Source organism: Hyperoodon ampullatus (genome assembly GCF_949752795.1).
Source record: "Hyperoodon ampullatus genome assembly, chromosome: 15".
NCBI lineage: Eukaryota > Metazoa > Chordata > Mammalia > Artiodactyla > Ziphiidae > Hyperoodon > Hyperoodon ampullatus.
In genome coordinates, this window is record NC_136928.1 from 83467772 (window position 1) to 83611950 (window position 144179).

The window sequence follows — 144179 nt, forward strand, 5'->3', positions numbered from 1 at the left end:
GTCAACTGGGACTTCCCTTCAGAGCTGTCCTGCTTAGGGCCAGGGGCCAGGATCTTATGCTGCCACATTGAGCCATCCTAGGGCTCAATGCCCCTACCCTGAAGGGTGTTACTTTCACCTAGGTAGCTGTCTTTGGCTGGGGACGACTCTTGGAGAGGGATTTAGCTGAGAGCTGTCAGTTACCGATATTCCCAGCATCTGAGGAACGAGTGCTTCAGTCCTCCCCCAGGTCTGGGCCACACAGCAGCATCCACTACAGTCAGGCCAGGAAGTAGGAGTGGTGAGAAGACAGCTGCCTGTGCAGAGGTGACAGACAGTGAGGTGAGGTAAGGATCAGAGATCAGATCAAGAAGGATGCTGCTCATCAGACGCTTGGGTTTATCCTTAGAATAATGGGGGCCACTCAAAAGTTTGAAGAAAACAAACAAATGAACAAACAAAAACCATGATCAGAAGGCTCTCTAGGTTTGGTAATATGAAGATGGCTTAGAAGTCAGGAAAGTCTTGAAAATCTTGAGAAAAGTGATAGAAAAGAGGCATGGATTGACGAGCTATTTGAATGGGAAAAAAACTAAAAGTGAGTGATTGATTCTTGTGATCAGTGAGGGAGAGGAACAGAGTTATAGAAACTGACAAACAAAAGGAACTTTGGTGTCCACAGCAAAGAAATAGGGAACCCCATGCAGTGCCTCTTAGTGTCTGGAGGTGAGTTCACTTAGGAGGTCAGGCTAAAGAAGAGATCCACTATTCATATGATGCATTCCTTACCCAGGTACACAAGAATGAAGAATATGATGGTTCAGTACAGGGAAATTTTCTTCTTCTTTTGTCTCAACAATTCATGTATGACAAAAATAGTAAAGAAAGAAAATAAAGGAAAAAAAAGCTATTGGAGGTGATTGGTGAGCATTTGATGAACAAATTCATATTTTTCAAGATAACCAAATCAAACTAAAATAGAATCATTACTAATTAAAAACAAGTGAATAAATCTGAATACCTAAGTGTTTGTGAGGCTTTATATTTATTATCTTCATGGTCTCAGACTAATAGATTCCTCAACTCTATAGCAATTCTGTTTGGGGGTTATCTAGTGGAAGAAGAAGCAGCAGAGGAATTAAGGAGAGAAAATGTGCAATTAATTAAAAGGGTATTAGTTCTTGCTCCTAATTAAAATCAAGTAAAAATTGGAATTTGACAGGTGTTTGGTCAGAAAGAACATATTAAACAATTTTCAATCTTTAGGGAAAGAGCAGGGAAAACCCCCAGAAAGCATTCAGAGGACATTTCTTAAATATTCTTCTTTGTAATATGATGCTTTTAACACTTTTTAGAGGTTCCCTTCCTTTTTTTCCAGAACCAGTGGGTACCTATTCCACTCTTCATGGTTAGATCAAACTTTTTCATAAAGCATCATCCTAAAAATCATAGTTTTTCATCCACTACCACTAGGATGTAAAGTCCATGAGGGCAGGGATATTTATTCTTCCTTGTTCACTGATTTATCTTCAGTGCATAGAACAGTGCTGAATCAAAGAGTGCATTAATTTCTCTTGAAAAAGGATTATTCAAGAGGTTGGAGTGCTGAGGGCATGAAACTGTAATTTTCAGTGTGCCCAGATGCTCTTCCCATTTTGACACCAACTGTCAGACTGCACAGTGAGGTAGTGGCATGAGCTCCCCGTAACATCTGTCAGTCATCCCTCCCCCCCCAACCCCCGCCCAACCTCTCTCTATCTCCTGTGTCAGCTTCTGCTTCTGAGCCCCCTGCTGACTTAGACACCTTCGTTTGCCACTTGATTGCTTCCACCGTAAATGCATTCACAGCAAGACCTGTGCATCTTCATGGATGACTTTCAGAGTTATAGCAAAAGGTCTTCTTACCAGAGAACACATGACAGGTCATGCTTTTGTAGGAATGTCCCCATATCTCTTCCTTAACCACCCTTCTCAAGCACTCCGCACCCCATGTATGTGGAATTGTCTAGACACAGGACCATTTCTTCCCTATTTACAGTTGGACCAGATAAGCAGAATCACTATGTGTGATACGGATAAAAATTGCTTATATCTTATAAAGATATAGATACAGAATTTGCTGTTGACCTCATGGATTGTTGGAGCTGGTGAAGCAGTCCACTTAGGGCAGTTGTTCCTGTGTCTGGTGTTGAGTTTGAAGTCAGCAGAGTTGGTGGTTGGGAAGGAAAGGTAGATGTTAGATGGGAGAGAGCAAGGACAGGTTTGGCCTGGTGTGCCTTTCACCCCCTGCAGTCTTAGGGATGCGGGTGCAGATCTGCTGGTGCCTTTCACCGCAGAGATGGGCATGAGTCTGGCCCAGGATCCAGAGAAGCTGGAGGGGGAGGGGAGGAGGAAGCTGGGGGAGGTGCAAGTTTGGCTGCTGCGCCTCACCCACAAGGTGAGCCCACGGATGAGCCATGACGGGCAGAGCCGCAACAGCACCAGGCCGCACACCAACCCCTCAGGCAGAACTGTGGCTGCTGCACGTTCTGGCTTCCAAATTGCGCGCGGACTCCTCTGGTGGCAAAACCCGAACATTCAGAAGTGATTCTGAGACAGAGGCTCCAGGGCAAATCCACGCGTTCCCCAGCTTCCAGTCCCCAGGCAGACCCGCCAGACCTTTACGGGAAGATGGTGCAGCTCTCCTATGTCTTCAGGAAACAGCAGGAGGCTTGAGGCCACCTTGGCTCTCACAGATAGCTGGTGACAGGGATGTGGAACAAGGGAAAGCCCAAGGAGTTTTAGTTCAGTTATTGTAAAGACTGAAAGGTGGGAAGTTGAGTGCGGAGTGATTGCGTTTCGGAGATCTGTACATCGGCACCGACACATCCCACTTGGAACTGCCATCAGTGCTGTGTCTGCTCCTTCTCTCCACTGATGTGTGCGTCTGGAGGTGATCGTTACTGGAAAGCACTGCTAATTTAGAGTAGAGATTCAGAGAGTGTAGAAGGGAGGGATGTGCAGATCACAGGGGCTAACTCACCTGAATTTCTCAAGTGTACATGACTTGAATGTTTGATTTGATTTAAAATTCAAGTACCATTAATAAAGAGATGAAGTTTGTATGTTTATAAAAGGGGACAGGGCTTTAAGAAGTTTTTATAGATAAGTTAAAAGGATTTATGAAGGGAAGCCTGAGTTCAAAGAAGGTGAATCTTTTGATTCGATTTAATCCCTTAGAGCCTACTTGTTAAAGTCTGCTTTGGACATATGGCTCAGGGCTGCTATTCGAGTTGACCCAGTGAAGGACACTTTCATTAAAATAGGCACAGTTTATTACGTACATGTTTCATAGGTTTTATTAGTGAGTGCTTTACACATATAAGTTCAAGTCCTCACCACAACACTGCAATGTTGCTTTATAGTTGCTTATTTTGTAGATGAGAAACTGGTTGTCACTAAGGTTAAGTGACTTGCTCCAAATTACCCAGCCTGTAAATGGCTAAATGAGGAACCACATCAATTATCTGCCTCTGAAACACAAAGTTTTAAAAGAATCTCTCTCTGATTCTTCCCTTTCTCAAGTTCCTGGGGACAACCTGAGGCTCATCTGAAGAAAGTGTATGAACTCTGTGCAAAAGAGTGAGGAATGCTAAATTCACTGTGATTTATTCTGTGGATATGTATGCATTGTTTGTGTGTGCGTGTGCACACACACTTATGTATGCAAACACACACACAGAGGACAGGGACGATGTCTAGCCAAGGCACTGATGTATTCTAATGCTTAACGTAAAAAAGTATTAGATTATTTGTCCATATGTCATGTACTGGGTCAGGTGCTGGGTAAATGATGGAGAAGACGATCAGCTCCTACTGTCAGTGGCTGGTAATCAAATGGGGGAGAGAAAAATAATCAAATGCTTCTACTAAGACATATATAGTTACAATTTATCTTATTGTAATCTCAGCGCAACAGAGATCTATGAGCACTTGTTACAAAGGAAGTCAACCTGGACTGGGAATGTCAAGTAAATTTTCCTTAAAGAAAGAGGGCAGCCGCATAGCACAGGGAGATCAGCTCGGTGCTTTGTGACCACCTAAGGGGGTGGGATAGGGAGGGTGGGAGGGAGGGAGACGCAAGAGGGAAGAGATATGGGAACATATGTATATGTATAACTGATTCACTTTGTTATGAAGCAGAAACTAACACATGATTGTAAAGCAATTATACTCCAATAAAGATGTAAAAAAAAAAAAAGAAAGAGGGTCAAGTTCATCTGAAAGAAGAGTCATGGGCGGTAGTGTTCTCGGTAGAGGAATATTAAAGACAGATGAAACAGCATGTGTTAAAGGCCTGTGTCAGGAGGAATGAATGGATGTTTAGTAATTAATCCATTTAACACCTGGAAGCATGGATACCAGAGCTTCTATTGGCAGGGTGTGAGAGTCACTTACTATTACCTGCAGTTCATTGGGCAGCCCCCTCCTGGGATTTTATGGCAGTTGGAATAAATGACACAAAGGCTGCAATGGGTGTGAAATAAAGATTACTGCTCACATAGTAAACAGAAAAAGGGTTCCCTAAGCAGAAATTCAAGAGCAAAACAAGGGCAAGGGGGCAGGAATCAAGCTTTGGGATTTTACTGCTAATGGGGCTGGAGCTGGGGTTGGGTACCCTCCCAGGTAAGTGCTTACATTGTTTGAAATGTCCATCGCTCAAGTGATGAAGGACACAGACACTGGTTCTTATCAAGTTGCCCAGATGTGGGGCAAAGGGGAAAGGGGAAGCTGAGCCTGGAAAGCTGGCAGCAGTCGTCAGAAATAGACTGTTGATCACATAGTGTATGTCACAGCAGATTGAGTTTTCATAATTTCAGTGCAATGTCAGTAAGTCCCCATCCAGGGTAAAATGCAGCCAGAAGTCAAAGTCACACAGTCAAAACAGAGAGAAAAAAAAAGGTTTTCCTGTTGTCAAAATAATTATCTGAAAAGGAAGGAAATGCCATGGGTGATTTAGGATGTGTGTGCGCACATGTGTGTGTGTATGTTTGTGTGTGTGTGAAGTATATGAAGACTAAATTGAGTTTTAGAGAAGCAGACTGATGAAAACATTATATACATCAACACTTCTTCTGGCAATGGGATCACAGGGGTAAAGAAAAAAGAGGTAAAGGAAAGAAAGATAAATTAGATAAAGTAGTAGTTTTTTGGTTCTTATAATATACTACTGTCTTCCCGGTGCTTTGTATAGGTCATCTCTTTAAACCTTCATAAAAATCCATTATGTTAATATTAATTTAATTTTGCAAATCAGTAACCTGAAGTTCAAAGAGTTATGAAGGATAACTCAATTAATAAGTGATAGAGTTGGGATTTGAATTTCTAGTTGGGTAATTATGAGATTACCACTGTATTTAACCAATTGTTTCAAGTGTGCTGTGTTGAGTTTATCTAGATTTTTTTCCTCAGAAACTCATTAAAAGTTTGAGAAATTCCCTTCAGCTTACTCTTACTATTGATTAATTGAAAGGAATTTTTCTGCCTGTACAAAACTTTGTATTTCCCAACTCGCCCATGAATTCAAAGTTATTTTGAAACACAAATCTTCTTAAAACTCAATAAACACTTTTTAATTTACTCCAGGAAGCCATACAGCATAACTATTCTCACTCTCAGAAATAATCATAAAATGCTAATTTGGTCAATTTTCCTCTATAATTTTTTTTCAGAGCTCTGTTTGGGAAATATATTGGCATTACATATAACTGTACAATATTCCACTGAGAACAGAAATCAAAAAATATAACCTAGCCCTGAAGTCTCAACACATTTTTCTTTTCTTTTCTAGTTTCATTCTGTTTGTAATTCCATTCTATCACCCTTCTTCTCCTTCGCACCTATATTTTTATACCCCTGTTGGAAGAGATGAAGTTGAGACTTCAGGAAACAGAACATTTGTCTGTTTTAGAAATCCCTTAAGAGATTTAAGTCAGAAGATTCTTCTTTCAAAATTTCTTTGTTTGAAAATGTGGTTTGATAATTTGGGGGCTCATAACTTGGTGAAGTCATTTGCTTTGTTGATACAAATTATAAGATGAGCCATTTTTTAAGAGTTAGAAAATATAGCAGTATCCATCCATCCATCTACCCATCACTGTGCAATATCCATCGTGTTATCCCAACAACCAACATGTGGGTCTATGTGCATCCACATCTCTGCAATCACTTTCAGTGGGAAGGAAGCATTAAAGGGAGAGAGTCTTGGGGCAAGGAGGTTAGTTTGGAAACTATTGTCTTTGCTCCCAAACCCATAGCAGTAGGCTCCTGTATTACTCAGTTTAGAGGTGGACATAGAGTAGACTCATGGTCATGATCAGGTGGCCTACAGGAGCCAGCAGGTGACATCCTACCTGACTCAAACCTGAGACACAGGGTGAGGAGCCCGGGGCTTAATGAAGAGTATACCCCACACTCAAGGGCATGTACATTTAGTTTAGAACAAAACAAAAATGCTGCACCTGCCACAAAAATCTTCAGGGCAAATTTTGCTCAGGGGTTACCAGCTTACAAGCTCTGGTTTAGAGAAACCTGCTTAAACAGTCACAGTGACGCTCACACATCATACAGGGACATGGAGTGTGAATTAGAATCAGAGAGAATTAGACATTTTTGACTCCCTTACAAGCCTTCATGACTGGGCCAACTGGAGGAGGAAATACTTTAAATTAGGGGATTTAAGGTGTGGACACCTGAGTGTCTTCATTGAACACAATTTTTTTTTGCAGCACCCATGTAACTGATCTCACAGATAAGAAGGACATGGAATGGAAAAGCCAAGTTTCATTCACCACAAACATGACTTTTAAACCACAATAGGAATGTGAGTCTTCAAAAAATAAAAATCATTGTTGAAGACTTACAGTATTCCAGACATTCTTCCACATATTATTTAATTTCATAATATTCCTGTAAAAGAGGGATTATTATACCCATTTTATACATAACAAAACTGAGGCTCAGAGGGGTATGCAATACACCCAAAATCACAGAGCTGGTAGATACAAGAAGTCAGATTTCAGTGAGTGCCAGGTCCAACACTTTTCCCTATATGTCCCAGTTTCCCATCCATGTACCAGGCAATTAAATAGTAATCTAAATCTCTTGGAGTCTGTCTGTGCTAAATTATCCACAATGCTGAGTTTGACCTTGCTTTTCTTTTGCAAACACTAATGAGCACCTTTCTGTTGCCTCCCTGTATGGTGAATCTGACGTGTGAACTGGGAGGTGTAAAGTAGCCTCCTTCTCTGTTCCATAGTGTGCTGAGGGTTGCAGCAGGAATCCACGTTAGACTCAGAGTCAGTTCCTATTCATTGAGAACCTACTACTTGTCAGGTGTGATGCTGGAGGAAGTTACTCAATAGCTACATTTTGACTGATGATTAACATCTCCACCAAAAGCCAGATGCTATTGCCAACTAGCCACCCTCTCTTTGTGCTCCCAGGGCACTGTTTATTTCGCTATTGTACCTTTCACCTCATTTTGGTTTAATTCAGGTGTGTACATGGCTGTGACCTCCTGTAGAGGAAGCTCCAAATGCTCCCTATTTTTCAATCCCCATCTTGCTTAGCATAGGTTCTGGCCCAGAGTTAGATGCTCCATTTCAAAAATTAATAAACAAAATAAAACAAAGAAGCTTTCCATTATATACCAACTCTGGTCTTTATGCTCCTTCCAAGCCACCTTCTCATAGCAGAATAATTCTATTTTCGCATGGAAGGAGCAACCACTCATGGGTTTTTTTCTTCTCCTACAAGGGTGCGGGAGAAAAGAAGAAATAAATAATATACTTCCACAGGCTTCTCATTATTATTTCTGGGAAAACATAATAAAGCTACAGCTGGCAGGCACTTATTTTTTTCTTAGCATTTAATAATAGAATTAATTGCTAAGTGGAAAGCTTGCAAGCTCCTTTCTGTTGTGCATTGCCCTCTGCTATCATTATGAATAGATGTAAAAATCAAAGCTAATTATCATTCAGAATGTTTGAAGAGATAGACTGAACCACACACAAAACTCATTTTACCCCTACCACAGACCCAGGTTACAAAGTTCACACACACACACTGTAGGGCAGAGTATTACATGGGTACCCAAGTATTCCTTGAATTTACGTCCTTTTGCTGTAGCCATTGACTGTAGTCTGGCTATTTCATGTGGCTCTGATGTATCACATTGTTTCCTAGGAGCTGGATCCATGTCAGCTGGAGGTCAAAGACTTGGGTTGTCTTGAAAAGCTCTTTATAGACAAGTGTAGTGCTTCTCTGCCTTCAGCATGATGTGAGTGACCCTCTGAGTTACCACTGCCACTTGGCAACATGTAATGTCAAAAGGCAAGAGTGGAGGCCACAAACGTGGGAGAAGGGAGTGGACAGGCAAAATCTCAATTTAGAGAGGAAAGAGCTCTAAGGGGGCAACAAGTCTGGGGAACAAGGGGGTTTAAAAAAGGAAACCCTTTTAATGTTGTAGGACATGCAAACATGACAGAGAAAATAGATCAGGATAAGATCATGAGAACACTTTCCCCCCATAGCTCTGGAAGCTCTAGAGAGCCCTAAAAGAAAGCTAGAATTAGTAAAGCTTATGAAAACAGCTTTTTTTTAGGAATGGAAGGCTAATTTCAAGGTTGTTTTTTTTAAATTTATGTTCAGATAGAGACATTGAAAGATCATTTTCAAAAAGTTAAAGTCATTGTTCTCAAGTAAATAAAAAATAAGCGCAGATCAAAGATTTTATGAACCCGTTAATTAAAGGGTGAACCAATTAATTAATACACCAGATTCAAAGGGTATTTAAGAAGGTAAATATAGATACAGGCACAGCTACAGTACAAAAGTGGTTAATGTCCAACAGGGCCATAGCAACTGGGGTTATATGTTCCAGCAGAGAGAAATTACTAACATCTCTAATGGGCATACATTTATAATGCATCTTCACAAGTCTGAAGCTTTTAATTGATGGGAAACAGTGAAACTCCACACATATTTCTAGATAAGTTTCATGTGGCCTCTGCCCCCATATGACACTGAGAGGTCATGGTACCCACCTCTTGGCCTCATTTTCAGATTTTGGATCATTTTTCTGACTAAACATGGAGTATGCTGCCAACAGTTCATGGGTGTAGGGTTGGGAGGGGTTGGTTTGTGCATGGAGCTGCTGGCCTCTGGAAAGCCATTGTGGGGAGAATGATGTGATGGGGATATAGAAGCTCTGCTTCATGTGATATTGAGCTTCATTTAAAAAATCTGTCTTTCATACAGATGACCCATAGGCACATGAAAAGATGCTCAACCTTGCTAATTATTAGAGAAATGCAAATCAAAACTACAATGAGGTACCACTTCACACTGGTCAGAGTGGCCATCATCAAAAAGTCTACAAAGAACAGGGCTTCCCTGGTGGTGCAGTGGTTAAGAATCCGCCTGCCAATGCAGGGGACATGGGTTCATGCCCCGGTCCGGGAGGATCCCACATGCCGTGGAGTGGCTGGGCCCGTGAGCCATGGCCGCTGAGCCTGCGCATCCGGAGTCTGTGCTCTGCAATGGTAGAGGCCACAACAGTGAGAGGCCCACGTACCACACACACACACACACAAAATAAGGAGCCGGTGGGACCAACCTTACACATCAGTCTCTTGACCATCTTTTTTTTTTTTTAATTTATTTTTTTATTAGTTTCTGCTTTATAACAAAGTGAATCAGTCATACATATACATCTGTTCCCACATCCCTTCCCTCATGCACCTCCCTCCCTCCCACCCTCCCCATCCCACCCCTCCAGGCGGTCACAAAGCACCCAGCTGATCTCCCTGTGCTCTGCGGCTGCTTCCCACTATCTATCTACCTTACATTTGGTAGTGTATATATGTCCATGCCGCTCTTTCGCTTTGTCACAGCTTACCCTTCCCCCTCCCCATATCCTCAAGTCCATTCTCAAGTAGGTCTGTGTCTTTATTTCTGTCTTACCCCTATGTTCTTCATGACATTTTTTTTCTTAAATTCCATATATATGTGTCAGCATACAGTATTTGTCTTTCTCTTTCTGACTTACTTAACTCTGTATGACAGACTCTAGGTCCATCCACCTCATTACAGATAGCTCAATTTCATTTCTTTTTATGGCTGAGTAATATTCCATTGTATATATGTGCCACATCTTCTTTATCCATTCATCCGATGATGGACACTTAGGTTGTTTCCATCTCTGGGCTATTGTAAATAGGGCTGCTATGGACATTTTGGTACATGTCTCTTTTTGAATTATGGTTTTCTCAGGGTATACACCCAGTAGTGGGATTGCTGGGTCATATGGTAGTTCTATTTGTAGTTTTTTAAGGAACCTCCATACCGTTCTCCATAGTGGCTGTACCAATTCACATTCCCACCAGCAGTGCAAGAGGGTTCCCTTTTTTCCACACCCTCTCCAGCATTTACTGTTTCTAGATTTTTTGATGATGGCCATTCTGACTGGTGTGAGATGATATCTCATTGTAGTTTTGATTTGCATTTCTCTAATGAGTAAAGATGTTGAGCATCCTTTCATGTGTTTGTTAGCAGTCTGTATATCTTCTGTGGAGAAATGTCTATTTAGGTCTTCTGCCCATTTTTGGATTGAGTTGTTTGTTTTTTTGTTATTGAGCTGCATGAGCTGCTTATAAATTTTGGAGATTAATCCTTTGTCAGTTGCTTCATTTGCAAATATTTTCTCCCATTCTGAGGGTTGTCTTTTGGTCTTGTTTATGGTTTCCTTTGCTGTGCAAAAGCTTTGAAGTTTCATTAGGTCCCATGTGTTTATTTTTGTCTTTATTTCCATTTCTCTAGGAGGTGGGTCAAAAAGGATCTTGCTGTGATTTATGTCATAGAGTGTTCTGCCTATGTTTTCCTCTAAGAGTTTGATAATGTCTGGCCTTACATTTAGGTCTTTAATCCATTTTGAGCTTATTTTTGTGTATGGTGTTAGGGAGTGATCTAATCTCATACTTTTACATGTCCCTGTCCAGTTTTCCCAGCACCACTTATTGAAGAGACTGTCCTTTCTCCACTGTACATTCCTGCCTCCTTTATCAAAGATAAGGTGACCATATGTCCATGGGTTTAGCTCTGGGTTTTCTATCCTGTTCCATTGATCTATCTTTCTGTTTTTGTGCCAGTACCATACTGTCTTGATTACTGTAGCTTTGTAGTATAGTCTGAAGTCAGGGAGCCTGATTCCTCCAGCTCCATTTTTCATTCTCAAGATTATTTTGGCTATTCGGGGTCTTTTGTGTTTCCATACAAATTGTGAAATTTTTTGTTCTAGTTCTGTGAAAAATGCCAGTGGTATTTTGATAGGGATTGCATTGAATCTGTAGATTGCTTTGGGTAGTAGAGTCATTTTCACAATATTGATTCTTCCAATCCAAGAACATGGTACATCTCTCCATCTATTTGTATCCTCTTTAATTTCTTTCATCAGTGTCTTATAATTTTCTGCATACAGGTCTTTTGTCTCCTTAGGTAGGTTTATTCCTAGATATTTTATTCTTTTTGTTGCAATGGTAAATGGGAGTGTTTCCTTGATTTCACTTTCAGGTTTTTCATCATTAGTATATAGGAATGCCAGAGATTTCTGTGCATTAATTTTGTATCCTGCAACTTTACCAAATTCATTGATTAGCTCTAGTAGTTTTCTGGTAGCATCTTTAGGATTCTCTATGTATAGTATCATGTCATCTGCAAACAGTGACAGCTTTACTTCTTCTTTTCCGATTTGGATTCCTTTTATTTCCTTTTCTTCTCTGATTGCTATGGCTAAAACTTCCAAAGCTATGTTGAATAAGAGTGGTGAGAGTGGGCAACCTTGTCTTGTTCCTGATCTCAGTGGAAATGGTTTCAGTTTTTCACCATTGAGGATGATGCTGGCTGTGGGTTTGTCATATATGGCCTTTATTATGTTGAGGAAAGTTCCCTCTATGTCTACTTTCTGCAGGGTTTTTCTCATAAATGGGTGTTGAATTTTGTCGAAAGCTTTCTCTGCATCTATTGAGATGATCATATGGTTTTTCTCCTTCAACTTGTTAATATGGTGTATCACGTTGATTGATTTGCGTATATTGAAGAATCCTTGCATTCCTGGAATAAACCCCACTTGATCATGGTGTATGATCCTTTTAATGTGCTGTTGGATTCTGTTTGCTAGTATTTTGTTGAGGATTTTTGCATCTATGTTCATCAGTGATATTGGCCTGTAGTTTTCTTTCTTTGTGACATCCTTGTCTGGTTTTGGTATCAAGGTGATGGTGGCCTCGTAGAATGAGTTTGGGAGTGTTCCTCCCTATGCTATATTTTGGAAGAGTTTGAGAAGGATAGGTGTTAGCTCTTCTCTAAATGCTTGATAGAATTCGCCTGTGAAGCCATCTGGTCCTGGGCTTTTGTTTGTTGGAAGATTTTTTATCACAGTTTCAATTTCAGTGCTTGTGATTGGTCTGTTCATATTTTCTATTTCTTCCTGATTCAGTATTGGCAGGTTGTGCATTTCTAAGAATTTGTCCATTTCTTCCAGGTTGTCCATTTTATTGGCATAGAGTTGCTTGTAATAATCTCTCATGATCTTTTGTATTTCTTCAGTGTCAGTTGTTACTTCTCCTTTTTCATTTCTAATTCTATTGATTTGAGTCTTCTCCCTTTTTTTCTTGATGAGTCTGGCTAATGGTTTATCAATTTTGTTTATCTTCTCAAAGAACCAGCTCTTAGTTTTATTGATCTTTGCTATCGTTTCCTTCATTTCTTTTTCATTTATTTCTGATCTGATTTTTATGATTTCTTTCCTTCTGCTAACTTTGGGGTGTTTTTGTTCTTCTTTCTCTAATTGCTTTAGGTGCAAGGTTAGGCTGTTTATTCGAGATGTTTCCTGTTGCTTAAGGTGGGATTGTATTGCTATAAACTTCCCTCTTAGAACTGCTTTTGCTGCATCCCATACGATTTGGGTCGTCGTGTCTCCATTGTCATTTGTTTCTAGGTATTTTTTAATTTCCTCTTTGATTTCTTCTGTGATCACTTCGTTATTAAGTAGTGTATTGTTTAGCCTCCATGTGTTTGTATTTTTTACAGCTCTTTTCCTGTAATTGATATCTAGTCTCATAGCATTGTGGTCAGAAAAGATACTTGATAAAATTTCAATTTTCTTAAATTTACCAAGGCTTGATTTGTGACCCAAGATATGATCTATCCTGGAGAATGTTCCATGAGCACTTGAGAAAAATGTGTATTCTGTTGTTTTTGGATGGAATGTCCTATAAATATCAATTAAGTCCATCTTGTTTAATGTATCATTTAAAGCTTGTGTTTCCTTATTTATTTTCATTTTGGATGATCTGTCCATTGGTGAAAGTGGGGTGTTAAAGTCCCCTACTATGATTGTGTTACTGTCAATTTCTCCATTTATGGCTGTTAGTATTTGCCTTATGTATTGAGGTGCTCCTACATTTGGTGCATAAATATTTACAATTGTTATATCTTCTTCTTGGATCGATCCCTTGATCATTATGTAGTGTCCTTCTTTGTCTCTTCTAGTAGTCTTTATTTTAAAGTCTATTTTGTCTGATATGAGAATTGCTACTCCAGCTTTCTTTTGGTTTCCATTTGCATGGAATATCTTTTTCCATCCCCTTACTTTCAGTCTGTATGTGTCTCTAGGTCTGAAGTGGGTCTCTTGTAGACAGCATATAGATGGGTCTTGTTTTTGTATCCATTCAGCCAATCTGTGTCTTTTGGTGGGAGCATTTAGTCCATTTACATTTAAGGTAATTATCGATATGTATGTTCCTATTCCCATTTTCTTAATTGTTTTGTGTTCGTTATTGTAGGTCTTTTCCTTCTGTTGTGTTTCTTGCCTAGAGAAGTTCCTTTAGCATTTGTTGTAAAGCTGGTTTGGTGGTGCTGAGCTCTCTCAGCTTTTGCTTGTCTGTAAACGTTTTAATTTCTCCATCAAATCTGAATGAGATCCTTGCTGGATAGAGTAATCTTGGTTGCAGGTTTCTCTCCTTCATCACTTTAATTATGTCCTGCCACTCCCTTCTGGCTTGTAGAGTTTCTGCTGAGAGATCAGCTGTTATCCTGATGGGGATTCCCTTGTGTGTTATTTGTTGTTTTTGCCTTGCTGCTTTTAATATGATTTCTTTGTGTTTAATTTTTGACAGTTTGATTAATATGTGTCTTGGCGTATTTCTCCTTGGATTTATTCTGTATGGGACTCTCTGTGCCTCCTGGACTTGATTAACTATTTCCTTTCCCATATTAGGGAAGTTTTCAACTGTATTCTCTTCAAATATTTTCTCAGTCCCTTTCTTTTTCTCTTCTTCTTCTGGAACCCCTATAATTCGAATGTTGGTGTGTTTAATGTTGTCCCAGAGGTCTCTGAGACTGTCCTCTGTGCTTTTCATTCTTTTTTCTTTATTTTGCTCTGCAGCAGTTATTTCCACTATTTTATCTTCCACCTCACTTATCCGTTCTTCTGACTCAGTTATTCTGCTATTGATCCCATCTAGGGTATTTTTTATTTCATTTATTGTGTTTTTAATCGATGCTTGATTCATCTTTAGTTCTTCTAGGTCCTTGTTAACTGTTTCTTGCATTTTGTCTATTCTATTTCCAAGATTTTGGATCTGGGAAATAGAATCTTGGATCATCTTTACCATCATTATTCTGAATTCTTTTTCAGGTGGACTGCCTATTACCTCTTCATTTGTTAGGTCTGGTGGGTTTTTATCTTGCTCCTTCTCCTGCTGTGTGTTTTTCTGTCTTCTCATTTTGCTTATGTTACTGTGTTTGGGGTCTCCTTTTTGCAGGCTGCAGGTTCGTAGTTCCCGTTGTTTTTGGTGTCTGTCCCCAGTGGCTAAGGTTGGTTTAGTGGGTTGTGTAGGCTTCCTGGTGGTGGGGACTAGTGCCTGTGTTCTGGTGGATGAGGCTGGATCTTGTCTTTCTGGTGGGCAGGTCCACGTCTGGTGGTGTGTTTTGGGGTGTCTGCAGACTTTTTATGATTTTAGGCCACCTCTCTGCTAATGGGTGTCGTTGTCTTCCTGTCTTGCTAGTTGTTTGGCATAGGGTGTCCAGCACTGTAGCTTGCTGGTCGTTGAGTGAAGCTGGGTGCTGGTGTTGAGATGGAGATCTCTGGAAGATTTTCGCCGTTTGATATTATGTGGAGCTGGGAGGTCTCTTGTGGGCCAGTGTCCTGAAGTTGGCTCTCCCACCTCAGAGGCACAGCACTGACTCCTGGCTCCTCAATTTGGGATGATTTGTTGTCTATTCATGTATTCCACAGATGCAGAGTACATCAAGTTGATTGTGGAGCTTTAATCCGCTGCTTCTGAGGCTGCTGGGAGAGGTTTCCCTTTCTCTTCTTTGTTCTCACAGCTCCTGGGTCTCAGCTTTGGATTTGGCCCCGCCTCTGCGTGTAGGTTGCCGGAGGGCGTCTGTTCTTCGCTCAGACAGGACAGGGTTAAAGGAGCAGCCTCTTCGGGGACTCTGGCTCACTCAGGCCGGGCGGGAGGGAGGGGCACGGAGTGCGGGGCGAGCCTGCAGTGGCAGAGGTCGGCGTGACGTTGCACTATCCCGAGGCGCGCCGTGCGTTCTCCCAGGGAAGCCGCCCCTGGATCCCGGGACCCCGGCAGTGGCGGGCTGCACAGGCTCCCGGCAGGGCGGTGTGGACAGTGACTTGCGCTCGCACACAGGCTTCTTGGCGGCGGCAGCAGCAGCCCCAGCGTCCCACGCCCGTCACTGGGCTCCGAGCTTTCAGTCGTGACTCGCGCCTGTCTGTGGAGCCCCTTTAAGCAGCGCTCTTAATCCCCTCTCCTCGCGCACCAGGAAACCAAGAGGGAAGAAAAAGTCTCTTGCCTCTTCGGCAGCTCCAGAGTTTTCCCGGACTCCCTCCCGGCTAGCTGTGGCACATTAGCCCCCTTCAGGCTGAGTTCTCGCCGCCAGCCCCAGTCCTCTCCCTGCGCTCTGACCGAAGCCCGAGCCTCAGCTTCTAGCGCCGCCCACCCCGGCGGGCGAGCAGACAAGCCTCTCGGGCTGGTGAGTGCCGCTCAGCACCGCTCCTCTGTGCGGGAATCTCTCCACTTTGCCCTACCCAGGTATGTGGGGAGTTTCTTGCCTTTTGGGAGGTCTGGGGTCTTCTGCCAGCGTTCAGTATGTGTTCTGTAGGAGTTGTTCCACGTGTAGCTGTATTTCTGGTGTATCCGTGGGGAGGAAGGTGATCTCCGCGTCTTACTCTTCCGCCATCTTACCCCCTCTTGACCATCTTAATATCCCACTGTCTTCCCTTTTCTCACAGATTTGTAGGAGTCTCTCTACATGATGGATGCGAGTCCTTTCATAATTAGATATGTTCAATGCTTAGCAAAATCTTCTCTGGATTTCTGGCTCACTTTCTAACTCTTTATGGTTTCTTTTGGTTAACATCAAATTTTAATTTTAATGTAGACCACTTCCTCTTTCTCTTTTAAGGTCGGTGCTTATTCCATTCTAATTAAGAGAATACTCACTATATGTAAACATATAGCTGATTCACTTTGCTGTACAGTAGAAACTAACACAACATCATAAAGCAACTATATTCCAATAAAAATTAAAAAAATAAAGCTAATAAACAAGGGGAGGAAAGAGAGAATACTCACTACCCAAGGCCAGGAATATGCTATACTAGGTCATCTTCTAGAAGCCTTTCTGCTTTTTACTGTCGAGTCTATTTATTTTATGTATGGTATGAGATAAAATCATATTTCATTGATTGTTAGAAATGGCCCCAGCACTGTTTATTGAAATGACCTTTCTTTTCCCTCTGCCCTCTAAATCAAGCATCCATGTATGTATAGGTTATTTCTGGGTGTGCTTTTCTAGTCCATTGGTCCTTGTGTTAATGCCACACTGGTTTAATTACTGTAAATGTATAATATATTGTGACAATTTTTAGAGTAAATCTTTCCACTTTGGTCTTCAAAAGTGCCTTGGATAGTCTTGGCCTATTGCATTGTCACGCATGTTTTAGAATCAGCTTTTTCAGTTCCACAATAAATCCTGTTGAATTTTGGTTGAAATTGCACTGAATTTTCAGATCTTTGGAGGAAAACTGTCATCTTTAAAATGTTGAGTCTGCCAGTCTATAAACATGGTATATCTCCTAATTAGAATCTCTCTCTTTTTTTTTTACTGTATCTTTATTTACTTAATATGTTTCATATTATTTAATGTTTATCATTTTCTTTACTGTATCTTGGTTTTTAAATGCTTTTTTGATTTTTTTGGTGCTTTTGTACATTCTATTACATTTTTAAGTATTAATTTTTTATTTTATTGTTAATTGTATCTTTTCTTTAAAATTTTTATTTTTACTTTCTGATTGTAGATACATAGAAATAAAATTGATTTTATGTTTTCACTTTATATTAACACCTCATTAGGCTTACTTCCTTCTAATATTTTATCTGTAGACTCTTCCATATTTCCTATGTAAGTAATCATTTTGCCTCTGTAAACCTGTGTTTAATGTGTTTTTTTCCTAAATAGTATAACTTTATTTTCTTTTCCTTCTTTTCACCTAGATAGGACCTCCAGTAAAAAGTTGAATAAAAGATGCCACCCTTATCTTCCTTCAGGCTTTCAACCAGTAACTAAATAAGCACAATTTTTATTCACTATTAATGTTTCCCTCATAACCCATTATCAGGGTTTCTCCTTGGTGGCTCAAATGTTTTTGTCTCATTTGTTTATTTTTCCTTCCTTTCTTCCTCCCTCCTTCCTCACTTTCTCCCTTTTTTTTCTTTACTGGCCTTCTCTCTTCCCTCCTTCCTTCCTTCTTTTCTTTCTTTCTTCCTTTCTTTCTTTCTTTCTTTCTTTCTTTTTCTCTTTCTTTTTTTCTCTCTCTCCCTCTCTCTCTCTTTCTTTCTTTCTTCCTTCGTTCTTTCACTTAGGTTGCTAAATTTTATAAATTTTTTTCTGCATCTCTGGAGATGACTTATTTTTCTCCTAGATTATCTTAATATGATGAATTATAATAATTGATTCCCATATATTAAACCAATCTTGTATTCTGAATAAAGCTAGCTTGATAGTCATGTAGTATCATTGATATACTTCACTGTATTCATTTCATATTATTTATTTATGATTTTTGCATATTTATTCTATAGTGCAATTGGTCTATAATCTTTTTTCTATCCTTGTCAAGTTTGGGAACTTAGGTTATATTAGCCTCATAAAATCAGTTACAGGAGTGCTCCCACTTTTTCTATTCTTTTTTCACAATTTTTAAGGGTTTTACTCCATTTATAGCTATTATTAAATATTAGCTATAGTCTCTGTGTTGTATAATATAGCCTTGCTGCTTACCTATTTTATACATAGTAGTTTGTATCTTTTAACCCCCTTACCCCTAGTTTGTCTGCAATTTTACCTTGGCCCAGCAATTTTTACTTTCTTATAAGTTTTCTAGTGACACCAATCAGCCTTGTGTTGTTTAATATTATATCCAGCTTTTCTAGTTTTTCACAGAAAGTAGGTCAGTTTGAATTACCAAATCTTCCATTACTAGACAGAAAAGTCAAAAAGTGTCTTCACTGGTGAAATATGTGGTGTTCAAGATAATGAATTGTCTAGGACAACCTCCCTCCTTATATGAACTCAGTTTAAGGAACTAAGGAGCCCTCTGGTCTTTATCACTAGGGATGGCCCTTCTGCTTAATTCCTAAGTATAAGTGTGCAATTATTAGTTAAAAGGGCTCTTAGTAACTTGGGTCCATCTGGTAGTCAGGCCATTCCTATTGTTAGAATATTGTTGCTTTGTATTGTGTAAACTTTTAATGCAAGGTACTAGTAGAGTGCAAAGTAGAGAGCTGGGACTCCATCGAATTTGGAGCATAGGCAATGATGCTGCCCTGTGCTTGCATAATAAATGTCCACACACGTGGCAGAATTTGGTGTAGTGATATACTTCCCTTATAACTGATAGGGAGTTTATAGATGCAGAGAAAACTCTCACCTGTCTGCCTATATTACTAGAAAGGACCTCATATGTGTGTGTGACCAAATAGGTAAGCCTGCAACATAGTTAAAGGGAACTTGGAGTAGTTTATAAGCAATAACCAAAGACTATCTAGAATGAGTAAGATAAAATCTAAAACATGAAAGCTTCTTTTCCATAGGTCATATTTGAATAAGAGCCATGTAGGAAGTACAGGCTGGAATCAGGAGACCTGTGAGAGACAGGGGGACCCAGCCAGGGTCAGAAGAGAGATGGTCTCTTGGTCAGGGATAAGCATTTCCTTCAACATTCAGGAAGATGTTATGGAATCTATAAAAATGAAGCAAGGCACCAAAGGAAGAGACCAAACTGAGATGAAAAGACAAAGACATATTAAAACGGAAATGGTAGGCAGAATTCTAAGGTGACATCTGGTGCAACCCTCCCTTTGAGTGTAGGGAGGGTGTAGGTACAATCGGATGCTATGGCAACGATTAGACTACAGCACATGTCAAAGGTGAGGGAATTTTGAAGATACAAATAAGTTTCCAAATCAGTTGATTTTGAGTTAATCAAAAGGGAGGTTATCTGGGTGGAGGTTATCTGAATTAATCAGATGAAGACCTCTAAAAGAGGGTTATGACCTTCCTGGAGAGTTCCTCCCACTGGCCTTAAAGAAGCAAGTTCTGTAGTTGTAAGGAAAAGCGTTCTGACAAAAGCCATGTGAACCTGGAGAGGACCTCAGTCTCAGATGAGCCCCTCGCCTGGTTGACCCCTGACTGCAACCTCTTAAGACCCTGGGTGAAGCCAGGCAGAGACTCCTGGCCTGCAGGGGCTGTGAGATGGTAAATGGTGCTTGTTTTAAGCCACCGTCTGTGTGATAATGCCTTACACCACAATAGAAAACCAACACAAGGAAGTGTAAAAGCAACAGCAGTAATTAGAAACATAGAGAATAAATTGCTCAGAAATTATTTTTGGCAAATGTAATCTAAAGACATATCCTAGCCAACTAAAAGATGAATAGAAATAAATAATTCAAAAATGGGGAAATTAAAACATTAATAACAAAAGGGCAAACAGAAGTCTTGATCATTTAGATGTTTTAAAATATAGAAATAGCCCCTGAAACAACTCCTGATTCAAAGAGGGAATTAAAAAAATAATTATGGACTAATTTAAAAATTATAGTGTTGAGGGTATTATGTATGAGTAATTGAGAAGTATACATATTTTATGCCATGTTAAATTTATAACCCTAAGTATTTTTATTAAGCCATAATGATAATAAATAAAACATTTAACCCACATGATTAGTAAAAGAACAATATCAACTTTATGAAAAGAAAGTGGAAAAGTACATTTAAGACAAACACAGACAGTAATAAATTAGAAAAAAAGAAACGAAGTATATAAATAATAAGTTGTTTCTTTAAAGAAAATTATAAAAGGTATAAAACACTGGCTGATCTAATTAAGCAAAACAAGTAGAAAGAAAACATAAATAAATCCAATTAGGCATAAGAGTAGGAGGATGGATGCCAAAAAAAAAGAAAAATCAGAAGAAAATTATACCTCACACTCTTCCCTCAATAACAAAGGGCCACTGGGATTGGAATTCACTCTTTCTCTTCCTGTGTAAAATTAGGCAAGTCTCTCGCCTTTCTAGGCCACCCATAAAATGTGAATAATCTCAAATATCTGACAATTTAATAGAGTTAACCCTTGGGGGCACTGCCTCTGGGTGTGATCAGGATAATCAAAGCTCACTTATCAAAGCACTTGAGATTCCTTGGTTGGCTGAGAACTAAGCAGAGCCTCTTGGCTCCACCTCTGCTAATCAAAATCTTCCAAAACATAGGAGAGGAACAAATATTTCTAACTGTGCGCTTGATAGATTAAAATCACACACCTAGAGAAAATGATCCCACATGTGGGAAAAAGATTGCAACAAACCAATGGGGAGAGGCTGAGGATGAAGAGTAGATCCTTCAGGGAGGCTGCAGGGCTCTTTGTAAAGTGACCTTTGCTCTTGGTCCCACCCTATCCCTCCATCACCTGTCACCTGGCCTGCTTCCCATATTAAACTAGTGTCAGAGCTCCAGGCGAACTGGGCTTCCTCTGGCTTCATCTGAGGCACCCTCTTCCAAATCTTCCTCCTACCTCCTGTCCTCAGATCTCAAGTTAGACTTTAGCCCCCCATCCCCCCACACCGAGAGAACTTCTTGTTGTTGCAGAAATCTAAAAATGCCCCTTTCCAGGACAGGAATAAAGACGCAGACATAGAGAATAGACTTGAGGATACGGGGAGGGGGGCGGGTAAGCTGGGACGAAGTGAGAGAGTGGCATGGACATATATACACTACCAAATGTAAAACAGATAGCTAGTGGGAAGCAGCTGCATAGCACAGGGAGATCAGCTTGGTGCTTTGTGACCACCTAGAGGGGTGGGATAGGGAGGGTGGGAGGGAGACGCAAGAGGGAGGGGGTATGGGGACATATGTATATGTATAGCTGATTCACTTTGTTACAAAGCAGAAACTAGCACACCATTGTAAAACAATTATACTCCGTAAAGGTGTTAAAACAAACAAACAAATAAATAAAAATGCCCTTTTGCCCCAAGATATCTGTGCCCTTGTCATTCATTCAGATGCTACTCTATGTACTGTTGTGAAGGGAATTGGTGTAATTTGTGTTACAGATTTCAGGTAGAGGGTTAGCCTGGATGTTCTAGGTGGGCCCAATCTCACCACCTGTGTTTCATAAGCAGAGAACTTTCTCTGGCTGGAGTCGGATGTGGTGGATGAGGAAATTAGGAAAGATGAGCCCAGAGGGGAGGTCAAAGGGATTCAAAGTGTGAGGACTTGACCTGCTGTTTCAGGCTTTAAAGATGGAGGGAGGGGGCAACAAGCTGAGGATCGTGGGTGGCTTCTGGAACCTGAGGACAGCCCTCGCTGACAGCCAGCCAGGAAGCCAGAACCTCAGTCCTGCCGACAACCTTAATGAACATGGAAGCAGACTCTTCTCCAGAGCCTCCTAAAGGGATGTGGCCCCATGACGCCTTGCTTTCAGCCTGTGGGGTTCTAAGCTGAGCCACACTGACCCTGGATTTCCAACCTACAGAAGTGTGAGAATGCATGTGTGTTGTCTAAGCTGCTAAATCTGTGATCATAGAAAATTAGCACACTCCCTAACCCCTCAAGGTAGAGTTAGGTACAAGTGTGACATCCAAAATCTTTTACAGACACTTAGGTACAGGAGCCCAATAATCAGAAAAGACCATGGCCTTTGTGTTGGTGCGCGGTCCCAAGGGCCCGCCGCTAGGAATGTAACTTTAGTTGTTGGATTTCGGGTCCCCAGGGAGGCTGAGGAGAAAGGGAAGCTGTGGCTGGAGGCGTAGAGTGGGCAGAAGTGGCTATTGTCAACCTGTATAAAGCATCTCGATACACTGGCAGCCAGAGTGTCCTCACTGGATCCCCGTCATGGTTAGGTGCTCCTCCATGATCTCCCAAAGGACCCCATGTTTATATATCTATCATTAGGTGCATCACAGTGCATTACGATGGCCCATATAATGCCTGGTGCTCCAGCAGAGTGAATGAAGCACTTTAGAGGCAGGAATTGTGTCCTCTGTAATACGGATGGCCAGTGGGGAGAATGAGGTCTGCCTGCCTGCCCTCTGCATCACGCCTGGAGAATTGCAGGCCTGAGTGGGGCAGAGCCTACAGGCGTGGTAGGACAGGACGTCTGGGAGCAATGGGTGGCCTGTCCTCACAATCCTGATATGGCAGGAGGCGTGTATCACCACTGGGAAACAGAGACTGCCCACCAGTGACCAGCTGGAACCAGCTCCATTCATGGACCCAATCCCCAGCTGGAGGGCAGCTCCTGGCCTCCTGTGGGCTTCAGGGGAGAAGGTACAGATGGGAAGATGTCCTGAGATCAGCCCAGGCTGCCAGTACTCCCGGAGAGATCTGGCAGTGCAGAGGCCTCTAAAGAACCCACAGCATGCCCACGAAGGAGCAGCACTTAGACAGCCTCCGAGCAGAGGGCCCAGGGCCACCAGGGATGGCAAGAGAGAAGCAGGAAGATGTCAGTTTGAAGGTTTGGTTTAGAAACCCTGGTCTTTTAAAATAGATGACTATGACTCTTAATTATCTAAGATCATTATATAGCTCTGTGACCTGGCAGAGGCTGCTTGATGGCAGTGATTGAAGAGAGAAATCAAGCTTTTTATATTTGTTCCCTCATTGAGTTTAAAAAACCGGATACACATTCATCCACAAAATAAACAACTATTGAGACACTATTATGGAGAAGGTAGGTCCTGTGGATAAAATGATTAAGATGGTCTCTAACTTGAGGTTCTCAATCTAAGGGTATATGAGGAGGATGTAAAGAGTGAATACAGCACAGTAGGAGAAGGGCTATAGTAAAGGAACAGGCTGCAGGTGCACCCAGTCACTCCTGAGAGGGTGAAGGGACCTCTCTAGGGAGTCTCGATCATGGACCTCGGTCCTGCACGGCCATCCTGTGGTAGTCCACCGACACACCGTGGCGTGAGACACACTTTGGAGTTGAGTAGTGGGTGCTTTTGAAAGGATGGAGAAAGGGGGCAGGAGACAGGCTTAGAGGCCAGTGGATGTGGGAAAGGATGGAGTGTAGGAACCAAAAGATGAGAATTCATTTTGATAGAACTGCTTCTTGGTAATATTGTTCTTGTGCATATCAAAGTAAGTCTCATAAAGCAGCATGGACCGCAGCGGGGATACGTGCAGTTTAATTTGCTTAATCACATCTGCTGTGTAATATCCTGTAGTCGGTTAGTACTTTAGTTCATGGTCACTTTTTCTGGTCTGGGCGCTCTGGTTGTTTCACAGTGGGGCCTGGGTCGAGGCACCATGCAGAGACTGGCATCAGACTCTCCTGCACGACCACGGGGAGTGAGCCTCACGTGGAGCAACTTTAGGATGAGTGTCCTGGCCTACAGGCTGGGCTTTCAGAGGTTGAAGAAGAGTCATCACTATTGATTTAGGGCCTGGGGAAGATGAAAAAAGGAAAGGTGAGTGAGAGTCGGGGAAAGGGGTGATAGCTTCTCAGAGTCTGCAGCACAGACTGCTCCATTCATTACATGTTCAGTGGAAGCCCGGGAATGCTTTCAACAACGAGGGACATCTTATCTGCAGCCAGGATGCGAAATTTCACTTATAACAAAGCTCCGCGTAGAAAGGGCCCTTATCTCTGAGTCCAGAATGAGGGTATTAGTAACAGTGCCGGCTTCTTTTTCAAGCCCCATTAATGCCAGGTAATAGGTTTCCCCAATGGTCTTAGCATTTGCTCAGCTGCAGAGAGCTACTGAAAAAGACAATTTCTTTGGAAACAAGATAGACTTATACTGAGGAGAATTACCTAATCACTGAGGTTGCTATTGATTCAGGTATTTCAGAAAAGTTGTCTCTAAGGAGTTTCTGGGGAGTGAGTCAGATTTTTCCCGTGGACTTTCATTATGAGGATGAGGGTGGTGTACTTTTGGACAAGGCTTCAGACAGTCTCGCAGGAAACCTGTATGTGTTTCTGTGACTGTAGTTGTCTTTATGATTTCATAATGCTTTACTGCAGCAGTTTGAAACTTTGGGGTTATGTGAGTCAGTTTCTAGGGTTCTCTGAAGTCCATGAAGCTATATCCAAGACTTCTGTGCATTTCTGTGGGGGACAGAAGGGAATGGCTTTAACTAATAGCACAAATAAATACACAGATCATCTCCACACACACTATTAGAGAACAGGTCTGATGAGGGGTGTGTGAAAGCCATTCTTGTTAAGAGGTTGGAGCAAACAGCAAGTACAAAAGCCTTGAGTCGGGGCGCTCCTGAGATGTGCAAGAAATAGCCAGAAGGCCAGTGTGGCTGAACTAGAGTGTGGAGAAGAATTGTGAGAGATGAGGTCAGAGAGGCATCCCATGGGTGGAGCGGGGGCATGTCTGAAAGAGCCCGTGGTCATTCTAAGGACGGTCTCTGGCACTTGAGAGGGATGGGAGGCTAAGGGAAGCCATTGAATCTGCAAGTCCTTGACTGGATGAATGGAATCAATGCGGGGGAAGGACTGCAGTGGAGAGACTGATCAGGAGGCCATTGCCAGGATACAGGTGATGGGGACTTAGATCCGAGTAGGAGCCGTAGAGCTGATAAATGTAGTCATATTCTGGATAAGTTTCATAGAGCTAAAGGGATTCCTGATGGTTAGGTTATGAGTGTCATAGAAAGAAAGGAGCCAAGGGTGACTCATTTTCAAGGCACAAGCACCGAATCCCCTTTAACTTAGAAATCCTGGAGCCTCAGCTGCCTTCGTGTGGGCACCATGTGCTCCTTGCTCCAGGTAGAGGAAGGGCTTAGCGTCCTGGCAATCGCCCTCTGGAGTGGTCACTCAGGAGGAATTCCACAGCCTTGGTCTGTCCTAAGAACCTCTTCAAATCGTGAACAGACTCTATGAGAGCAGTGAGTGCCCATGTCACTGTTTGCTAAAGGCAGGGCCAGGACGAGGTGAAGATAGAGGAGAGGAATGTTACTTCACTTTTTTCCAAATTGAAAATTATCCTTTTTTAAACATCATTTACAGAACGCTTCTACTTTCCCCACAGCTGATCACATACTAAAACTTATGGAGTCTATCTGGACTCTATCTTGGGAACTGACCTATTTTCCATTCTTGTGCTATTATCACACTCTTTTAAATATTATGGAAAAATATTTCAACTTGATTTTGTTGAAGTATGTTTTGGAACTGACAAAAATAATTATATTCAGTTTTGTTTTCTCCATGCAATGTATATAAAAAAGTTTACTCTTTCACTGCCAGAATTCTTTCTAATGAGTCAATGAATTTTGTGAAAATGAAATCTTTAAAAGAAATGATTGATGTTTGGGCTCAGCCTGTTTATTCCCATATTCAAAGGCAGGATAACAAACGGTGTGCAAGCAAATCTTTCCAAATCTGCCTCAGACACAGGGCACCTGGAGTCTTTAAAGGTGCCCTGGGAGCATGACCAAGACATTAACTCCACAGGAAGTCTTGGGGTCACAAAATAATACTTGATTTCCTCAACGGACAAAACCTGAAATCTCCTCCCTGATCATTTATGTTTTATTGATGATTTTCTAACAAGCCAAACCAACTGCCTTAGGTATAGCACTTTTCTTGAACTTGAAGGTGATTTGAAGAGCCAAGTGTGTATATGTGTGTGTGTGCATGTGTGTGCACATATATGAATTTTGACTGGATCTGTAAAAATGTCCTCTCTCCTTAGATCAATACCACTTAAAGTTTAGTATATTACTATTTTGGTGGACAAAGGGAAAATATGAGGGACAATTACCAGCATGTGCTGATCCTCTCTTTAAAGGCTCTAAACCCATGGCTTAGGCTAATGGTGTTGAACAGAGGACTAAGTTTATGAGTAAGATGACTGTTTTCCCACCTGCTCAGGAGTGCTACTGTTTTTTATCTGTGGTCCTAGTATAGGGATTTATAGAGCCTCTTGTTCTTCAGAGCCCTTTTTTAGATAATAACTAATGTGGTCACCCTGAGCATGAGGTCAGTAAGCATGTTGGTGCCCACTCGGGCCTGTGAGGGAGTGGGGCTTTGCTCTTAGGTTCAGAGGTATTTGAGGATTTATGGGTGAAGCTGGACACATGCTCAGGGAAAATGCAGATATGAGGATGCAAGCCCATCATCCTTGCTAAGGAGGGATGTGCATTTCCAAAAGAGATGTCTGAGAAGGGTAGGATTGTTGGATTGGAGACATTTGCCTTCAGGAAACCCCACACTTGCATGGGTTTTGCAGAGTGTCATGGGTGTGGAGATTTCAGAATAGAGGCTATGGAGATTTGCTGTGACAGGAAGCTGCGGTGAAATGGGAAAACACTGAACTTGAATTTTAGGACTGTCACCTATGAGCTACGTGACTTCAGGGATGTCATGAAGCCTCTTTGAGGCTTTTTAAAATGGGAAGAATGATGCTTACCTCATAGGATTGTTGTGGGAATTTAAAAATAGAAATGCGTGGGGGTATACTTAGAATACACCTACTGAAATTACATGTGAGGGAAAGAAAATGAAATATCTATAGGCTAAGGATGAGTGTAATGACCTAAAGCTTCAGAACATGTCACAGAAATTAGTAGAAGGCTCTCTAGCAATTTTAATTTTGCTTCTCGTTAAGTGTGGTCTGTGTGTGTGTGTGTGTGTGCACATGTGCAGAGAGAGAGAGAGAGATCTTTGTTCCTGTGTCTATTTGCTTTGAAGGGAATGGATTGGAACACCCAAGTCTGACCTTTATTTTTTTGTTTGTTTCTGAAAACACATGCTTTCCTCTAATTCAATCCCTTCTGTCCTGGTTTAACAAACTGAACAAGCCTTGCACAGAACCTTATTGTTGGGTGCCTGGAGAGAGCTGGAAGCTGGGGGCACCAAACACTCCCCACAGGGGGAGGTCTGCACACAGTACAAGCCCTTGTCCTAGAGGGTGACTCAGAGGAACCTCCTGCAGGATAATAACAGAAGTGCCACTTGTGGCTCAAAGAAGACCATTGTAATTAAAAAGAAAAAAAAAGTATTATATGTATAATCAAGTCTAGGGTCTATCCACAATTCCTTGTCTGCCAGCAAATTGTCTGCTCAATAGGCACAGTAAACAGCAATTATCTTCTCCAAGCTATGAAACCCCAGTAGCGATTGACAGTGACGGTGGCATCCTATGGGCTCACAGTTTGAAGGAGCCTGTTATTAGCAATCACATCAGGTCCCCTCCCTGAGTCAGGCTGAGGTTACATAGGTGTCAGGCTTCCTCCTGTGTCCCTCCACCCCAACGGTGAGTGTACTCACAAAGGGCCCAGCTTGGTGAGGAGATGAGGACACGGGTCTCTAGCCTCAGTGCTGCTGGACCATCCACTGGTACATTTGATCTGGCACTGAAAAAGGACAAGTTTTGTGATTAGATGAGGCTTCAACCCCAAACACCTAATGAGTTACAGTGGCACAAGGCGGTTTCTTTTGTTTCAGTGGATGTAAGGTTGAGGGAGACTCTTTGTTCTTTCCCTAATCCCCCTCCCAACATTGGATTTGATTTCTCACCTCTCCATGATGGAAGGAGGCCAATTTAAGGGAGAGTGAGACAGCCAGCAGGAAGCAAGAGTCTTTCCTCCCATAATGGCATTTTTAAAGCCCTCATGCTACTGTTGTTCACCTAGAAATAGGGCTCAGTGAATGTTCTCAAACTTGATTATTTTATATCTTCTCTCCTCCTCCTTGATGATGGAGTCAGAGAACAGCCCCAGAGAAGAGCTCTCTTCCTTTTAGATCAGAGCTTCCCAGCCTGGTTCTCTAGGGTGGATGCAGGTTTGCTAAGATATTGATCCCTCTTTACACTCAAGATAGGAATGCCTGGGCCTTACTCTTTTTTTAAACAGTATATTTTACAAACATTACTATTTTCTATATATTTCATAACATGAAAACTTGGGGAAGCAGTGTTCTAACGAACATTCTCCAGCATTTTCATTCTTTCCTTTGTTGTGCTGCTCGTCTTACCTGCCAGAGGCTGTATCAGCCAGGCTTCTATTCTCCTCATTTAGGTCAGAAGGGCTCTGGGATATAAGAACACCCTACAGTCACCTCCATGGAAACATTCTTCAATCACACTCTGCTTTTATTTAGTTATTAATTTTGTACTCAAAAGCCTGGGCATTGTCGACCAGGACTTTGGGAATGAATGGCCCTTTGATATTAGTGCCACATACTTGTGAAATAGGTCAGGATCAAACATTGCTGAAGTTTGCCCACAAAGCCCACTCTGAATTAAGCTGACCAGCTGCTTCTATTTCCTTTCTCAACTTAAGATCAGCTGCACCTATTTCCTTTCTCAACTTAAGCTCAGCTGCACTGTCCATCCAAGTTCCCAAGTAGAAATGTATAAGGTAGATCAGATCTGGGTGACGATGACGCTCAAATAAAATGTCAGCACTGAAATTTGATACCAAACTATGTAATGTGACAAAGTGTGCTCTTTACCAGTAGTGCATCTCAACAATGAAATCTTCTCCCACCTTTTCCACAGAGAAATTAGAAACTAAATGGACCGATTTCATTTTCCCCACCATCACAGTGACATTGGACCCAAGAGATACACAGAACTATCTTGTCTCCCATGTGCAACTAACTTTACTCCTATTATATACCAGGAAGTGTTGCCTGTCATTTAATTCTTGTAGCATTCTCTCCATTTTATAGAAGAAGTAACTGAAGCTTAGAGAGGAACACTGTTATGCGGTGATGGAGATTTGATGGGTCGAGTTGTCTCTAAATTTCATTCTGCCATGTATTTTTCCAGTACCTACTTCAGAAACCACACCAAATGCCTCCCAACCTTCCCACCACCCCCAGTATTCTTACTTTCAGTGCTTTATAACATATATGTGCAGAGCTGTTTGATATGACTCAGTGACACCAAGTGACAAAAAAAATCCCTGACATTTCTTTTAAAAGTAAGATGATATTGGAGTATAATAATTTAATAAGTATTTCTTAAATTCTTATGATGGGCCAGGTTTGAGTTGAACAGGGTCTAAAACCAGATATTGTCCACACCTTTATGGAACTCCTGGGGAGCAAAAGATATTACTTAAAATTTCACATTAACAGATGCCTAATATGGACAAAGAAAATGACTGTAGTTCTGGGGAGGATATAAAACAGACTCGTCAGGGGATGATGCCCAGAAGAAGTCATCCTGAGCTAACATTCTTAGGTGATAACTAAATGAAGCACAATGGAACCCTGTGAGTATCATTGTAAGCAGAGGGTGTTGCCTGACCAAAACCAGGGCAGAAAGAAGCACAGATTTCCAAGGAGCTGAAAGAAGTCTGGGGCAGCTGTACACGAAGAGCAAGAGAAAACACAGAGGAGCAGCAGGAGCGAGCCAGAGGATGGAAGGTGTCCCGAGGTCACGTGTCATGGTGCGAGCGGACGGAGGAGGATGCTGATGTGTCAGGCAGGATCCAACATGCATTTAGAAGGACCACTCTAGCTGTCGCGTGGAGGACTGAATGGAGGAAGCCCGTGTAGATCCAGGGAGGCTAGTTAGAAAGCTGACGAAAAAGGATCGAGCTTAGACTAGGAATCTATAGAGAGCACAGAAATAAATAGATGGAATTGAGATAAAATTGACAGAACATTCTGAGGAATTATGCATGGGGGAGAAGGAAAGGTCAAAGAAGATCTCTAGATTTCTGTCCTGTGCAACACTCAGAGATGGGAAACACTAAAAATATCAGACTGGGGGGCAAATACTAGTCTTGGTTTTGAAGCTGGATTCATGGTTCCTTTGAGACATCCAGGTGAGCACACTAAGAGAGGAGGAGAGACGGGATGGGGTTGGGAAGCAGGGATGGGGAGGTGGGAAGGATGCAGGTCAGGAGAAGACTGTGGCATCTTCCTCAGAGGAGGTCCAGGAGGCCAAGGAAAACCCTCAGGGCTGCGGAGAAAGAGCAGCTGCTCCACAGAAGGGAGGGGAGGAACTGGGAGCTGTCGGGGCAGAGTCAGTGGCAGTAAATGTGCCCAAGAAGCAACTGCACTGCATTTGGGCACTGACTCTGCCCCGGTGTCCCTCTGACTGCAGGGCTTTACACGTTTTTTCCCAGGTGGCTGGGAAAAGCCTTCAGTCCCTTGCGGTCCCTCTTTCCTTTTCCTGATGAGGATCCTAAAGCTCCAAGTGGGAAAGAGATGGGGACAGGTGACTCAGCTGGTCAGCACCAAGCCTGACCCTCCCCCCAGATGACCATCAACTTCTCAACCATCCCACACAAGTCCTCATCATAGCATGAGGACTGTTATCCAAAATCCAGAGAGGCTTTCTTCCAGATGTAGGATCGAGTTTGTGCAGAGGTGACAACAGCCAAGTTTGCACAACCTGCTAACTCCACCCCGTGGCAGGAGGAACATCAGGCTGAGGGGTGCTCACACGTCCATTCTAATCATTCTCAGTGACTTTCCAGTACAGAAGCTAGTTTTCAGCCTGTGATGAGAAGCCCCCTCAGTGCAGATGGGAAATGCTTATTATGTTAATTGAGTTCTGGGTTGTTAGTGGAAATTATGAAATGGAGATGTTAACGATGCCTCTGGTGGGATGAGGAGGTGAGAAGGCTAAAGGCAGAGATAAAGGTTCCCATGACTGCATGGGGCTGGGCTGGGGGTCCACGTTCAAAGGAAGAAAACGGATTTCATTTGTTGCAAATTCCAATTTAAAGGGTATCCGTTTTTTACAGTAAATTTAACTGAGAGAAATAAAGTAAAATGATAGAAGAATGGCATTCCTTGTTTATTTACTGACCCTAAATAAGAGAATTACTTTAAAATACAGTATTTTAAGAAGAGGTAGTTTAGGAAATGTTAACAAGAATAAAACCCAGATCAGAAAAGTGAAGAAAAACTTCTAATACGAAATCTATGTATTTGGCCAGTAACACTGAGCAAGAGAAGAAAAAAATGAATCAATTATAAGAATTTAACAACATGTTCTGAGGACAATAAACTAATTATAAGAAATATATGTGTATGTGTGAGTATCTTGTTCAATATTTCTGAAAAGCTAGAAATTGATTTTTTTCTAGGAAAACATAGGTTTAAATTGATTTAAGGAGGCAATTAATCTGCATGGACCAATAAATATGGAAAGAATTTTTAAAAGGTTGACAAATGTTTAAAAATCTAATGGGCTGAAAGGTGGTCCCCAAAAAGATATGTCCATGTCCTCATCTTTGAAACCTGGGAATGTGACCTTATTTGGAAGAAGGGTCTTTACAGGTGAAGGAAGTTAATGATCTTGAGATGAGATCACCCTGGATTTCCCAGGTTGACCCTAAATCCAATGACAGGTGTCATTCTAAGAGAAACACAGAAGATACACAGTCACAAAAGCAGGAGGCCATGTGACCACAGAGGCAGAGATTGGAGAGACGTAGCCACTGGGAGCTGGAGGAGGTAAAGGAAGATAATTTCCCCTAAAGATTTTGGAGGAAGTAGAATCCTGACAACACCATCTGGCCTCGAGAATGTGAGAAAATAAGTTTCTGTTGTTTTAGGCAACCCAGTTTGTGGTAAGTTTTTACTTGGGGAAACTAATACCCAAAACTCTTCCTAGAATATCAATAGATGGATACTTGTTTATTATGATCAACAGTATCTATCTGTCAGTGCAAGTGAGTGCATCTTAAGATGGATAGAACAGTGCTTGGGATTTTGTTGCCAGATCTTCTCAGTCACTTACCATTGGTCTAGTTTGTTACTAAATAGACCTCATTTTCTACAATGTGGGTAACAAAACCTTGTATAGTAGTTATTAGACATAATGTTATTATGTATATGTACATAATGTATATACAAAGGTATATGTATGTGTACATTAGACAGTATGTATAAAGATGATTACTACAATGCCTGACACACAATAAGCCTGTAAAAAGTAGTAGCTTTCACGTACACACAGATACACACACAGAGCTATGGGGCCTGGGCCATGCTGCTTGGTGCCTGGAAGCTTCTTATTTCATCAAATAATTCAGTAAGACAGACACTACTGCAACCAAAATAGAGCTAACTGGTCAGCCGAACAGGTTAAACCAAAGTGATTTTTTTTTCTTTGTATGACTCAAAGAGAAATAATAACAAACAAAAAAAGATTAAAAGGGTAAGATTACAAAACTAAAAAAAGGTTAAGGGCCTTTGTATCAGCCATGAGTAAAAACCTATTTTCCCAAATACTGTCTTTAAAATCTGGGGACACCCACAGCAGGAGGCAGTGCCCATGCCCTGGCTCTCTCCAAAGGTACCTCTGTGTGTGACTTGGTGTCTAGCAGGAGAATGAGTTTTTAGAATTCTTGGTGCATGCACTGGAGAGGTACTTTCCTCAGCTGTGTAGACAAATAAAGGGAAATAAAGTATTTATGATAAAGGGTGGGCACCTCAGTTGAATACGCAGTAATATTTATGTCCAGGAATACTGAAAGGTCTTACCTCTTTACACACCACTCTCTGCCTTTGCTTCCCAACACCTGCCTGGATGTCGTTCACTCCCTTAAACTGGCTACATTTCTTTCCAACCTCAAGACATTTGCATTGTCAGTTTTCCCTGCCTGAAATGGTCCTCCCAGTCTCACATGCGACATGGCTAATCCCTTGTCATTCTTACCTGATCAACTGATAGCTTACCTTTAGAGGCCTTCTCTGACTACTCATGTTCAAAGTAGCTCTTTCTCAATGGATTTCTATCTCTGCTCCTTGTTCTTTCTTTTTGGCTCTTAGCACAACTTAATTTCTTTTACTTATTTGTGTGAATCCTTGTTAGGGTTTGCTCCCCTCACAGGCATGTATACCACAGGGAACAGCGATGATGTCTGGCATTTCCACCCTTGAATCTCTAGCACCTGGGCTGATGCTTGGAACCTGCATGCTCGGTGCATATTAATTTTGCTTATAAGGCAACTGATGTTGTTACTGGGAGTCCATGAGTTATTCAGTATTAAAAATATATATAACAAATAGAAATAACAAGACTGGGATTTTATTAAGTACTTGCTATACTGCCTCTTAGAAGTAACTCATGATAAAACAACATAGATTGAAAAACACACATACACACACACAAAATTACTCATAGTTGATTCTCATTATTTGCAATAGTTACAGTCTTCAAAGTTTCCACCAACACCGGAATGTAAATTGATACAGCCACTATGGAGAACAGTATGGAGGTTCCTTAAAAAACTAAAAATAGAACTACGATATGACCCAGCAATCCCACTACTGGGCATATACCTTGAGAAAGCCATAATTCAAAAAGAGTCATGTACCACAGTGTTCATTGCAGTTCTATTTACAATAGCCAGGACATGGAAGCAACCTAAGTGTCCATCGACAGATGAACAGATAAAGAAGATGTGGCACATATATACAATGGAATATTATTCAGCCATAAAAGGAAACAAAATTGAGGTATTTGTAGTGGGATGGACCTAGAGTGTGTCATACAGAGTGAAGTAAGTCAGAAAGAGAAAAACAAATACCATATGCTAACACATATATATGGAATCTAAAAAAAAAAAAAAAAAAGGTCACGAAGAACCTAGGGGCAAGACGGGAATAAAGACACAGACCTACTAGAGAATGGACTTGAGGACATGGGGAAGGGGAAGGGTAAGCTGGGACAAAGTGAGAGAGTGGCATGGACATATATACACTACCAAATGTAAAATAGATAGCTAGTGGGAAGCAGCCGCATAGCACAGGGAGATCAGCTCGGTGCTTTGTGACCAGCTAGAGGGGTGGGATAGGGAAGGTGGGAGGGTGGGAGGGAGGGAGACACAAGAGGGAAGAGATATGGGAACATATGTATATGTATACCTGATTCACTTTGTTATAAAGCAGAAACTAACACACCATTATAAAGCAATTATACTCCAATAAAAATGTTAAAAAAAAAAGTTCCCACCAACACTGAATTAGCAAATATGGAGTCATTGCTTCTGGGGGAAATGTCAGGTTATGTTCCTAAAAGCCTCTGGTCACAACATTTTTAACAACTGATCAATATATAACTTTGTTGGATGTGTGCTTCTGTTTGAAGAAACCTTATTTGATACAAACTGTTGATTCATTAACATATCACTGAACAGCACCGTCCCTCATGCTGCATGAAGCTGACTTAATGCATGCATTTTCTCTGTTAAGCACATCACAGCCGTCCTGCAGTCAGGAACGCTAGACAGCACTTTGGTGGTACTGTTGTGGACCACGTTAAGCAGCAAAATCACCAACAAAAGCACAAAAATGTGAACAATGTAGCATAAAATAGACCGTGAAAAGGACGCCTGGTAACAGTGTGAGAGCTAAGACAAGAAGGCAGAGGCTTGCTCTGCTGGACTTCAGCTGGGAATATGCGTGCGGAGTGACTCAAATACTTCAGCACTCGGCACACACTCTTAACTGACCACGAAAGCACTATGAGTATTGACTTTTAGGGTTACAAATATATTTCAGTGATTAGATAAATTCATAAATACAGAATCTGTAAATAAGGAGGCTTAAATATATTTCCTTTTGGTTAAAAATGTGTCATCTTAGGGTGACAATAGTGGTTAGCTTTTGCTGACAAAAACTCTGATAGTAGATAACATGGGCATTTCTGGAGCTTTAATGTCCAGTGAATGAGTTTTTGGCATGTTCCACATTGGAAGTGATTCTCCATGACCAGGCTCATAGATGAGGGCTGATATTTACAGTCTGGACTGAGGCTCAACAGATCTTTGGATCCTGGTTAATATCATTCTACTGCATCCCATATTTTCCATAGAAATAGATTTGAAAAATAAGCCACCAAGTAGTTCATGATTCATTTTAGAAAACAACTTACGGATTTAAAGAGTTAAAAATTATGCAGAAAGGCAGCATAATGTCATAGGGGCAAAAGAGGGCATGGGCGAGAAGTTTACATTTTGACTTCAATTTTGTCACGGACTGGTTATGTGATCTTGCCCAAGTTCTGACCTCTGTGAAGTTACAGATTCATTTATTTGCGAAATGGGGATGGTACTATCACCTCCTTCGAAAGATGTTTTAATTGTCAAATGGGATCATAAAAATACTCTGTCAATAGTAAAATAAAATATATGTTCACATATACATACTTATGATTGTATGTGTGTACACAATTTAACACTGATTCATCTGTCATCTCCTACCTCAAAGTGGTCTCCTTTTTTTCCACTCTTGTTCCCTTAAAACATGCATTATATACATATATGATATATGTGTATATATCTAATGCTTCATACATATTTATGCATTATATATCTAAGATGTCTATTTATTCATTATATATTCCTATATCCTCCATTTACATATGAAAGGCAAACGGCCATTGGGAAGCAGTGACTGGTTGAGGTATGCTGGGAGCAGGGCAGAGCTGGGACAAGAGGATTTCCAGTGGGAGGACAGGGAGGATGTGGGCTGGGTGTGGCTTCAGCAAGAGATGTTGGTGTCTTCTTGCTTATGTCGGAAGGGATGCAGGATCTCAAGCTTAAAGTTTACTGCTTTTTAGCTGAATCCAGTGCACAGTGCACTCTTAGAGGTGCCCTAAGTTTCACCCCCATGTTCCATCCAGGAAACCGGCTGAGGTCCCGAGTGGAAGGGTGGAGCCACGCTTGCGGAGACAGGTGGCTGGTCCCCAAGCTGCCTACCGATTCTCTTAGGGAAATAGCGCCGAGTGATGCAAACCTGCCTTGAGGCCCCAGAGCAGAAGGGGCTCTGCATGCACTTCAAATGCATCCCGAGGAAGCCTGGGCCCCACTGTGTTTTCTTTCTTGTCTGTGAAGCAGATGGAGGTGCGGGGGGCGGGAGACTGAAACCAGAGACAGGGGCTCTGCAGGCTCAGGTCAGCCCTGAAAGAGAAAATCTGTCACCTCCCCTGACCTGTGCAGAGCCCTCTAGAGAGCGGGAAGGATGAAGCAGGGATTCAAAGAGAGACAGAAGCAGAAAATGCTACCAGAGACTCGCCTCCACCAGACGGCTGGCCTCACTCAGGTCCACAGACATTCCCTCCTCCCACATTTCACGGGCACAAAACTGGACTCACGTTTGTTTTCCAGAAGCAAGTCCTGTTCTCATGCGGTACCCAGTCCTAAGAACCAGAGCTCCCTGAGAAACTCTCAGGTTGTCACCCTCTCTTGCCCCTCACAGGTGCTCAATAGGTCCTACAGAAAGAACATGGATTTTGCTCCATCTCTAGCTAAATAACTGAGAAAAACACTGAAGCTTTTGATCAGCAGTTGGTACAGCTGTAAAATTGACATCATAGAGGCTGAACCAAGGTAGTAGTTGTAGGGTGAAGAGAAAGGTAAAGATCTGAGAGAATTAAACAAAATAGAAATAACTAAGCTCGGTGACCAGTTAGAGGGGTGAGAAGATACATTAGATTTTATGCCCTTGAGTTTGATGAGCCTGCGTGACCCCCTAAGAGGAGGAACTCAGTAAGAAGTTTGAACAATAGATTGAGAGTTCAAAAGCAGTCTGTGCTCTGAGATAGATTTCACTTATTATATATATATGTATATTTTAATAATTTCACATTAAACATTGGTAATTTTTTTTTTTTTTTTTTTTGGTGGTACGCGGGCCTCTCACTGTTGTGGCCTCTCCCGTTGCGGAGCACAGGCTCCGGACGCGCAGGCTCAGTGGCCATGGCTCACGGGCCTAGCTGCTCTGCAGCATGTGGGATCTTCCCGGACCGGGGCACGAACCCGTGTCCCCTGCATCGGCAGGCGGGCTCTCAACCACTGCGCCACCAGGGAAGCCCGGTAAACATTGGTAATTTTTTTGTTTTTTGTTTTTTTGTTTTTGGCCGCTCAGCTTGCGGGATCTTTGTTCCCTGACCAGGGGTTGAACCCGCGCTCCTGGCAGGGAAAGCTCGGAGTGCTAATCACTGTACCACCAGACAATTCCCTGATATAGACTTTAGAGGCACCAGCAAATTCACATTAATTGAAAGCATAAGGGGGGAAGGAGAGATCAAGGGGAAGGGCATTGCTAGGGGAGGGGCACTTACCTTTGGTGTCATAGTTTGCGTGACTGCCACTTACATGCAGTGTCCTGATGGCTGGGAATGGATTCTTGCTGAATTGCCTATATCTCACATACACATTTTTATAATAATCTGTTCTGGTTGCTCACTCATTTATTCAATAAATTATTTATTGCATGCATATGATGTGCCAGACCCCAATTTTGTCTCTAGAGATATAGCAGTGAAATTATATTTTAGAAGAAGAAACTAATTTATGAATGAATTAGTACATGAATGAATGAATTCTGCATGGAGTGTTATATATATATTATATTAATTAAATAAAAATATTCCATGTTGAGAGGACCACCCCATGGTGCTGCTGGATCACTGGCAAAAAGCTGTTGACCAGTAGCTCTACATTAAAGTTTCCCTTGAAAGTTTCAGTGACAGAGTTTAGGACTAACTTCTGGGTCCCATCTGCAGGAGAGTGAAACATGACCAAGTTCATCAGCTGCATTTGGGCGTATTCTCCTAGAGCTACATCTGGACCCTCCTACTGAAGACTGTACTGTTTATGCTGTTCTCTGAAGGAAAACACAACCTGTGTCTAGCCTTTGTTTTCTCTTTTCTCTTTCTGCAGAGCCATTCAACCTTTGCTTTTAGTTTTCTTTCATAATCTTTTTATGTTCAAACCCTCAGCTCAGTTTGCAGATGTGGCTGGAATCTGACCGTCTCAGACTGCCGTTGACTGACTGTAGGACACCCGCTACAAGGACACCAGCTACAAGTTTTCAAGAGCGTCTGCTTGGCAGGGGTTGATACTGGTCTTAGGCAAAAATAGGATAGAGGCCGAGTCATGGACAGTCAGCACACATTGCTGATCTGATCCCATGAGAAGGTTAGTAAACAGTTGGTTCTGGAAGGCCTAAGAAGCAAATACTCATGTCAGAGTGTAGCGCTTCTGAGGGAGGTTTATCACTCTGATGGAAATTGTTCCATTGCCTCCTCCTGCTTTATTTTTCATGGAGGGATCTTGACTCTGCCAACCTCATTCCCTCATGTCAAATACCCTCCTCCACAATGACCCTCTTCCTGGAAATGTGGGTCCTTTGCTGTCTTCTGAATAGGTCTGTCCTTGGAGGGGTTTCAGTCAGCTTTCTCTGAGTCTTGAGTGGTCTCCACAAGGATGATCCTCATCCAGAGATTCATTCTGTCAAGAGATGAGGATTCTGGAAGAGGTGACTGGGACCATGCTTCTTGCTGACATCAAACTCCAGGTGTTATAAATGGTCCATGATTCCCCACAGCCCCCAATCTGCCTTCCATACAGTCATGTCCATATAATGAGGAGTCCTTCAGTCAACTTTCTCAGCTGACCTGGAGCACATACACTATCAAGTGGCAGCAATGCTCCAGAGAATGTAGTCACTAACAAGATCCCCCTTTTAAATAGCACCATGAGTTGTGAGTTATGTGAATATGTATGTGCTGTTTTTGCTGCTGTTGGTTTTTTACTACTCAAACATTTTGAGGTAGTATGTTCCCTAAAACTTATGTTTGACTACTAATGAAAGTTATTTTTATGTAGTGCTGATATTTCATTCTTTTAAGTAAAGTTTTATTTTATCTCTGTTTGATCTTCTTTGACAGCTACTAATTTTAATTGATTCTACATTCAATGTGATGTAAAGGACAATGACTAAGAATTAAAGCACAAAGATTATGGTCTAGTTTTGTGACTTACTGACTGTGTGATCTTGAGTGAGTCACAAAATCACTGACACTTAAAAATGTCTTATTTGAAAAACAGTGTAATCTCTGCCTAACTGGTACACATGTTTTAAAACATAAGTTAGGTAGGGACTTCCCTGGTAGTACAGTGGTTAAGAATCCGCCTGCCAATGCAGGGGACATGGGTTCGAGCCCTGGGCCAGGAAGATCCCACATGCCGCGGAGCGGCTGGGGCCATGAGCCATGGCCGCTGAGCCTGCACGTCCGGAGCCTGTGCTCTGCAACGGGAGAGGCCACAACAGTGAGAGGCCCGCGTACCGGGGGCCAAAAAAAAAAAAAAAAAAAAAACACACACACACACACACACAAACACCAACACCAACAAAACAAATACAGAAGACACTGAAACAGTTAACTCCGAGAGGGAAGATCACAGCTCAGAAATGCATGACTTGAGGGAAGAAACTGCAAGCTGATGAAGAGGCTGAAACATTTGGTGGCAAAACTCAAGAACAAAGGTAAGAAAACAGGAACCAAATCGTTATAAAAGTAAAGTGTGTAACTTCACGAAATCTACCAAGGGACAGGCTGGAAATAAGAGATAGAAAAGGACAAAAAGAAAGTGATGGGGTTATTTGTCATTAAAACCCTTTTGGAGGAAAATTCAGCAAGAACTCTGAGCATTACAGGTGCATGTAGGCTTGGACAAAGTCACTGCAGTTTGGAGGTTTCTGTGGGTATATTTGCAGGTATGTGAAGTGATGAATGTATGGCATTACCCGCCCCCCAGCACTGAGGCAATATCAGAGTACTGAAAACTAGCTAAGTGCCCATCAGTAGGGTATTATCTGAGTATTTGGTGCTGCCTCTATTCATGAAATCCTATCCAGCTGTTAGGAAACATAATGACAGTGCTCTATAGGTACACACAAACATACTTCAAACACATTTAACCCTTGCAGACAAAAGAAGGGAAATTATATATTTGTATTCTTTGTGCTTAAAGAAACTCTGGAAGGATACCCAGGAGACTTACTGTTTACTTGATCTTGGGTGGGCCAGCAGATGAGGGAATATATACACCAAGATATAAACTTCTAATAAGCTTTAGAAATCTAAAACTTTTAGACTTATATACCCTTGGCATGAGTCTAAATTGAGGTAAGGATTCTGGAGGATAGTTTGAAAATACATTTCAAAAGCTTTAAAAATAAATATACTCTAAGGGGCCAACAATTCATTTTACAGAGAATTTTCATAGATGTTAAAAAGAAATTTTATAAACGATATAATTCCTTATCAGTGCACTGATGAAGTGAAATAGAAAGATATTTTCTCAAATGATGGCAGGTATCTCGAGCTAAAGGCCAACATTTTTCTTAATAGGGGAAACACTAGAAGCATTCTAGTTAAAATCAGCCAAAAACCAATCAAGAGCAGTCCCATCAATGTCATTTGACAGAATCACTGGCTGCATCAACTATAGAGGTTGTAAAAAGGTACAAAAAGTTCAAAACGATGAGTAAAATAATCTTTTGGGGGGATAGTAACCCTTTAATCTCTCTTTGTGCCTAAAATTGAATACATGAGGCAAGAGTGTGACATTTTTCCCAATTTGATGTTTTTTTGTCCCAACATAATTTATCGAATACATCACCCCTTTGCTCACTGCTTAAAATATCCTCTTATACGAAAACTGTTTTTACCACCATTTTCCTCCATTCATATATTTGTCAAGTTGACTACCTATCAGTGCTCACTTAGAGTCTGTATTTTTGTGTTATGTTTTGACATTTAGCATTCTTCTCCCTTTTCAAAATTAAAGATAATTTTCCCACATCTGAAAGTACCATAAATTAAGTGCAAAGAAAATCTGCATGTTGATCAAATATTTAAATACTTACAGCAGCCAGATTAAGTGGTGCACGGCCTCTGTCTACAGGTTCAGCATCGCTCAGGGTGTAAGTGAGTTTTATCATCATATGTTCCTGGAAGGGAAACTGGAAGGGAAACTGAGGTAGCCATCATGAAGGGAAATTTTTTAACAATAATATATGAATTGTCCAGCTTTATCTTATCATTTATTCAAGCATCATTAGCCCATCAACAAAACACCTAGACATGTGTAGTAATAATTAAATGTAATCATCTTTGATATTTTGCTGAATTTTAGTTACATAAAAAACATAATTTTTGATCTGTGTTTTGAAGTTTTATTTGTCAAAGTGGCAGAAAAAATATTTTATTTAACAGTTTCTTGGTTTGCTTCATAACCTTCAAATATTTCGACTAATGGGCCTTTCTGTGTATTCTTGCCCTGGACCCTGCAAACTTAGGGATGGGCCTCCCCAGTCACTGTCCATCACTTTTAACGTCTGTGGGATCCAGGCTTCCACTCATCAGCTCTGAACCCCTGGGCTGGTGGCTTTACCTCTCCAAGCATCAGGCTGACCCCATCAGCCCTACTCTCCCCAGGGTCTGCTTTTCAGAAAGTACTCTGCTCACCAGAGGGTCCTTGGACTTAGATTTGGCAGCCTTGTTTCCAGAGCAGACTCTGGTTGCCTCGAGGGCAGTGCCCTTGCCCTCCGGCATTTCCCCCAGATCCAGCTACAAGAGAAGGCATGTGGGCACCTCTTCTCAGCCCCTTCCAGCTCCTGCACCATTTTGCAGAGAAGCCAGGGAGTTGAGCACATATTTAAGAGTCTTCGACCCTGGACCTTGATGCTGCAATCCTTCAGGGAAGGGAGGACCAGCAGCCTCTGCCCACTGGGCGGGAGCCCCTCAGCTTTGGCCACTAGGCTGCGGGGATGGACCTGATGACCCTCATCCCCACCGCTGCTCTTTTCTCCTCTCACCCTTCCGCAGCCCACCTCTACCCATGACCCTGCCTCCTGCCCTCTCTCTCTGAATCCATTGACCACCTTATTCTTCCCTCTGGCCAAAGCCGCCAAAGCTTGTCCTTTGTCCACTGACATCTGGGCTGACAAATCTTCACAGTCCCTGCTCGCCACCCTTCCTTTGCAGCAACTTCCAGAAGGCCAGAAAGAGTCCTCTGGAGAGGCGTATGGAAAGCAGTGGATAGAAGAGAGAGCAGGAGAACAGGAGTTTATGTGTGTGTTCTGTGTGTGCTAATGTGGAGATCTGAGCCATGCTGATACTCCAGCAGCCCAGTGCTAAATAACTGCGGGTCCAACATCACTAAAAGTACGCTGTGGAGTTCCTTAACAGACATGGACCAGGCTTCATCTACTTGGCTGCTGAGTTTCTTCCTCGGGGACCCTCAGCTCCCAACCATGCAGACCAAACATTCCTGCCTTCCATGCACCCTCCTCCTGTCTCCCCAACACCTATGCCCAACTCAGGCTCCCGGGACCCTCTTCTAGATCTGGAGAGCAAACTCATGCCCATTGGGATAATGCTGTAAGGGATGTCTGATCTTTATTTCTCCATCAGGGTTGTTTGATTTTGTTTAAATGAAATGAAGTATTTGCATTAATCTCCTTTTTATCTCCTTTTATAAATAAAGTCCTTTTTGGCATTTATCACTGAGTTCTAAAGTTCTGTAAGATTATAACACCCATACTAGAGTTTACTTAGGGGTCTACTTGTGACTACCTGATACAGATCATATTTTATTCACTGGGCAGTTTTGTGATGCTGACAAAGTTCACAGCTGTATAATGCTTCTAAATAGATGAAAATGAACATAGAAAATTAGGTGTGATTGATTAACAAGGTCTGGGAAATACTGTCGATAGTTTTGTCAGAATTGTTCTCCCTAGAAGAAAACAGATATACTCTAGTGAGAGGAAAATTAAGGCAGGAATGATCAGCATTTCTCTGGGCCACTTTGGAAGCCCATTGGTCAGGGCCTTTCAGTGAGGAAATTAGTTTAATGTGTGTATAGAAACAGTTCTCAGAGTTGGGTTTTCTTGATGTACAATTAGAATAATTCCATAGGTTCAAATTCCCTTCTTTGCAAGTAAGCCAATAAAAGGGAACATATGTAAGTTTTTAAAGAGGAATCTCCTGGGGGGAAAAATAACAAGGCACCACGTCAATTTTATGCCTTTTTCCCCAAGTATTTTGGACTGTGAAACAAGAGCATCTTCCAGAATCACATTAGTTAAAGCCTTGGGTGGTTGGGAGTGAAGGCCAGGAGAAGTGTTCACGTGAATGTTACCCTCCTGGTGCTGCGGCTGAATTACTCACAGCCCATCTGACCAACGTCCTACCTTCTCCACCCGCCTGCTCTTACGCAGACTGCAGACTGCAAGGCTCAGGAAGCGGACCAGCAGAAGGGAGATTATACACCAGCATGGGCTCTGAAGATTCCTCCAACACCAAGGACCCTCAAGAACAGAGTATGCACTTTTATCCCTGGTAGCTCCACATGTATTTGGAGAGAAAAGCTAAGTCTTCACTGTGAAGGGTGAACAAGGAATGAGGGACACAGGGAAGACTCCACGCATGTGAGAGGGTGTCCCAAGGGCTTGGGAGCCGGCAGCAGGGAAAGGATTGTGGAGAACTCGAACTCGGGGGCTGGGAGGTTGGACCAGGGATTCCCACGTTATTTTGCCATGAGCCGAAACACAGAAAGAAGATTGTAAGGGGGGGCGGGGAATGCACAGCCGCATGTACAGGTTTTACTAAGGGACTGACATCTATCAACACCAAATCCTTACCTGAGCTCCTCTCCAATCACCAGCAAAATCAAGACCATTTCGCATGTAAAACCTTATGCCTGTGATTTTTCATGAATTTCACCAGGCAATTAACTGCATTAAATATTATTAAGTGGCTTCCACTCCGATTCTCACAACACGTCCAACCACAAAAATGGACTGCCAGTCTACTATGTACCAGCCGCTGTTCTAGGTGCTGAGGATATAGCAGTAAACAGGAACCAAGTCCCTGCTTTTTCTAGCATACCTCCTAGTAATGGGAGGTAACTAAGATAAACCAATAAAGAAGAACGTATGTATACAATATCAGAGCTTGATCAGTGCTGCGGATTACAATAAAACAGGATGAAGGGAGAGAAAGTCGTGTGAATGCTGTTCTAATCAGGTTAGGCAGGCACATTCTGTCTGATTGGGTGGACTTTGAGAAGAGGCTTGCAGGAAACTGAGTGGAGGGCTACGCAGATGTATGCAGGGAGTGGGTTCCAGGCAGAGCAGACAGCAGTGCAAAAGCCCTGAGCCTGGAGACCACTGTGCAGGTCTGAAGAACAGTCAGGCCTGCAAGGATGTGAAACCGAGCGGGGTCCTATGGGGCTCCCAGGCAGGGAGGTCTTTTTGTCCCCCATTTCTTGTAGGCAAGACTCCAGCCTCCATGACCTTCCCTGAGCTCCAAAGGGCAGATTCGAACAGTTGCTAATTAAGGGAGGAGCAGCCAGGAGACCACCTGAGGCAGGATTAAAGGGACCAGAGAAGCTCATCCAGATTAGGAGACCACCTGAGACCCTCATCTTGTCAGCAGCCCCACCCTTTTGAAACCCTGCAGAAGAAAGAAGAATGCAAGACTGTTACTGCCTTGAACTTTATGGCATACTCCTGACCTCCCTGACTATAAGACTTCTCCTTATTCCCCAGGGAGGGGGCACAGTTCTTGAGGCACTAGCCTACTGTGTTCCCTTTTTGCCTGGCAAAGAAATAAAGCCACTCTGTCTTTCTCCTCCATAACTCTGTCTCCGTATTTCTGTTTGGGACTGGCGCACAGAGAGCCGAGATTTTGGCATCAGCTGGAGCCTTAAGTGAGGGGAACTGGTGAGTTGGTGGCTACTGGTGGAAAGGTAGGTTGTGAGAGGCTGCGTGTACAAAGGTTAAATGAATTATAAAATGATTTTATGCACGGTATTAATGATTACATTAACAGAAATTATTCATTGAAAATTACATTAATCAAATAATAATTATAGACTTAAGAAACATAGAAATCACATGAAATGAATCATTTTCCAAGTTATCAAAAAATTGCCTCAATAAGAGAAAGGAAACAGAACAATAATTATGGAGAAATTTAACAAAGAGTCTCTGAAATAGGGCCATGCCCATTATCAGTGTATTGCTTCTCAGATCCAAATGCACCTTTTCAATACATGCTCTTCGGTAAACAGCAGAATTCCTCTAGGTATTATTTATTTATTTGTTTGGTTGTTTGTTTATTTTTTGCCGTACACAGGCCTCTCACTGTTGTGGCCTCTCCCGTTGCGGAGCACAGGCTCTGGACGCGCAGGCTCAGCGGCCATGGCTCATGGGCCCAGCCGCTCCGCGGCATGTGGGATCTTCCCGGACCGGGGCACAAACCTGTAATCCCTGCATCGGCAGGCGGACTTTCAACCACAGTGCCGCCAGGGAAGCCCTAGGTATTTCTTTTAAAGGGAGCCTCCATGTTAAGCCTTCTCAGTAGAGGGCATTGGAGGGGCACCGCAGGGGGAAGAGGCTTCCAGAAATTCCCTGAGTGGGTGGAGGTCTTGGCCATGCGGGTGTGAGGACCCCCAGGAGAGGCCAGAACCCCAGGCTTGGCCCCCAGCCCTTCCTGCCTTCCCTCTGTCACCTGTGGACCTTGGTTTGGCAATGGATTTACCATGACCTTTATAACATGAAAACTAGGCAGTCCTTTTTTTTTTTTTTTTCTTTTGCAGTACGTAGGCCTCTCACTGTTGTGGCCTCTCCCGTTGCCGAGCACAGGCTCTGGATGCGCAGGCTCAGTGGCCATGGATCACGGGCCCAGCCACTCCGCGGCATGTGGGATCTTCCCGGACCGGGGCACGAACCCGTGACCCCTGCATCGACAGGTGGACTCTCAACCACTACGCCACCAGGGAAGCCCTAGGCAGTTCTTTCAAACCTCTGCATTGGTTACCTCAAATTCAGGTCTTCCATCTAACCTAGACTGTGAGTTGCTTAGGGACAAACCATTTTGTTTGTTTGTTTCCTTTTTTTGGAACTTTAGGTTTCCTAGACCAAAGGTCAGTAAACCATGGCCTGCAGGCCAAATCCATCCCATCACCTGATTTTGTAAGTAAAGTTTTATTGGCACTCAGTCACACCCATTTGCTCAGGTGCTATCTGTGGCTGCCTGCCATAACAGAAATGATAGTCTCCAGAGACCATTTGGCCAAGAAAACATTTGCTAGGCCCTGCCCTGGGTCATAAAACACATTCTTTATTTTAGACAAATGAAAGAAATTAAGTGGATTAATGCCCATAAAATTACCCCATCAATACTTTACAATGACAATGAGATGTGAGATAGATAACTTCCCTTCCCCACAGCCCAGCCAGAAGATGGCTTAGGCTCTTCAGAGAACTTACAAGAAGGAAACTACACTGTGATTAGGATAGATTTTCCAAGCTTTAGAAAAGTTTAGCTTTGTTTGAAAGGAATCATTATTTGTGGTGCAGGAGAAGGCACCCTGCCAAGGGAGAGGAGATTCCTCTTGTATAAACAAAAAGGTTTCAAAGTGAAACCTGAATCAGGCAAACCACGTGTCTGTGTCTTCCTAGGGACAGTGGGCAGGCAGCTGCGGCAGGAATGGCGAGGCCTGGGTGGGGACGGGGGCTCCGCTGCTCACCGCGTGGGTGGCCCTGGGCAACTTCTGCTGAGGTCCTAAGATCTTACCCTTCCCATTTATAAAATAAAGGATTTAAATAAAGAGTTGCTAAACCAAGATAAGCATTAACTAACCTGGGCAGCTTTTTAGAAACATTGATCCTCAAATGTTTCCTTGGTGATTCTGGTTCTACAAGTCCGAAGTGGGACCCAGGAAAATGATTCTAGGAGGCAAGTCAGGCTACAGGGAAGCAGCATGGGCTCCATGGGCTGACATAAGGGCACCTCGGAGTTAGTGTGTAAGAGTCCTTGCAAGTCAATAACCTGATCCTGCCTTCATACCCAAAGTTCTGGGGAAACACACACACACACAGACACACACACACACACACACCATTAAGATTCAGCTTTCCTTACGTCCTGGGTTTCCATATTTATGGGGAAAAAAACTTTGAATTAAACCGATCTTTCCTGAGGCTACTTGGTATTCCAGGAGACACCCACCCCAAATTCATCGCTGCTGCGCGTTTCATTGAAATCAGAAGCCTCCTCGTTTGTGGGGCGGCCACTGTCCCTGCTGACACAGGACCCGGGAAGGAGCCAAAAGGTGAGGGAGAGCCACTGGGTTTTCTGTGCACCTGTGTTCTAACAATTTCCAAAAGCATGTTGTGCTTTCTTACATCAGTGAGAAACGTTGAGATCTCAGTTTCAACTCTGATGCTTGGCATTTTCCAGTTGTTGTTTGTTTATGTCTTGATGATTTAGGAAGAAGGTGAATAGTTTCTGGTCGAAGTTGGTATCCTATCTCGAGGCCCTCAGACAGTCCAGAAGATGAATTTGTTCCTCTCTCTCAGGTTGAAACAATGCGGCTATTGCCTAATTTTCAAGTAGGATTAGCTTCGAACAGATTGTCATGCATTTTAGTGAGTAAGTAGAGGTTAGAGACACATGTGATTCCGGGAAATGAAGCGACAAAGCATGTATAAAAAGAGGGTTAAGCAGCAGACATGTGCCATTTCTGTGCACCTAGGGAGGGAAGGTAGGAACACTGAGAAACGTGTCCTTATTTTGTAACAGCCTCTCTCTCCCTCTGCCTTTCTCGTTACCTTAAAAAATTAAGCTACAATTGTGTCAAAGTTAGTTTTGTTTAATTAGCAAGATGATTCCATAAATAAAATCCACACCACAAGGCTGTCTGAATGTATGTTCAGAAACTAACTCGATCCACTTTTCTGTTTCTTTAATACATTTTAAAACAGACAATGATACTGGACCTTCAGCTCTAGAGTTTTCCCGACGGCCTTTGGGTAAACAGTCAGTTCTGCTCCGAATAGTCTCAGAGAGAAGAATCAAAGCCTGAGGCTCCCACCTGGCAGCGGAACACAGTTTCTGTTTTGCTTTCTCATATTTAACCTGGGGCATCATAAGCACCTGCTCACAACACAGAAGGAGGGAAATGTGACCCTGCGCCTGGTGCAGTGACCTGCACGCGAGGTTTTGGAGAGCAGAGGTGAAAGCTGTGTTTCCTGCATGCAAACAAACACCTCAGGTTAATGGAGACACTGATGCATAAAGCAATAATTAAATATATAGTTATAAATGCTAGGCTCTGCAGGATTATTTTTAACAACCTTGATTTCCATTATGTCGGTGAAAGACCCTCCCCAAATAAGACTGAGTAGGGAAGATTGTACTAGTGACCAGTCCATTCTACATCCTAATTCCTACAAGGGACAGAGAGGCAGACACAGGGCAGGGGGGAGGGTTAGCCAGAGATCCTCCCATGCTCCAAGCAGCATGGTGGTGAAAAGAGCACAGGTGTCTGGTCAGAAAGGTGACGGGGAGACAGGAATTTCTGCCCTGCTCTCAGCAGATCCCTTCTAACTTCTTGGTCATGGTTCCCTCTAGATGTCACCTACCTGAAGTGCTGCTGTGAGAACTAAGTGAAATTAAGTGACACAGGTGACAAGGCCAGCCAAGTCTGGCCAATCAATAACCATTATTTTTATTCTTCTTTCAAAATACAGAGCAAGTTCCTTAATGAGCAGCTCCCATCTGTACCCCCTTATCTAAGAACCACTGAATGCAATGGTTAAGAGTGGCTGATGGGGTTCAAATCCCAGCCCCTCCCGTACTAGCTGTGTGTGCAGTTTCTGAGCTTTTGTATCCTCACATATGTGCAAAATGGGGAAAATAGACGTATTTCTCTCCTAGTGTCGTGAAGGTGACGCGGATCAGTATACATACATGAAACACACACAGCAGTGTCAGGCACATGCCAACAACCACAGTCCCTGTTCTTGGAAACAGCTGTGGGTTATCTCTTCCCCTTGTTCAGATCGCCTTTATTGAAGACTGACTGTCTGTCTGTCTTGGGACAGAAAGGGACTCATCCATGCCTTAGTCTTCACCCAACTGCGTCACCACTTTGGGATGGATTTCCATCAAGACCACTGCTGTCCATAGACACACAGAGCTTCCTCTGGCCGGGACTGGCTCAAGGCGGCCAAGGGTCCCACTCCCCACCTGTGGTCTCTGGTGCTGTATGCAAGCCCAAGATACATATTAAAATTGGAAAGGACTTTAGAGGCAGCTTGTCCCAGCCCCTCATTTCATAAAAAGAGTCAGACACCTTGAGATGGCAGTAGGGTTCATCTCTGGCGAGCCAATGTCAGAACCTGGGCTGGAATCCATGTCTCTTATCCCTGCATGCTGCTCTTTCTATAATGGGGTAAGAGGCAGCACATTGGACAGAAAGATCATGAACTTAGAGTCAGAAGGCCAGGTCCAAACCGTGGCTTCTCGATGTGCCACCTGACTGTCCTTACCCAATACCTAAAGATATTAACTCCTTTCTCATGGAGCTGCTTTGAGGATTAAACAAGGTTTTGTGTGTGAAAGCACCTGGCTTGAAGCAGGTGCTTAATGAATGTTTGTTTCTTCCTCATTGCAGCAGAACGTGTATATTTATAGATGCTTAGAAACAGGAGAGAGACCCAGAATTAACAAAGGCTTCTGATGGAGCAGCTGGCTCCATGCCTGCGCTCAGAGGTGTGCACAGGTGAGTGCCTTAAGGCAGTGACCCAGAGCAGATACTGAGCTTTGGAGCAAAGAGAGCAATGGGATCTCTCTCTCTCTCTCCCTCTCTCTCTCTCTTTTTTTTTTTTTTTTTTTTTTTCTGGGAACGCAAACCAACTGGCTAGGATGCTGTGGGAAAGGGAAGGTAGGTTGTGAAACCCACAGGTGGCCCTGAGCACCGCAGTGATGAGAGTCAATGTCAAGGCTGTTTTCCTCTGGGCTGTGCCCACCGCCAGCTTCGCGGGGCCCTCGGCCAAGTCAAACAGGGCTCCCCGCAGTCAGGGCTGCACTGGTTCCAGGGGCTCCTGGGACGTGGCTTCGGGCTCTTGGGTCAAACGTTTGCTCCCTGTCACCAGGAGGCAGTGCACCTGTGTGGCTGTAAGGCGGAGAAGCCAGCCCCTCTGTTCCCAAAAAAGCTCCCGAGTTTGCATTTTCTTTAAATCATCGAGCGCTAACTGAACGCCAAGCCCTCAGCCAAGTCTAAACATTTGCCTTTGGCACCAGGCCATGCTAACACAAGGCCCCAGTGCTATCCCAGGCTGACGTGCCTTAAAAGAGCTTCACAAGTTGAAATTCAGTGGGATCGTAAATATGCCAGGTAGACAGTTGAATCTGAAGATTAGAATCAAAAGGGTGAGTTATTAAATCCATGAAGAAGTCAAGAATAAGCAAACCAGTTTCCCAGCGTCCTGGGAGCCCAGTAACACTTAGAAGGGCCTCCCTTCCCGGAGTGCATGCTCGGTGCCACCCGCCCTCCGGCTGTGCCTTTCTACCCCTGCTAAGCGCTCACTACAGTGATGAGATATTATGTCTCTTTGTTGGGGCACAAACTGAGACTCACTGGCGATAGCTGACTTAGCACAAGGTCACGGAGCTAATACGTGATGGAGCCAGAATTTAAATAAGGTTGATTTAATTAAAAACAAAAAAAACTTAAGTTGTTTTCACTAAATTCATGCTAGGAAACCCACGTAAGTAAAAAAGAAATTAAAAATTTAATACCCTCAGAGATAAGAGGTTTAACAAAAATGAATGCATGTGGGGATTTCGCTTTCAGCAGTCTGCAAACAAATGATACTCGCCTTGACTAGGGCAGGAGACAGAAGTTCAGGCTTCAGCTTACGGCCTGTGGTTCTTCTTCACATATCCTGTGCCCTCGCCGACTGGATTGTTTTCCAATATGCTCCCCAAGGCTTTTCATGTTGCCTTTGCCGTGCTCTTCCTTCTGCAAAGAATGCCTTTCAGATCTCTGATTCTTGAAGTTTTAAGCATCCTTAATTCTCCTGCCTTCAGGACAGATCTCTGACTCTTGTAGGTCATTCAGAGAACAGCATACTCAGTTTTGCCGGGTTCCCCCTCTTGGTTAGAATGAAGATTCCTGAGTTCTGCCTCTGGAAATTCTGATTTGCCCAGTCTAGAGTGGACCCCCCAAATATCTATTTGAATTAACATTCAGATGATTCTGATGCAGAAGATCCATGGGCCAAGCTTTGAGGAACACAATGTAAATTTATGGATCCTCTCCCATTAGAAACGTTACAGTTCTTATTCTTTTTTTTTTTTTTTTTTTTTGTGGTACGCGGACCTCTCGCTGTTGTGGCCTCTCCCGTTGCGGAGCACAGGCTCCGGACGCGCAGGTTCAGCTGCCATGGCTCACAGGCCCAGACACTCCACGGCATGTGGGATCTTCCCGGACCGGGGCATGAACCCGCATCCCCTGCATCGGCAGGCGGACTCTCAACCACTGCGCCACCAGGGAAGCCCCTTATTCTTATTTTAGTTGTTTCTATATGTTTGTTCTTACCTCTTTACACTTGATGCAGGGGCTGTGCCTTGTCAATTTTTTTATTCTTCTAGTGTCAGACACTTAGTAGAGACTTCACAAATAGTTACTGAACTGAAGTTATTACCGTCTTTTTTAATTAAAAAGAAAATATTTGGTAAATATTATTTTTGTGTCTTTTCCCCCTTGTAGCAGGTAAAGAGTAAATTGGGGAAAGGGTTGGGGGAAAATAAAGACAGCAGATGTGGGGAATTCCCTGGTGGTCTGGTGGTTAGGACTCTGTGCTTCCACTGCAGGGGTCACAGGTTTGATCCCTGGTCGGGGAACTAAGATCCTGAAAGCCGTACAGCATGGCAAAAAAAAAAAAAAAAGAAGAAAAAAAAAGACAGCAGGTGTGGAGAGATGAGAGAATAAGGATGCTGGGAGGAATTTCAGTGAGGACGTTCCTTCCCCTCCCAGGGACCCAGGGGATGAGCACGGGGACTGCAGCCCAACCCTTATATTCTGAGAGAAAATGGAAAAGGTGCCAGGAGGAAGGATTTTGTTCTATCTTTTGATGGCAACTGACTTTTAAAGATATTCAGCCCTGGATGGTTTGGAAACCAATCTACATGGAGATGAGAGACTGAGTTACACGGATTCTTCGGAGCTATTGGACCCTAACTGGATGAGATACAACCATTTAGGTCTCTTGAAAGTTTATATGTCTACACTTTAAGATAAATTAATGCATCTACAAAAAGCTTTCAGTGTGATAACCTAAGTTTGGCCCCAGCTCAAAGCCTCTGAAAGTCCATGTGGATTTAAATTCACTAAATTCAGAGTTCATAAGGGAATCAAATGCTTGGCCAAAGCAAGGCTTAGAAGATTCTAACATAGTGTAGGTTTGGGAATTCAGTCTCTTCACAGGGGGCTTTAGAAACTTTAACCTGAATCACCAGGAAGGTCTCCCCTGCTCTCTTCCTTTTTACCTAGAGGCTGACTATATAGATGATTATAGTTTGTGCTTGTTCTATTCATCCCTTGCAGGATTGTTCTTTTGTTGAACCCTCTCCAGACTCAGGAAACTTTCCTTTACTCAAATAACTATTTGACTATCTTCTCCCTCCTTCCATTCTTTCTCTTCTTTCTCTTACTCCTAGAATGACTTTTAAATTACAGTCTTCGAGGCAAGCTCAAATCACCTTTATATTCCATAAGATGACTCTATAAGGAGGTTCCGGTGAGGATGTTGCTAAGAATTAATTTGTAGTCATAGAACCGGATATAAATGTCCACTGGTGGGTGGACCATAACATAACTTCATTTATTTACATAACATGAAAGGGGACCATAAATAACGCATTTTATGTTCCTTAAGCATTCAACAGGACAGCCGTATTTTGTTAAACACCTTTGACTATCTCACTGGACACCAGGGATCCTGAAGGCAGAGGTCTGAGGTGACACCACCACTCAGTAACTCTTCAATATTCTACTGATTAAACAAGAACAAACAAAAAATCAGCACCTATTATATGCCAGGCTCTCTGAAAGGTGCTGGGAAATATGATTTTTACTCTTAAAGAACTCATATTCTATTAGTCAAAATCTAATATAATGAACAATTTTGATAAAACCAGACAATTTTTCCAAAGGGGGTGTGAATAAGGTTTGAGAAGCCAAGGAGAAGAAGCCTCTATGGGTCTCTGGCCTGGCTGTGGAGAGTGAGGGTCCTGAGCCCAGGCTGCCTGGACTGGAATCCTGACACTTACTAGCTCTTTGAACTTGTACTAGTTACTTAACCTCTGTATCTGTTTCCTCATGTGAAAAATGAGTTCAATAACAGTACATGCCGCATAAGGCTGTGTGAGGATTACATGAGTTGATATTTGTAAAGTCCTTGGAGGAGTGTGTGGCATGTTTTAACTCCTTTTATTAGTGTGCAATAATATCTATTTTAGCATAAATGTCTATCAATAGCATATATGTCTAACAATAGCATTTCATATGATTGGCACCATAGCTTTGCACTTCCTAAGTCTTCATGCTAAATGAATATAAATGGCCGCACCATATATGGTAATAATCATTAGAAGATAATACTCCATCTTTTCAATTTCTCATTTGTTAATTCATCAGTAATTTAATAAGCACCAACATTCAGTAGAGGTGCTGCTCTAGGCTAAGAGAGAGGGGGATTAGGATCATTAAAAAACCTTCCCCTTTTTACGAGGAACTCAAAGTTTAGTTGGAGACACAAGCGTGTGGCTCTAATGAAAAATCGTAAGAGCAAAAACTAGCTCTTAATATATCAGGAGAGTCAAGTTGGCCTATCTAAGCCAGCTGGTGAGTCTCACAGGGAACGGGTAACTCTGGCTTTTTATTTGCCTTCAGAAGTCTCAATTCTTCCTCTTTTTCTGAGAACAAAGTTGAGGGTTCAAGTTTGCTTTGATTTTGCCCTACTTCGGATTGAACCCTAATTACCCCTCCAAGATCATTCCACACCCAAGCAGAGCCTGCAGAATCCAGAACGATGTTTTTCTGCACATCTGATCATCAGAGAATTTATGAGATTATTCAAAATCTTCCACCTTTCTTACAGGAGAAAAACTAAGTGACTGGCTTGGGATCCCTGACCTCACCTCTATTTAGTTCCCTTTCATTCCTCGCTTCCTGCCACTCCTCAGACAGGCTTGATCCGTCTTTGCAACTCATTCACTCAGCAGTCACCAGCAGATATTGTGTACTTGTTGGGTCTCTGCCTGAAATGCACAAAAGCCTCCATTTCTGTCATCTTCTCCAGTTCATCCTTCAGATCTCATTTCTGTGCTGTTTTCCTCAGTTCCTCGCACATATTTTGGTTTTTCCTCCTTCATGTTCGCACTACACCTTGTATGATTCTGCACTGTATACTCCCTCCTACTGACCTATGGTCCAATCCACCTTTCCCCACTTGGGACTAAGCTTGTGGGGACTGTCTCATTCACCACTACACCGTCACAATTTTGCACAATGCATGACACACAGTAGGTGCTCATTAGTACTTGGTGAATCAATAAACTTACCTTTATTCTTGACTTCACGAGCTTAGAAAACACAATATATATGTTTGGTGCTTGATATGCATCATGTGGTATTTTTAGAGGCTTGGAATACATGGAGGACCCCTGACCTTTTGAACTTACATTCCAGCAGAATTATAATTCAACCCTTCCCACACCTCTTTCTGTCAAAACATCAGTTTTCATTCATTCCCTCATTCATTCATTCTTATAACAAAAATTAACATGTCTTTACCATGTGCCAGGTATTTTAGTGAGGGATCCCCATGTACAATTTAATGAAATTTTTTACAAAATTTCTATGAGGAAACCACTGTTTCTCTTCCACTTATGGAGAAAAAAAAATAAGACTCAAAAAAGTTAACTAATCTTCGAGGATTCTTTTGGCTATAGGCTATAAGAATCTGCCTTATACTGGATCAAACAAAAACATAATTTTTTTATATCAAATAACTAAATTCAGAGATAGGGGAAACTTCAGGGGTTGATGTTGGCGTTTTCAGAGATTGTAAATAAGGCTCGAGTTCTTGGCAACCCTGGTTTGCTGTCCATGTTATTGACTTCATCCCCAACCCCCAACCCCCAATCCACCGTGTTCTTAAACAGGGCTGCCAGTAACACTCAGGGCTCTGCTGTCTTGTTCCCATCCAGTGGTAGAGGGAGAGAGACAAAGAGAGAGAGAGGCACTGTAGCCTTTCTTAAGATGCCTCTAGAAACCTTTTCCTCATAATTTATTAGTCCAACTTTTGTCATATGCCCAGTATGAATTAATTAATTGGCAATACTCTTAGATCAGTTATTCCCACAACTTGATTTGAGTCAGTTCTCCAACTTACATTGCATCAGGGAAACACGAGTCCAGATATTGGAGAGTCAACCACAGTACCCTCTATAGATAACAGCCAAGAGTAGGAAGAACCAGAATGTTAATCTATGTCTCAGGAGATTCAAAAGTTAGAACTGAGGAAGTGGATCTTGTCATATCCTGAGAAGAAAATAGCTCAGACACAAAAAGCCAAATTTTTCAGAATCTGGAAAGAGGAAGTAACATGGAAGAAAGTGAAGAGTGAGGACGTGGGAGAAGCTTGAGAGCCCAGGACTATTGATGTGAGTGTATGGGACAGAATTATTGCAGCTCTTTTTTTGTAGGCACTTAAGTGGTGCTAAAATGGTGAGGCCATGCAGAACTCTGGAGGTAATTGTTCAATAAATGTTTAGTTTTTATCATTAACTGAATTTTGAAGGGGATTATTTTGCCTAGACTCACTCTGTGTTAGATATATGACAATAGGTATTTGGATGTAGAAACTACAAGTACCATTTTTTCACGTTAAAAATAGAATATGCTAAAAAATAGAAGTATCTCCTTGTATTCACTTTCTGGATTTTGGTTCACAACTGAGTGTTTAAAATTTTCAAACGTTTTTAATCCACTAAGATACTGTCTATTAAAAGATTGATAAGGAGGATACATTGGGAGTATAATAGGTACTGTTACTTTTGGAAAGTATTTTGATAATATCAACAATTAAAGCTGAGCATTTGCAGCCCTGTCACTAAATAAGTCACTCCTAGGCATATACTCAACAGAAAGGTGTACATCTGCTCATCAGACAATGTATGCAAGGCTGATCATAGGTGCCTTATTATGTAATAGAACCAAAAGGGAAGCAACCCAAATATCCAGCAAGGATAGAACAGGCAGGAGATGGAGCTTCCAGACTGACCAGACAAGGAGCCTGGCAGAACTTCTTCCCAGCAGAGTAACAACTAACTGGTAAGAATCACTTTTTTTGTTTTGTTTTTTTAAATGATTTTTTTTTGATGTGGACCATTTTTAAAGTCTTTATTGATTTTGTTACAATATTGCTTGTTTTATGTTTTGGATTTTTGGCCGTGAGGCATGTGGGATCTTAGCTGCCCGACCAGGGATCGAACCTGCACCCCTTGCATTGGAAGGCGAAGTCTTAACCACTGGACCACCAGGGAAGTCCTGATGTTTTTTTGTTTTGTTCTGTTTTGTTTTTTTAAAAAGAAAAAAAAAATCATTTAAACTCTCTGGAAAATGTTCTAAGCACACACAGCAAATGGGAAAACATTCATTCAAGAAAATCTACTGTTTCTCCGTATAATCATCAAGAGTCTGTGGTATTTGAGCCACAACAATGCTCCGTTAACCTGCCTCAGCTCCAGGAGTTCTGCTCTCGGGTGAGAGCAACAGGAGGCGGCTCCTTCTCCCCCAACTCTGGAGCTGTGGTTTGACCGCAGGGGGCACAGTTAGCAGCATTTTTCATCACCCCCAGCCCTGTGTTGAAGAAGCTCTGTTCTAGCAGGTGGGCATAGATGACCTGTCTCTCCCTACTCAGCCCCCAGTGCTAGGGCAGGAGCTCTACACCAGCTGAAGCTGCTGAAACTATGGGCCTTTTATGGTCCCTATCCCAGCTAGCTTCTAAGGCAGGGGTTTCACATGTGGAAGGAGAAGCCAAGAAAACCAGGGGTTGCTGTTTTCCTAGTGCCCATTGTAGAGATAGGTGTCATTCTGGGAAAAGTGGACCCCCACCTTCAACACTGCTGCAGGGACGCAGGGGCTTTGTCTAAGGGGAAAGTCACACTGCAAGGATGAAGAGCTCCATAGCTCTGCCTGAGAACACTGGCTCTTTGGAACAGGATGGGAAAAAATCATCCCTAAGGGTGTTGTCAAAAAGAATGGAGACCTTGGTGGAGACTAATGAAGAGCAGGATGGTGGATCTAAGATGCATGTGAATGGCTGAGCAGCAACAAGTTGAACAGAAAGAACCAGGAGAAGAGAGGCCAAGAAGAGCCCTCCTGGGAACACTGGCAACTCTGGGGGTCAGGGAAGCTGGGAGTGTGTGCTAGACCACACCCACTCTGGAACAGTCAGAGCAGGATGTGACCTGCTGTGATCTGACCTACAAGCATTCCTCAGATGGCACCCAGACTCATCAACACAGGGCAGAAGGCTCACTGGCACAAGAGGCTTAAACACAAATTCTGTCCACATGCTGATGAACCAGAAACTCTGACCTGGGGCCACTTGTAGTAAGCCAAGCTCTTAAGATGAAAAGTCACACTCAGCCCTGGAAGACCAGAGGACTGTGTGTAAGCCCAGGACTGCACATTCTCAGGGGTTGCCACAGAGGGAAGCTCCAAGCTACCAGTCCCTGGAAGAACATGGGGAAAAAACAAAACAAAACAAACAAAAAACAAAACAAAATAAAACAAACCACATGAACTCCCTAATCTGTGATAGCAATCTCAAAGCATACACTCACCCAGTGATGAAAGGGTAAAGATGTAACTGGCTGAGGGAGCTTAAGCACAACCTGTTGACCCAGGAGTAACTCCTAGTTAGCAAGGCTAAAAGATAAAAAAATCATGGGGAAAAATCTGAGCACAAATAAGAGAAACTATGCATTACTAGGGAAATGGATGTAATAGATTTAGTTTCAGCCAAATCACTAAAGAAATAAACAACAACCACCTCTGAGAAGGGGGGTTACTATCCAGAGTTACTACAGTAGGTTATCTAAAATAACCGGTTTCCAACAAAAAAGTGTAAGACATGAAAGTAAACAGGAATGTATGACCCATATACAGGGTCATACAGGCATTAGAAACTGCCCTGAAGGTGAACTTAGCAGAGAAATACTTAGAAGCAGTTATTATAAATACTTTCAAATAACAACCAAAGGAATCTATGCTCTAAATTCAAGGAAAGAAAGATGACACTGTCTTGTAAAGAGATAGAAATTATGAAAAGACCAACAGTTGAAAAGTATAATAACCTAAATTTAAAATTCAGTAAAGATCAGGAATAAGAGAAGGATGCCTACTCTTGCAATTTCTATTTTACATTGTACTGGATGTTCTAGACAAGGAAATTAAGCTTAAAAAAAAAAAAAGACATCCTAATAGGAAAAGAAGTCTAACCTTTTTTTCCTCAGTTGATATAATATCATAAATAGAAAATCCTAAGGATTCCACTAAAAATCTATTAATAAGCTAATAAATTCAGCATTTCTGCAGGATATAAGATCAATATGCAAAACTCAGTTGCATTTCTATGCACTAGCAATAAACATTCTGATAATGAAGTTAAAGAAACCATACCATTTATGATAACATCAAGAAGAATAAAATATCTAGGTACAAGTTTAACAAAAGAAGGACAAACCTTGTATTCGAGCACTAAAAAACATCAATGAAGTAAATTACAGATCTAATAGAGGATGCATAATAAGCTACGCATCAGAAAACAATATCGTTAATATGGCAAAACTCACCAAATTGATCTATAGATTCAGCTCAACATCTTAAAATCCCACCTGCAATTTTTGCAAAATTTGACAAGCTTTTCCTAAAATTCATATGGAAATGAACAGGACCCAGAACAGCCAAAACAGTATTAAAAAAATAAATTTGAAAGACTCACAATTATTGATTTCAAAATTTACAACAAAGATACAGTAATCAAGACAGTGTGCTATTAGCATAATGATCAACATATAAACAATAGAATAGAATTGAGAATCAAGAAATAAAGCCATGCACCTGTAGTCAGTTGATTTTAGACAAGAGTGCCAAGACCATTCATTTGGGAAAAATAGTTTCTTCAACAAACAGTATTGGGAAAACTGAATATCAACATGCAAAAGAATTAATTTGGACACTTACCTCACACCATACAAAATAAAAGATTGACTCAAAATGGATCATAAATCTAATAACTAAAACTATAAAACTCTTAGAAGGAAACAGGACTAAATCTTAATGACCTTGGATCATGCAGCGGTTTCTTAAATATAACACCAAAACCATGAGTGGCAAAAGAGAAAACTGATAAATCATACTACATGAAAATTTAAAATTTTGGTGATGCAAATAATACCATCAAGAAAGTGAGAAAAGGACCTACAGAATGGGAGAAAATATTTGCAAATCATATAACTACTAAGGGACTTGTATCAGAATATGCACAGAACTCTTATAACTAAATGTTAAAAAGACAAATAACCAATTAAAAACTGGGCCAAGAATATGAATAGACATCCCTCCAAAGAGGATATAAAATGGCTAATAAGCACATGAAAATATGCTCAGCATTATTAGTCATTCAGAAAATGCAAACCAAATACACAGTGAGAGACCATTTTATACCCACTAGAATGCAGTAATCAAAAAGACAGACGATAACAAGTTTTGGTGAGGATGAGGAAAAGTCAAAATCTCTCATACATTGCTGGTTGGCATGCAAAATGGTTCAGCCACTTCATAAAAGTGTTTGACAATTCCTCAAAGAGTTTGTCACAGAGTTACCAAATATCCTATTATTTCCACTTCTACATATGTACCCAAGAAAAATGGAACATATGTCCATATGAAAACTTGTATGTAAATTTCATTACAGTGTTAGAAACAATCCAAATGTTCATCAACCAATGAATGAATAAATAAAAAATGGTATATCCATACAATGGAATATTATTCAGCGATAAAAAGAAATGAAGAACTGATACATTCAGCAATGAACCTTGACATCATTATGTTAAGTGAAAAAAGCCAGTCACAAAACATCACCTATTGTATGATACCATCTATATGTAAACCAGAATAGACAAATCTATAGAGATAGAAAGCAGATTAGTGATTGCTGAGGGCCGGGTGGAGGAGAAGTGCATGGGGGAAAATGAAGAGTGACTACTAATGGCTTCCAAGTTTCTTTTAGTAACAACAGAAATGTTCTAAACTTAGATTATAGTGATGGCTGCACAATCCTGTGAATATACTCAAAAAAATATTGAATTGTACATTTTAAATGGATGGATCATATGGTACGTGGATTATATCTCAATAAAGCTATTAAAAAAGAGATAAACTCTCATTGATTTGTACATTAAATGCCATACAGGAATGAGAATGAACAAATTTACAAATGAAATGGGTGTGCCTTACAAAGATAATGTTTTGCAAAAGAAACCAGACACAAAAGAGCACATACTGTTTGATTCCTTTACATAAATACACTAACCTGTGTAATAAACATAGAGGCTACCTTTGAGAGGAGGAAAGGAGTGGCGAAGGCAGAGGACAGGGCAGCCTTCCGACCTCCTATTTAATATTTTATTTCTTGATTTGGGTGCTAGTTACATACATGGGTGTGTTCAGTTTATGAAGTTCTACAATTGAGCCCTGCTGGTTTTATACAACTTTTCTAAATGCATGTTATACTTCAATTAAAAAAAAGGATTTAAAAATATTTTTTATGTCTTATCATTTTATTGTGTACCCCAGTTCTGAGCAATGGTGGAGAAGCAGCCAGCTGCACAAGATTTTCAGTTTGGCAACACGTTCTTTGTTGGTTCAGCATAATGTTTAAGAGCCACATGCAGAGCCTTTGAAAATGGCCCAGGTTTCTGGATCCAGAAAGTGGACTGAACATTGTAACTACTTCTTCCCCAAATACCCATTGAATTGGCAGAAAACATGAAACTGCTTAAAAGTAAGGAAGAGAGCCAGCAGTGGGCCAGATATTTTGAGGTATCTTGGGAAACAGAATGCAGATTGGATTGGATTAATGGAAAAGAGGAAAGAAGCAGAGATGGCATCCACATTATAGAGGTAAGGTGTGAATGCGGTCCAAGGGGGCTCCAGAGGACCCGCAAATTTATAGCCATGGGATAGAGAGAGCTGAGTGATCCATGGGCAGTCTTTAGAGGGATACATGAAAGAAGGGAAAACTATATTCAGAACAAAGGGGCCAGTTGAAGCCCAGTACAGCAGAGCTTTGGGTATTCTGATCCTCCAGGGAGGGTGGGACGGATGGCAGCTCCAGTAGGATGAGTACCATGATAAATTCACCTTCCTCATCTCCGTAATTGGCATTGAGAGATACTCCAAGAGTTCACTGCTCAAACTGTGCGTGAAAACTGCAGCTGCAGCACCTGGGGGTTTCTTAGAAATGCAGGTTCTCAGGCTCTACCCTGGACCTACCAAATTAGAGTCCTTATATGATTCGTATGCCCCTGGTGATTCATACACACAGTAAACACTGAGAAACTCATTTCCTAATACTTTCTAATCTACTATAGCAATGTTTTTGACATGCATTTCACTACATTACTATGTGTTCTTTTAGACTTGCAAGAGAAATTTCCCTCACTCCTTGGTGCTAAAAAATGAATTAACTCACTATTTGTCAGAGTTCTCCAGAGACACAGATCATTAGGATATGTCTATCTATCTATCTCTCTATCTCACTATCTAACTAGACTATTTAGAAAGAAATTTATTAGAAGGAATTGGCTCATGCATGTATGGCAGCTGGCAAGTCATAAGATGTGTAGGGTAAGTCTAGGGAGACCCAGGGGTTCTGATGATGTAAGTTCCAGTCCAAATCCAAAGGCCGGAGCACCAGGAGAGCCAGTGGTGTGGTTTCAGTCTGAAGAATGGCAGGCTTGAGACCCGGGGAGAGCCGATGTTTCAGCTTCAGTCGGAAAGCGTAAAAATAGCAGATGTTCTAATCCAAAGGCTGTCAGGCAAGAGGAATTCTTTCTTAACCAGAGGATGTCAGCCTTCTGTTCTATTCAGGTCGTCAACTGATTGGATGAGACCCACCCACATTAGAAGAGGACAATCTGCTTTACTCAGTTTTTACCAATTCAAATGTTAATGTCATCCAGAAGCATCCTCACAGACACACCCAGACTAACAAAGAGCATCTGACCACGTATCTGGGCATCACATCTTCTGGTCAAGTTGGCACATAAAATTATATGCTTACCAAGGATTTAATTTTTTCAGTGCACATTAGTGAGCGCCAGCTGTGTGTCAGGGTCTGTGAAGGGTGCTGGGAGGCCAACGTGATAAATCCTCAAGGCGTTTACAGCTAGTCCTGTGGATGCTCCAGACTTTATAACTGACTGTTTCCCCATTGCCTTGGTTATTAGGGACATGGAACATTGGAGGAAACTGTCAGTAATTATGTAAAACCTCTCAGCATTAATTTTTCTGTACTATGATCATTTTCTCCACAGCCTTACTTTACTATTTTCCTTTATTTTCACTTCATGCTAATATTTAATATTTATCTTTGGTTGTTCTATGTGTATTTTCCTGTTATCTGTTTAAGTTATCTTTAGGACAGTGTGGCACAGTTGACTTAAATGTGAATATCTGAAATACTCTGCTGTGGCCAAGGTTATTTGAGGTGCTCCTGCTGGCACAGAGCAGGGGCTAGTCCTGGGAGAAGGAATTCAGGTATGGTGGCTGAATGTGGACAAGTCTCTCCCACTCCCCCCTCATCCCTAAGCTCATGTAGTGACTCTGCTTTCTAGTCCTATTTCAGGATGCCTGCCATTTTCTCACTAGCTTCTCCTTCTTGTGTGGACTGAATTGTGTCCCTCACAAACTCATATGTTGAAGCCTTGACCCCCAGTGTGACTGTATTTGGAGATGGGGCCTTTAAGGAGGTAATTAAGATTAAATGAGGTCATAAGGGTCGACCCTAATCCAGTAGGATGGGTGCAGGGGGACCACACACAGAGGCAAGGCCACGTGAGAACACAGGGAGAAGATGGCCACCTGCAAGCCAAGAAGGGAGGCTTCAGGAGAAACCGAAATTGCTGACGCCCTTATGTTGGACCCTCAGGTTCCCAAATTTTAAACAAAATCCTAGTGCCGTTTCAGCCTGCTATTTGGTTACATCAGCCTGTGTAGACTAGCACACCTTTGACTTGGGCTAAATGAACCCTGACCTCTCCCTCCATCCCAGGACCAAAGCACATCCTCCAAGCGCCTTCAGTAACTCACCCCTTGGCCTGGCTGAGTTGATCTGATTATTTTCCCCAAGTATCAGTGAGAAGCATTTTTCACACACTAATCCAAGGGCAAATTAAGAGGTGGCAGAAAGGATCTCCCTTTGAGGAATGGCATTCGTTCAGCGTCCATGCTGGTTTTCCTTGAGGTCCAGCAGAGGCTCTCTTTCTACCTCCTACATTTCCTCATCCTGTGAGGATGCAAAGCGGGGAAGGTAAAGGCTTCTGCAAGGCCTTTTCTGCTCCTCCCACCGAGGAGGGCACTGCCTGAGCTCTGGACCTAGTTGGGTGCACACTCCATGTCTGTCCAGGGCTGCTGCAATTCGTGGGCAAAGTGAGGTCTGGGACAAAATCAGACGGCAGGCACTTTGGTCACTTTTCCTCCTCAAAGACCAGAGAGAGACCCCAGCTGGGGCTCTTCTATGCCTGGCTCCTCCTCTTCAGCTTAGCTTTCTAAGTGGTCTCCAACCCCTGCATCGAAATATGCTCAGGTGTCCTGCCCCTCCCATGCACGGCCATCCTGATCTGGGGAGAACTGAGCAGTGGACACAGCTCTGCCCTCAGTTGGACAGCCTCTGCCTCACATAGAATCTCAGACATCAGGGAGGAATATGTGAGCACCGTGAAGCCAGAGGGAAGATGAGAGAGAGGCATTTCAACCCCAGGTCAGGGAGCCTAAGGTGAAGACAGGGTCTTAGTCAAAAACACAGGAGAGCACATTTGCAGGACTATCCATTATTATTAGTTTAAAACTCCTTTCGGAAATTTGGCCATGGATGAACATTAAAAGGATAGCCAAACATTTCAGCTTTAATAAAGACAAGACCTGCAAAACATCAGCCCCTTTTTGGTCCAGGCACTGTCAGAACTCCTAACCACACAGACAGAATCAGCCTTCTGTTAAGTCTCTCAGCCCTCACACTCAAGGGCAGTACTCAGAGAAGGATTCTTGTTTTGCTTTAAAACAAATGCACCCACTATTGGAAAGCTCCTCGGAGAGACAGGCCATGGAAACGATATGAAAGCAGCTGCCGGAACAAGTGTCCTGTCTGGTAAAGTCAGCACCAGGGAAAGAGGGCCCTCTGGGTCAGGACGGACCTGGATTCGGGTCAGCTGTGTGTTATCCCCCAGGTGACCCAGCCCTTCTGAGCCTCTGTTTTCTTTCAAGTGGAAGAAAATTATATTTGTCCCCTTAGTTTGTGGTGACAGTTAAGTGAGAATCATATATAAAACACCTATCCTAGGGCTTGGCATCTCCGAAGGGGCCAGAAAATTCTAAACTCTGCCTTGTCCAGTTGCAGATCCTAGAAAAGCCCTGAAGAGTCTGTGTGCTTGGCTGGCTGGGGACTTAAAGCCTCAGACTCTGATATTCCTCTTGACCATCCGAGTTTTTCACAGCTGGACGGAATGGTTGTAGCATTTTCAGGAAACAGTTTGAGATGAAAGAAAGGCTTCTAGCCTTACAAGTATGTAAGGACTTCTGAACGTGAACATTCATGCCTGCAAAGAGGACTTTCAGCCAAGAGTGACGTGCATTTTGTGTTGGCAGACACAGGGGCTCCTGGCATCACCTACCTGGCATAAGAGAAGCCCCTCTGGATAAATTTTTATTTAAAATTTTACATCACATTTGCTTTTCTTAATTATGAAAGTAGGGAATTTTGAATGATGAAAATATAAGAAAAATGAGTCCCACAGTTGGAGAGCCTGAAGACAACCACTATAACCATTTTGCTGCAGTTCTTTCTTTCCTTTTTTTTTTTTTTTTGTGGTACGCGGGCCTGTCACTGTTGTGGCCTTTCCCGTTGTGGAGCACAGGCTCCAGACACGCAGGCTCAGCGGCCATGGCTCACGGGCCCAGCCGCTCCGCGGCATGTGAGATCTTCCCGGACCGGGGCACGAACCCGTGTCCCCTGCATCGGCAGGCGGGCTCTCAACCACTGCGCTACCAGGGAAGCCCACTGCAGTTCTTTCTTGTGTACGTTCCCTCTAACATCTCCCTCATTAAAAAAAAAAAAAAACAAACACACACACGCACACGTACACACACACATTCAGACAGAGCAGAGACTGCCCTGTCTTGCTTAGCAATTTATGTAATATTCTAAATCCTTTGTTGTCATTTCAACAATCTTCACAGCATCTTCATCAGGAGGAGATTCCGTCTAAAAAAAAAAAAGAACCACTTTCTTTGCTCATGCATAAGAAGCAACTATTCATCTGTTAAAGTATTACCATGAGATATCAGAGGACTCCCTATTTATGGCAGTTATAGCCTATGAAATGTATTTTTTAAATAATAATACTTGAAATTTGAAATTACTCCTTGATCCATGGGCTGCAGAATAGATGTTATATTAGCAGGCATGAAAACAACATTAATATAATTGTACTTCTCCATCAGAGTTCATGGGTGACCAGGTGCATTGTCAATTAGCAGTAATATTTGGCAGATTTTTTTTTTCTGCACAGTAGGTATTAACAGTGGGTTTTAAATATTCAGGAAACCATGTTATAAATTGATGTGTTCTCATGCTTTATTGTTCCACTTCTAGAGCATGGGCAGAGTAAATTTAGCATAATTCTTAAGGGCCCTGGGATTTTCAGAATGATAAATTAGCACTGGCTTCAACTACAAGTCACCAGCTGCATTAGCCCCTAACAAGAGAGTCAACCTGTCCTCTGAAGTTTGAAGCCAGACATTGACTTCTCCTCTCGAGCTATGAACGTTCTAGATGGTATCTTCTTCCAATATAAAGCTGTTTTGCCTACATGGAATATCTATTGCTTAGTGTAGCCACCTTCATGAATTATCTTAGCAAGATCTTCTGGATAACTTGCTGCAGCTTCTATGTCAGCACTTGCTGCTTCGCCTTGCACATTTATGATATGGAGAGTTTCTTTCCTTAAACCTTGTGAACTAACCTCCGCTAACTTCAAACTTTTATTCTTCAGCTTCCTCACCTCTCTCAGCCTTCATGGAATTGAAGAGCATTAGGGCCTTGCTCTGGATTAGGCTTTGGCTTAAGGGAATGTTGTGGCTGATTTGATCTCCTATCCAGACCACTCACACTGCCTCCATAGCAGCAATAAGTCTGTTTTGCTTCCTTATCATTCATGTGTTCACTGGAGTAGCACTTTTATTTTTTTTTTATTTTTTATTTTTTTGGTGGTACGCGAGCCTCTCACTGTTGTGGCCTCTCCCGCTGCGGAGCACAGGCTCCGGACGCGCAGGCTCAGCGGCCACGGCTCACGGGCCCAGCCGCTCCGCGGCATGTGGGATCTTCCCGGACCGGGGCACGAACCCGTGTCTCCTGCATCGGCAGGCGGACTCTCAACCACTGAGCCACCAGGGAAGCCCTGGAGTAGCACTTTTAGTTTCATTTGAGAACTTTTCCTTTGCTTTCACAACTTGGCTAACCGTTTGGAGAAAGAGGCCTAGCCTGTCTAGGTTTGGGCATGACTTCCTCACTAAGCTTAATCAGTTATAGCTTTGGATTTAAAGTGAGAAGAATGTGACTCTTCCTTTCACTTGAACACTTACAGGCCATCGTAGGGTTATTAATTGGCCAGATTTCAATATTGTCATGTCTCAGGAACGGGAGGCTGGAGGAGAGGGCGAGATATGGGGTAATGGCTGATCAGTGGAGCAGTTAGAACACACACATTTATTAAGTTCGCCATCTTTATGGGTTCAATTTGTGGTGCCCTAAAACAATTACAACAGTAACATCAAAGACCACTGATCACAGCTCATCATAACAAGTATAATAGTGATGAAAAAGTGTAAAATGTGAGTATTATCAAAATGTGACACAGAGATACTAAGTAAGCAAATGGCGCTGATAGACTTGCTCAGCACAGGTTTAATTTGTACCTTCAATTTGCAAAAAACGCAGTACCTGCAAAGCACGGTAAAGTGAAGCACAGTAAAAGGAGGTTTGCCTGTACTGCAGTGGTTCTCAAATCCAAGGGTGCTTCAGAATCCCCTGCAGCGCTGTTAGAGCACAGCTCACTGAGCCCACCCCCAGAGTTTCTGGTTCAGTGGGTCTGGGAATTTGCATTTCTAACAGATTCCCACATGACACTGCTACAGTTGGTCAGGGGGCCCCACTTTGAGAACTGCCGCTGTACTGTGACCCAGAGGAAAGGACAGTGGTTCCTGGATGATTCTTGACACCAGGCCTGAAACCCCACACCTAAAAGGATGGCAGGCTGCAGACCCAGTGGTGAGTGAAACTACTGCCAAGTGAAATCTCAGAGCCAACCACACCACTGCCAACTATTTAGGCTCGGAGTCAAAGTTCAGGCGGACCGTGGAGAATGTGGTTTTTAGCGGTGTTGCTGCGACCGAAAACTTTGCCCAACTTGAAGTGTCAAAAGCCAGCATCAGACACTAGCCCTGCCTCCTGTCTTCTGAGGGAGACTCCGCTCCTCCATATGTGAAAGTTTCAGCTGCTGTAGTGTTTGGGGCTTGGCAGGGAGGGACATTCCACAGTAATGAGCTGACTGCGACCTAGAGGACACCACAATGCCACACCTGTGTATGTGGTGACTTCCTCCATCAGAAAAGCTCCCTGGGGTCTCCCTCCCCAGGAGGCTGACATTTCTCTCTTCCAAGGAGACCCTGGTAGCAGAATGCTAAATGATGTTGTGCCCTCCTGCAGCCACATCTACCTGGGATTTGCCATTGAGGCTATCAAAAAAATAAATCCTACGGGAGAGACATTGCTGTCACGAAACTCATGCCTTTTACTGTGTTAGAGTATAAGAGAATCTTGCAGAGATACACAGCCAGGTAATTATTTATAGAACAAGTTTATGAATAATATTATATATTCTAATATATAATAGTCATTGGAAGTGACAGAAGACATCAGGATAAATAAATAGAAGAGCAATACGGATCAGAGAGAGCTTCCCCACAACAGTGATCTTGAGCCAGTCTAGAGGGAATTATTCTTTGCGATTTACTCTGAGGGCACTACTAAGCATGCTCTAGTGGATGTAGTATTCTAAATTCACCTACATGCCCTGGAATTATAAGAGGAAGGCTCTACACAGTTCACTGTTCTCAATTTAGGAAGGCAAAGTTATGCATACTCTATGTTATTAAGATTTCCACAGAATGATAGAGGGTGTATGGGTTGGTGGTTAAAAGCCCAGACTCTGGGCTGGATTTGAATACTGGCTCTACCACTTACTAGCTGTACATTCTTAGATAATTTAGAGGATGTCTTTGGGTCTCAGTATCCTCATCAATAAAATGGGAATATAGGAATACCTATATTATATAGTTTTTAAGGAGATAAAAGATTTTAATGTATGTAAAATGTTTAGAATGGCACAGTGTAATATATCGTTTACTAAATAAACACTCTAGTAGTGAATGAAGCACTTTGTATTGTTCACTAAATAAATCATCAAAATAAAATTTTAGATATATTGTGCTTGTAACTTTAAAATTCAGTTAGGGAGAGAATTCCTATTGTGTAGAAGCTTCTCATTTTCTGATACTGGTGGGTAAATGAGATGTCCTGACTGTTCAAGTCTTAAAGAAGCATCCCGGAAGTGGAGAAAACACAAGCCTCGGAGTCCAGCAGCTTTAGGTGCAAATCCTGGCTGTGTCAGTTCCAGTTAGAGGACCTCGTGCAAGACCGTCAACCTCTCTGGACTTCAGTCTCTTCCTCTGTGAAATAAACATCTATGATTTATTTAAAGCACCTCATAAAAGTTGAAAGACTCACTAGAGTCTGGCTAGATGGAGACTCACGTATGTGTGTGTGGCAGGGAAAGCATGGCACAGTCATACACTCTGATGGGACTAAAGTGTGAGCAGGTACAGGTGAAGGGCTGGATGTTATCTGGGCTGCAGCCGCCCTGCCTAACTCCTCCACCAGGTGTTGGTTACCTGCCTGGCAGGGTGTTTACATGTTTCAGTCTTGCTCCATGAAATCAGGTACGGATAAAATAAACACGAGGAGCCACCAAGAGACCCAAGCTCTTGTCCATCTCTGTATTAACTGACTGCAAACCTGGGCAAGTCACTTTCCCTTTCTAAGGCTCAGGTTTTCTGTCTGTAAAATATCAAGCCTGAAGTGCCTTCTAGCTCCAAATCCATTAAAAGCAACACTGGTATTCTGAAGGGTTTTGACTGAGCCTTAATCATGCTGCTGTAAGCTCTATGGTTTTCATTACTTGCTCTTCTATGTGCCGACTTCATGTCTCTTCACGGGCAGCCTCCTGGATTTTCTAGCCCTATTCCTCATCTCCATAAGCCCTAGCCATGGGAGGTGAGCACCTGACCACATTGCCCTCCCTATGTCCAAACCTTACCTCCTCTTGCCAATTTCCAGAATGTTTATCTCAAGGGGCGATATAAAAACTCAGAATATTTTAGACAACAAAGGAAAACTAGTATATGACAAAATCATGTCTAAGGAATATATCTCAAAAGAGTACGTGAAAGGAGACACACATGGTAGATTAGAGAAAGCCTGGGCTTGGGAATTTCAAGTCTTATTTGGAACTTATAACCATTCTTTGCACCTCATCTTTGTCATCAGGGAAATGGGGACGAGTACGAATGCTCCAGCAGAACAGATGTGCACGATGAAGGCACTGAATTGGGCTCTCCAGTACAATGCTTGGCGCCATACAGAGTTAATAATTTTATTATTTTTCTTTATAAGTTTTTACTTAGTTAAACGTCAATATAAATTATAAGGTCAAGTGAACTTTGGAATAACTCAAACTTTGGAATAACTTTGGAATAACTCAAAAGGAGTTATTATTGTGAGGAGACTGTTCAGGGGCTGCGTGATGAGGGCTGCCTCTGACAGACTCCCTTCCCACCTTTCCAGGGAGGATGCCAGGAACTGAAGGTGCACAGGACTTGGATTCGGGAGAGGTGGGCTGGAATCCTGGCTTCTGCACTTGGTCACGGTGGGGCTTTGTGCAGCTTCCTGAAGTGGGGAAACATCTCTTAGGATGGTTGGCTCCCTGTGGGATCTCATTCACTTTTCCTCGGATGGCAAATGAACAGGCTACGGTGAGTGCTCTGGAGTAACGTTCATGCCTGCTGCCAGGATATTTTCGTGTGAAATGTAGGTTTTCCCCTACATTTCAAGTCTCTCTTTCTATTGTTTTCAATATAGCGTTTGGGAGAAAAAGCCCAAGTCCTTAGGGCAGTAACCACAGTTTCCCTCAGCCTCTTACACAGCGCTTCATTTTTTCATTTTAAAAATGTCACTGACATAATTTAATTTTCCCTTGCAAGCTGGATTCAAGCAGTGTCTAAATGCAAAATGTTTACAGGCAGTCTTGCTCATTGGCAGCGGCAGTGTCACCGATATGTAAGGGAAATTATTACATAATCTGAGGTTTTAGCTTTTGTCATCTAGTTAATTTTTTTCACGATTTCACAATGGGCCTTCTGTCTATTTCTCCGCCTTTGAGCAAACAAAAACAGTTGGCAGATGCGAGCCTACACCTCACCCGCCATCACCAAGTTAACTTTTCATCTGTTTCTGCAGAGGTGTCTTAGCCTTGGCCTTGAATGCTGTCACGCCATTGATGTTTTGTTTTTTGGGGAATTAATTTGAGAGCTTGATGTTTCTTGCGTAGGGTATTTTGTTGGGCTATGTACCTCTCTCCCTGAGCTAACTAAAATGGTGATGGGCAAACTGATCAAATCTTTGTCTTCGCCTTAACTATCCTCCTTGCAAAGTATTTGTCCAGTCATTTGCTCATCTTGTCATCAACTCATCCTTCTATTTAACAGAGACACTGACCCCCTGTTGCACCCAAGGCACACTGCGGAATGACCCACTGGATGCAGAGCTCACGGTGAATGTTGTCTGGGGGCAATGTGCACGGTGCTATGAAATGCAGGCGCTGTTGTCTCCGTGTCAACTCTGACCACTTGTGCCCCTCACCTCTCGCTGGTGGTGGAGCCCCACTGAGCGAAATATAACACCAGGACATTCTTCTGCCTTTGGACTCAGCACTCTTCCTAGTCTTGGAGCCCTTGTCCTCATGGCCTAGTGGGGTGATTGATAGGCACAGAGGTTCCTATCCATGCCTCTGTATGTGTGTGAATATGTGTGTGGCGTGTGGTATGTGTATTATATGTATGTGTGATGTACAGTGTGGTGTGTATGTGTGTGTGGTGTATGCTGTATGTGTGTGAGCTGTATGTGTGATGTGTGTATGTGGTGTGTGTGTGCTGTATGTGTGTGTGATGTGTGTGGTGTGTGTATGTGTGGTGTGTATGATCTGTGTGTGGGGGGCGTGCTGTGTGGCATATGTAAGTCAAGTGCATGTGTGTTCTGTGGGCGAGGTGCTCATATAATAGGTTTTATTACTTTTGGCAAATTTTTAATCACGCTCAGTGGAATTCATTTATTCAATAAACACTATCAGCTGGAATGAGGAATGATGTGCTCAGGGGAGTCAAACTCCCAAATCCAGAGGCCACTGGTGGGTGAAGGTCAGGAGGCCCTGCTGCCTGTTCCCACAGATGATGCAGGTTCCAGCGGGAGCATCGCAGTGGTCACGTGGTGCAAGCTGCCCAGCAGGGATGCACCACTGTCTGACAGCAAACACAGGTGGTTCCTGCGCATCCCAGAGAAATGGCCTGCCGGAGCCCAGGGCCTGTGATGGATTATCTGCCGGTGAGGCGCCCCAGGCCCCACGTCACGAGCAGGAGAGGGGCCGAGGGCGATGCGTGCTCTCTGGGAGAGCAGGGCTCAGCCCCTGTGGCCTTGTGGACCCGCTGTAGGGGCCAGAGTGGCCTTATTTGGTAGCAATGCTGGGCCCTGATGCTCTGCTTCAAGGTCCCCTCTGAAACCTGTCTCGGGGTCTGTGGTTCCTCAGGAGCACAGGCCTGGGCTGCTCCCCAGTAAACAAGCTCTGGGCTGGGAGCCGCTGGGGGGCTGGGAGCCGCTGGGAGGCTGTGACGGCTGCCAGACAGCAGCTGACAGAGGCGAGGGCTAATTTGGTAATGGGGAGCGTTGCAGGGTGACATTTACTGGATCTTCTGTGGAGCTAACACAGAGCACACAGCCATGGGGACCTGGGGAGGGGCACTGGGGGTAGTGCGCCGAGGAGACGGAGAGCCAGGCCCATTTCCCGGGGGTGGGAGTTGGGAGGAGCCATGCCCTCCCTGGCCCTGGTGCTCCTCCACCTTGGGGTATCGGGCTTTCTCTGCCACCACTGTTCCTTGCCATCTGATGCCCCGATCCTGCCATTCCGCCATCCCTGGTTACCCCTCAGCGCGCACCCTGAGATGTCATGGTGCATGAGAGGCAACATGCTCCCTGAAAAAATAACACCTGCCCTTAAGCTGAGCAGCAAAAATGCAGAATCTTTTGGTAGGAAGAAAGCAGGGTCCATCACCTCCAGTTCCACCAGGAGTTAAACAGATAATTCTACCAGATTAGAACTATTATGAAAGAAGATCCTCGTTTTGGGTATTCGTCCTTTAACTCGGAGCTCACCAGACATTTTTCATAAATGGGGAGATACTAGCTATTTTAGGTTTTGTGAGCCGTAGGGTTTCTACTGCAATCACTCAAATTTACTGAACTGTGCAAAGGCAACCAGGGAGAACGTTCAGACCAGTGGGAGAAGCTGTGTTTGATGAAGTTGCCTTCATAAAAGCAGCCCCAGTGGGATTTGGCTTGCACCTGGATTTGCCCACTCCTGCTTTAATTCTTCACCAAATACTGAGTGAATACCTACATGTTCTAGGCCCTGAGGAAACACTGATGAACTGATGACCTCAAAGACAGAATGTTGCCCCAGTAGAGTTTATGTTTTATGGGAGACAGAGACCAAAACTCCTAAATAATTATGTAATAGATGACAGCCAGGGCAACATGCCCTAAAGAAAAGGAAAGCTGGGTAAGTGAGAGTGTTCACATTTATTCAGGCTCTTTCTCTTTAAGCTTCAACCTTTCATTCAACCCTGTGAGGATAGGGACCTAGAGGATCTAATTTATTTTTACATCCCCTGCACCTTGCATGATATTTTCTGATGACTACTTCCTGACATTCTGGCCAACTCAATTAGATAAGAGAAAGAAACCAAAGACTTACAACTTTGTAAGCAGGCAATAAAGTTGATGACTGTGGATGATATGCTCATATTACTATATGAAAAAATATTGTAAACTGTAAGAAAATACAGCTAATAAAGGGTTATGTACATTTTATAATAAAGAAGGGGTTTATTAAAATAATGAAATATGTAGCTTACATATGTAAACATATATATATATATGTATATATACATATATACACATATATATATATATATATATATATATATATATATATATATATATATATATAAACACATGAACGAAAACAACAAAACAAAATTCTTAAGAATAAACTGGGGATGTATGTGACCTACAGCAAGAAAATTTGAAACATACTCCTGAGGGACAAAAAAAAAAATACATGTATGCCAAATGGAACAAACGTTTATATTTTTGAATAAGAAGGCTCATCCTTATAAAGTTATTAAAATTCCCAAGGAAAAATTGTATATGTAATATAAATCCTTAATTTTTTTTTTTTTTGAAGGGGTGTGATTCTGTTGAGAAGGGACTGGGTTTTGTGTCTGCACGATGTTGCTGGGTCCTTTGCTTCAGGATCTCTCACAAGACTTCACACAAAATGTTGACAAGGGCTGCAGACTGTCTCTTCCGAAGGCTGGGCTTAGGAAGGATCAGATTACCAGCTCACTCATGTGGTGGCTGAGATATTCAGTTCCTTCAGGGGTGTTGCATGGATGGCCTCCATTCCTTGATGGCCACCTTCACTTTCTTCCCTCTCCAAAGAGAAATTCACAACGTGGCAGCTTTCTTCATGAGAGCAAACCCAAGCGAAGAGGCCAAGAGAGAGTCTGAAGAAGGCAGAAGTCATATTCTTTTATAACCTAATAACGGAAGTGATGTTCTATCATTTTTGCTCTATTTTATTTCTAGCACTAAATTACTAGTCTAAACTCAAGGATTGAGGACTGCACAAGGGTGTGAATACCAAGAGCTGGGGCTCCCAGGAACCCTGGAAGCAATATTGGAAGGCTGCCTGACAAAACTCATTGTCATCTCTGTAACAGTTCTCTGCTATTTTTATTTCCCTGCGTAACATTTATCACCATCAGGTGTGCTCCTTGTTTGTTTACTTGTTTATGGTCTGTGTCCACCCCCTTGAATATGTCCATGAGTGCAGAAACTGTGCCTGTTATCATAGTAGGTGATCCATAATATTGTTGAATATGGGAATAAATCAGTGCATGACCTGGAAATACCTGAGACGTTGGCCGAAGTTCCCGGGGAACCAGGCAGGCTGTTCTCCCTGAGAGGAGGTTGCAGAAACCAGCATATATTTTGACGGATGCAGGAGCAGTGAACCAGAGCTTCTCCGATTTATTTTACAGCAGATGTTCTTTCTGTTCTCTGACCTCTGTCCTGGGGACAGCAATTTAGAAAATGAAAGGGTAGCAGTGCATGATTATGCCACATACACTTATTTAATTGAAGTGATCTCATTTGTAATAGAGCCTGCAAACTGGGAACGAGCCCTGAGTGGCAGCTGCTCTTCTCCTCTGTGGGCTCTTCACCTGGCTCTGAGCTACGTGAATCATTCTCTGTTCATCTCTCTTCTGCTTCCTTGGCCTTTCCCCTCTTCATTTTCCCCCTGTGCCTTCAGGACTACTTGTCCTCCTCCCTCCAGCAGTTAAAATTTAATTATCCTTTGCTTCATGACCTCATGGTCGCCCATGTATTCTACTTACGTAAATTCTGTTCAAGGATCTGATTTTAGCCATCCTTTGAAAAGACTGTATGGAAGGGAAGCCAGGCGCTACCTCTCTCATTGCTCACCTACATTCTTTAGCTCACGGAAGGTTATGAAACTTGCACTGAATTGTCTATGCCTTGCAGTGTGTTCTTGGCAACCTGGACATGCACTAAATGAGTTGGTAAGTTAAAGATAATGTTCTCCACTCTTTCCAGAATTTCCATTTTTTGGGCCATGTGTGGACCCTCCTGTTATTTCTTATCCCTTTCCCCAAAGCATCCCTGAACTATCAGCTAATCCAGAAAAATAGGAACGGTTAACTTCTGTAGTGACAGTGAATTTTAATCACAAACACATGTTCAGATAATAAAATTTTCTTTTAATGTTGTCAAAGATGTTCAAACACATCGTTTTTAGAGTCAAGTAGCTTTGTAATGATTATAACAAAAACAGTAGACTATATTTCACCTCTCTCACTTCTAGTCCCACCTCAAAGAGGTGGCCACTTCCAACTGGTCTAGCTGATTTTTGCTGTGATGACCCATATATTTCTATAAGGCATCCATATGCATCTATGTCTTGATTTTTCCTTTTTAGGTATTATCTACCGACTTTCTAATGTGTAAGATGAGGAATCAGCTCTCTGAGAAGCCCCACCCCTAATGCACACATGTGCACACATGCATGTTCACTCACACAGCCCTCTTCCCCCAATAGTGATGGTTTCTGTACATTATGAAGATCAATTTCCTTTCTGTAAATTTTGTTTTGTTTTAATGTTTTATCTCTTTTATCCATTTAGATCTCTAAGTAGTCATAGCATTCTACACGTCCCTAACTGAAGGGTAAATGTCCTCTTACCGTATTGGGTTTTTTGTTTTGTTTTTTGTTTTTTTTGGGAAGACATCTGTTAGGAGTCTCTATTTTCTTCCTCCTTCTCCTATGCTAGGTCTGTGCATAGGGGTTCACATGACATTCCCTTTATAATCATCCTGGGAATTTGACTATTTGCTTTTTTATTTCTTTTGGGTTAAATATTTTTTACTTGGAATCCATCTCTTTCTTTTTCATGGTTAATTCCTCATTTATTGGAGTTCATCCTCCAGCAAAGAGTACATGGGAAGCAACATCCTGATAATTTGTATATCTGAAGGCATTATTCTACAATTTTACTTAATTGATGGTTTGAATACAAATAGGATTCCAGGTGAAACATAATTTTTTCCACAATGATTTTGAAGATGTTACTCATTTTCTTCTATCTTCTTCTGTTGCTGTTGAAAATCTGGTTCAGTCACCTTTTGCTGAGAAGGAAACTGCCCCGTATAGTGCTTAAAATAAGGTTTTATCATTAGTCATGATTCTCTGGGTTGGCTGGTGGTTCTTTTGCTGGATTCACATGGGCTGTCTTTATTGATTGATTGATTGATTGATTGATTGATTGATACGCGGGGCTCTCACTGTTGTGGCCTCTCCCATTGCGGAGCACAGGCTGTGGACGCACAGGCTCAGCGGCCAAGGCTCACGGGCCCAGCCGCTCGGCAGCATGTGGGATCTTCCCAGACCGGGGCATGAACCCGTGTCCCCTGCATCGGCAGGCAGACTCTCAACCATTCCACCACCAGAGAACCTCTACATGGGCTATCTTATATGATGGCATTCAGCTGGGGTACAGCTTGGGACTGGGCTCAGCTGGGACTTTCTCTCCTTAGTACTCCATCTTTAAGAGGACTGGTCTGGACTGAGCTTCCTCACGTGGTGGCAGCTGTTTTCCCAAAAGGCAAGACCCCAACACAATAGCAGCTTATTAAGCATATTTGCTGATACCCGAGGGCCAGAACACGTGCCATGGCCAAACCCAGAGACTTTGAGAGCTGATTATACAAAGGTGTGGTTATTGGGAGGTTTGATTCACCAGGTACACCATTTACGTAACAACCTACAGCAGTCCACAGTCCGGCCCCAGTTATTCACACCCCTCTATATGCAAAACACACTCACGCCCTAACAAGACCCCCATGCTAAACTCATCAAGTCACAACAGTGACTTTGAAATTCATGACATTATGACCTATATCAGGCCCAGATATGGAGCAGGCTCTGTGGATGCTTCTCTTTTTGATCTAGAGATCTGTGAATTAAAAAGACATGCAACTGGCTTCCCTGGTGGTGTGGCGGTTAAGAATCAGCCTGCCAATGCAGGGGACATGGGTTTGAGCCCTGATCTGGGAAGATGCCACACGCCACGGAGCAACTAAGCCCGTGTGCCACAACTACTGAAGCCTGTGTGCCTAGAGCCTGTGCTCTGCAACAAGAGAAGCCACCGCAATGAGAAGCCCGTGCACCACAACGAAGAGTAGCCCCCACTCGCCACAACTAGAGAAAGCCCACGTGCAGCCAAATATAAAAATAAATTAATTTAAAAAACTTTTTTAAAATAAATAAATAAAAAGACATGCAATTCGCCTTTCACACACCTATACACAGTGGTGAGATAGGGACAAGATAACTGCAATGGACACTGAATAGAAAGGGTAGAGACAGGAGGCACAGAGGTCACTGGTACATAGCAACTCTGAAATCTAGCTCATCACATGTCAGGGCCTATGTCTGGTAGCAGGGAATCTTCATTGATTAAGCCCAATTCTGCCCCTCAGAAGTAATTCTCCAACTCATGATTTTCTATGGTTTTGGGTTCCACCCTCTGGGGATTCTTCCCTCTGAAGCATCTTTTCTTTTCCATAAGAAATAGCCCATGCTCTCACCAGAGCAGTTCTCTCAGGCTCCTTCTTGACTGTAGAAAATTGAGAACCCCAGAGGTATCTTTTCTTTTTGAATGGTTTATGCCCCTTTTAGTCCACACTTGTACGACACCTTTAAAATTTGTGTGGGCTTTCTACAAATCTGACTGTGATTCATTCCATGTCCCAAAAGCCATGGTCATAGTTCTTTCTGAGTGAACTCTCTCCACTTTGGTCCAAGTATACAGCTGCAGTGAAATAACACTTTTAAGATTTTTAGAAGTGCTTTTTCCTAGTTGAGAGAATCTATTAGGTGAGGGTCTTTCTGGGGTCTTAACAAAGGGTCTGTCTTATGACCACATCCTTGATTTACTCTTTACCCTGGGGCCATTTTTTATTTTGAGAGTCTTGTGCCAGCTGGAGAGCCTGGAAATGTGAAACAGTTTTATTTTTCAACTTAGTAAGTCTGGATTGGAAATTCTGTTCGCATACTGAATAGTTCTCTCTTTAGCTCAATTTCATCTTTCCATATCTTATCATATGCAACTAACAGAAGCCAATTGGCACTTTCAGTATTCTGCCTAGACATGTTATCTGCATACGTAGGTTAATTTGGTACTCTTTTTTTTTTTTTCCAGGTAAATGCAAACAGCGGTTTTGACACTTGTTTCATTACTACAAAACACGGAACATCATCTTTTAAGCCTCCCGTATTAGCTGTATCACTGAACTTGCAGCCTTCATCAACAATTAGGTCTTTTTGACAGCAGTGCCCTATTTCCAAACCACTTTTCTGTTTTAGTTATCTATCAGAACAAAGCACCCTAAAATAGGATAATATACAACTACGGAAAGCGCTCTAAAACTTGAGGAATATTTTGTATTATTCTTTAAGAAGACATTCTATCTGAGGATATAAAAACTGTTCTGTTCCATGCAAATGGTAGAAAGAGAGTGAATACCAATCTATTAACGTTGTCTAATGATTTTTTGCACTGTGATACCTGAACGTTTAATCAGAGGTTTTCAACGTCTTGCATCTCCCCAAAAGGCATGCTACAACAGGGCTGAGAAAAAGTCACCACATTTTATTTTAAGATGTGTATTTAATCAGAGAGCTGATTGAAAATGCATCCGTGTGGAATTTAGGAAAGACGGGTTGGTCTGCCTTTGCTCCTGTGGGTGGATTTCAGTAACAAAGATCAAGGAGGGATTTAGAACTGTTGCTTTTCAGTGTCATGTCTGACACCAAGCAGATGACCTGGGCAGTCACTTCATTGTTCTACCTGTGTTCTCATTTGTGATGTGGCAAGGTTAGGCCATCTGCTCTTCATCATCTCCCCTAATCTTAACAGTCAATGACAGAATAAGTTGAGCCTTTAAACAAATCTCCATCTGGAAATTGGACTTAACATCAAAAGAAGACAGTGTTACTATCTGGGAAAACTCCTGAGACAATTTTCATCAAATATCTTGGGTTATTTTAGTAAGGTACCATAAGAGTCCTAAGTTTTTATTTACTAGTAAGCTTGTTCCCATGGTAAAGTAATAGGGGTAAATCTCTTCCTAAATATATGTTGCCCACCTCTCAGATATTAATGTGATTCAGGTGATTAATCTAGTTTCTATTTAATTGCATGAAAGAGAGTGTTAAATTTTCTGGCTGAGTTATGAAAAAAATGTCCACCTAATAAACATGAGTGCAGTTTTCATGAGACAATCTGTATGTCTGGATCTTTATCTATTTAATCATTTTATCTTAGAGAAGTTGTGTGGTGACAGGCTAGAAAACATTCACAAAGCATGGCCTGTGTGGATTAATTGAACATCTCTCCAAAGACATGAAATTAGAGAGAATCTTTTCTGCTGTAAAATGAATTCAACTTTCCAAATTGACAGTGTGATTCCTTTCTGAGGAGTTTATTTACCAGGTGATTGTAGCTTATCAGAAGATTCAAATTGAGGAACGGAAAGACTCATACCACCTCTGAGACCTTACTAAACTTAACATTACTTTAAATAACAACAAATATAACAGCTAAAGTCTCTTTTGCACTATACTGTTTAAAAAATGTATGATTTGGTCAAATAAATTAGTAGTTCCACTGAGCTTTATCTTTATAGGCTACAGAAAGATAAAAAGAAATAAAAAATATGAAAATACTTTGTGAACTGTAAGTTGCTATTAATATTTGAAAGCTTATTTTCATTCATAATGCTATTGTAATTTATTTCTTTTTATTGAAGGTTTTTTAAATGGATAATGAAAAAGCTAGAATAAATATTAAGCAAGTTTTATTATTCCATATACACCAATTAAGTTATTTTGAAAAACTGATAGGTACTAATATTATGTGTTTAATTTATTCCAAAGGGGGGAAGCAATTGTATCTTTTTATAAAATATGCTATATAGTAAATATTTTACAATTTAATGAATAACTCCCCCACACTTAACTTTAAATGCATGTATAAGAGTTAATCTTCTTCAAGTACCCATGTTTCCATTGGTTACTCATTTAAATGTATTTCAAATTAAAAACAAAATTATAAATGCCACAGTATTAATAATTTTCATGCACAAGTATTATCAATATCTCTGACTAGTTTGGTAGATAGATTCCTAGAAGTTTCTGAAGTTATTGGGCCAATGTTAGGAACTTGGCACAAATTGACAAATTATTTTAAGGACAGTTTTGGCCAGTTCGAGCTCTAACAGGTAAATTCTGACAATTCTTTTTACAGTACATGCTCCCCATCATTAACATGCTTTCAAACATATTTCTAACTTGTTATGCAAAAAAGTGTTTTATTGTTTTTGTTAAGGTAGAGCTGCACTGTCCAAAACAGTAGCCACTAGCCACATAATTTAAAATTAAATTAACTAAAGTTAAGTAAAATTAAAAATTCAGTTTCTCAGCTGCACAAGGCACATTTCAAGTGCTCAATAACCGCATCATATTAGGCAGTACAGAACACTGCAAAAGTTTCTGCTGTTAGAGAGACTAGACTTTATTTTCATATATTAATTAGTTATTATCCACTTTTAATTGTAAATGACAGACACAGACACATAACTCAAAACTGTTTAAAAATAAAAGTAAATTCAAGAATGTTTTAATATTTATTTTGAACTGTGGCCGCCCACCCCCAGCTCCACCCTACACACACCAGTTACCTCTTTAATCGTAAGTCTTTTCCTCATTTTCTGTCCTGCTCTCCATTTGGTGGCAAAGACCACAGCTTGTGATTTATCACCTCCTCATAGCTAGTTTTTTAATTAAAGATTGGATTTGACTTATTTTAATCACATAATTAATAATTGAACAATATTTAAAGGTTTATTTTTTAAAAATGCTTATAATATTCCATTTTCCCATCCCCCAAATAGTTATACTCAGTGTATTCATGTTTCTTTTACAGATCATTGAAGTAACTTTGTTAGTTTACTGGTTTTTATATACTTTATAAATAAACACTGCAAAATTTATAGCTAGGTACTTCATATTTCTACTCTTATTCTCAAAGTAGTTATTTAAAAAAATAAATTTTCTAAAAACTTACGGCTAATTTCTAAGAAAATTTTTGAATTTTCTGTAGTTGTTTTTTTACCTGGTTATTTTACTTAACTAATTTATTGAGTGTAATAGTTTTTTCAGTTTATTCTCTGGGGATATCTAAAGTATAATCTAAACATAATCTTTGAATTATATTTCAATATAATTTGGTATATATATGTATATATATTGGTATCATCTGAGCACAGTCTTTGAACTATATGTGGACTGTTTTTCTTTTTTGTTTCAAATAGTTTGGATTATATTTGTTCCTGTCTTTTTTCACTCATGGGAACATTCTGACCCATTTAAAAACTTTTTACTTAAAACGTATTAATGGTTGTTTCAGTTTTTTATTTTGATAAAGTCACATTGAGAAGATTTAATACAGATTTTAAATTCATTTTAGAAATCTTCGCTTGGTCACATATGAGATAATTTAAAAATAGTTAAGGTGTTTCAGAGGTAAACAGTGTTTAGAGGTAAACTCCCCCCTTTAGAATAAATTAAACACATAATATTAGTACCTATCAGTTTTTCAAAATAACTTAGTTGGTGTATATGCAGTAATACAACTTGCTTAACATTTATTCTAGCTTTTTCATTATCGATTTAAAGAGCCTTCAATAAAAAGAATAAAGCATTGCCAGATTTTCATTTTTTCCCCTCCTTGTTGGATGACTAAACAGGAAGAGGGTAGAGTTGGTAAGTCAGCATTTACTCAGCTGCTTCCTGCTCCGTCTCAAGAGCAAGGTGAGCTCAGCCGGGGACCAGCGGCTGTGTCTCTCAGCCATCTCCTGAGGAAGGGTCCTCCAGACTCTTGAGTTACAGCACTGAGTGGGCTGCTGCCCATGGGTGGCTTCTCCCTGTGTCACCCTTTCCTTCTCTTCCCAGCCCTCTCCGGGATGCTTTAGCAAGGAGAACCCATACAGATGCACAGCCAACCTTGTGATGCACCCAGGTCATCAGCATCCTCTGTGTCCGCATTTCCCCCTTGTACAGAGGGGTTGGAAAACTAACGTGAGTTTGAATCTTCCAATTGGTCAGCCCTGACCATGGCAGAGAGTTAGAAGCAGTAAGAAATTCCTTTTTGGGACGAATTTTATGGAGAAGTTAACACAAACTGCATAACTGCCTGAACTCTTCCTGCCCCTACTTAGTTTTGTTTGTTTGTTTTTAAATTAAAAAACAAAATCTTCCTAGACAGCCAATATCCCAAGATATAAGGCTGCTCTGTATGTGTTTTGTTGTTGTTGTTGTTATTTGTTTTGTTTTTTTACCACTGTGTAAACTGGAAGTCTCTGAATTGGAAGGAGGTGAAGGGGAATAAAAACTTCAAATATTTACGGTGTTCCAGGCTGTGTACACATTGAGCAAGCATGTGACCCCTGGTTACTCAGCCAGTACCTCTACTGAGTAAGAGGAGTTAGGTCTGTGTTTATTCTTATTCATTTATTTTTATTTTCTTGGTCGTATCTTGGCTCATTTCACAGTCAGCTGAAGTCCCGGGATCCTTGAGAAGGGCCAGGCCATATAAGAGTGTCCAGCAGTTTTTTCTTGCTATTCTTTGAGCCATTTGACTTGTTTTAACACACAGCTAGTTAGTCCAAGAACATATTTCTCAGTACCCACACACAATAGAAAGTACAGTAGGAGAATACTGCCTCTTCTTGGGCGTATTGTCCATTTCTATCTTCAGTATAATATGCTGAGAGATTCTACTCTAATATATTTTTATTTAACATATTTTAATGAGGGAAACATCATCCGCCATGCTAAAGAGAAGTCTTCTTTAATATGTTGAGTATCACAAAGAATTGGTAGAAACTGCTATTGATTAGAAGCACCTGCTTTGTTGCTTTATGATTCATTTCAGTTTTTCAGATAAACTCTAAAACCAGGATGGGGGTAGGGGCAAAGAGGAATGGAAGAGAAATCATCATCTTTTTGTAGCACCTAAATTCAATATATTTCAAAGTCTTATAATTGCACTAGCAGTTTAATTTGATTGGCACAGATGGTGAAACAGGAGCAACCCTGAGACTTCAACTGTGCTTTTAGATTCCATTTATTCAACAAATATTTATTTTGTTCCAGGTCATGTACTCATCATTGAGGATAAAATGGTCAAAAAGACACATGGCTTCTGACCTTTTAGGGTACATGTCTTAGTGAGGAGACTAAAGGAACAAAACAGTGCAGCAACAAATTTAGTAAAAAAACTGTCAATTGAATAAAAACATTGGCAAGTTCCATTAAGTACCATGAATTTTTTAAAGTAGCTAAGATTAAAAAATAATGAACAGGAACTTATTTTGGATAAGACGGTTAGGGAAGTCTTTTTCAAGGAAGTTGTATTTAAACTGAGAGCCAAACCATGTGTGGTAGAAGGAACTAAATGAACAGTAGACAGAAATCCTTAAAGTCGCACATAAGAGCATAAAAGCCCAGAGGAAGGAAATTAAAATACAACTCAATGTGTTTGAGGTTCAGAAAGATAACCGGCTCTAGCTGGCGAGTGGTGACCAGATAGGATTGTGGCAAGAGGCGGGGTTAATGAGGTGGGCGGGGGCCAGGTCATGCCCCGCACTGTAAGCCACGGTGGGATGGGCAGTGGTTAAGAAGGGTAAGGAAACCTTGGAAGGACTTAACCAAGACAGTAACATCATGGTGGTTATAATTTAAAAACATTACTTTTACTGCTGTCTGGAGAATGAATTAGAGAAGAGTAAGTTAGGAACCCTGTGGGGGGGCTGCTGCAATAATCCAAGTGAAAGCTATGGGAACCTGAACGGAGAAGGTAGGAACTGGTATGGAAAACAGAGACCACATTCAAAATGTATTTTGGACACATAACTGGTGAACATATATTTATGTCAATTAAGAAAATATGAGTTGATGTAGTCATCTGAGAGGAAGATATAAGGAAAGAAGAGAAAACGGTTCTGGGAACGGAGAAGCTCCAAGACGCAGAGGTTTGGTGGAATGAAAGTATCTGGCCAAGGGGGCATACAAGAATTACCAGGAAGGCATGGAGTTCACTGGGGACTGACAAGTAAGGAGTAATTGGGGCAGGAAACTCCAATATTGTTTTAAAAATTGATGAGAGTACAGGAAATGGAGACTGCATTGTAGACAAATCTCAAGATACCCATAAAGGGAGTAGGAAAATAATCTGTTAGCCAAGGAGTGCTATGAAGTCAAAGATGGGAAATTCTAGGACAATGTCTGTCTATCGATTGGAATGATGCATTGGCAAAAGAAGTAAATGAGGTGGGAGAGAGAAGGAAAACACTTAAAAATGAAGTCCTTGGGAAAGTGAGTGAGGATGGAATTTGAGAATGGCTAGGATTCGTCTATGATAAGAGAATGAACATGACTTCCTTTTTAGTTGTTGGAGAGAAAGAAAAATTCGGTGCATGTACAGACAGGTCATTAGTTTAATGGTAGGCATATAAGGGTTTATGAACCTGATTTAAAAAAAAATTTCAGTAATATGAGGATACATGTGGGAGGATGGTAGAGATTTCAGTAACAAGAAGATATGGAAATATAATACTGGGAAAACTTAATTGTATTGCCGAGATTTAGTATCGAGAGTTTGGAGATTATGAATTTAAAGTGAATCTACTCCTGTTGTTTGAAACCTGCTGGTATGGATTAAAAATCATGCTAAACAATTGTGATGAGGAAAGCAAATCCAGTCATTAGTGATGCTTACCATATGTTGACATGAGGCTCAGTTGGGTCACTCCACCCACTGTCAAGCCTCTTGAGTTAGTTAGTACTTTGCTGGCACTCCTTTCATGCCCTGGGACAGCTGGGCTTGGCTTTTTGGCGTGCTGCTCTTGAGAGGATGCCAGTCCTTACTCCAAAAGTTCCCAAATAAATTTTCATCTGAAAAATTGTAATCAGTATCTATTGTCCTACTTCTCCTAGAAAACTTCAAAAATCCTGAAATCTGAATATTTTCTCCCCCTCCCAATAGCAGTTTTGTATGTTTTGATTGAAGCACTTATGACATTTCATCATTATCTGGGCCCTGCCAACAATCCCCCCATAATTTCATTCCACATTGGCTTTCTCTTTGAGACTGGTCCATGTTTCTTGTCCTCAGTATGTAACACATGTTGAGCCCTTTACATAAAATGCTAACACCAAATTGTTTTCCTGGTTAAATATCATATCCATAAAAAGATCTTCCCTAACTCTTCCTACTAATATTTTTCCCCTCTGTGTTAAAAAATATCTATCATTTCTCCCTGGGAGAGAACTACCCTTCATCACCCCATAAAAATATCTCATGGCTTAGTCATGTGACTTGCTTTGACCAATGAATTGTGAATGGAACAGGCAGTTGTCACTTCCAAGTGGAAGCTTTAAGAGCCGTCACTTTACTCACCATACTCTCTTTCTTTTCACTCTGAGATTTTTGAAAGCATGTGCCAAAGATGTAAAACCTGTCAGTCTGGGACTCTGATTACTATGATGAGTGGAACATGTGGCTCTGGCTTCAGAGTTGAACAGTGAGCAGTAAGGAAACTCTTAACGGGGTTTGTAAGGATGGCTATCTATGTTAGGTCACAGTGAAACACTTAGTAAAACTGCCAGGCACGGTGACTTGGAAGACAAACGTGTTCCTAATAAGATCATACCTAGCTTTACCCAAGTAAATGCAAATTCAGATTTGGTGGCATGAGTTTGTTGGTAATGGTTGTATCTGATGAAGATCCATGAGAAAGAGATGAGATTAAGAAAGAATGGTCAAGTTTACAAGCAGGAATAAAAGTAAGTGAAAACTCCATACTCCATAAATCAACAACTTGAAGAATTGACAGATGGGACAGATTCTTAGTCTCCCTACTTTGAGCCTCATAAGTTGATGAAAACTCAGCCATATGAAAAGGACCAAATCCAGGGGATCACTGTACTCTTTGTTAAACCATGTAAAATTTTATTGAATTATCTCCACTTGGGTAAAATGGTTCAGGTAGAGAGAATGAACATGTTTCATTCCATGGAAATCTGACTCAAGTACAAGCAATTAAGTCTAGAGGGAAAAGAAATCCATGTCTAAAACATAATTTTGGGCGTGGCTATTAAAATAAAGTAGGTATGAGATTGACATTTTGTTTGAGAGAGTTGTTTTGTCAAAAGAACCATTAGTCTGAACTAAAACAGAGTAATGCTTGAGACTTAAATGGAGGCTTAAGTCTCCAACATTTCTGAAGAAGGAAGCATACTAAGATATCTGCTGAGTCCTAAAGACAGATATTATCCATTGATCGCTTCAAATGTGGCCAAGTAGCATAATTAAAAGGAGAGTGGGACGACGGAACAATCTGATCAATGGACCAAGGAGCAGAACAGGATCTTGATGAAGCGATGCCTGTCAGTGGGGTTTCAGAGTGTTTATTGAAACTGTGCATCCCCTCTTCCATCATTGTTGTATTGGTTGTAGGGAGGAAAGGTTTGTTTTGTTTCATTTTGTTTCTTTTTTCAGTATATAGATTTCCAGAGCAAGAGGAACTATTTCCTTTGGGGAAGGTATAAGTGTATTTGCAAGCAAAAAAGGGGAGTGAAATTAGTATTTGTGACCAAATGGCTGATTGCGGGAGATTGCATTGTTACTTATAGCAATCTGCTGCCCCTCTGGAGTGGAGGACACTTCCTTCCCATTGACTAAACACCTGGGCAAGAGAAAGTGAGCATTCTGTTGGTCAATGGCAGTGATCAGTAATGACTTCAAGAACCAGTGTGTGCTTAGCTATGCTCTTTTTCATCCCAGCTCTTATGCTTATGGGTTGAGCTAGAGCCACCATCAGCTTGGATGCCTGAGTGGCTACTAAGAGTGGCCCCCTTGTGGACCAGCAATAGACTTGTGAGGCAAATGAGAAATAAACTGTTTTAAGCCAGTTCAGTTAGTTTCTTCGTGTGCTCCCCCCGTAGAACCATGCCTATTCTGATTCCTCCTGTTATAGCTCTTATAGCATCCTGTTCCTTTTCTATCACCATCAGGTATATCATTAGTTTTGTAACATTTTACACATTTGGGTGAGAAATAGCCTTACTTCTTCAGCTAGATATGTTTAATTAAGTATGCTTTTTGTTCACAAACTTTGATCAGATACCTAGGAATAGCAGGTAGGACCCTAAGCACGTGAATTGAAGGGACAAGAAAAAGTTAGATAAATTGGGCTTTTATAAACCATGAACTGGAATTTGGCACTAGTTAGGAGAGCAAAGGAAGAAGAGAGAGGGGCAAAGGTCCTGGTAATCTCTAGGAGCAAGCTGGAGATGGCAGAAAAGGAAGAGGAATATTCCAACTACAGGGAAATCTAATACTCAGCCCGAGTTTTTCAGTTATCACTGGAAGGCTATATGTTTGCTGTGTCGGGCAGCCCCAAGGGAGTTCTGTGAGAGGCATTGCTATTCTACAAACAGTCAGGCCTGTATGATATGTCTGTGTTTGCTTTTCAGGACATGTAAAAGAATAAGCACCCAAATGAAAAATAGAAACCAAAGGTAATTAGGATTATATATCCCCAGGGATTTACAAAGATCTTGGAAAGAATGAAGGGATTTCCATAGCATATGAGATAGGAAATTGGGCAGAATCTCTGGATCTTAAGAGCACTGGTGACCCCAGGTGACATCTGGTTTACATTTATTTAATATATATCCCCTCTACTACTCTGTAAGCTGCCTGGGGTCAGACTTGCTCAATGCCTTTATTTCAGTTCCTACTACAACCCCTAGCTTAAAACTAAGTGATGGCATGAATGAATGAATGAGCAAATGACTGAATGAACTGGATTGAGTCATGTACATGTACATCTGTCTTCTCCATTCTATTGGGAGTTTCAGAGCTCCACAAGTCATATTGCATGTGTCTTGACCTCCCTGATAAATAAGGAAAGTGACAGTCTTTGGGGAGTTGAGGTATTAAACTAAATTTTCCTTTCTTGGTTATTTATTTGCTTTAGTTGTCATTGTTGTTGTTTTAATTAACTCCCTTAGTCTGACTGACTTCCCTAAGTCATCAGAACCAAATGTCTTTGCCTGGAAATGTGGAGTGCTATCTCTGAGGCTTCAGGAAAAAACAGTCAAGTGGAAAATTATGACTTTTGGGGCCAGATAGCTATAAGTCCAAATCCTAGCTCACCCAAATACAATCCGGGGCAAGTTCCTTACTCTCTGAACCTCTGTTTTCCCTTCTTTAAAAGAGGGATAGCAATGCTCATGCTGCAGAGTTTTATGACAATTAAATTAGACAAGATGTTTAAAGCCCTGTGCAAAGTGTTTGATGCGTGGTAGATGCTCAGTCCATTATGGCTCCCTGATGGGACCTAGTACTGCAGCCAGAAATGAAGAAATCCCAACTCCAAGTCCACAGTGCTCATCAGTCCTCGCATTTTCACGCTCTCATGTGAAGCTGCGTTGTTGTCACTGACACTGGGAGATCCTTTTCACTTTCTACTATTGCCATTTTGGTTAGCACCTGGTAAAAAGACTGAGGTTACCTAGTTCTGATATCATCCTATACACAAATCACGGTTTTGGTTTCTCTAAACGGGCAGATGAAGAGGAAAATGAATTGTACAAAAATCAGAGGAATGTTTGAAACTTCGGCTCTTTACAGATCAAAACAAAGAAAAATGTCTGCTCATTTTAAACATTTTTTTTATTAATCTGAGTTCCAGAACTGGGGAGGGGACATGGAGGGATAAACTAAATGGGGCGACATTGTCCTTCTGTAATGTTTTTCGCAGTTCATAACTGATTGAAAAATGTACATTTATGACATTTAGGTTAAAAGTTAATTAGACAAAGGAAAAAGTTAATTGGATGAAAGTTGATGCCATTCTAGACATAATAGCAAGCCTGTGGAGGTCACTGCCATCCTGGACTAGGGCAGAGAAGTGAGACATGCAGACACAGGCTCAGTAACTGCGACTGTTCTCAACAGTCATTAATCCTTCAGAACTCCACGTCCTGAGAGTGTTTGCCGTGTGCGGCTGTGGAAACGCAGAATTCCAGGTTGGTGACCTGTTCCCACAGGAGGTCTGGTTGTGGGTCTGATTTCACCAACCACAGGCTGCATAGCTTCTTCTGTCTCTGGGCTCTGGGAACCAAGTCAAAGTTAAGGTGACACCACCCAGGTTGTGGGAAATACCACCAGGAACTAGGGAACTGGCTGCAGCCTGTGAGGCTTGGCTGCATCACAGACGCAGGTGGGAGGCCATTACTCATGATACCTGTGCTGTGAGCAGGAAGTGGTGGGTTCTCAGGAAGAAACAAAGTGATTTTCCTCCTGGCTGTTTGCAAAGGTCAGTGATGGGCTTTGTGCCAACTAAAAAAAGTTCCTGGGAACCTGTCCCTCTTCCCTTATCAGATCCCTCAAGATTTGGAAAGTAAGGCCCCGAGACAATGGGTTCCATTTTTATTGCTTTTTCCTATGTCTTGTGGCCTAACTCAGAGATCCTGAAATAGTAAGTTGATGTTAGTTTAAAAAAAAATGAGTTTAAATTTAAGAAGACACCTATGGTGCTCATATGACATGTTTGCTTTTTGTTTCATCAGCAATGTGACCACAGTCCTACCCAACTAAAACCTTTACCTGGCTCCCCTTTACCTACAAATGGTACCCACATCATTTCAGCTGATACTCAAGATCCTCCATGGGCTGCCATCTGGCACCTCTCAGCCTCATTTCTCTGTGTCTTCTCTCATGTTCTACACACAGGTCATGCTGAACTACCCTTTCATGGTCAGACTGTCCACCGATCCATAAGTTTTCATTTGGGCAGGAGCAACTACTCATCATTGAAAACTTAACTCAGGATTCTCCTGCTCGTGCACCTTTCCCAACTTGCACACATAGAACAAATCCCTTCCTCTTATGTGCTAATATTGCACCGGATACATAACCTCTATAACAGCACATTTACAGTGCATCACAGCTAATACATCAACTTCCTTCCTACCTTGTAATTTACTTGAGGAGAGAGAATCCGTCCAACTGATGGTTAATGGGATGGCTAACCCATGGCTGGCTCGTAGAAGGCACTTACAAGTTCATTGAATTAAGATAGAAAATTCTCCTTAAGCAAAATATGTTTAATCATTATCAGAGTTGGAGTTTTATAAGCAAAAAATAAAGAAGGAAGAAAATAGCAAAAGAACAAAGAAATAGATGTCTATAGCTGACTTAACTTGTTCATCATCAGATCCTTTATTCCTGCTATCAAACACTATGCACACCTCCTAAAAAAGCATCATTTCCAAAAGCCATTCTATTTTCCTTACAACACAAAATAGAGACAACAAAAGTAGCAGATGAAGGGAAAGCATGAGACAGACATGCTCCTCAATAAGCCACAGACTGACTCTGGGCTCTGAGACCAACAGGAGCCGGAAGGGTTAAAACTCTGCACCATAGTGGCTGTGACTCAGGTCCCAAGGGCAAGGGCTCAAGAGGAGGCTCCGGTTGCATTCAAGTCATGAGACATATTTAGGATGCAAGTGGCATAACAGTCTGACCAAAGGCTCTTTCCTTCCATCTGGGTGCAAACCTGAAGTCCGTTCTCAGAGATACAAAAATCAATCACCATGTAGAGCATCCAGGCACAGGTTGTTCCTAAGCAGGAGCTGCGTTGCTTTTCTTATTTCCTTCAAATATGTTTAACCAACCATGTGAACGCTATTCTGCACAGTGGCCCCAGCATCTTGTGTCCACAGGGCATCAGCATTGGTCCTGTGCTCATCCCCTCCAGATACTGAGCTGGAAGGAAGTTCTCTGAACCCTTCCTGCATGCCCATCCCCACCTGCTCTCTGCAGAGGGAGACTGTGCATTGCTCCTCACTCCGTTCTGACAAATTTACCTTCAAGTTTATCAACTATCTATTCTATGTTAGGTATAAGGCATACCTATGTATGCATCATCTTATTCAATCCTCATGACAAGTGGAAAGGTAGTTATTATTGTCCTCATCTGAAGGATAGAGGGATGCAAGGGCAGAGAGGTATAGATATGCAACTTTGCCCACGGAGCTGACTTAGAGGAGAGCAGAGATTCCCAGGTTTCGGACTCTGAAGCCCATTCTCTTTAAACATCACACTTTCTTGTTCTGTTTCCTCTGCCAGAGCGCTGCCTTATGCTCCTGTTCTTACATGTTGTGACCACCAAGGCAGGGCCAGGTGGCATCATCTCTTAGCAAATATGCAGCCGCAAATGCCACTTCTAAAAATAAGTGATACTGACAAATCTTACTGACTTACCTCCTTAAAACCAAAATTAGTATAACAATATAATCACCTTTACTTGCTTTTAACCAAGAAGCCTATTCTATCCTTGTTGATATTCAAGCAACGTTTACTCAAATTTAAGGGAAAAAATGGACAGTGCAGAAAAGTAGAAAAAGATCACTCACAGTAACTCAATCCAAGAATAGCTTCTTTCAAGTATGAATCACCTGTTCACAGTTCAGACAGGCTCAAGTCATTCTGCTTCAAGGTGGATGAAGCCTAGTGGCCCATGTGACAGCAGAGATGTCAGATCACCCGAATCAGCGACCATTTACTGAGGACACTGTTTCTCCAGCCCCTGTTGGCTCTTGAGAGGATTCAAAAGTGCACCAGAGCCCACGTGATTTGAAATGTCACCTGTAGATTGCAGCTTCCTTGTAATCAAAGCACCTGAAAGACTTCTGCTTCCTTTGGAGTCCTCAACAAAGGCTGTCCCCCATTACCCCACAGGTCACTCCTATGTCAAGAACAGGAGTTGGTTCCCAGACTGGAGGAGAGACTTTATTTGGAGGATGTCTGAGAATAAGCAAAATTAATATATTTTTATTAACCACTATCTGCCCAGTACTTTGACAAGGGGATTTAAGCTCCATGAAAACTAGGATTGGGTCTCTCCCGTTCACTATTGTTTCCTTAAGACCTAGGTCTGTTTCAAACATAATGTAACATTTTAAAATTACGACAATTCATTACATATTTACAACAAATCCATAAGACAAACATTAAAGGATCTGAACCCAAGGCTTAGAAAAGTCCAGGGAGCTTCCCAAGTTTACAGTATAAGGCACACAGCGGTCACTGAAAGGACTGTTTGATTCCAAAGCCCATCTTTTTCGTACAACATCACTCTGCCTTTTCCCCGACAGTGCATTTGATATACTGGTAAGTGGCTTCACGTAGTCATGTTTGGTCCTGACAAAGGAGAACATCATATACAAAGGCCTTATTTTTGTCATCATTGCTTCATTCCTTTCTCATTTGGTGTCAGCCTTCCTACATACTGGATTTCCTGACCACAGTATTTTGTGGAGATAATGTAGTTTCTCTTCTGGAACTGTCTAGATAGTACTCTTCTTATTAAAAAATTAATACAATATAAAGTGGTTTTTAATTCCTCTGTCTCGATCAAGTACTCTGTGCTTATCTCTTTCTTCCTGAGAGCCTTTAATTCACGTTAAGCAGTTTGAACTTTATTTCAAGGATAATGAGGAATCCCTTAGCAAACTTTAACAGGTGAGTGACCTAATAACATTTTCTTTTTAGAATAGCTCTGTGTCAGAGGATGAAGAATGGATTGGAGAGAGGCAAGCTTGGAGTCAGGGAAACTGGTTGAGAGAACAGTACATGACTCCAAGTGAGGGAATAGGGTGCTATGGTAAAGAACGGACCCTCCCAAAGTGAAGTTTGGAATCTGCCCTTGGCTCCTGGAGTGTAAGCTCTGAGCCATGGAATGTCATGCCTGATAGGGGTGTTTGTTGCATGGGGGCCTTGGTTCATACCCAGAGAGACTTAGGGTTGTGGCTTTGAACTACATTGTGTCAGCTCAACCTCCAAAGGGTCTGGTGAGCAAGGTCAGCCATGTGGCAGCCAACCAGGTTTCCATGACTGGGGCCAATAAGTACACTGGACCTCAAGGCTTGGGTGATCTTCCCTGGATGTCCACACCTTGCATATTATGACACACTTGTCCACAACCCCACTGGGGTTGTCGGGGAGGGATAATTGGAAGCTGCGTGTTGGAACCTTCCTGGACTCTGCCCTGCCCACTTCTTCCCTTGGCTGATGTTAATCTGTAACCTCTCACTGTGCTAAACTGTAACCATGAGTATAACCACTTTCAGTAAGTTTTGTGGGTCCTTCTAATTCATTAGTGAAACTCCAGGTGGTCTTGGGAGCTGCTAAATATGAAACTGGTGTCAGAAGTAAAGGTGGTCTTTACTCAAAATTTCACAGATGTCCAGACAAAGAGAGTAGAAGTGGGACTGGAGAGAAGCAGAGTTTTTCAAGAGATATTTAGAACATATTACTGGTGAGGCTTGTTGACTGATTGGACTTGGTGAAAGGGAGGGTGAAAGGAATTCATCAAGGACGACCTTCAGATTTCTGAGTTGCCCAGTAGTTGAGTGGTTTGTGACATTTACCCAAACTTGATTTTGTCTTCTAAGGCATTTTACTCCGAATGCCTAGAACAGTGTCTGAGATATGTTGCATACGAAACAAATATTGAATGACGAGTGGTCTGGGGCAGTGGGAAAGATGTGACAAATTCATTAAGGAGAATGCGAAGTGATAGTTAATTTACAGTGGAATATTAATTGGAAGATAAACCCGACAGTTTTGACATCTATCTAGGAAACCAGATTATAGTTTGAATGGATGCTTACAATTAGAGGAATCATGTTGTTTATTTGATTCATGCTTATAAAAAGGGTTTAAGGTAGCCTTTAAATAAAGAAGTTAAATCTTCTGAAAGATTAATTTCCACCAGATTATGTTAGTGAATATTGGCTTGCTTCAATTCAGATTATTGCTGCCCGAACCCAAATAATAGGCATGGCTTCTCCCCTATCTGAACATCTAGAACCCTGAGAGGCATCCTGAACAAATCTTACTGTTTATGAGATCTCCTATTATTATTATGTATTTAGAGCACTGATTCTTTATTTCATCCATTCTTTGGTCACCATAAAATTGAATTCACAAAATTTTCCCTATATTTATCATATTGCTGTCTTACAACTAAGCATAAATTCTGGTTATGGTTTCCTTGCTGGTGTATATTTTCTCATTTTTATACTCTCTTTTCTTTAGCAGATTTAGATTATACAAAAACCTCTTTGGTTAAGCTTTTAGAATCACCATTGTCTCACTAGTATTACATGTATTTTATTAACATTATTAAATTGTTATTAAACTGAAAAAAATGTTAAATTGAAAAAAAATTGGAAGACTGGATAACATTTCCTTCCACTTGTTACCTGAGAGGTCTTAATTGTCACTGTGTAATTGAGAACAATAATATTAATAACAAAGAATTTATCACCTGCTGAATTATCAGACATTTTAAGAAGATTAAATATGATAACATAAGCCTAAGTACTGAGTAAAATATAAACTTTTATACAATTGTTAACTGTATATGTTTTAATTAGCTGATTTCTTGGTAGATGACTAAAATCTATTTTTTGTGAATTCAATGAAGTCCAAGTTAAAGACATCTCACTTCACTAAATAACTGCACAACTTTTATCTTACTTAGTCATAACAGTAATCTTGTAAGGTGGTGTTGTTACAGGTTCTGTACACAGTGCACTCAACTGCAGGGAGACCGAGTGACTTACATAAGCTGCACAGCTGCTGAGCAACAGAGCTGTCAATCAAGTTAGACCTGTTCCCCTCCACAGGCCATGCCACTTGCCTACACGACAATCCTTCCAGGTGGGAAACTTTGGTAAAACAGATAAATAGCATTTAGTTCTTTTCTGAAACAACACTCTGCCCTTCCTTAGAAGTGAAATCATGGTCCAGTTAGTCACATGGCAAGAAGAATCAAGTTGAAATAATACCTTTGTTCTTTTTAAATGATCCCTGCTTAGTCTTGATTTACTCAATGCTGAGTGATGAGAGGTTCTTGTTTCCTAGCAACAACAATAACAGCTAACATCATAGAAAGGTGTCAGGACTTGTCACTGCATCTCATTCAATCCTCACCACAAATGTTTAAGGCATGGACTGTTATCACTACTACAGGTGAGGGTCCCAGAGTAAAGGTAGTAAGTAATGGACTCAAGTGGAGGGGCTAGTCCGGGGCAGAGGTGTCCCTGTGTCCAGCCAGACAGTGCCTCCAAAGCCCCGTTTCTCAGCTCTGGCCTTCTGTAGCATAACCCCAGCTTTTCTTATTTCTCTTTGGTCCAGACCTGCTCACAGGGAAGGAAATCCATGGCCAGTCTGAGTGGTCAGATGGCAGTCACTTGTGCATTTTCCAAGTGTATTGAGAATGTCTCAAAGCATGTCTTAGGTAGCAGTCAGCACGGTTTGTATTGAATGGATACTTCAAGAGGAGCAATGTAAGTTCACTGTTTTCTACTGGAAAAGGTTTCCCCTGTGGGCAGAATAATCAGGAAATCTCAATCCCTGGAATGATGTCTTGGTGGAAAATTAAAATGTTGGGAATTGAAATCCAGAGTGGAAAAGCCTTCCTGACTTAAGAGAGGCTGATGGTACAATGACACTGATGGTTTAAATACAAACAACAACAGAAAACTAAAATTTCTCATTAAAATTGCACTCATGCAGGACCCAGGAATGGTGTTACTCCCACAATCAAAGCAGCTAGATATCTCTGCTGTTCATCCCCATACGATGTGAGCTTGGGGTGGGGTAGGGCAAATGTGAGCTTGTTAAGCTGTCTGAGGTTCTCTCTCTGACAGTTGCTAACTGTGGGACACAGGGAAGCTCCTCATCTCCTGCAAACCTCAACTTGCTCATCCATAAAGTGGGAATTAAATAACAGCCATGTTACACAATCTCACACAGGTACCACCTATAGCGCATCTTTGCTGCTTCTTTTTCCACTCCAAGCCCCCTGTCCTGAGAGTTACCGTGGGAAAGGGCCCGGGTTTTTTTCCCCAGTGAAATACTTCATGGTATGCATCCAGTACAAGCACGACATATGGAAATCATCTGTCTTCCTTGTCTTTTAGAGGCAACAATTTCTAAAGATCAGGTTGAATTTAGTGATAACAAGGGAAGACAGGAAAGCAGTGACAAATGTTTGGATCTAAGCAAAAATAATACACTCATTTCTGGCTTTGATTTCCTTAAATGCTCCCCAAAGTCATGGACATTGTTCCATCTAATTTAGAGATACTGAAGACCATTCATTGAACAAACAGTAAAACCATTTTCAGTGGGTTCATTATGTTTACACCAATCCTATTTAGTTAATGCTGCATTTTCTAAGAGTGTGCTTTCGGTTTAGCAGTTATGAGTCAAAGACAAAAGAAAATTGTAAATTAATCAGTGCTTAAATAATAAACAATATACCTAAATAGAGGCTTTAATTTTTTTTCATATTGGAGTATAGTTCATTAACAATGTTAATGGAAGAAAATTAGCAGAGGCAGTAAGCATTTAAAGTGTATATTTTGGAGTAAATGTAACCTGTGATTACCATTCCTTTCTTAATTTCATTTCAGTTCATTGGATAGATACTAGAAGAGGATATCTGGATATATTTATACATCTTGGGTCTGTACCCCTGGCAGGGCCATGGAGTGATATAATGTGTATTTCCCTAATTCAGCAGCATCTTCTCGTCCTCCTGGTTTATGACCAGCGAGGGCTCAGCTGTGAGGACTTAGTACCTGGAACAGCTAGACTCCTTTTCCCTCTGGAGGGTCGCACAGCACACTCACACATGAGCCACTCTTGTTCATGTTAATGGGAGCTGCCCGTGGTTCGGCAGTAAGTTAGCCTTTACACAATTCCACTTTGGGAACCCAAGATGAGCTACAGTTTACTAGATTTAGGGTACCACTCAGTTTTCAAAATCATATTCCAAACCAAGCCAAATAGGCTAAACAGTGTTATCTAATGGAGTTTCCACAAAGACAAAAGGATCAGCCAATAGCTACCCTTTTCTGTACACTTTCTATGTGCCAAGCACTGTTGGATCCTCACATGTGTTATCTCCAATCCTCACCAGCACCCTGTGTAGTAGGCGCTGTTATTATTGAGAGCTGCTGTATCAGGGGGGTTAAGAGAGTGAGAACCAGATAGAGGGGTGGGATGTCACAATGCTGCCGTTTCCTCACTATGGGCCTTCGGATGAGTCACACAGTCTTTCTAAGCCTCAGTCTTCTCATCTGTAAATGGGGATACCATCATCCACTTCTTACTTAGATTGTGATCAGGACTGCCTCACCTATCACACTGCCTGACACATGGAGAGAGCATGATAAACACTACCTTTATCTTCATTGTTCAAATTAGGCTGGGTTCAGAAAGATGAAGAATCATTGTACTCCTATAGCTTCCATGTCTCTCCCAGACAAAGAATAAAGTTGTATAACTTCTCAGTTTCAAGCTTAGAGCCCACTTCTTCTGGGACCCCATTTTAACAGTAAGGTGGTAGTAGATGGAGTGCTTCTCCAGCTTCCTCAGAGGCACCTCCCTGGTGATGAATCAACTCATTTTTAAAGTCCGTCTTCAAAATGGACTTTGGCTCTATTCAGCATTGTTCAGAAGGTACTAGCCAGTGTCATAATGCAAGAAAAAAAAAAAAAGGAAAGTCATAAAGATTGGAAAGAACAAAGTAAAACAATCTTTATTCAAACTGGATTCACGGATATAGAAAACAAACTTATGGTTGCCAAAAGGGAGAGTGAGGAGTAGCAGTGGGGGAGGAGATAAATTAGGAGTTTGGTATTAATATATACACACTACTATATGTAAAATTAACAACAAGGACCTACTGCGTAGCACAGTGAACTATTGATATATTCAGTATCTTGTAATAACCTATAATGGAGAAAAATCTGAAAAAGAATATATATATATATATGAATAACTGACTCACTTTGTTGTACATCTGAAACTAATACAACATTGTAAATTAACTATATTTCAATAAAAATGTTTTAAAAATGACCTTGACCTACTTCTATTTATAAAGAGCCATTTTGGATTCTCAACCTCACCCTCATCGTGTTTGTCTTTGTTCTGTCCTTGAGAAAAACCTGTCAAAACCAAGGGTTAATCATCTGAAAAGCAAGTAGGCTGAAGCCTCCCGATCCTCGTCCTCCAGATAAAGCTGAAAAGGGCATGAAGACACCAGAGTCCTCATCTCCATCATCTACCCATTTTGGGCCAGTCATCACTGGCATCAGTGAGTCTTACTAGACAACTGTAAGTGACAGCTACCTCACAGGACAGTTTCAAAGTCCTCTCTCAGCCTCATGATGCACCAGGACTTCTGCAAGAAGAATTCTTTGTGTAGCTGTCAGTCTCCACAGAATGCATTCAGAATTCTCCAACGGGACTCTCACTCTCTGCATATATGTCCCTCATTATATCAACACACTGTTTACGGATCAGTAGGTGCAGAGGGGCTGAGTCCCCGGGATGTCCTGTTGCAGGTTGGGTTCTGGGGAAGCTGACTCTAAGATGACAGTTTAGTATGAAGGAGTTTTATTGAGGAATGTCTTGGGATCAACACCTGTGGAAGGGAGAGGAAGGAAGCAGAAGAAGGCAGAAGGAGAATCCAGATTCAGTGGATGCCTAGGACAGCCTCACCTTCCTTTATGGGAAGCTACCATGGCCCTTCAGAAGAGTCTCTGAGTTGGGTTGAGATGGCTAGAGTTTTATTACTTGCCTTCATCCCCAACCCCTGTGGACCAGTCATACATGCAGATCTCCCCAGAGTAGACATGATCTTGGGCCAGCTCTCAGTAGCCAAGGAGACCTCTGAAGGGCTGTCCACCAACACCACCAGCCCCAGGGGCAGCTAATGCTTCACCGAAGGGCAACCTGAGTGGTTCATGATAAAGTCCATGAATACCCCCCCAACACACACACACACACACACGCACACCAACGCACACACACACATGCACTGACCCAGCCACTTCCCTTGTGACAGGCATCATGCTCAGAACCAGCACAGGAAACACAATTAGGATAATTTATCCAGGTCTTTGGCTTAGGACGGTCCAGAGCTATGAGAAGATAGGGGGGAGGGAAAGAGAGAGGAAACGGATAAGAAGAAGAATGGAGGGTAAGAAGGAAACTATCAATTACTGAACATCATGTTGTGTCATGCACTGTGGTAGTTTATCTCCTCAATTTAATTTAACTTTTACCACTTCCCTCAGAAAACATGATGTGGTTATTTGCCATTTTATAAATAAAGACTCAGGCTCAGTAAGTGATTTGTCTTGTCTCTTTTGCCTTAAAATCTGTGTCTAGAGCTGTGGTGAATCTGGTCCGAGTCTAAACACATGAAGACAACAACTCTGCCAGGTGCACTCGGCATCAGTTAACAGGGTCCACACCCCTGCATTGTGCTCTGCCCTCCAAACCACCATGTTTGCTCTTGAATTTGGAGCTCTGTTTACCTTTTCTACCTTTCTTCTCATTTCTTGACCACAAGCACACTATTCTCTAGCTTCTGACTTATAAAATGTGCTCAATATTTTGCAGTGAATCTCAGGTGGGAGCCCAAGAGTCAGAGCTGTACAGTGGTCACGACCTTGTGTTCTCCCCAGCCCAGTGCAATCCACCTGCATTAACCTACCTCCGTAGTATAACAATGTTAGAAAAGGACTCGAGGAATTGCAAGGGATAGCTCAGGTGGCTTAGGAATCCGAGATGATGTGCCCTTGGAAGTCCTTTACAAAGAGTATGTTTTATTACATAGGGCACACTTACATGAACATAGGAATGGCTACCATTTGCACATAGTACCTCAACCCACACAAACAGCTCCAAGAGACAGCTTTTCTCCTTGTTTCAGAGATGAGGAAACTGAGTCATGGAGAGATTAAGGAGTGTGCCCAGGGGCACCATGTCTAGGAAGTGGTGCAGCCTGGCTTCAGATCTGACTCATTCAGACTCTACATCTTAGCTTTTAACTCTGCAAAGCCAAGATACAAACATGAACTGTCATGCCCCATCTTACCATCTTAGTTGGGAGACCAGCCTGGCAGAAGGGAGTCCATGGAGAGTGAGGTGTGGACGGCACTCTATAAAAAGTTCATGTATTCATACACATAAATGCAAGCACGTCTCCCACAATTCACACTGTGCTTCCTATGAAATATTTGATACATGTTGGATGTATTTGGGGTATCTATCTTGATCTAGATACCTACACAGAAGTTATTAGTATACCCTACTCATATCTCACACTCTCTCCCACACACTGGCACACACACATACACTCACACACTTGTGCTGTCCTTCCCTCTCAGGAATGTTTGCTCAGAGGCTGGCTCTGGCCTCCTGCTGAGCCTCAGGGCGGGGCCCCTTGCACAGGTGTCAACGTGGGTGGAAATTTATTTTCTAAACAAGTGAGAGAATGGCAAAATGAAAAGAAAAACCACAAAAGCAACTATGTCAGATCTTGTTTCCAAAAAAAAAAAAAAAAAAAATGTAGACCGGAGAGGGATGAAGTGAGTCTATAAGGCCGTTTAAGGAATAGGTTGGGAGAGGAAAGCGAATGGAAAAAAGAAGAAAAAAAGTAATAAAATAACTTTTCCACACTCCCCTCAGCACAAATGAGTCTAGCGGTTGTGAGCTTGTGAACCCATCTTACGACATTAGCAGACATGGGAGGTGTTAGAAGTCTGGCTTTACAGTTGATATTGTCACATTACTGATGGCTTTGATCAGACCAGGTCCAAAGGCTACAGGCCTTGCTTGCGTGCCTATAACCTCAGCTGCTCTGAATCGTGTGACTTGGAGTGAAAGGGCAGTTCTTTCGGTTTTCATAGTTCCATTTCTGTGATATGCATGGTTAAAAATCCTATTTGCTTTTTACTTGTCAGCTACCATGATGGGCTTGCATGAGAGCTTCATCAATCAGCCTGCTTTACAGGGAAAGCAGAGATAGAAATGGGACTTAGGAACCCTGCTTTCTTAGGGTTTTCCTTAAACTCTGAAAGTGTCTCCTTCCTGCAAAATTTCACTGACAATCTGTAGTCAATTAGCTAACTAGCTCCCCCTTCTGAAACTTTTCTTTCTGATAAAAACTGCATAGTGCTATAAAGAGATGTCTAACATCAGACTAGTCTTTGTTTATGGCCATCCCTGGAATCAATTGTATCAGAAAAAACATGTGGATGGATGTGTTAAAATCTGTCCACATGTAAAATCTGCAACTGTGCCATTATTTTAATTAGGTTTTCAGCTTTTACATCTTTTTTATTTGAAGTTATTTTGACACAGGCTGAAAAGGAAACAAATCAGCCACTTTTGTAGACTTAGCTTAAAGCCACTCCTGGCTTAAAGAGTTTGGTAGGAAAAATGGTGAAATTCATCACCAAAAAATAAGTTTGTGTTGCTGTCAGAAATTTAGACTCAACAAAATGTCATGCCGCCTGCATTATTTATTTTGCATTGTTATTTTATTTCTGCTTTGATCCAGACATTTTCTCCTTTCATCTTACACTGAAAACAAGAAAAGCTTTAACTATCTCTACAACTCAAGCAACGAACTTATTATGTATATTATATAAATTTCAGAGCAAGTAATGTGGCCATTATGTGGTATACACACTTCAGATGATAAGAGTAATAGCAGAGAGATAAACTGAAAAATAATCCATATTGAGATACTGGATACCAGACTTAAACCTCTTTAAGTCAGTTGTCCTCCACCTTGGCCACACGTTTGAATCCTGTGAAGAACCAACTCGTTACTGATGCCTGGGTCTCATCCTCCAGAGGTTCTGATTTCCTTGGTCTGGAGTGTGACCTGGGTGTCAGGGGCTTAAAAAATTCTCCAGGTCTCAAATAGACAGCCACAGGCCACGGGTGAGAACCTATTTTAAGTGAACTGCAGCACCCACACATACTTCTTTTTTTCCCAGCTCTATTGAGGAATAATTGACAATTATAACTGTATACATGAACTTCTGAAAATAAAAACAAGCACCCAGGTTCTCCTCATTCATCCTGGTCCTGTTTCTGCTCCAATGTGTCTTTCCAGGACTCCAGAGTTTTGCCTACATTGGAGACTCTGGTACTGCTTCGGGGGCCAGCACTTGGCCATGTCAGCTTTTTGACCCATGGTTAGCGTATTCCTTTGCAAGAGCTTCCATAACAGCTTTTGGGGGCTTGAATATCAGAAATGCATTTCCTCACAGTTCTGGAGGCTGGAAATCTGAGATCAAGTAGCGGCAGGGTTGGTTTTCCTGAGGCCTCTGTCCTGGGCTTGTAGACGGCCACCTTCCCTCTGTCATCACACGGTCACTCCGCTGTGTGTGTCTGTGTCCTAATCTCCTCTTAAAAGCACACCAGTTATACTGGATTAGGGCTCACCCTAATGACCTCGTTTGACCTTAATCACCTCTTTAAAGGCCATCTCCAAATTCACTCACATTCTGAGGTACTAGAGGTCGAGGCTTCAACTTATGAATTTTGAGGCCATATGGGCCATCAGAGGCTGTACGACTTAGAAAAGCTGGGTGGGCTCCTCTCATTAACAGCAGAGCCGTTCTTACTTTCTTTTAATCTTTGGATTTTTAGTTTATTCTTGGCTTTCCTTGGTTTGACTCTCAAGCCCTCAGTGTTTTGGGGGTTATTCTTCTCCCTCTTTCCATTCCTTACATCTAAATGTCAGATACTTTTCCACTTTTATTCCTATAAGGGAAGGTCCAGGTAAGTCCGACTCTCAAATTTTCTAACAAAATTTCCTTGACCCTTTCACAAACTTTGGTTATTCCTTTATCTATGGCCGAGCAGAGTTTGACTTGGTATAAAATTTTGTATTTAGTTTGTGCTGTATCATGTTCTAGTTATTTCTCTAAGTGTTTATTGAGTCCTCTAATTAGTGCTTCAGAATATCTATGCTATTTCAAGTCCTCTTCTTTAACAGTATCTACTCTCTGTAAACTGAGTTTATTACTACTGGCAAAGAAGAAGATGTTCCTATACCTTTCAAAGGTTCTTTCAGTTGGTCTAATAATCGATATGAAACAGATTAACAGAGAAGATTAAAGTTAATTTCATATATTCAGGAATCCCACATACATGAGAGGTTCAGAGACAGAAAGGTATTGTAAAATGGGATACCTACATCATCCCAAACTAAGGAATGGGGCAGGGCCTGGGCTCCCAAGGACAGGAGGGTAAGTCACAGGACAGTAAGCAGAGCAGACGATAGGTAATTAGATGTTTGCCCTGTCTTACAGGTGGGGCCACTTAGAAAAAAATTATCTTAACAATTATGGTAATAACTATTTTTTTTTCTGGAAAAATTCCCCAACTTAAATTCTTCCAGGTAGTTATGGGAGGAGCAGTAGTTTCTCTTGAGGCCACGGGGTCTCAATTGCCTTTAGTTCAAAGTAATCCACAAGCCAAAGTGGCACATCTTGGGGATGCCAACTTCTGAACCCTACAGTAACAAGATGAAATAATAAAATTAAATAAAGTATTATTTTGACTCCCTGAGAACATGGGCCATTTACCTGTCAGTTTTGGACATTGTGTAAATAGAAAAACATTCAAAATCTGGTGAGTTGAACTGACTCAAACTCAATTTAATTAAACTAATCATTTTCTGCTAAAGCTAGAAGGGACCTGAGACAATTTACCTTTAGAGATGAGCAAGATCCAGAGAAGATATTGGTCCAGAGCCAGTCCATGGTGTTAATTCAGAGCTGGGATCAGCTCTACATCAGTTAACACCTACATTAATTAAGATATTAATAGGAATATTCTTAACATACATGCTTCAAGATTCATGAGCACTTTGTTTTAAGAAGATGTCAAAAAAGAACACTATTTCATTGTCTTCCTTTTAGCATCTCTCCAAATAGCACATAAGTTTAAAAAATGAACAGTGGTATGCATGTTTGTTAGAAATTTTAAAACTCCCATTATGTTCAAAACACAGAGCTTCTTAGACAAGACCATGTGGCTTGCAGGCCATGGGGAGAAGATCTCCTGCAATAAAAGAGCTGGACTGAGTTTTCTGGTGGCAACCCCTCTCAGCTACTAACAGCCATCTGGATCGTTTATGTGGAGGCCAGATTGCCTGTTATGTCCACCAAGTGAGTTGTCTTGCCCTGGAAAGACAAAACACAAAACATCAACAAAAGAAACCTGTCATCTTCCTGCCTTTCTCCATGGAAATGAGCTTTCTTCCAACTTGCACTGGTGGCACAGACCCTGAGCTCATCTCTGCAAATCTGGAGGGTGACAGCTGCCAGGGGGTGTTTGGACAAGAATCTGATGGGTCGGGAGAGGGTTCCAGATGAGGAAGCCACAAGAAAGCTTTTAGTGTGTTATTTCCCTTGCAGTCACCAGGAGTTTAAGAAAATAATACCTATTTATTAGCTGAATAAAAATCCTTTTCCTACTTCACTTTGCTAAATAGAAGATGGAAGTTTGGGGTTGTTTGTCGGAAGGCTCGCACATTCTGCCAGTCCCTTTCTTTTGTTTCTAAGAATAAGAAAATTATTGAAAGGCTGAAAATCTCTCCTTTTAAAAAAATGAGCTGGTTTGATCTGGCATTTAATTAGGGTTTTTGTCTGTGTTTTGGATTAGCAAATCTCACTCTTAGAAAGTGGTGGTTCTCACTTTTCTTTCAAGTTCCTTCTTAAGTTTTATTAATTTTGCTGTGAATTATTTTGCAAGGCTGACCCAGAGAAGCAGAGTGTGTGTCTTTCTGGACAAGTGTTCTGCTATCAGTGGAGCACAGTAACCCCCAAATTTTCCCAAGTAAGATGGCAGCCATTTATCAAATCAACTGTAGCAATTCTACATCTCAGGCCTGTGCATTTTATACTGGTTCATAAAAGATCTGTCTCACAAAGCACACAGTGGAATACATTTTGCAAACTGCTATGTGGGGATGCACCTACCAAATTATTTTATTTGCTGTAAAAACTTATCAATTTGTAATTGTGATGATACATCCTATACTGCCTACCACACCAAGGGTGGGGAGATGGATATAGATAATCAGATAAAACAACAATCAGAAATCCCAAACAACCTTTGGGATTTACCTTGACATCTGCAACTAGGGTGTGGGGCTGGCATGATGTTTCACTGAAAAAGGGAAATGTTTATGGATAGTTTAGATTAAAATTTTGCATGTGAATCAACATCTAAACGACTGATATAAAGAATCCATATTATTCTGCTTTCTTGATCTAAGAGATCAGAGGTATGATCAAGGTGTCTGCATGAAGAGAAGAAAAGCTCATTCACAAAGCATATGCTGCGTTCTAAAACCAGAGCCTGGGAAGCATCCTTTGAGACTGAAGGAGGTGCGGGGATAAAAGCAGGGAGACACAAACTCTTACTGAGGAAGAACTAAGCCACAGTCACAGTGATGCCAGGATACACACACATACGTGCATGTTACAAATACACACACATGCACAGGCATTTACACACAGTTACATACGTTTGCTTCTACTTTCATGCATTAGGAAAAGTTTGCCTTCTCTGCCTGCAGTGACTTTTCCCCATACACACGAATCTACCCCACCTCATCATTTTTGGCTAATTCCTTTTCTGTCTTAAAAATGTTGACCAAATAACACCCCTTGTAGGAAGTCTTCCCAGGCTGTGCTCTTCCCATGACAGTCCTTTCCATGGTGTTCCATAAATCCCCAGGGCATTCTTTCCTAGAATTTTGTGATGGTACATTGTGATCATACTCTGGTCAATGCACAAAGGTAGATCTACGAGGAGTCTCATTTTATTGTATCGTCTGAGCCTTCATTGTATTCAGTCTTCTTAATCAGTGCCCCTCTGGGCACAAGGGCTGCGCTAGAGTCGAAGACCTATACTCAGGGGACTAAAGTAAGGCTGGGGCCTCCAACCTGTTACCACTGGGGGCATCACTGATGTGTTCATTGCCAGGGAATTAATGGTCCTTCGAAGGCTGGCAGGCCTGTTTCTGAGTGGCATTGGCTTAGGGACACTTTGGATGCTGCTAGGAAAGGTGGTGCCTAGGACCCAGGTGGTCTAGGTGTTGAATAGAGATGAGGAGGCATTATGGAAAGCAAAAGCCAGTGGACAAGTTCAGGCAACTGGAAAAAACGTGTCTATGGGGTGCTGGGTTTTCTATTTGGCTAGTATAGTGCTATAATGTAGTTATTAAATGTGCAAATTCTAGAGCTAGATTGTGATAGGGAATCCAAACTTATTTATTCACAACTTGTATGAACCTGGAACATATTTCTTAAACTTCACTTTCCTCATCTATAAAATGGGGCTAAATTATTATCTACCTCATAGGGCTGTTAAAAGGATAAAATGAGTTACATTTAGAACAGTGCATGAGCTGTAGTAAACTTTACATATTTACTGTTGTTGTTACTATTATTATTATTACTGCCCAATGCATTTATCTATTTACTGTTTTACTAGATCTTTAGGCTGCTGGTGTACATATGCATAAGGAAGATGAGGCTCCTTCATCTCAGCTGCATTTTTATTCTAACAGAAGCACATGGTGTGTTAAAACAAAGATCTGGTCATGATAGAAACAAACACTCACATTTTTATGAAAAGTAAATTGATATTTTACTAGCATACATTTGTATTAGTAATACATATATAAAATGTGTGGTAGAATGGTTAGTAGTAAATGTTACTAATACAGATTTAATATACAAAAAAAGGATGTGGAAAATCCAATGATATTGTTGATTATAGATCTTTACTACTAAAGTAACAATGTGATACATACTTAATAAATATATAAAAGAAAAAAATTACTCTGATCAAACAAAAATATAAAATAATCCCATTAATTGCTAAAAAGATGGTAAGTTACTGATATTCACTTTGACATCTGGCACCACAAAGCATACAGGTGAGGAATAACCAGGACAGTTACTGTAATAACTGTGTCTTATTCAGATAAGCCTGTGGCTTCATTTCCATGAGCTGGACCTAGATTTTTGAGATAATGCTTGAAAGCTGAAATGATGATTTATCAGGTATTTCAACACAGTTTTCTGTCAGATTTTGAAATTTCATGGCAGAGAAAATATGCTTAAGGAGTTTGATGAAATGAGTTAGCTTTTGAAAGGATTTTTGCAAAAACTTTTATATTCTATCTTAATATTTAGCAACAAACTGTTCAAAGCAGACTCTTTTCTAAGGGCAATATGTTTTTACACTAAATTTTTTTAACATTAATTAAATAACATTGAAATCATATTTAAATATTATGGAAAAGATAGTATAAAACACTCAAGTATATTTTTTAAATGAGAGAGAACCACAACCCCAGCATTATAACAAAATAATGTTCCTTTTGGCATCTTTCTCCAGTCTTTTGCTTAAAGAAACAATTTTAGATTGCAGTATTTATATCACACATATTATTTTTTAGCATTCTCTTTTAAAATAATTATGACATTTTAAAGTAGTTTGAAATAATTATAAAAATAGTACAGAGAGATCTCCTGTACCCTTCATCCAGCTTCCCCCAATGGAAGCATCTTACATAACTATAGCAAAATATCAAATCCAGAAAATCAATATTGATAGAAGCCACAGACCTTATGCAGATTTCATCAGATTTCACAGGCACTGGTGTGTATGCCTGCATGTGCATGGGTGTTCATGTATCATATAAGTTTGTATTTTCTTTCTTTTAACATCTTTATTGGGGTATAATTGCTTTACAATGTTGTGTTAGTTTCTGCTGTATAACAAAGTGAATCACCTATACTTATACATATATCCCCATGTCCCCTCCCTCTTGTGTCTCCCTCCCACCCTCCCTATCCCACCCCCCTATGTGGTCACAAAACACCGAGTTGATCTCCCTGTGCTATGCGGCTGCTTCCCACTAGCTATTGATTTTACATTTAGTAGTGTATATATGTCCATGCCACTCTCCCACTTCGTCCCAGCTTACCCTTCCCCCTCTCTGATTCCCTTTACTTTTATCCATGAGGCATCCTTTAATTTATAGCACTTCCTGTCTGTATTAGCCAGGGTTCTCCAGAGAAAAAGAATTATGCATAATATCGTTGGTTCTCTTTCTCTGGAGCACCCTGGCTAATATACATATTATATGTATAGAGAGATAGAGATAGAGAGAGAGAGGGAGATAGAGACCCTCTATCTCCATCAGTCTGTCTATGTATATATGGAGAGAGCTCACAGAATATAAGGAACTGGCTTCCATTATGGAGGCTCAGAATTCTCAAGGCTTGTAGTTAACAGCCTGGAGACCCAGGAGACCCAGTGGTTCAGTCCAAGGGTCAGAAACCAGGCTAGCTGATGGTGTAAGTTCCAGTTCAAGTCCAAAGGATTGAGACCCAGGAGAGGCAATGGTATAATTTCAATCTGAGTCTGAAATCCTGAGAAACAGGAGAGTCGATGGTGTAGTTGCAGTCTGAAGGCAGAAGACCAATGTTCCAGCTCAACAGTCAGGCAGGCAGAGTTCTGTCTTTTTCCGGTTTTTGTTCAATTCATGTCTTCAGTTAATTGGATGAGGCCCACCCACATGGGGGAGGGCAATCTGATTTACTCAGTCTACTAATTCATGTGTTCATCTCATTGAGAAACATCCTCACAGAGACACCCAGAATAACGTTTAACAAATGTCTGGGTACCTGAGACGGTGACACCTAAAATTATTCATCACTCCGTCCTACCCTCTGTCTCTAGTAATAACCTCACCCCGACACCCTACTCCCTACCTGTGGATCCTCCCTCTGTATACTTGTTTCTGATTCAAACAAAAATAACTCTCAGCTTCACCTAATTCTACTAGTCTCTTCCAAGTTGAGGCATCTTGACTTTGATGAGGTAAAGAACATGCATTGGTGGCCAGAGTGGAAATGAGACACCAACAGGAGGCTTAGAGCTTAGACTGAGGAGAAGGGGAGTCAAGGGGCTTATAGACTCATTACTCAGGAAACCATTATGCTGAAGGATCTGTATCTATGATGAACCCACAGTGCATATAGGAATTATAGAAATTGACATTATATTTCAGAAAAGGTAGATTTGTCCTTGGCTAGAAATTGAAATGGTAACAGTCAGTGAGAAATTATTCTCCATTCAGCTATGAATATAAATCCATACTTTAATAAGTTGAAAACAGCTTGCATTGGGGAATTGCATTGGGGAATTTTTTAAAAATATGTTTCCCTAAGTAGTGAGTGATGTGCTTAATTAGGCACTATCTTGACTTCCCTGTGCCTTGTCAGTCTTCTGGTGTTGGAGGACACATTGCTGCTGTGAATGGCTGGGCCATTGGAGCCCCAGAGCCAAAGCTGGAGTAATAAAGACAGACAAACATCCAGACAGGATGAGCAATCCATGTATGGAGACCTTTAAGTTATTAGAGGACATAGAGGGGCTGTTGGTGAGAAATCCAGGCTGGCAAAGTGTAAAAAATCAGAAATAGCTGAAGTACACTGGTGAAAGCTGGGGAGAGAGTCAGGGTACCATGAATTTGAATCTTGGCTTTGCATCATACAGTTGTGTGACCTTGACAAGGACTTGCCTTTCTTTAATTCTAGAAAGTTGGATAATAACTTCCTCCACAATAATTATTAACCAACATATGGGGAAATGCTTAGCACAATGCTTGGCTTGGAGTAGGTGATTAATAAATGCTAACTAGATCTGAATATTAAAGAAGTGGCAAGTAGCAGAGGTGGACAGCCAGAGGCAAAGTTACCAGGGTGCTTGTGAGTTACGTTGATGCAAATGGATGGCCAAGACTAGTGGTTTAAACTGTGGGAGGGAACAAGACACTAGGTAATATAGGGCATTCTACATTATCTTAAATAAATTCTCAGGGAGGCACCAGAAATAAGACTTTTGTCTCATTTTATAATTGTAATTGAGGAACAAGGCTAAGAACTTTTCCAAGGATATAGTTTGTTAGGCACTGTGGTTATAACCCAAGACAATTTGTCCCTAAAGCCCAGGATCTTTCCACTACACTTACTCCTTCTCTCCTTCTCTTCAACCCAAACCCTGGGGTTCTAGCTCTAGGTAAGATGGAGAAGACTTACTCCACCCTATCTCTCCCACTGACTGAAACATAGAGGCAGGCTATAGCATTAAATACTTACATTAGAAGAAAGCAAGACTTAGAGTCAGTGATCTAAGCTTCCACTTCAGGAAACTAGAAATAAAAGAGCAAAATAAACACTAAGCAAACACTGCATTGATTTCTGCTCTTTATTTGTATTTAAAGTGCAGAAATGAATGAAGTTAAAAACAAGAAACCAACAGAGAAAATCAATGATACCAAAGCTTGTTCTTTCTAAAGGTCAATGAAATTGACAAACTTCTAGGAAGAATGAATAAGAACAAAAGAAAGGTATACATTTACTGGTATCAGGAATGATAGGGGAGATATTAATACAGACTCTGCAAACATTAAATAGAAAATAAGCCTAGTCCATGAACGATCACTGGTATCTCGGGAAAATTACTTAACCTTGATTCTTACATCTAAAAAATGGAAATAATGTTACCATAAATAATCATGTGAAGATTGTTATATGGATTAAATTAATACAGAGATAGAGATAGATAGATAGATGGATAAAGCTTAATGAGGTATCTTATCTATGAACAGTGTTCTACAAACATTTCCACAATTGACAACTGCCAAATATTCGCTGCGGACCTTGCCACGGGGGTCAGAGGAGGCCAGGAAGCCCTGGAGGACTGGGGTGATGAGGGGAAGATTATGCATGAATTCTTCGTAGAAGAGGTGCGGGCCTGAAATGAGGTTTAAAAAGACACGACTATGGAGATAAGAGACAAAAGGGAAGAGCCAACAGAGGGTGCCCAGACAGAGGAGTGCTGAGACAGTTCGCAACCAGAGAGCACCTGGTGGCATGAGGTGAGATGATTAGAAATGCAGAGGGACCCTTGGCTTGAGTAGAAGGTTCGGGTGCGTGCAATGTGAGTCACCTGGGACCATTCTTACATGACCTGAAGCCCTGGATAAGGAGTCTGGACTTGACCTTACAAGTAAAGAAAGGACAATGACACCTTGAAAGTTGATGTTGCTGCTTGAAATTTATTTTTTAAAAAGATTTCTCAATGAGATTGATTGAACAATGGGACGAGGGGGAGACCCAGAAGTAGAAAGACCCCGTGGAAGGCTATGAAAATGGTCTGAATGCAAAATGGCAAATACACAGATTAGGATGTGAGCAGCCATTTTGGGGCATTTATGTTGCAGTGTTACCTGGGGCAGAGCCTTACCTGGGGCAGAGCTCTGAGTTTTGTCAACCAAAGTTCTTCACAGGTAAAGAACTATGACATTACCCAGCTTTGGCTGTAACAAAGTTAACACACATATCAATACTCCTAGTGCACTGTATTTTTATAATAGTTATCCTGAAGGAGGTATTTTCCAAGCCACACCGATTGCAAATGTACAGTCTATACATTCAAGCTTGTGATGAGAGATGCCATGTTCCATTTGAATGTCAGACACCCTGATTAGTTTCTTTCTCCTTTGCTTATGGCCTCTGATGCCTAGGCTGAAATATCAGAGGTGGATTCAAATTTCTTTCCTTATTGGTTACAAGAGCTAACACTCCTGGCAGTAACACTGAATGTGCCAGCAGGCACTGGTGAGCCTTCGTCTTGTTTCTTTCTGTACTACAGCCCTGTATAGCAATATTCTCCTGTTCCCTCTCTTCCTGCCTTCCTTTGTGGAGACCTTGCTCTAAACCTGCCACCGTGCTAGGTGTTTGGGGCTACAAAGTAAAGCAAATCCCTCTTGGGTTTTTCCCAACCAACTTTGACATCTACTACACTCTTGGTGATCTTATTTGACTATCTTTCTCGCCACCATCTTGTTCTTACAAAGCCCTGGGGATGTAATTTCCACATATAGTATCCTAAGGTCACCTTAATCCAGTCTGGGAGGAAGTGGTCAGCACCTGATCCCGAAGTCCCAAAGAGGATGAGTTAACGCAGCCCCAGGTAAAGGTGTGCTTCCCTGCTCATCTGGAACCTCTTCCTGCATTTTGGCTTTGGAATCACGTACCGATGGCTTGCAGCTTCAAGATTACATTCCTGTTTACTTCTTCCTCCACATTTCACAGATATCCTTTATTTTTTGTTGGTGGATAAATACCTGCAGGTTTTCACACCTGTTTCCCTTTTAGGAAAACGTGAATCTAAAAAAACCAATCACTTTCTTTACTGACAGGTGGATGTTTAGTAAAGTTTCATGGTAATTAAAACCATATTCTAAATATTTAAATCGGCAACATAAAATATGAAAATAAGTTTATATTCAATAATTTGGTGCACATTTTTCAAAAATATCAAGTGTTTCTTTAGAGCCTTTTGTTTGATTAGGGAATTTGTGAGCGCTCAAAGCACTTAGAAATGGACAAGTTTACAGCTTGAGCTGTTCCTAAGCAACCTATATTGGTGTCAGACTAAAAAAGAAAAATATTTCAATAAAAAAAAGAAAAGAAATTGACAAGTTTATAGTATACTGGTTTGCTATTAAAATTATACAAATCATACCTAAAAATATAATACGAGAATAATATCAACTACTTGTAATGGGCAGAGAGTATGATTTTTAAAAATTTATATGCATTTAATAATTCATTATTCTCAACTTTCATGTTCCACCAAGCATTTTTTTGTAGTTTGTGTGACAATTCTATTCCAGAGCAAATTAGGAGGTAAACTTGAGAGGAATAGAAAGTTGAAATAAAATATAGGATGGATGCCATCACACATAACAAAAGTGTGTTCTTTTACGTGAACTTGGCATGCTGTCTTGTGACACAAATCACCTAGTGTTTGCCACACAAATCCTACTGTGCAGAGATGTGAAAAGTCCACCACTTCTGATCCGGGATACACAACAAAGTGCAGGCTTTCAGGGATTTGTGTTTTCTTTTCTTCTCCTTTTCCTCTGGAAGTGAGGATCAGATGTCTTTTCCAGGAAATCACCTTCAGCCAATCAGAGCACAGAATAATGTCTCATTTTTTTTCTCCCCCCCCCCCCACTAGTGGCTATACCAAATACCACTTAAAACTACTTTTCCTCCCTCTCCCTCTCTCTCTCTCTCTTTCATATTTCACTAAACACATAATCTCTTTTAAAGTATCTTAACCAATCAGTTCCATTCATGTGTGATAGGAAACAGTGCGGTTCATCCAGAAGAGGGTGCATGGCACTTCACACCATCCAACTCCCAGAGAGAGGACGCCACACTTTGAAGCAGGGATTCTTGTTGACAGACTCTGGCCATACCCATCTTGACACTGGGCAAATTAGCCAGGCTGGGAGCAAATAAAAAGAAGAAACAGGTGTGAAATCACCTTCCTGCCTCCTGGGGTGAATACATTGTACACTGACGGTGATGCACCTGCACTATTGTTTGGGAGGAAAAAATAGCATTTAAGAGCAAATGCTCGTGAGCCTTGATAGAGAAAAGCGACTGCTGTGTAATTTGAGTATAAACGGGTCCCTCTTTTTTCTTTTATGATGGTTTATATTACGTTAGCTATTGGAGGAAATGGCTTTAAAGCTCAATTTAAATATTTAACTGCTGCCTGCTTTAAACAGAGAAGAGAAAGGAGGCAGACGAGGGCTCTGATTTCTGGACTGGCTTCAGCGGATCCCACACCCTGCTGTCTGTCCTGATTTCTCTGTGACCGTGAGGTCCTTGGCTCGTTTCTGTGCCCACCGATCTCCTGGCAGCTCTGCCCACCCAAAGCCAGATGACAGCCTTCAGAGGGTCAGTACCAACAGTATCATGGTGAACGCCTGGGCCTCCATCCTCAACATGTAATTCAAAATAGAAATGTTAATGTCCGTGGCAGGGAATCCCAGGAATTCCTACTTTTTCCCATGATCACTACTTTAATGCCCTTGACCTATAATTATTTACAATTTTTTAAACTGGTGGCCTTGTTTGATTTTGCTGCAAACACACAAGGTTGGTACCCCTTGGGTAACAGGTCTGCCCCCAAACCTAGAACTCCCTGCCCTGTGCTGGCCTGAGCACACCCACAGCCCGGCCTCCCAGCCTCCCACTGCCCCCTGCTCTCTGTCCTCTTTCCTCCTGTCCCCTTAGCTCTGCCGTGGTGCTGAGCGAGGTGGAGGAGAGGAAGACAGGGATGATGCAGCTACAAAATCATATTCATTAAGTCGGGCTAGTTCTACGTGACAAATAATTATCTAAGATCACTTTTGAAATCGTCTTCATCCTGACTCTTCGGTTGGACCTGAGTTCCTGCCTGGGGAAAGCTGCTTCCTTCTCTGGTTTCTTCCTGAGTCAGGGTCCTGACTTTCTCTGGTAAGTTCCTGTTCTAGAAACTGTAAAAACTGGAGTTTTGCTCCTGGAAATTTGCCTTTCTGAGAAAAATGAGAGCTGTTTCTGCTGATCTGGACTTCCAAGTGTGACCTTCCCCAACGGGTCTGCTTTTCCATGATCTCAGAATCCCATTGCCAACTGCTTGCCTGAACTTCCACTGCTGTTGCTGAGTCCTTTGATCATGTATCTTGTCCTTCAGAAGGAGCTCTCTCTTGGCTCTGTGAGGGGCCACTAACACCTGCCCAGGTGGACATGTCTAACACCTGTTCACAGTCTGCCCATATCTGCTCTGGGAAATCAGGTCTAGCCTGGCAGTGGCTTAATAAGTGGCACTCCAGACACTCTGCCAATCTTTACCTAGCTAGTATCTCATTTTCTCAAAACCCTATTACTGTGATAATGGATTATAAATTAGGTTGCAATGCTCTACTTGATAATATTTCCAAATCTATCAACAAATATTCCTTGGATGTCCACTGTGTGTTAGGCATGGTATTAGACATTTGGGATGAACAAATGGAGAACAGTTGCTTTTGTCCTTGAGGACCTTACAGACTACAGCTGGAGATGAAGCACATATATATGAAATGAATTCACATCATGACATGATGGTTTTCCTACAGCCTCCTGGGGCAGCCTTGCTTATGAGCAAAGTGACTAGTCTTTCTTCTCTTATACAGAATGAGCTGTTGGGCTCCATGTGGTCCAAAGTCTTTTGCATGTAAAAACTTTATGATTCTGAGTGACAGTAGAGTGACTTAAAAAAAAGAAAGAGTGCACTAAGCATTTAGAGCAGCACTGGAAATATTCGATATCTATCCAATAGCCATGTGTGGCTCCTGAGCACTTAAAATGTGGCCAGTGCAACTGAGGAAATCTGATCTCTAATTTCTATGTATTTTAACTAGTTTGCATTTAGGTAGAGTAGCCAAGGAGCAGGCTCACTTTATTCTCCCGTGTTTACGAGCTGACGTGGGACAGAAGAGTCTTAGCATAACTCACTTTGGAAGTCCTCATTTTCCGAAGTCAAAATGGCACGCTCAGCTAAAAGTATGCACCCCCTCCCTTTATTCATGCTGCTGGGGAAATGGGGAAAAAATCGAATACAGATATACAGGGCAGTTTCCATATTTCTGTAATTTCCCCCGAATTGCTCACAAAGTGACGATTATTCTCCTCCCATTAAACACGGGGCCATCTGGGGCATACATGTGAGAGAAAGATTAAAATGTGACTGAGCAGAACCTATTCTTTAAACATGGATGCGTGCCTTTGTGTTGTTCAGAGGACAGAAAGATTTTCTGAACTTCTATGGGAGCATCCCGACATCTTTATCTCTTTCACATCTGCCGCTGCATGGAATTGATGGTAATCGTGGTTATTATCGTGGTGTCTTCCCCCACTTAATACAAGGCCATCTGGGGTTTGTGTGGTAGGAGTGGATTAGCATTTTTTTTCAAGTGTTCCTCTCCTTTAGTAAAAATATTTTACGGAAACTATTTCAGAGAAAGGATTATGATAATAATGATGATAATACTAATAACAGGGTTATTTTGTGAGATCGCCTTTAAAAAAAAAAAAGCCTCCAGGAAGCATAATCCAGAAGAGGCAAGGCCGGGAATTGAACACCTGGCCTCTGGGAGCAGCCACGAGCTGTTGCCTCAACACACAGGGTCCTGAACTGGAAACGTGGCTTCGAGGACGGAGGTAAAACCCTCAAACGTGGAGTCAAAGGGCTGCTCCAGATTCTAGTTCTTTGGGAAAGCTTAAAATAATCACCCTCTCTGATGTCCTACTTGTAAAAAAGAGATAATAGCACTTACCTTTTGGAGTTGTGAAAGCACAAAATCAAATAGTGTGTGTGAGGACACTTTGCAGAGTGCTTGGTACATAGTCTTAATAAATGTTCAAGAAAAAACTCAAGGATATTAGATAGAATGCTTTCTGGTGCCCAACGAAGAGGCTTTTCAGTTTCTGTATTTCTTGACAGATTGTCACAATAACAGTTAATATTATAATTGATGTTGTAGCATGTCTACGTTGTGGCATATATTTAGCTTAAGTTCTATTTAAATGCCAAGATGTTGGGTTAATCTAAAGTCTTATTTAAATTGGTTCCTAGTATATACCTATAACATAGTGATGTATAGTGATAAGAACAGAATTTGAAGTCACACAAAATGTCCTGGAATTATTGCCAGTGTGTCCTTGAACAAGCCATTCTCTTTCTTAGCTATGTGTCATTTACATTAACATCTGCATGAGGAAGGTATAGTACATGTTTAAGAAGAAATTAAGTTACATCATTTGTCTATTCTAGAGTCTACATGGTAGGTACTTAATAAATGCTGTTTTATATTTATAAGTGCAAATGATTTATATATCTAGATGTGTGTATATGTATGTGTGTGTATATATATATATATATATATATATATATATATATATATATATATATATATATATATATAGTGTGAATGTTATTCAATTCTTTCTACCACTCTAGTTCAGCTCTGTCTCATGGAAATGATGTGAATATGTGCATCCAACTGGTGTAACTTTCTAAGGCTCGGCTTCTGTAATAAGATATAACCTTCCCTGTTTTCTCAACTATGCTGCTTTCCATTTCTGGAATATCATTTTCTTTACCACCTACACCATTACTTTGGATGCCTGTATGAAATGTCTTCTCTCTGAGATTCCGATTTGTGGGGCCACCTTCGAAAATGTAGATTTAGAATGGTTGTATGCATGAGAAACCAGACTTTGCTTGGAGGACACTGAACTAAATAAAGGTACATTGTTTCCTAATAACATATGTTAGCCTATATTTTAACTTGATGAGAAAATTTCCTTTTAAGATTATAAACTCAAATCTGTTTCTTTACACAAATATTTATTTTACTCCATTGTGTAGGCACGTGTCTTGGATATTACAGCACTGTCTAGAATAGCATATTTGCATCTGTTTAGCAAACTTAAAAAGAAATCAGGGCCTGGAATCCTACATTCTTGGCATCTCTTCCAAGAAGAAAAGCACTTCTACGAAGCCGTGAACTGTGCTCTTGATCTTGAGTCTGACCAAGGCCTGAGAAAAGACAGGGTGACAGAGCTGGAAGGGACCATGAGCTTCATGTGGGTCTTGGGACCTTTTCCTGCAGATCCATTCCTTGTTCTTTTCCTGTTCTGCTTGAATCCCAGGAGGCTGATCCCTGTGGACTGTCTTTCCCAGTCCCCTGGAGCAGCTGGATTTCAGCTCAGTTGGTCAATATGGGGCCCAAGTGGGAAACTGGAAGATGGGAAGAAACAGGACATAGGCCCTTTTGTTTTTCTCTCTCAAGATGGCTGTCCCCGTGGTGGTTGTCTCTTCCACCATAGACGTGTTCCACAATCTGAATTTCTACTTGGTCCCCATGCTCCTGCAAATTGCATCTTTATTTTATTCCTCTGTCCTAGGCCAGGTAGTGTCTTCCAGTCCCCATCACTCATTTACCACATCACACCCTGTTGGGATTTGCCTCTCTTCCATGACCTGTGTAATCAAGTTTCTACACTAGTCACCTCTGAGATACTCAAAGTGAGTTAGTTTTCTGATCTAAACCCTGACTGATATACATCATTTTTTAGGGGTTTGCAAGCTCTTCCCTCAACACCACAGAATTTTTTCAGAGCTCCTCAGAACCTCTGTTGACTTAGATAAGAAGGGAGTAGTGGTGGGACCACAGTAGACATGGGAATAATTTCTGCATGCAGGAAGTTCACAGTCTAGTAGGAATAATGTTAATGTGTTTGTTTGCCTGTGACTTTTTTTTTTTTTTTTTTTTTTTTTTTTTTTTTTGCGATACGTGGGGCTCTCACTGTTGTGGCCTCTCCCGTTGCAGAGCACAGGCTCCAGACGCGCAGGCTCAGTGGCCATGGCTCATGGTCCTGGACGCTCCACGGCATGTGGGATCTTCCCAGACTGGAGCACGAACCCGTGTCCCCTGCATTGGCAGGCGGACTCTCAACCACTGTGCAACCAGGGAAGCCCTGCCTGTGATTTTTAAATTGGAATGATAGGTGACCTCTGATCTCACTGTCTGCTAAAATTTTTTGTTTGCTAAAGATATGACCGAATGAATTAATCAGCCAAGCAATTAACCAATGGAGAAGGGGTGCTGCATCAGTGGTCATAGGGTTTTGCCTGTGGTAGGGATGAAAAATGAACAGGTAAAGAGCACTGCATGAACAAATGAATGAATGAGTGAATGGGTCAGTGAATGAATGAACAAAGGAAGAAAGAACACTATATCAGTAACCTTGGGTTATTGTCCAAACTCTGCTATTAATATGCCAGGTTAGTTTGGGAAAGTCCTTCCTCCTTCCTGGACCTGTCTTCACACCTGTAAAATGTGGAGTTCTTACAGGCCAATAGACTTTACTGTGAACGTGAAATGTGACCAGCTATAGTGGTTGCTTGTTTTGCTCAAATGAGAAGGATGCTTAGTGAGGCCCTTGAGGTGCAGTGGACAAAAGTGTTGTGGTCTTTTGACGATGCCTGCCATGGGGACACACCTGCCTATCTGCCTGATGGGTAGTGTTCAAGGGTAGACCTGGTCCAATGTTCTGTTTCTCTATTCCACCTGATTAGTTTACAAACAGCCTTATGGAAATCTTTCTCTGCACACAGAGTTGGCTGGAACTTACTGCTGCTCAGAATGTAAGAACATGATCTTTGATGAATTATAAAAAGAAGCATACCTTTCCATTGTAATTGTGTCTTCTACACTAAATTGAGAATAAGGATGCTTAATTTGCACTGTTAGATCCTCAGTATCAGCCACAGATTTTAACTTGCACTAAACAGGAGAATTGTCAGCTGAATTTGATTATATGTGACTCATGGAATCCATCAGCTATAAGCCAGGAAGCAGGATATAAATATAAATATAAAATGTGAAGGTCAGTATTGGGTGCCTCTCTGTCTTAGCCAGTGGACCCTGAAAAGCAGATCTTAAGTAAGAGGCACGGATGCAGGGAAGTGAGGTCAAGAAAGAGTGAAACAAGGGAGGAGGGAGAGCTCGTCCAAGGGCGGTGATCAAGCTGATCACTGCTGGGGACACCTCAGGACCTCAGGCAGGGGCAGGGGTGGAGGACGATAAGGTAGCTCTGAGCTATCTTCCATCCTCCAATATTCAAGCATTGCTCCATGGCTATGAATTTCCTCAGGCTTGTGATTAGACAGGTCTGGGTAGAGCTGAGCAGTCACCTTAGGACCCACAGGGGCAGTGACAGGGAAGCCCCCAGGGCAGAGAGCAAGGAGTAACAGAAAGTGTCCCCAAGTGTGCCTGGATTCAGAGGCAGGGTTGAAGACATAACAACAGCAGAGAGGATGAGAGGGTCACAGAAAAGAGCTGCTACAAAAGCTGGAGGTGACCCTAGGGAACCGAGAACTCCCATGTCCATTTCTGTTTTGCATTTTATATCAGCAGAGCTGCCACGTCTCAGAGAGAGATTAGGTGCATAGCCCTGTGGAGACCTCTCTTGTACCCTTGGCCTTGGGCCAGCAGCTTACCTGGACTTGAACGGTACCAGCCCAGGACAGGTTTTTATAAAACTCAGGTCAGGGCCAATGAGCAGAAGATCATACCAGCTCTTCCCTACAATTCATGTGGACTCAGCTCTCTTAGGGTTTGTCCCAGGTTCCCTGCACTGATGTTCATTATCACTGGCTAGCTGTTCAGACATCCTACAAAGTCACTGTGATGCTAGCAGGGTGGTGTTTGTGCCGGAACAGAGAGATGGGCCAAAGGAATCAAAGATGTCAAAAGGGTGGTGGCACCAGGGCTGCCACAGAACTGTGTGTAGAACAACTTACATGCTAATGATAAAACTACTACATGAATTTAAAAATGAAATATAATATCGTCCTTGTGATTAAGGAAAGCTAAGGACTTTTAACAACTTCTGCCCACTAAATATGAGGTAGGAACTGATCATTTGATTATCCCAAAATTAAAGTTTTCTGTTATGAAATAGAATGGGGGAAAATAATTGTAAGGTATAATTGACAAGAGATTAATATCTGAATTATGAAAGGAACTCCTAACAAGCGTATGAAGAGGTTTCCAGTTATTAGTAATCAGAGAAATAAGAAATGCAAGAAGTTATGACTTCAAAACTATTAGCTTCTCTTCCTCCACAAAAAAAGTCATAAAAGAGGATAATGTCAAAATTGACAGGGATGGGAATAGAGGCACATGTTCTCCAGTGGGGAATAGAGACTGAAGGGCTATTCTGAAGACCAATCTGATGCTAATCAATCAACTCAAGTATAGATGCATCCTATAACTCCAGCAATTCTTTCCCTAGGAGTATCCTCAGGCAATCCCTAAGAAATTCTCACATATCCCTAAGAAGACATGGGCAAGGATGCTCATTGGTTACTTTCCTGATCATGGAGACTAGAAACCACCTGTGTCTTCCTGGGTACGATGCTTAAACTGTGGCAGATGTACATCATGGAGGGGGAAGTGGCAGTTGGGCAGGGCTCGAATGCTGGATGCTTAGATATGCACATAGCCCCTTGGATGGACTTAAAGACGTGATGCTTAATGGAAATGTAAGAAAAAGTTGTTTTGGGTGCAATACAATGGTAACCACGTCAATAATTTCCATTTTGAAAAATCACATACTAACAGAAACATACTCATTATATAATATCAAAATGGTCGTATTAGGTGTGGGAATGTGTTATGAAGATAAAAGATAATTATAAATAAAGAGAAACTTTCATGAACCGATGTTGATAGTGTACAGTGAACTGAAGAGTGTAATTAACTCCATCCTCTGAATTTCTGTCTTTGAAGTGAAAAATCAATATATAACTATACATAGTTCTAGATTTCCCCTTCCTATAATAATAAAGGGGGATAATGAAGCAGGGAGATGCTTGCTTCTATGCACAGAATGTCTGTGGCTGTGACCGCTATAATTGAGAACTGATCCAGATGTTTGAGTGGTCACCCAAATACCACCAGCAGTGATGCCATTATGCTGTGACTTTTTTGGACATGTGACTAACTATTGGTAAAATTTCCATAAGATGAAACATACTCTTTCCTTCAATTATGACTTAATTATACTCTTGGAACATTCAGTATGTAATAAAGCTTTGCGAAGAGAGCTCTGTGTTTATAGTTGTAAAATGAAATTAGATTCTAGTTTCAAATAATTTAAAAAAGATTTTCAGCTGCATGAATTTCTGGTGAGGGATTTGAAAGTTTCACAAGCTATAGATACGTTTTTTATCTGCACCCGGCCTCCCTGGCCCTTGCCTACCAAATGCCAATAAACCCCAACCCTGAACTGTGACAGGACAGGGACACTCAAACTTCCAAGATTACTCCTAAATGTAAGTATGACCCTCATTGGTCTCTGGTGGGACAATGGAATTCAGAATGACTGTTATAATGGAAAGTCAACTTCTTTTTTCCCTATATTGAAAGTTTTTTTTTTTTTTTAACCTCCAGGTCTAGGGATCTGACTTTCCTGAAAGTGATCCTGAAATGAAGGTTAGAAAGATGGCAATGTCCCCTGTGAAGTGGTTTACAGGAGATGAAAATTGGGTTTCCATTTGCCTTAGTCAGACATGTCTTGGTGGTAACTGTCATGATTGATCATCAGTCTAACCAATAACAACAGAAGCAATGAATAAATAGTTATTTCCCAGGGAAAATCCAATATCTTGGTGTTCTATCTGAAATAACTCAAGCAGCATGGGAAAGGCTGAAAATAATCAGTGACTAACCAGAACATGAATTCCAGGAAACTGAAAACAATGTTACAGTATAAGCAATTTCTGCTTTTAGAAGCAGAATTAGTACAGTATTGGTCTACTCGAATGTTTTTGAAACTTTTAAAAAAGAAAATATTATTTTCAAATGAGCTGTTAGGTAGATCCCTAAAATATAAAGCAGATGAACCAAGTATTTTTTTTTACTACAAATGTATTTTATAAGTTCATATTTATAATATTTTATTATTAATCAAGCAATTACAACATGAAACTGTTTTATGGCATAAGCATTTGAAATCAGGATTATTGATGATAGCTCAGTCTCATCTTTAGCATCTCATTTTTTCTGGTATTTTGTTATGGCTGCACAAGATGAAAATATCTTGATATGTACAGACAAGAACATGCAAATAGTGATTTTTTTAAAGTTGGCCTTGTATCCTCAGGACTGAATTTATGAATCTGTTGCAAAAGTTTAAAATATAGATGAGAAAATTTTTGTTTAAAACTTAAATCAATTATCAGCGATATCTAACTTCTCTTATAGTGGAACCACAATGTCTAAATATTCTTAGAGCCAAACCACAGATTTAAAACTAGAAAAACAGTAAAACTAAACAAACTAAACCTAACTAAAGTAAATAAAACAAACAAAAGACTACTTAAGCCCCAGACCTATTGATAATAAAATGTAATCACACAGGGACCTGTCATAGGTTCTCATATTATTCTACAGATGATAACAAAATTCAGATGGGAGACTGAACCACTTAGGGCCCTGGGGCTCCTGACCCTTGCCTGGCACTGACTGAGAATCCAGGCTCTTATTAGGCTGCAGAAGTGCATGGTATACATATGGACTTCTGATAAGCACAAACCGTTGCATAGATCTGAATCTCCTGAGGGCTGGTGTAGAGCTGTAGTCTTCACCTTTAATGCTATATCTGACATGAATTTAAATATATTGATGGAATGCGTGTAAAAAATTTTCAGAGCTGTTCCAAAAGAGATCAAGCTGGAGGTACAAATTAATACATTGGTCACCTCCAGTGTGTTAACATTTGGTAAAGAACTACACCATTTTAAAATCACTAAATATGCATATTGAACATGAAATTCTGTTCTACAATTTATACAACCGGAAGCAATCATTTATAGCATCTGTTCTACTTAAAATTAACCCTGCATTTTTAGAGAGAACCTTAGAAACATATTCTTAGCACCAAAGCACAGAGGAAGCTAGAAGAAAGCAGACCTCATGGTCATGTCTCTCCCCAACTCCCAGCCCTCTGACCCTTTTGACCCTTTATCTCTTTATGTCCTATTATAATATTAATCATTGTCCCATTTGCTGAATAAGATGGCTTTGAGAATCAAATAACTGAGTTCTGTGAGAGCACTTTGACAGGAACGTTCAGCACTATATGTTCATTAAAGATGCATAACTTGGGCTTCCCTGGTGGCACAGTGGTTGAGTCCACCTGCCGATGCAGGGGATACGGGTTTGTGCCCTGGTCCGGGAAGATAACACATGCCACGGAGCGGCTAGGCCCGTGAGCCATGGCCGCTGAGCCTGCGTGTCCAGAGCCTGTGCTCCACAATGGGAGAGGCCACAACAGTGAGAGGCCCGCATGCAGCAAAAAAAAAAAAAAAAAAAAGATGCATAACTTGCCTCATGAACAAGATCTAAGGCTTTGCCTGCTTGTCGTAAGATGGTAGATGTCTTTCTAATACAGACTCTTCAGTCCAAAAATAAGTTTAATTATAAGGCAATCACTCTTATCGCACTCTTGGTTATTTTTAAATATTATTACTTATTCTACTACAAAGTGTTATCTACTTATAAATATGAAATTTTTTTTTAATAGGGAGAAATCTCAAGAGAAAGATCACTCCTACACCACGGCTAGCAGACAACCAATGTGAACAATTTGATTCACTCCTTTCCCCTCTTTTATTTCTTATTTGTAGTTTTATATTTAAGCATGGCCATGTTTATGTACCATTTTTATTTCACTATTTTGTCTTAATGTTAAAGCAAATATTTTCTCATGTCACACTGTAGATTTTTGTAACTCCAACTTCAAGAGTACACAGCAAGCTGTTTTATTTTACCCAGAGGCAATATATCTGACTTACGTCTCTACTTTGCCATTCTCCAACTGTCTTGATCTGTTCACATGATTTTTTTTTTTAATTCATAAATAAGGAGTGGTGACTTTGGTGAAAAAAACACTTTTGAGATCAGTCAATAGCTATTTTATATTATCTTAAGTATGGGGTGAGAATTTCTGGGGAATATTAAGCCTCATTGTCTGATACATTCAACATTCACACATCAAGGTAAGATATGCCAGACCACAAGTATGGACCATTGTAGCAACAGGGTCAAAACATAAATAACATAATAGCAAAGCAATAGGACTGGAATTAGTAATGGTACCACTCGAAAGAAGGACAGCCTGGTATAGTGGCTGCTATGGGCTGAACTGTGTCACCCCCAAGTTTATATGTCAAAGTCCTAATCTCCAGTACTTCAGAATGTGACTGAGGTCATGGGAGTGGGCCCTAATCCAATATGATAGCGTCCTCATAAGAAGAGATTAAGATACAGACACACACAAAAGGTAGACCCTGTGACATAGGATGTGAAGGCACAGTGAGAAGACGGCCGTGTGTAACTCAAGCAGAGAGACCTCAGAAGGAGCTGATCTTGCTGGCACCTTCATCTTAGATTTCTAGTTCCTAGAACCATGAGGAAATAAACTTCTGTTGTTTAAGCCTCCAAGTCTGTGGTACTTTGTTATGGCAGCTCTAGCCCTTTAACATAGTGGTGAAATACAGGGGATGCAGACCACGTGGGATGAAATCCCAGTTCCTTCCTTAATAGCTCTGTGCCTGACTCAAGCCATCCATTCCTCTGGATCCTCATCTATTAAATTAGTGATAAGAGTACCTGCTCCTATCCACTGGTTAGGGTTAGAGGATATTTAAACCATTACTGGCCTATAGTCAATGCTATGTAAGTATTAGGGGGTTTTTTGTTGTTAATATAACTATAATGTAAAGATCATGGGCACTGAATTTAGACCAAAGTTTGCATCCTAACTCTGCTACTAACTAGCTACATCTCTACAGGCAAGCCACTTGGAGAGACTCTTCTTATTTGAAAAGTAGGAGACTGATGGCTAGCTCATGTGAATGCTGGGAGAATTGAACATGCCTTATACACAGGAGATAGGGGTTGCAATTCAGTAAACAGCAGTCCCTGTACTCAACCAGTAAATGTACTCACATTTACTGGCCAGGGATGGTAGAATTTTCCAGTTGTCAGAGGCATTTCTGAACAACGTGAAGAAAAAGGAATTGAAGGGGGGCATGTACCCAGCAAAATAACTCCAGCAGCTGCGCATGCTCAGCACTCTATCTGAAGAGTGAATACAAGTCACAACCACCAGGATGGCCCATTCTGTTGACCTCCTCGTTGGTCTCAGGGACTCACTTGTTTTTCCTACAAGAGTCCACGATTGTTCCACAGGTCAAGTGGCCACTCTACGAAATAGCTGATTGTCCACGTGCACAACCGGTTTCACTGGAACCCTGCTCTACAAGAGCTTTTCTTACAATGTTATGATTTTGGGGGTTTATTTCTGTTTCATGACACAGCCTCTTCTTGAGGTATTTTTCACGATGTGTATGCACTTTTCTCTTTGTGGTCCAGAAGAAGGAGGATTGAATTACAAACAGAAGCCCTGTTTCCAGTTGTCTCTCCCTGACCATACAATTATTTCTTATTATTCTAAAACGAGTGTTGAGCACCTCATACATGCAAAGCTCGCTGACACTTCCACTCATTTATCTCATTGAATTATCACTACTTAATCGGACACTATCATGATGCATGCATTACAAGGTAGAGATTGACAGAGAGTCAATCAGAACCCGTAAGAAAGCCAAGGATTGCAGGATGTAAACCCAGCCCTAATTCCCATTGCCTATGTATAGCATGTCTCACTTCTTCCCATGATTTATGCCTTGGTTTACTTGTTTGTTTCACCCGGCCTTAAATTCCCAATGGAATTCATATAGAAATGATTCAGAAGGAAGCGATTTTCACCCAGGACTAATTATATGGAAATCTTTGGGAAAAGGATGCTATAACCAGACATATTTTGCTTTAATGGATCTGATTGACTTCCAGTTCTTTGTCCTCTTTCTAACCAGCAATGTTGGTGCTCATCTTTCCTCCATTTTATTGCTTTCAAGTATTTCAGGTGAAGATCTATCTGGGCTGGCTCCCGATCCTCCCACCCCAATCTTTCTCTCTCCCTAAGCGAGGTCACTTCCCTCTTTGAGGAATTTGCCCTGTCAGATGAAATCCCTTGCCTGGGTGAATGGTGTGCATTTGCACACCATAAGTTCCCCCCCGTTGAAGACGGAATATCCTCTTGGCTTTCTAACGGGCTGTGCCCAGCTTCTTGTTCTGACACTGATGAGCTGGTAATGGCTGAGACTCAGAACATCAGTCCACGCTTGGGACCAAGAGAATCAGGAGCACAGCTCAGGGGATTCAAGGATGTGCAGAGTGAGAGTCAGAAATCTGCTTCTTATTTTCTTTAGAAGGAGATTCCTGGAGCCACCAAGGAGAGAATGTTTCTAGGAACTGTCCAGAGACCCAGGTCTTTTCTATCAGCCTGACCCAGTCTTCACTTACATAGAAAAATATATAGTATTTTTAGAAAGAAAAACAAAAGCTATCTATTTGGTCCTTCATGGAAGTTCTGTTTCCTACCAGCTTTGTGGCTATGAGCTCATTAGGCACCTTCTCTGAGCCTCAGTTACCTCAACTCCAGGATGAAAATAATAGCAACATAATACCAGCCTGCTATAGGTTGAATTATGCCCCAACGAAATTCATATGTTGGAGTCCTAACCCCCCAGTACTTCAGTAGGTGGCTTATTTGGAGACAGAGTCTTTACAAGTCAAGTCAAAGTGGTGTCTTCAGGATGTATCTAAACCATTATGACTGATATCTTTATAAGAAGGGGACATTTGGACCAGGACACACATAGAGGAAGGAGGACGTGAAGACAGAGGCAGAAGACGGACATCTACATGCCAAGAAGAGAAGCCTGGAACCTTTCTTCACAGCCCTCAAAAGGAAGCATCCCTGACACACCTTGATCTTGGACTTCTGGCCTCCAGAACTGTGAGCCAACAACTTTCTATTTTTTTAAGTTTTTCAGTCTTTGGTACTTTGTTACAGCAGCTCTAGCAATCTAATACAGAAATTTCTGTAGGATTAAATGCAATCACAGGTGTAAAATGATTAACAGTTATACAGGAAGCTCTCGAAAATGTGTTATCATAATTATTGTATCATCATATCACCAGTGACATCTTCATCATTGATACTGGAAAGGAAAGTTGTTCCCTAGGCTGAAGCCCACACCAAGACATTCATCTATCTCCATTTAAGAGCAGGATATCTGTAAAAGTATGTGTGTGTTGCATATTTCCATAGTTTTGTGGTGGAGTAAAAAGTTTCTCTTTACTTCTCTTGCCCAGTTATTTGCCCACAAAACGAGGAGTTCAGACTCTGAACCTAGAAACTTGTGAAGGTCTCTTTTGACCCTATCACCAATGTGGCTATGATTGGGTAATATTGGGTTGTATTTTCCCATCAATGTAGGGCTCAATTCTCCACTGAAAGAGTCAGTGTAAGGGCATCAAATTCAGAACAGGTCTCAATCTCTCATTAAATTTTTGTTGGCCTTTGGACAAGTTAATTACCTTGCCTGGACCATATGCAAACACAGAGCCTGAGCAATCAGTAAGCCTTCTAAGAACCTATGACTCACATTTTGATACTGATGGTCATCTAATTTAGGTAATAACTTTCCTTCCATCTGTGGGCAGCTCAATCTCACTGAAAAAAATGTGTTGTATGTCTTACCAAAAAAGTATTTTTTAATGTAGTTTAATCATCCTACTGCCATACGATTAGCATTTTCAAGTGGATCTGAGTTAGTTGAAGCAGATGGTTTATCTTCTCTTATAGTGTTTCAACTTGGACATTATATCATTTCTACATCTAACTCCGTCCTTGCAGTGCTCAAGGAATCATTCCAAATTTTGCGCACTGTGTTTTGACTTATTTAATGCAGACGTACTTTACCCGTGGTAAACATGATTACCAAAATACTTTAACTTGAGAGCTTCTGCTTTCCTCCCCGGTGTAATTAGTCACACTGCACTCTCTCTGCATTTAAGGGAGAGGGAGGGAAGAAAAGCGCCACACACAGCATCTTGCAAATGTGTCTTTACTTTTATGCAGCTGCTTGCCTCCCTCTTTTGAGTTTTTGGAGTGTCAAACTCTTGAAACGGGGCAGAAAAGTGGAGAGTTCCCAGAGTTGTCACCTAATCAATCAGAAGAGGTGAGATAAAGCTTCGGAAACTGGAGAGTTGCAGTTGAGACAAAATGGCCTTTTGCTGCCTTTGTCAGTGCCCTAAGGGTCTCAACAACAGGGTAAGTGTTTCTTCTTCATGATTAGGAGTCAGCCAAGTCCCTCTGAGTAGTAAGAGTAACATAAAACCATCGAGCACCAATTTACACCACATCTTAAATTTGATCTGCCCAAAAATTTTATACAGAAGGGGGCAACCCCTGTAGTTATGCCCATATGAACAGGGCAGTTGGCCTGATCTTGGTCAAGTCAAATAATTACGCTTTCCTTGCAGGATTATTGTGAAGTTTTGAGTTGATGTTTGTTCAGTTCCTAAGAGATTCTGGCACAAGGCAGGTTTTCAAAAACTAGCGTCCGTGATGTATTTCAAATGAAGAAACTAAGGTCAGTGAAATTGTATGCTTATGTTTATCATATAATTACACATAGATTCAGATTTAAATCTTTTTTTAAAATTGAGGTATAATGTGTGCATAGTGAAATACACAGATTTTAATTATACATTTAATTTCTAACCCTCTGGCAGAAGAAAACTCCATTCCTCAGACACCTCAAGCCACAAAGACAGCAGCTTTGTGCCTGAGCCCTAGCACCTGTACTGGGAATCCTTGGAGCATCTTTGGGAGGACCCAGGGCTGGGGAGGGGACTTCTACATGTGATTCTCACCCAGTATGCTTCCTTTCTTCCAAGGGGTAAGATCTTCTTGTTTTTGCTTGCTCTCCAGTGCCTTCAAATATTTATCTGTATCTGTATTTATGTATCTATGTACCTATCCAGTTTATTGATCTGATGATAGCTTATTCCACAATGACCACATTACCCAACCAATCTAATTTTTTTTCACATATTTTTCTTTTTTAAATGTTCTTTTCACTAACATCATATTATTTTTTCCAAAGCATTAGAAAATCAGAAGTAATACAGACACAATCTCTGTATCAAGAAAATGAGTCAATTTAGATTTAATTTACAGGTAAGTATAAAATAAAGAATGGCAAAAACATGACTGAACATTGGAATACACTGCTATGGTGAGAATAACATAGGTTGTGGTAAGAGAAAGCCCCTAGAAGCTGCTTCTACCACATAGAAGCTGCGGGTGAGTCCCCTTGCCTGTGAGCCTTAGACTTTTCCTTAATGAAATGAGACAATAATGCTACACCTGATAATTAATATATACATCGTGCGTTGTACTAATTACAAATTTCACTTTTTAAAAATGAAATGGCATCTGTCTCAGAGCCTGTTCCCACCTGGGTGCTGAGAAATCCAACCCGCCATGGGCTCTGAGTACCTGCCCCCTCCTCTCTGATGGAGGTGCTCAGAAAATGAAGTCCTGACTTGACTTCACAGAGACTGCATCCAGGTTCAAGATGGAAACATGAGTTTGTTTCTACGCCATCTCCCTGAATGTTGAGAGAGGGAAAAGTGAACCCCCCAGTCTAACTGGAGGCATCAATTCTTTTAACTCTTATGTTGATGAGTAATTGTCTGAGCTCTTTGTCTCAGATTAAAGGGATACAGTGAAAAAGAAAATATAATTTATTAAATGCCTACTGTTTGCCAGATGCTAGACTAATCTTTATTTTTCTCTTGATCAAGAGATGGATGGATAGATAGATAGAGATAGATAGATAGATGATAGATAGATAGATAATTTCATTGACTTCTCATAGATTGCTCTAAGATTGATATTTGTTAATAAAGAAACAGAGGCTCATAGAGATGGAGTATTTTGCCCACAGACACATGACCAGTGGGGACCAGAGCCAGGATTCAGAGATAAGTATCTCTAACTCCAAAATCTGTGCTCTTTCCACCATGCCTCCTTGAAATCTCACCAGCACACATTAAACTCTGGGGTAATTGCATCTCATATTTTCTAAAGACCGCCCATTGATTTTCACACAACCCAGGAAGAATTAGGTAATTTGCATTTTCAGTGCATCTGCCCAGTTGGGCACTTACTTCTACTCTCTGCATAGTGAATTCATATATCACTACATAGGAGTTCTGAAGGGAGACTACCAAAAGTGCATCAATACCTTTCCAGAGATTGTGATGCTGTCAGTCTACAAAGGGTACTAGGAATCTGTGACTCTTGCAATGATTCAAATAACTCAAGAAATATTGTCCTAACAAACCCATCAAAAGTAGGTACACCCAAATTCTTCCCTATTGCTAGCCAAATGAAAATATGTATTTCCTCTTGTAATAAAACTTTCCTTGGTTTAAAGATATTCCCCTTCAAATGTGAAGGCTACTGTGTCATATAAAAGACAGTCAGCCTCTGACCTCCCAGTTGAGACTGGAAAGGTGAGGTCAGGGCAGTAATCAGCCACAGAAGAAAATTAACAAGGGAGCTTGTAATACCATGCATCAGCCTGGCAGGGCGTATGCCACATTTATTTATTTTAACATCCACACTGTTGTGTATTAAACACTGCAATAGGAAATAAGGTTATGGAAATGGACAAGATAAAGTCTCTGCCCTCCAGGAGTTCTCAGTCTCGTGAGATAGATGGGAGAGCAGATAGTTCATACCTAACAGGATCAGTTCTCTGACAGGAGACACAGAAGCAGGGAGACCAGAGTTGGGAGAGTGGTAAAGTCTCCAGTGAAGGAGACAGCTAAGGGAATCACATGGGAAGAGTTGGAATTTCAAGTCAGAGCGACCTAAGTCATCCACGGAGGGGGTGCAAGTTTGAGAGGAACCAGGAGTGATGAAAGACAAGCCAGAAAGAGTCAGGAGGGTCACATCAAGTGCCTCGTGGCCATGCTATGGCCTTTGGTTAAATCCTGTAGGAGAAAGAGAAGCCGAGAAAACCATGTGTATAGATGACTGGGGGACACCTCTCATTCTGGAAGGTCGTGGAAGACTTCTAAGATGACACTGGTTTTAAGACCTGAGAAATCTTTAGGGGTTCTATAGGAGAGTGGGGACAAAAGAATATGCTAGGCAAAGATTACAGTGTATGTGAATGCCCTGCACTGGCCTGATTTCTTTGATCAATTGTGGCACGTTGATAAAAGAAAAGCAACTTAGCTGCAGCAAGAGAAGGAGGGGCGATTCATAAGAGGTAAGATTCTTCCAGTTATTATCATCTCACTTAGTCCTCATGAAAATCCTACAAGGTAGTATGATGGTTAATTTCATGTGTCAACTGGACTAAGCTAAGGGATGCCCAGATAGCTGGTGAAACATTGTTTCTGGGTGTGCCTGTAAGGAGGTCCAGGAAAGAAATTAGCATTTGAACCAGTAGACTGAGTAAAGAAGATCACTCTCACCAATGTGGATGGGCATCGTCCAATCAACTGAGGGCCTGAATAGAGCAAAAAGGCAGAAGGGTGAATCTCCTATCTCCCTGTTCGAGCTGAGACATCCACCTTGGACCTGGGTTACATGCCAGGCCCCTGATTCTCAGCCTTAGGACTTGAATTACACCACTGTCTTTCTTGGTTCTCCAGCTTGCCGAATGCAGATCTAGGGACTTCTCAGCATCCATAACTGCATGAGATAATCCCTATAATAAAGCTCCTCTTATATATACCTACATATATATCCTACTGGTTCTGTTTCTCTGGAGAACCCTGACTAGTACAGATAGGTACTTTTATTCCCATTTGACCATTTAGAAAATCAGAACTCAAAAAGAATAAATAACTTGGGAGAAGTAGAGATGGGATTTGGACATCAGTGCCATTGACCCCAGAGTCTGGACTCTTTCTTTGATGCCATGGAAGTTTACAATGTCCAGCAGGATCTCAACATCTTTGCTCCCACTGTGGACATTGTGTTTCTACCATTTTCATAGACTTTCAGAGCTTTCCGTTCTATTGGAATGTGGTAGTTTAGATGACATCGAAAGAACATGTTCTATCTATTCTGTCACTGTAAAAAGAAAACAGTCAAATGATTTTGGCATCAATCCAAGAAAGGACGAAAGAAAGAGATAAAAGATAAAAGCAAGCATGTTTCCAGCTTCCTATTGCGAGTTCTCCATTAGGCCCATGAAACCCCCCTCCACAAAGAAATGGCCAGTGGCAGCACTACATAGGAAAATGGATCTGGGGAACACCTTGCCACCCAAGAGCTCACACTTTCCCACTTCCTTCTCCAAACTCAAGGCGGGAGACTGATTAAAGCCAATAGGACTAGTGGCACTTGATATTTTGCAGCTGAAGACACACTTTGAAATTTACAGAGAATCACAAAAGAGCTCAGTCCAGGCGTCCAATGGAGGTAAGGGAAGGGTACTGTAGCCAGAATTGACCATCTCAGCCCACAGAAGAGCCCTGTAGGAGCTGATTTGTTCCAGGAAGACACACAATAACAGGCACTTCCACAGCAAAGTCGACATTTGATTCCGTGGACCATGTTGCAAAATTGGATGACTTTAATATTTCTACCACTTACTTATGTGTGTCTGTCATTCTGGCAAAGTCTCGGTTTTTAGTTAAAGAATTGACTTTTCCAGTAAAACCACCTTAAGCAAATCCTCTAAAGCATGAGGATTTCTTAGGTTTAACATAATTTAAAAAAAAAAAAAAAAAAGGAATTGAGGGAGTGAGGGAGGGATGACCTAGTGGCAGGACTACAAAATCCAAGGACAAAAATGGAAGTTCCAGGGTGAAAATTGGGGTTGAAGGGTGATACAACCTGGCCAGAGAAATTGCCTTTATAGCTGGAGTTTCAGAATCACATTCAAGTAATATTAGTAAGTGACGGCTAATTAGGAAGTGAGCTGGCCACTTTCATATATACCCTCTTAATCGTTCTTCCCCAAAATTCTGTGAGGTGCACATCATCAGCTCAATACTGTACATGAGATAACAGAGGCTTGAGACACTATAACTCATTCAAGGGCACACTCTCGGCAAAGATCTGAGTCAGGCCTGAAACCCAGTTCTCCTGATTCTAAACCAGTGCTTTGAATATACTACCTGATCTCTTTCCAGAAGAATTCTTGAAAGGGAGAACTTCCTCTGGCTATGGAGGTTTAAGGGCTCACTTATCCCTCAACAAACACTCTGCTCTCCTTGCACCTAGGAGAAACACTCTCTAGTCCCTTCCCATTGGGGAAAAAGAATTCTTCCTGGAAGAATATTCCACCGTTGTAAAGAAGGTCATCCTTTTGTTTGAACTAGGAAGACTTACCCACATTCTTTCTTATTTTGAGAAGGCAAAGAGTTTGTGGAGGTGAGGGCGGTGACAAGGGGTCAGGGTGGATGGTGCCATGCTGGTGATGCTACACATTCATTAAGGACTCATTGATTAGCTCTCAGTAGGGGTGGGACCTATCCTGAGTATTTTTTTTTAAGATGTCCATTGGCCATAGGTAGGACTTTTGCAGGAGATCAGGTTGGAAGAGCCTGGTCATTCTATCAATGGATTAAGAAGTCTTTCTTCTTTAACCCGTGGGAGAAGTCAGATTCCCAAGGTAAAAGATTTCCCTGGTCATCAACCATTGATTGGTTTGAAAAATGGGACAGTTCCTAAATCTAGCTGGGCTCAAAAGTTAAGGCCTGCACATACATTAAAGAAAAATTCTGCATACATTCTTCCAGAGATCAAAGCCAGAACCCCTCCTGACTTCATGAAAAAGTGTTTTCTTATCACTTTCCAGCCTGTTTTGACTGACATCCAGGCTTCTGTGTGGGTGAAATGATTTTCTGGAAATAGCCAAATGGTTCAGCACATCCTTGGACCTATTTGGGCATTTTTAGAGCAGGCCTCTGGTTGACATCTTAAAACACCAATTCAGCGTCCCCTTTGAAACTATTTTCTGGAGTCTGAGTCTAAACAAGTCTCTCTTTAAAGAACAAAGAAAGGAAAGAGTGAAGACAGGTTAGAACGGAGAAGAGGAAGAGGAGGAGGAGGAGGAGGAGGAGGAATGGGGAGGGGAGGGGAGGGGGAATGGGGAGGGGAGGGGAGGGGGAGGGGAAGGGAGGGGGAGGGAGAGGAGAGGAAAAAAGACAAGAGGAGACAGCCGATCTCCAGCTCTTGGCCCTGGTCCTGGCACCCAGGGGCCCAAGGACACAGTGACTGCACATTCCAGAGGTACAAACCTCATGTGATCATCTCCCCAAAGTGGTTCCCATTTTGTAGTTTCAGTCTGAGAACGCCAAAAAGGCCATCTGGTAAAACGAACCCAGGAGCCAACCTAGGCCCTTGTGCGGCCTGCAGGGAAAGTGAGATGCCAAGGCCAGTCGGTTCTGCATCCCAAATAGCTCTTGAATCTGCCTTTGTCCACACTGACCCTCAGTGGCTTCACTCCTTCTAAAGGTCTCCTTGGCCCGAGCAGCCCTGGCCTCCAAACTTGTTCCTTCCCTATTTCAAGGTGAGTGATCTTTCCAGAATGTTTATCTGTATCTGTCAGGTGGCCTCTCCTCCCCTGCTCAAATCCTCTGGCATGATTCCAGATTGCCAGGGTAAAATGGAAGCCACCAGATAAGTCTCATGGTTTGGTCCTTTGCAAGCCTTCTAAATGTGTCTGCAGCACCATCTCCCCATGGAAGAGTCTCTCTAGCATTACCATGGGCCTATTCCTTTTTTAATCTCCTTTTACCTCCTGTGCCTTCTCTTTGAAGTACCTCCCACACCACTTCCCCACCAACCCCTTTCTCTGTCTTGTGAACTCCTCTGCACCCTGGGCTACCACCTGGACATTTCTGCAGCTCAGAAGCCTCTCCTGGCCCCAGGCCTCCTGGGGTGGGGTCCCTCCTCTGTCCTCTCGTAAGCCCCAGGGCTGGTCCTGTCATTGCATGTGGCTCTCTGGGCTGTAACTGCTGATTTATTTTTCTTCCCCCACAGTTTTCCCTGTGTTCCCCGTGCTATCTGTGTATCCCAGGCACCAATTGCAATTGGTGACATGTAGAACGTGGCCAGTATCTGTTGAATAAAGAAAGGAGCACAATGAAATAAACATAAGTGGGAGAAAGAAAAGAAAGAGAGATAAGGCATGCTGATGATTAAGAAAGCAAAGGACTTTGTGCCATCTTGGGAAGGTTTTAAAATATGGGTTGTAGAATGTCACAGAGACAGGGTAACAGAATGCTGCCAGACCCCTCTCCTAGGGCTGCGTAGGAATGGTTAACCTCCCCCTGGCAGTGAGGTAGATCTTCCTGGAATAACGCACTTGTCATGGCCGTGGTCTCTTGCCCACACCCCGGATGCTGTATTTGCTTCCTCTATTTCTGCCTGCCCACTCACATGTGATTTGGTCTCTTTCTCATCAGGGAAGCTATTTTCTCTCACAACATATGCTTTTTTTTTTTTTTTTCTATTCATCCTTCTGAAATGCTCACATCTTTCTTTGGCATTTGTCAAAATGGCGTCACCTCGAGACAGTTTTGCAAATTCACTTAACAGGCTTGCGGAGAGTTAAGAACTGCCCTTGCAATTTAGTGATCCAGCCACCAGGTGGCAGGACAGTGTTCAAACAGCCAGTCGTGGGCTTTCCCTGAATTCCACTGGATGTGGTTCAGGTTTCCACTCAATTCAAGAGCCCCTTCTGTATCAATTTACATTCCCACCAACAGTGCAAGAGGGTTCCCTTTTCTCCACACCCTCTCCAGCATTTATTGTTTGTAGATTTTTTGATGATGGCCATTCTGACCGGTGTGAGGTGATACTGCATTGTAGTTTTGATGTGTATTTTTCTAATAATTAGTGATGTTGAACATCTTTTCATGTGTTTATTTGTATGTCTTCTTTGGAGAAATGTCTATTTAAATCTTCTGCCCATTTTTTGATCTGGTTGGTTTTTGACATTGAGCTGTGTGAGCTGCTTGTATATTTTGGAGATTAATCCTTTGTCAGTTGCTTTGCAAAGCAGAAATAGAGACACAGACATAGGAAAAAAAAAGTATGGATACCAAGGGGGAAAGGGGTGGAGTGGGAGAAATAGGGAGACTTGGATTGACACATATACATTATTGATACTATGTATAAAGTAGACAACTGATGGGAACATACTGTATAGCACAGGGAACTCTACCTAATACACTGAGGTAACCTAAATGCGAGGGAAGTCCAGAAGGGAGGGGATATCTGCTTGTGTATAGCTGATTCACTTTGTTGTGCAGTGGAGGCTAACACAACTTTGTAAAGCAACCATACTCCAATAAAAGTTAATTAAAAAAAAAAAAAGAATCCTTCCAGGATCAGCCTGAAGCTTTTGCTTGGGCACATCCAGGGACAGGAGATTATGTGGACAGTCCACTCTACATCCAGGTAAATCTCAGAAGTAGAGGCACTGTGTAACAAGTCAATAATATTTTCTGTGCAAATACTAGGGTCTGGCATTTTTATAAAATCTGGTGATACAAAGCTGTGCTCTGCTCTTAAGAGCTCACATGACCTAGTAAACTCTCCTTTTACAAAAGTGGAATTCTGATTGAAAAATCGCAGACTCCCGACTAGATTTCAACTCTGATATGTCACTAATCCATATTCTTCAAGCCCCAAAGCATCTCTGTTCTACTCTCCTTTTCTTCTTGTACCCCAAAGGAGCCTGCCAGAAGAAATTAAAAGAAAAAAAAAAAAAAAGAGATTATGGAGGCTCTGTTCCCTAAGATGTTTTCTTCTTTTTCTACCCATAAGGGAAAGATTCAAATGTCCCTCCACGTAGGTCCACTTGGTTTGCCTTAAGTTAATTCACTCACCAGCTGCTAAGGCTGGTTCTGTCCTTGGGTGAAACCTGGCTGCTCACTCAGTCTTGTGAGCTGCAACTGGGCCTGGCCTCATGAGAAGCCATGTGGCCTCCATAGCTGGCACCATTGCCGTCCCCAGAGTCAGCCTGGATTACATCAGCCTCCTCTGATGGCCAGAAGCAGATTTCACTCTTTTGCCTCTTTCAAATGTACGCTGAATTTTTGCTGCCTTCTGATTTTGCTTTCTGTCTCAGGGACACATCTTCAGTTCCTACCTAATTTTCAGGCAGAGATGCTGTGATGCTTTTGAATGGTGTGGTCTTACTTCTCCCTCTAAGCTCCAGGTCTCCACACTGACATCTGTTGGGGTTACAGTTCTGAGGAATGGCTGTCCAAAATTTTATCTTTCTGTTTTCAGGTCAGCCCACACATCTTGAGCAGACAGTATGAACTGAATGATAGAAGTTTTGGCAAACTTAGGAGCAGGACCCATCCTAGCAGATGCTTAGGAGAGCACCAAAAGCTCACCCAGGATGGCTTGTGTTCAAGAGGCTTATTAGCATTCCATGGGCTTGACCCTCTCTAGGTTGACACGATGTGGAGGAGCCTTTTTGATAGAATTAATGAGATTGAAAAAGATCTTCTTTTGATCTTTGATTTCATGAGATAGCACCATTCAGAAGTGCCTTGATTTGGGGGAAGGAAACTAGCACAAATCAAGCACCTGGCCATACCTATGTCAAGCACTCTAAGGTATGCCTACGTAATCCTCATGGTAACATTTTAAGTACCCTGTTATTATTCCTTTTAAAAAACATGAAACCTGAGACCTAAGAGTAAATAATTTTTAATCAATATTGCATAGAAAATAGAGATTCAAACAAAGATATAATTCTAGGTCTGTTTGGATTCAAACCTTGTTCTCCTAGAAAGCAGTATATTTCTGTTCTAAATTAACTTTGATTTCTGTTGGATGGAACAGAATGGATTATATAAACAAAACTTGCTTAATGTAGAAATTTGAAAAACATAATCAGAGTCCCCAAATCGCCCTTTATCTGTTACTTAGTAATAGCCACTCTTAACATCTTATTATATTTTCTTTCTCAGATGATTTCCCTAGATAAGTAGTTCATTAATTAGACAGATAGGTAGATAGATAGATAGAAGGATAGATAGATAGATGGAGCATGATATGTTTAACCATTTTTCTTTTAGAAATTTAGGGGTTTATTTTCTTCCACAAATAACAACTCTTAGATTACACTTGTAATTCTTTCTTCAGGAAATGCTAGCTAAAAGTAGGCATGTATTTATGGTTCTATATACCGATGTCAAATTGAGTTCTGGAAACAAATTAGCAGCAGTTCATAGCAGTGTGAGCACATCAATCTCATTGTATCTGAAGAGGCAACAATATAATAACTTCTGTGGTCTTTGCTCATTTTTTAAGGAGAAAATTCATCTTACTATTTTACATTGCTGACAAGATCAAACAATTTTCAATTTTGATTATTTTGATCATTTTTCCAATATTTACTTTTCTGTGAGCTATTTGTATTTTTCATTCATTCAAGGTTTAGATATTTCTATATTCAAAATTATAGACCTCTTTTCTCATTTAATGGCAAAAATCTACACTTTTCCCCTATAGATCTGTCTGTAATTTCTTCCTTCCCACTGCCAGAAACAAAAGAGCTAACTTTCCTTCCCCTTCATGGTCACCCTTGGAACCAGTGCTTTACTCCCTCATTTGGGGCAGACATTGGTAAAGTAGGAAATTCCTCCAAGTCCCAATCTGCAAATGAAAACTAATTGTAGCCAAAGCTTTTAACATTTTGACCTGTCATTTCGCACCTGCTCCATCTCTTTTCCTCTGTGAAGACCAAATTCAGACTTTTCATTTATCTACAAGATCTTGTGAGCAAATTTTGGTTTACTGATGAGTTTTTATTGCTGTTACTTCCTAGAGAAACTGCAAAGATACTGTATATATTGTATATTCTTCCCTTTTAGATACAGTGGTTAATTTTTAGGAGCTGTTTTAGGTAAACTTAGTAATTTAAATACTTAACCAGTTTTTGAGATTTATTTTGGGTCCTTCCAATTGCTTAGAAGATGAGGCATTCTCTAGAACCATGTTGTGTCTTTTGAGGATTATTCATAGTACAAAATATAATGTGTATGGTGACTAGTAATCAATTAGTAAGCATTCCTTGGATTAATTATTAAAATATCCTTTTTTCTTCTCCATCTGTCCAAATCCTAACCATTTTCTAAGCTCATGTCAAGTCCTCTCCCTGCCCTGACCAGGCTACACAGAAAGGTCTTGCTGTCCTCTGAAGTTTTATTTTCCTGTGCATCCTCCCTTGGCACAAAGCAAAAACCAGCCAAACGTCATTAAACTTTCGATGTGTTTGCATTTCATCTTTTCAACTCGCTTCATTAAGTTTGCATCCATTCAATTATATTTATTCAATGATTTATTAAGTTCCTCCTAAAGAAAACTTTACAGATTTATGTAACTTTACAAATTTGTAATACATATGTTTGGAATATGATTTTATTCCTGTGAAAGAGGTGAGAGGTGAAGAAAGCATAGAGATTAGACTATAAAGTTGTGTGGTTGGGCTGACTCACACTAGCCTGCAGGAATCTATTGCTGAATTTTCAGGAACTTTGTAAGTTGGCTGTTAAATGTGGCCATTACTAAAAATCAAACGTTCTACTATATATCTTTTCCCAAATTTGCATTCAGTGACATCATGTCAGTAGCTTGATATTGCCTGTGGCTGGATTATTTATACCACAGAAATTGGCAAACACTGTAAATAAAAGCTTGATTTATTGCATCGTTGACTGACTAGGCTTAAGAAAGTGATGGAGAAAATATAAGAGATGCCTATTAAATTTAAAAGTACGTTGTGCAGGTCATCACTACCTTGTGAATAGCACAAAAGAATTGAAGAAATATTCTTCAGTATTTAAATATTGTTATCCAATTAGGCAAAGAAGTCACTCACACCATTGAACAATGAGTGAAATTCTGACATTCACAGTGAGGAAGCTGAAGGAGGTTTCAGTTTAATGAATACAATGGTGTGAGAGTGAGAAATTGTTTAACAATAGATCACGTAACAGACAATGATAATAAATTTAATGGGAAAAGAGCTATCAGAAAGGGATGCAACTCAAATTTCAAATCATGGTTGAATTGAAACCACAGATTGGCTACAGATATGAGTTGGCAAAAATTAATGAAAGCATTCTGTAAGAATCAGTTGTTTATGTAGAGTCTATAATAAAGAGTATTGTATATTTTATTACTATTTGTATATGATGTGCTACACATCCTTTATATGAGTAAAATTTATAATGAAATTATATACAATGTATATACATGTACCAACATTATTATTTTTTGGTGAGCCTTTTAAGCATTTATGTGTACACCATTGCATGTATTCATTGAGAGATGCAATCATAGTGAATTTTGAACCAGGGAATGGAGAGCTCTGGCTACGCTCCTGGCATCATCTTCACACCCACTATGGAGATGCATCTTTTCCTAGTACCTCATGAAATATATGTGGCATAGGCATTTTTTTTTTTTGGATGCCCCATTCAGAATGAGCTTTTCTCTCTTTTGTTTGTAAAATATATAACCATGCTTTCATTTTCTTCTGAAAAACATACAAGTCAAATCTTCTTAAAAAAGAAACAGGAAAGAAGACTTAAGCTTCATAGTTATCATGGGGAGCTCCCAAACAGCATCTTCCGATTTGCCCTACTATGTACAGTTCTCCAGCTCGGGAATTCTCATACCTCCCATACTCTCTCTGGCAGCTCTCCTCCCCACTAGAAATCACATAGGGTAGAACTTCATTTCAGAACAAGAGATACGTAAGGAAAAACAATTCACATTTTGTTAATAATAAAAAAAAATCCTTCAGGACTCTCTACCTCTCACTCATACACCCATCGTGCTGCCCACTTGCGATCCCAGTATGCTGATTACTTTATCCTGAGGAAAATGATTCTCTTCACCTGAAGCTCTTTTGCCTGTGTTTGGGGCATTTAATGTTGGTTTCTCTGTATTAAATCATGGAGAGAGGAAGGCCTGCTGGGAAGACACAGTGCCGAGCTGCTGTGACATTCTCTGTCACCCACATGGTCTCACCTTTAAACACAGCATACCTGAGATGGTACTAATTGAGGAAGTCTTATATGAATTACCTTCAATAAAGTGCCTGATTCAGGTCTCCCCTCCCTTTCTCTACTCTCAAAACCTGATTCCTAACTTTCTTCTATAAACCTGAAAAGATACCCATTTTTGATTTCTAAAGTGTTTTCCACAGAGGGTAAAATAATTTGACTTAATGAATAAGGAATGCCTGCTGAAATGCATTTATCTGCATTTAGTATGTTTAAACACCAGGAAAGATCAAGAAATTCATTTTTGGGTACGTCTGTGCAGATGAGATAATCAGGGTTTAATAAAAACCCACTGTTATTAACTAATCAGTTCAGCTTGGTGACTATTGGTCTGTTATGGCAGGACAAGAATAATTAAGTGACACTTAAAGGTATGGGAAGAGCATTAGTCAGAAATTGATGTGCCTACAGAATGCTTCAAATGGCCAGTGTTTAATGGTCCTCTCTATGTTACCATGGCAACTCACTTTGGTAACTCACATCTCTTCAGTGTAGATAAACAAGGGGCAGAGTGTTCTTAGGAAGGTGCAGCCCCCTTTAAGCAGATCTATAAGCATCGCAGATGAACAGAACTTTAAACATTCCGCCATGAATATTCATGAAGTAAGTTGTTTTTTGTTGCCTGCCTAGTCAGCAGTCACAAAACACATGGTGTGTGTTGGCAGCATCTTGCCTAGGTAGAGGGGCTATGGGCTGAGGCAATGGCAGGAACCAGGACCTGTGAGGCTGACTGACATTTCCATCTGTAGCGAAGGCTGGTAATTAACAGGAAGGAGTATGCCTGCAGCATTGCACCATCTGCTAGGGAAACGGCTCAATAAGAAAGGAGCTGGATAGCATCTCAGCGGTGGCGCGATCTGGTTCCGACATGAGGCCGGGCATCTGTTAGCTGAGGAGATAGACTATTAGGAAATTCGACTGGGAATGAACAACATGGAGAGAGCACTCTGACCTAGCCCATAAAAGCAACTCCTTAGAAATGGTGTCTTTTTATCTTACTTACCCACGTCTTCTGAAAATGGTTTGCTGAGGGACCATTACAGATCTGTTTGAAGTAACACAATGGTTTAAAATGCTGTTTTATTCCAACATGAAATTCTTGAAATCAGGATACAGCTGTCATCTTTTGACAATAGAGCTAATTTCAGAGCAAGGATATGAGGTTAAATTCCTTCTTTTGTTGTTTCGATTGGGGAGCAAGGGGTGGGCAGAAAAAATGATCGTTTAAATGCGATGCTATTCAAAATTGAGAAGGCAAAAAAAAACCTGGGATGCCCTGGCAGAAAGTGAGCAGGTCAGAAATCACCCTGAAATTCTCGTAATGTCTTCAGGTTTCTGTCTTGCTTTTTCTATACTATGCTTGTTTCCCGGTGCAAATCTTCCTCGTGGTGGAAAACCAAACTTTCAGACTTGGGGCACAGCCATACTTTACTAGTCTCAGGACCTTCGTTGAAGAGAGTATTAGTGTTTGGGGTACCAAATCTTGAAAGGGGAGTCAAGTTCATGATAGAGTTACTGTGTATGTAGAGCAATATGAATGAAAGAATATTTCCAACACTTCCCACCCCCATATTCTTAGGAGGTACATGAAGTTCTTCTGCATTGGGACTCATCTTTGAGCGGGGACCAGCAGACAGGAAAGCTTGATCTTCCCATCAACTTATAGGTTAGTGCCACTTCTAAGACTATAAATATGCTATTAATATTTCAACAATCAGAGAGAAACTATCGACTTGAACCATCTCAATCAGGTTGGAGGTTAGTATCTGTGAACACTGTTACATTGACTGGGACTTCTGACTCGTTTACAAAGTCCAGCAGATGGCAGATGACTTGAATATACATATGAGTGTTACTGTTACTAAATCAGAGCCGTCGAATGATACTTACTGAGACCTCATGGTACCATATGGAATTGAAGAATATATAGACCTTGCAATTTAAATTCATCTGA